General features: G+C 45.1%; 3 protein-coding genes across 3 annotated transcripts; 2 read left to right on the top strand and 1 right to left on the bottom strand.

The window, feature by feature from the left end:
- The first annotated feature begins 19,526 nt into the window (after window positions 1-19,526).
- On the top strand, window positions 19,527-22,715 carry LOC130121063 (immunoglobulin lambda-1 light chain-like). Its single transcript, XM_056289901.1, has 3 exons — window positions 19,527-19,685; window positions 20,838-20,976; window positions 22,124-22,715. Exons 1-3 carry the CDS (start codon window positions 19,527-19,529, stop codon window positions 22,441-22,443), a joined length of 618 nt encoding a protein of 205 aa, XP_056145876.1. The 3' UTR covers window positions 22,444-22,715.
- A 36,720-nt stretch (window positions 22,716-59,435) lies between these two features.
- si:ch211-269e2.1 (cohesin subunit SA-2) lies at window positions 59,436-87,634 on the top strand. Its single transcript, XM_056289603.1, has 32 exons — window positions 59,436-59,570; window positions 60,223-60,345; window positions 60,856-60,943; window positions 61,654-61,818; window positions 63,307-63,403; window positions 63,502-63,578; window positions 65,568-65,639; window positions 66,057-66,261; window positions 67,157-67,308; window positions 67,847-67,920; window positions 69,004-69,127; window positions 70,211-70,309; window positions 70,732-70,811; window positions 70,900-71,007; window positions 73,953-74,073; window positions 74,274-74,391; window positions 75,992-76,095; window positions 76,272-76,364; window positions 76,589-76,675; window positions 76,809-77,009; window positions 77,114-77,190; window positions 77,284-77,368; window positions 78,559-78,639; window positions 78,810-78,902; window positions 81,822-81,996; window positions 85,798-85,934; window positions 86,037-86,138; window positions 86,216-86,367; window positions 86,473-86,601; window positions 86,687-86,883; window positions 87,006-87,081; window positions 87,257-87,634. The coding sequence occupies exons 2-32, from the start codon at window positions 60,296-60,298 to the stop codon at window positions 87,393-87,395; spliced, it is 3,558 nt and encodes a 1,185-aa protein (XP_056145578.1). The 5' UTR covers window positions 59,436-59,570; window positions 60,223-60,295; the 3' UTR covers window positions 87,396-87,634.
- A 1,974-nt stretch (window positions 87,635-89,608) lies between these two features.
- On the bottom strand, window positions 89,609-125,124 carry ppp2r3b (protein phosphatase 2, regulatory subunit B'', beta). Its single transcript, XM_056289740.1, has 14 exons — window positions 124,936-125,124; window positions 124,232-124,618; window positions 100,073-100,258; window positions 99,660-99,763; window positions 98,963-99,065; window positions 97,630-97,704; window positions 97,338-97,424; window positions 96,955-97,111; window positions 96,241-96,289; window positions 95,999-96,088; window positions 95,730-95,905; window positions 95,058-95,176; window positions 94,379-94,482; window positions 89,609-90,732 (listed from the first exon to the last, which is right to left on the bottom strand). The coding sequence occupies exons 2-14, from the start codon at window positions 124,583-124,585 to the stop codon at window positions 90,600-90,602; spliced, it is 1,737 nt and encodes a 578-aa protein (XP_056145715.1). The 5' UTR covers window positions 124,586-124,618; window positions 124,936-125,124; the 3' UTR covers window positions 89,609-90,599.
- Window positions 125,125-144,179: the final 19,055 nt, after the last annotated feature.

Raw genomic sequence — 144,179 nt, 5'->3', positions numbered from 1 at the left:
AATGGCCCGCCGTCAGTTCGAACTGGTTAAACAGCAAAATGCGGAAGGAATTACAGCTGAACTGAATGCAGTTAGCAAAGCACAGGGCGCCAATACCAACCGCGGCCGCAGTAACGCTAGCAACCACTACAATAAGGGCAACGGAAACGCACAGCGGCCCAAAACAGCCTGCCCCCGATGTAATCGCGTGCACGGGCAGCAGCAGGAATGCCCTGCACGCAACAGGCGTTGCAGGAAATGCGACAAGCTGGGACATTTTGCTGCCGTATGCAAAACCAGAGACGTGAGGGAGGTCGTTTACCGGGATGATGCGTATGAGGGCGTAGCGGAAAGTGAAAGCCGCCCCTACTTCCTCGGTTGCATAGAGGGGATGGATTTTGAGAAAAAGTGGCAAGTGGAGTTACCGATCTGCAGCAAGTTGGTTAATTTTAAAATCGATACGGGGGCGGACATCACTACCATGTCACAGACTGCATATAGGTCACTGCCTGAACGGCCACAGCTGGTTAAAACATCAATCGACCTGAGTATTGTATTTTTAAATCACGTCAGGACACAGCGCTGTCGCTTGACACAACCTCTCCGTGGCATTCTTTATTTAGACTGCCACAGCATCAAAGGCAGACCCGATCAAACAACCCAGAGCCCGCAGGCATCACCAATCGATCCCAGCACAATAGAACAGCACCAAATCAAATGCAGCACTGTCGATGTGTGCAGACATAACATTCCCCCCCCCCCCCCGGCAGGATTTCAAACATGAAAGGTTGACACAAAGTCCTCTAGGTGGCCAGGGCGTAAACGTGTGCGAACAGGTCGCGGGGCGGCCTGAGGCTGGGCAGGCCGAGGTGGGGAGGGAGATGGCAGGGGAAGCTGAGGCCCAGGAATGTCTGGGGCCCGTGTAGGAGCTGCATGAAGCCCCGGGGCGTCTCGCCATGCTGAGGGAATGGCTATGGTTGTGTCACCAGCTGTGTGTGGCGGAGCTGACACCTTCCGTAGACGACTGGAGTGCCACCGAGTGCCATCGCTGAGGAGGTAAGTGGCTGGGCCCAGCTGACGGGTGACTTGGAGAGGAGAGGACCAGTATGAAGCCATTTTATTGTCCCTGTGGGGCCTGCGGACCCTGACCCAGTCTGACACATTGATGTCTGGCACCCTGGTTCGTTTTGACTGGTCAAACCGTTGCTTCATCCGCATCTGCTGACGAGTGACTGAGGCTCTGACCCCAGAGGGAGGTGCCTGAGGTGTGGAGGGGCGGAGCCTGTCAAGGGGCATGCACAGTTCCCGGCCTAGCATGAGAGAGGCTGGGGAGACGCCTGTGGTCGAGTGCTGTGTGGCCCGATAGTGCAGCAGAGTGTGACGGATGGCCTGCGTGAAAGAGCACCCTTGGGCCATGTGTGCTCTGAGGCCGTTCTTCAGTGACTGGTGAAAACATTCAACGCCGCCATTGGCCTGGGGGTGGTAGTACGCAGTGCGTATATGACGGATGCCCTTGCTTTCGAGATAAGCAGTGAACTCGGCAGAGACCAGCTGAGGGCCGTTGTCAGTGGTGATGGCCTTTGGGAGGCCCCAGCGAGAGAAAAGAGAGTCCAGGAAGTCGATGATGATCTGTGAGGTCACAGTGCCAGAAGTGGTGAGTTCAGGCCATTTTGAGTGTAGATCGTAGGCGACCACCATGAAGCGTTGGTGGTGGGGAACTCCATGGATCTCACCACAAATGTCCAACTGCAGGTGTTCCCAGGGCTGAGAGGGCCAGGCGAGAGGTTGCAGGGTCTGGGGAGCCTGGTGGCCAGTCTTGCCACTCACAAGGCAGGCAGAACAGTCCTTCACCAGAGCCTCAATATCTCTGTCTATCCCCGGCCACCACACCAGGTCTCGGCAGCGCTGTTTCAGTTTCACAATGCCCAGGTGGTCTTCATGCGCCGTATTCAAAACACGTGCACGGAGAGCAGCTGGGACCACTGTGCAAAACCCACGTGCCACGCAGGTGTCGTTCCAGCAGGAGAGCTCCTGTCTGACTCGGGCGAACGCAGCCAGCTCCTCTGGGACCTTGTGAGGCCAGCCGTTCTGGATGTAGGTGCGGAGCTGGGAGAGGACAGGGTCCTGTTCGGAGGCTGCCCTCAGCTCCTGCAGAGAGACAGTGGCCTGGAGGGGTGTGTGTAGCATTTGGACAATGTCCTTTTCCACACAGTCCGTGTCCGTCTGTGGAGCTGGGGTGGAGACAGAGCGAGAGAGCAGGTCGGCGACAACATTGTCTCTGCCTGGGGTGAACTGCAGGCTGAAGTTGTACTGGCGGAGGCGGTCAGACCAGCGGTGCAGCCTCAGGGGTTTGTGGCCTGTCCCAGATGTGGACAGCAGCGCTGTCAGGGCCTGGTGATCTGTCCTGAGGGTGAAGGAGCGGCCATAGAGATAGAGGTGCCACCTTTCACAAGCCCAGATACAGGCTAACGCCTCACGCTCACCCACGGAGTACCGCTGCTCGGTCAGGTTGAGGGCACGGGAGGCGAAGGCAATGGGCTTCTCCACACCGTTCTGGGTTTGAGACAGCACAGCCCCTATCGCTGTGGCTGATGCGTCACAGGTCACAAAGGTGGAGCTGGAGATGTCGAAGTGAGCCAACACTGGTGGTGAAGTCAGTTGAGTCTTGAGATCACGCACAGCGTCACTGCATGCCTTTGACCACACCCATGGCTCGTCCTTACGCAGCAGCTGGCGCAGGGGGGCTGTGGTCGCAGAGTACTGGGGAAGAAACCTCAGGTAGTAACTTGTCATACCCAGGAAGGAGGCGACCTGGGCGGCCGAGCTGGGCTCAGGGATGGCCTGAATGGCGTCCACGTTGGATTGTAGTGGAGTTACACCACTCGCTGACAGCCGGAACCCCACGAAGTCGATGGCTGGCACAGAGAGGACACATTTCTCAGCATTGAGAGTTAGCTTGTGCTTGGACAGGGCTGCGAAGACCATGTTGAGGCGCTTGTCGTGGATTTCACTGGTGGGCCCGTGTACCACTATATCGTCCAGATAAATGGCCACGCCCAGTATGCCAGCCAGCACGGAGACCATGATTTTCTGGAAGCAGCTAGGGGCGGAGCTGAGACCGAAAGGCATCCTGGTGTAGCGAAACACTCCTGCATGTGTCACAAAGGCTGTGAGGTTTCGGCTGCTGGGGTGGAGGGGCACCTTTAAGTACCCCTGTCTGAGGTCGAGCTTGGAGAACACCTCAGAGCCATAGAACTGAGCAGTGAGTTCTTCTGAGGTGGGCAGTGGATACTTATCAGGGACCACTGCCTTATTTACTGCACGTAGATCGACGCAGACATGCAGGCCCCCCGACTTCTTCTTAGCCACCACGAGGTTTGAGACCCAAGGTGACGCATCCACCGGTTCAATGATGCCAGCTTCCAGCAGTTGTTGCAGCTCGGCGGAGACCCCATCACGGAGAGCCAACGGGATGCGGCGCAGTGGTTGGATGACAGATTTCACAGCAGGGTTGAGGAGAGGTTGATGGGTGAAGGCGGAGAGGCAGCCCAGCCCCATAAACAGCGATGGCCACTTCTGCTGCCAAGGTGTGGCGACAGTCAGGATTGCTGCCCCCCTTGTGTCTAAGAGGGAGAACCCCAGAGCGGAGAACAGGTCCAGGCCCATCAGGTTGGCCCCACGGCGTGCCACATGAAAAACTGCATTGGGCACCAGCTTGGTTCCATAGCGGACAGTCACTTGGAGAGAGCCAACCAGATCGATTTTGGAGTCACCATACCCACAGAGGACAGCTGAGGGTGCGGACAGTGGTAGTGAACCGAAAAATTGACTGTAGGTATCAACATTCAGGAGAGACACACTTGCACCGGTGTCCAACAGCAGGGGGATGCACACATCATTAATGTTGACTGTGCATGATTTGAATGACACTGGCCCAGAGCTCACCTTGTGAATGACGGCGGTTGAAGACTGGGGGGTGTGGCCCTCTGACCCAGCCGGGGAAGATCGACAGACGTTGGCAAAGTGATTGTGCTTACCGCAGCTACGGCATGTCTGGCCACGGGCAGGGCAGTTCTGAGCCCTTGAAACATGAGACCGAGACCCACAGTTACCACAGGACTGTTGAGGGCGGGGCCGAGAACGCCGTCGTTGCAGTTGCAAGACGTCCCCAGTGGAGTCGGCGCCCGCCTCGCTCTGGTTGGGTTGCGTCCCGAGGGGCAGCCGTGAGTAGAGGGAGGAGTCGTTGGCAGCTTGACTGGAGGTGGCCAATTGCTGTGTATTTAGCATAGCAGCACACTCAGCTGCTCCCTCAACCTGTAGTGCGATGGTAATTGCTCTGGACAGCAGCAGATCGTCTTTTTCCAGCAGGAGAGTCTCAGCCACCTTTGCGTTGTTGGTGTGTTCGATTAGCTGGTCGCGAACCATCTCGTCCTGAAGCGCGCCAAACTTGCATGAGCTAGCTAGCCCTCGCAAATTAGCTACGTACTGCCGCACAGACTCACCAGGCAGTTGGTGTCGCTGACGGAATATAAATCGCCGAAGGAGGGCACTCTGTGGAGCAGCGAAATGGGTGCTCATAAGTCCCACAGCTTCGGCAAAGCTTGTGACGTTCCCCAGAGTCCCGAGCACACGATGACCCTCTGCTCCCAAGCAGTGTAGCAACAGAGCCGTCTTCCTAGCCTGGCTCACGTCGTCGAGCCCTGAGGCGATGATGTAATTTTCAAAACTATGTAGCCAGCGAGTCCATGGTACCGGAGGCTCGCCAGGTAATGCCAGGAAGGGGCAGGTGGTGGGAGAGAGATATCAGCCATCCTCGTCGCCAATATTGTATTTTTAAATCACGTCAGGACACAGCGCTGTCGCTTGACACAACCTCTCCGTGGCATTCTTTATTTAGACTGCCACAGCATCAAAGGCAGACCCGATCAAACAACCCAGAGCCCGCAGGCATCACCAATCGATCCCAGCACAATAGAACAGCACCAAATCAAATGCAGCACTGTCGATGTGTGCAGACATAACACTGAGAAGCCCAGGGGGAGCACTGCAGTGTGCGGGGAAATTTGTGGCATGCACGGAGAGACGGGGGAAGTTGCACAAAATTGGGATTTTTGTGATAAAAGGGCCAAATGCCAACAATCTATTGAGTCGCAGAGCTGCATGTGAAATGGGCCTAGTTTTTAGAACAGATCAGGTTAGCGAATATGTTTTCGGGGACATTGGATTGCTTAATTGTGAACCTGTCATGATTGAGCTTAAGCCCAATATACAGCCTTATGCCCTCAGCACGCCACGCAGGGTCCCTTTCCCTCTCATGCCAAAGGTGGACGACGAGCTGCAACGCATGCAGTCCTTGGGGATCATCACAGAAGTGACCGAGCCCACAGAGTGGTGCGCACCCATCGTGCCCGTAGTCAAAAAGAACGGCAAGATACGGATCTGTGTGGACCTAAAGCGGTTAAACCAGGCTGTTAAGCGCGAGCGGTTTATGCTTCCCACGCTGGAGGACATTATGCCCAAGTTAGCAGGGGCAGGGGTTTTTACAATGATAGACGCATCGTCTGGCTTCTGGCAAATTCCGCTAGATCCCAGATGTGTAAAACTAACCACTTTCATTACTCCCAGAGGCCGGTTCTGTTTCCAGCAGCTCCCGTTCGGCATCACATCGGCACCGGAGATCTTCCAGAGGGAAATGTGCATTCTGCTGAGAGACCACAAGGGCACGGTCGTCGTCATGGATGACATACTTGTGTACGGCAAGGTCCAGGATGAGCACGATAGAAACTTGGAGGCGGTACTGCAGACAATCAAAACATCGGGGCTGAAGCTCAACTGGGAGAAATGCCGCTTCAGCAGGAGTGAGTTGCAATATTTCAGGCACATCATCAGCAAAGACGGCATCAAACCAGATCCAGGCAAGGTGAAGGCCATCTCAGACATGCAGAGCCCCGAGAATGTCCCTCAGGTGAGACAGTGGCTGGGTATGGTAAATTATCTGGGGAGGTTTCTACCCGAACTGTCATCAGTGCTACACCCAGTGAGTGAGCTGCTGAAGAAAGACGCAGAGTGGCAGTGGGGGGAGCCCCAACAGCAAGCCTTCACCAAGGTAAAAGCAATGTTGTCTTCCACTCCTGCCCTGGCATACTATGATGTAGCAAGGCACACCATTGTGAGCGCGGACGCTAGTAGTTACGGGCTGGGGGCAGCACTGTTGCGGGTTCAGGGGGACAAAGTTCAGCCTGTTGCCTTCTGCTCCAGAACTCTCACAGATGCAGAGAAGAGATACTCTCAGTTAGAGAAGGAATGCCTTGCAGGGGTGTGGGCCTGTGAGCGGTTTTCCCGTTATCTGTTAGGCTTAGCTGAGTTTAGCTTACAGACAGACCACAAGCCCCTGGCCCCCCTCATTAATGCATATGATCTGGAAAAAGTGCCGCCGAGATGCCAGCGGCTTCTAATTCGTCTAATGCGTTTTAACCCCAGAGCAGTGTATGTTCTGGGTTCATAGCTGGTGGTGGCCGACGCCCTTTCCAGGAACCCACTCCAGGACGGCCGCGGGGCAGACACAGACGGGGATATGCGTGCGCATGTCGAAGCTGTGATCGAAACCAAACCGGTGTCGAGCACGAAGCTGGACATGTTAAAGCAGGCCACATGTCAGGACGACACAATGCAGAGGGTGATCGGGTACATCAGAGAGGGATGGCCGAGGCACGTGCCCTTTTATCTGCATGGCTACCACGCTGCAAGGGCATCGCTGTCCGAGGCAGACGGGCTGCTCCTGTACCAAGACAGGATTGTAATTCCCACCGCGTATCAGGAAGACATCCTACACAAGATTCACGAAGGGCACCAAGGCCTTACAAAGTGTCGTGAAAGAGCCAGGATGTCTGTCTGGTGGCCCAGCATCGGATCGGACATTTACTGGAAAGTTACACAGTGCACATTCTGCCAAATCAATAAGCCCTCACAGTACAAAGAGCCCCTACGTACAACACCACTGCCGCCCGGCCCATGGCACAAGATTGGGGCAGACCTTTGCGAGCAGGATGGAAAAAACTACCTGGTAGTGGTTGATTATTATTCCAGGGACATTGAGATTGCCCAGCTACGGACCACCTCCAGTCTACAGGTGATTGAGCAGCTGAAAGGTATGTTCGCACGATGGGGAGTCCCTGGGGAACTCATTAGTGACAATGCCACACAGTTTACGTCAGCCGAGTTTAGGCAGTTTTGTAGGAACTATGATTTCCGCCACACAACCTGCAGCCCCCACTTCCCCCAGGCAAATGGAGCTGCCGAAAGGGCCGTCGGGACGGCCAAAAGAATTTTGCGGCAGCCTGACCCTCACCTAGCGCTGATGTGCTACCGCGCCACACCAATTGCTGCCACAGGTGCGAGCCCCATGCAGCTCATGACCGGCCGCCAGATCCGGACCAACATGCCTGTGCTGGAGAGGAAACTCCAGCCACAGCTCTTCGACCACAAGGAGGTGGAGAAGAATGACAGAAGGGCAAAAGAGGCTTATACGTTTTTCTTCGACAGGAGACACTCTGCACGTGCCCTAACCGAACTACACTCAGGTGAGAGGGCACCTGAGTGTAGAGACGGGGCTGTCTTCAGACGGAACCGCAGGCACCTGCAATCCGTGCCTGCCCCTGCAACTGTTGCAACCCAACCAGCCAGAGACAGCAATGACTTGCAGCAGGAACAACTCAGCCCACCGGTCGCCACCTCATCGGGCACTCCCACGGAGCCGGACGTGCCAGCAAGGCCCTCTGGGTTCACCATCACCTCCAGTGGCAGAGTTGTAAAACCCCCAAAGCGGTATGATGTTTAGATACTGAGTGAGCAATGGGGCAGAATAATCCCCACACTCAGTCGAAGGGCTGGGCAGTCTACCCCACCCTTCAGGTTAATTTTTGAATTTTGAAGTGCATGTCTTCATTGTTAGCTGGTTATGCTGTTAATTAGCAAATTGCTAATATGGTATTGCTGTTGCTATGTTTTATAATCTAGCAATGTTATTGTTTCCATTGGAACATACATGTTCTTTAAAAGGAGGGAGATGTGATGAGAACTACAGTGCCCAGCATGCTGTGTACGTAAGAGGAGGGGCACGCAACCATATGTTTTAGCGCGGTTCTGTACTGGGGCATTCTGGGGATAGTCCGGGTCGGGGACTGGAAGCAGATGGCTGAATAAAGCACGTTATTAATCGCGACTCCCTTGCCTGTCGTTTATCTACATGACACAAGGTATAGGCTAACAAGAAATAATAGTGAAAAAAAGGTAGCAGAAAACATCCTGAGGGCTGGTCCTGGCTCCCGGCCTATAGCCTACGTTCTTTGACGTCTCTTCAGTATGCTGCCATCTGCTGGATAATTCATTTCAATGTGCTAAAACAAGACACAAACGGAACCTATAGAAGTAAGTCATAGCTGTGTTCTTATTGTTATCAGTGGATCTCTATGAGGCGCAAATCAGTCTCACAAGCCGCATGCGGCTCGCGAGCCGCGTAAAGAGTAACACTGACATATATAAACACGGTGTACGGTGGCGCAGTGGTTAGCGTGGCTGCCTCACAGCAAGACGGTCCTGGGTTTGAGCCTCGTGGTAGTCCGACCTCCTGGGTTATCCCGGGTCGTCCTCTGTGTTGAGTTTGCGTGTTCTCCCCGTGTCTGTGTGGGTTTCCTACGGGGGCTCCGGTTTCTTCCCAAAGACATGTAAGTCAGGTGAATTGCCTGTACTAAATTGTCCCTGTGTGTGTGTGTGTGTGTGTGTGTGTTGGCCCTGTGTGGTGGACTGTCCAGGGTGTCTCCCCGCCTGCCGCCCAATGACTGCTGAAATAGGCTCCAGCATCCCTTAGAGCAGGATAAGCTGATTGGATGATGGAAATAATGAAAAAAACTTCTAATATTCGGGTTTGCTTTATACCAAATGTAGTGAAAATTGACGTGGTTGTAGTGGTTATAGGGATACATAATTCCCCTTATTGAGCTAGTAGGAACATTGGTTTACAGCTGCTGTTTTCTCAGTTCGGGTTTGCAGTGATACACTTCCGCTGCGCGGGTTTTTTGTTGTTGTAATGGTGGAAGGAATAAATGGTGCACGTTGTGTAGCCGAAAGAGTAAGTTGTCACGACTCCTGATTGAGCCCCTCTACACTGGTGACCCCGACGTTTGTCTCTTGGTAGTTATCAGAGACAATCTTTCGAACGAACATGGTTGACGAAATCAACGCGGTTTCTCTCAAATTACCAGAGTTCTGGGAGTCATCGGCAACGACATGGTTCGCCCAGGCGGAAGCGCAGTTTGCTATCCGCAAAATAAGGGATGATGCTACTAAATACTACTACGTGGTATCGGCGCTCGGGTGTTCGACTGCAACTAGAGTGGTGAGTCTCCTTACAAATCCTCCGGCGGCAGACAAATACAAGGGGCTCAAAGATCACCTCTTGAAGATTTTTGAGCTTTCCGACGCCGAGAGGGCCCACCGTCTCTTTTCTCTGCAAGGCTTGGGGGACGGCAAGCCATCCGAGCTCATGGACAAAATGCTGAATCTGCTGGGACCGGCGCACACACCCGATTTCCTCTTTGTCCAACTGTTTCTGCGACAACTGCCTGCTCAGGTGCGGACCGCTTTGGCTAACACCAGCATTACCGATTGCCGCAAGCTAGCTGAAGAAGCTGACAAGTTCTTCTTGGCCAGCCAACAGCGGCACTGCGCGTCCGCGCTCACCCCTGCCCACCCCCACACGCCACCACCTGGTGACTCCATGGTGGTCGCCGCGGCAACCCCCGGTCGGCGACAGGAGCCCGGCCTGTGCTTTTACCATGCAAAGTTCGGGGCCAAGGCGAAAAAGTGCACTTCCCCGTGCAATTTCAGCTCGTCGGGAAACGCCAAGGCCGGCGCTCACTAGTGGCCATGGGCGTCGGCGTGGAGGACAACAGGCTACTTTTCCTGCGAGACTCCATCTCGGGGCGGCGTTTCCTATGCGACACTGGGGCGCAGAGGAGTGTCGTACCTGCATCGAGTGTGGACGCCCTGTCGGGCGCTCACGGCCCTCCCATGGAAGCTGCTAACGGCAGCTCTATCCGTACGTACGGCACGAGGCACATTGACATGTGTTTTAACGGACCGCGGTTCAGCTGGGATTTTGTCACCGCCGACGTGGCATTTCCCCTCCTCGGTGCAGATTTTCTTTGTGCTCATGGGCTGCTGGTGGACGTCAGGAATCGACGCCTGATTGATGCCGTCACCTTCGCTTCACACGCGTGTGCACTCAGCGATACAGGCTCCGTCAGGCTGTCCAGCATGCTCTCCAACGAGGAAGTGTTTCTCCATCTTCTCTCTGAGTTCCCTGACCTCACTCAGCCCACATTCTCGTCATCTACGACCAAACATGGGGTTGAGCACCACATCGTCACCACTGGCCCGCCGGTGCACGCCCGAGCTCGGCGCCTCGACCCGACCAAGCTCTCTGTCGCCAAGGCGGAGTTTGAAAACATGGAGCGCCTCAGCATCATCCGTCGCTCCAGCAGCCCGTGGGCTTCACCCCTCCACATAGTGCCTAAGCCTGGCGGTGGGTGGCGTCCATGTGGCTCAATTACGCAACAACACCGGACCGCTAACCGGTCCCTCACGTCCAAGATTTCTCTGCCCACCTGGCTGGGAAAGTGATCTTTTCCAAGGTGGACCTCGTCCGTGGATACCACCAGGTGCCCGTCCATCCTGCTGATGTCCCCGAAACGGCTGTGACAACTCCGTTCGGATGGTTCGAGTTCCTGCGCATGTCGTTTGGGCTCAAGAGCGCCGCACAGTCCTTCCAACGCCTCATGGACTCAGTGTTGCGGGACCTGCCTTTCCTCTTTGTGTACCTGGATGACATCCTGGTCACTAGCACCTCCGTGTCCGAGCACTTGTCCCACCTCAGAGCCCTTTTCGAGAGGCTCAGCCTGCACGGGTTGATAGTTAACCCGGCCAAATGCTAGTTTGGTCTGAGCACCATCGACTTCCTGGGCCACTGGGTCACCAAGGACGGGGCGGCCTCCCTTCCAGCTAAGGTGGAGGCCGTCGCAGACTTTCCACGCCCACACATGGCCCAGTCCCTCCGGGAGTTCATTGGCATGGTGTCCTTCTACCACCGGTTCATCCCCTGGGCTGCCAATCTCCTCTGTCCCCTATATGAGGCTCTGAAGGACACAGCCCCCAAACACGCCGTGGACTGGTCTGCAGAGAGGGACAAGGCTTTTAAGGATGTGAAGGCTGCCCTGGCTGATGCGGCGATGCTGGCACACCCTGTGTCTGGAGCGCCCATCGCCATCACGACGGATGCTTCAGACTACGCTGTCGGCGTGGTTTACGAGCAGTGGGTGAGCGATGCATGGCAGCCACTTGCCTTCTTCAGCCGGCAGTTGAACCTGACAGAGCGCAAATACAGCACCTTTGATTGTGAGCTGCTTGGCCTTTTCCTCGCTGTTAGGCACTTTCGTTTCCTACTGGAGGGCCGTCAGTTCATGGCTTTCGTCGATCACAAACTGCTGGTGTTCGCAATGGCCAATGTGGCAGAGCCGTGGTCAGCCCGCCAGCAGTGACAGTTGGCCTACATCTCTGAGTTTACCACCGACGTGAAGCATGTCGCTGGGAAGTCCAACCCGGTCGCCGACTGTCTCTCCCTGGCCATCGCTGGTACCGCCCATTTGGGACTCGACTACAGCCAGATGGCGGCTCACCAAGCCGCCGACCCAGGAGTGCAGGCATGCAGGACCGCCATCACAGGGCTGCAGTTGGAGGATGTGGCTTTCAACGACGCCGGCGCCACGCTCCTGTGCGACGTCTCTACGGGTCAGCCCCGACCCGTCGTTCTGACTGCTTGGAGGTGGCAGGTCTTCGACGCAGTCCATGGGCTGTCTCACCCTGGCAGAAAGCCTTCACAGAGGTTGGTGGCGGCAAAGTTTGTCTGGCATGGATTCAAAAAGGATGTGAGGGACTGGGCTGACACCTGTGTGGAGTGCCAACGCTCCAAAGTGCTCCGGCACGTCAAACCGCCCCTGATACCTTTCAGGGTACCTGAGAGGAGGTTCGACCACGTGAATGTGGACCTGGTAGGCCCCCTACCCCCCTCCCGTGGTTTCACATACCTGCTCACTATGGTCGACAGGACCACGCAGTGGCCAGAGGCCGTCCCGCTTTTGTCCACGACAGTGCCTGAGGTTGCCCGAGCGTTCATCGGAACCTGGGTCGCCCGCTTTGGCACCCCATCTGACCTCTCCTCAGACAGAGGGCCACAATTCACGTCAGCGCTCTGGGAGGAGATCGCCGCGGGTTTAGGGGTGAGGCTCCATCGCACCACAGCGTATCACCCTCAAGCTAATGGATTGGTCGAGAGGTTCCATCGCTCGATGAAGGCCGCATTGCGGGCTACCCTCAAGGATGACCGCTGGGTCGACAAACTGCCTTGGGTCATGCTTGGGCTCAGGACGGCCCCCAAAGAGGACCTCCAGTCCTCATCTGCTGAACTGGTCTACGGACCGCCACTTCGGGTCCCGGGGGATTTCCTTCCCACCGCCACAGCTCCCTGGTCCACCTGCTGCCAACGGACTGCGCTGCAGGAGGAAGCCAGGGCTTTTGCACCGGTCCCCACTTCTCAGCATGGCAGCTCTCAGTCCTATGTCCCCACGGAGCTGCAGTCGGCGGAATATGTTTTCATCCGTCACGACGCGCACCGCGGTCCCCTGCAGCCACCCTATGATGGCCCATTTCGGGTACGGGACACTGGAGATAAGCACTTTATGGTGGAGGTTGGCAGCAGGCTGGAGCAGGTTTCTGTGGACTGCCTCAAGCCTGCTCACCTGGACTTAGACCACCCTGTTGGTCTGGCCCTGCCCTCCTCCCCCGGCGAGCCGCCCCCTGCTTCCCCAGCCCCTTCCTTTCCCCGGTCCAGCTGTGAGGACTCTGCTGCTTTGCCTGCGGTTAACCAGCCCCCAGCTCCTGTTCAGTGGAGCCGTTGGGGCAGAGAGATCCGCCCCCCTCGCCACGCTGACTTTTCGTATTAAGGCGAATTCTGGAGGGACGTGTGTAGTGGTTATGGGGATACATAATTCCCCTTATTGAGCTAGCAGGAACCTTGGTTTACAGCTGCTGTTTTCTCAGTTCGGGTTTGCAGTGATACACCTCCGCTGCGCGGGTTTTTGTTGTTGTTGTAATGGTGGAAGGAATAAATGGTGCACATTGTGTAGCCGAAAGAGAAAGTTGTCACGACTCCTGCTTGAGCTCCTCTACATGGTCAAAATTATTAGCCCCCAGGTAATTTTTTTGCTGAACACACCCAAGCAATCAATCATCTTTCAAATCACACCTGAGAAATCAATCAGCATTGAACTTTACTTAAGGGAATCCAATGAACAGGGCTAGTGGCACTTGAACACTTGAGTGAGAGGGACTACTCTTAAATTCTTGGTAAGAAGTAATTTCATCATGCCAAAAAGTAAAGAAATCAGTCTGGAACTCAGAAAGAAGATAGTGGATGCTCATCTTAAGGGGGAAGGCTATACTGCCATTTCAAGCATTTCACGGTGTCTAGAACAGCTGTGTGTTGCATCATTGCAAAGCACAAGGAGACAAATTCTGTTAGAAACAAACCTGGATGTGGTCGAAAGAGCAAGATTTCAAAAACTTTGGGAGAGGAAAATAGTTAGAGATGTCAAAAACAATCCCCGAATCTCTGCCAAGGTGATTGTTGCTGAACTGGCCTCTTCTGGACTTGATGTTTCAAGGAAGACATTTGCGAGGGCTCTTCATCATGGTGGGCTTCGAGGTCATGGTCCAAGAAAAACTCCATTGCTCACACAGCGGCACATCAGAGCCAGACTGAAGTTTGCCCATGAACATCTGAAACATGGGCATGAGTTTTGGAAGGCTGTCCTTTGCTCTGATGAGACTACACTTGAGTTGTTTGGGCACATGGATGTTGCTTTTGTTTGGTGAAGGAAGGGAGAGGCCTTCAACCCTAAAAACACAGTTGCCACAGTTAAACATGGTAGTGGGAGCATAATGCTGTGGGGCTGTTTTGCTGCTTCAGGCACAGGGAACCTTGTTCGGGTGCATGGGATCATGAAGAAAGAAGATTATGTTGACATTTTGAAGGATGATGTAAAGAAATCTGCTGCCAGTCTAGTTTTAGGTCGCTGCTGGGTCTCCCTGCAAGTCAATGACCCGAAGCATACATCCAAGCTGGTCTAAAACTTTTTGAAAGACACCAAAATCAAAGTCCTGGAGTGGGCCTCTCAGAGCCCAGATCTCAATCCTATTGAGAATCTGTGGTGAGAGCTCAAGGTTAATGTCCATGCTCAAAAACCACACAATTTGGATGAGCTGGAACAATTTGCCATGGAAGAATGGGCTAGGATCCCTCAAGAGACCTAGTTATGAACCACCATAAGAGGTTGTTATCAGTTGTGAGTCAGAAAGGTTACACTATTTACTATTAATTGTCAGAGGGCTTATAATTTTGGCCTTGTCATTTTTGTTTTTTCTTGTTTCAATTCAGCTCATCAGTAAAATATCTTAATCAAGCTTAGTGGAGATTTTGTCTTTGTTCTTTTGGAAGCAATTAAACTATAAACACTTTTGTTATGGTCATTTCCATGGAGAAGTGGGTCTGGGACTGACTTCACCATGACCATCACTGGTGTCCAGGCTGAGGATACAGCAGTTTACTACTGTCAGAGTTACCACTATATCAATAGTCAGGATGTGTTCACACGGTGATAGAGAGCCGTACAAAAACCTCCCTCTGTTTCACAGTGACTGATCTGCCAGCTGGAACATACGGTAAGCTCTAGAACAACAACATCAATGTTCATATTGATATTAATATTAATAATAATAATAATAATAATGATACTAATGTAGTAATGTTTTGTTCTTGGTCTTGATCTAATATTTAGTACTTCTGGCATTGTCTTTTTTCCGTTTCTAAAATTGTCATCATATTACTACTTTCATACAAATGCACACATAAAAAAATACAAATAAAATAAATATTCTCTTCAAATTTGGCAGTTTTGTCAGTGTTTTTCTTTTGTTGTCCTAAAATATGTATACATCCTATGATTGCACAAAAAGTACCATTTAAATAAAATGGAAAGTAAATACTACATTACATGAATTTTAAGATTTCCTTTGAAACATTACTGAATCCCCCAAACCTCTGAAACTGGAGTTTAATCTCCTAAGAAAATGGACAAAATAAATTGGTCCATCCATTGATCAAAGTCAGTGCTTCACAGAATATGTTTAGAAAACAGCTGATTTCAGAGTTTTCAATCACGTTGCCTTGTTGTTTGAGAGCAATGTAAAATAATTATGATTTTAACCAAATATAACCTGATGCACCAACATGTTTAATTATGTATTCAACTTCATGTTACAATAATTAATATCAATTGATCATTAATGGACGGCACGGTGGCACAGTGGTTAGTGTGGTCACATCACAACAAGAAGGTGCTGGGTTCGAGCCCTGTGGTAATCCAACCTTGGTGGGTCATCCCGTGTCGTCCTCTGTGTGGGGTTTGCTTGTTCTCCCCGTGTCTGCGTGGGTTTCCTCCAGGGGCTCCGGTTTCCTCCCACAGTCCAAAGACATGTAAATCAGGTGAACTGGCCGTACTTAATTGTCCCTAGGTGTGTGTGTGTGTGTGTGTGTGTGTGTGTGTGTGTGTGTGTGTGTGTGTGTGTGTGTGTGTGTGTGTGTGTGTGTGTGTGTGTGTGTGTGTGTGTGTGTGTGTGTGTGTGTTGGCCCTGTGATGGCCCAGTGTGTCTCCCCGCCTGCCACCTAATAACTGCTGGGATAGGCTCCAGTATCCCCATGACCCTGAGAGCAGGATAAGCGGGTTGGATAATGGATGGATGGATGGAGTAACAAATCAGTCCTTTCGAAGAGATTTCCAAATGTACATCTGAGAGAATGAAGGCCTTCACTTTCAGTTTGTTTGTGTGTTTTTGTTTTCAGGATCAAGCAGTCAGGTCACTGTGACTCAGACTCCTTCAGTGCTGTCAATGTAGGAGAATCAGTGAGTCTGGGATGCAAACTGAGTTGACCTACTTATTCTGCTTGCAGCCCTCCCTGTGTCTCCTGGTACCAACAGAAACCTGGAGAATCTCCTAAAGTCCTCATTTACAGTAAACAGTCTTGAGTCAAGAGCTCCATGGAGGTTTAATGGCAGTGGGTCTGGGACTGACTTCACCCTGACCATCAGTGGAGTCCAGGCTGAGGATACAGCAGTTTACTACTGTCTGCAGCATGAAGCCGTACCAATCACACAGTGATAAAAACTCGCACAAAAACCTTCCTCTATTGAAAGAGAACGTGTCTGTAGCAGCTTGACAGGACCCATCAGAAGACATTTCTAGATGAATTTGTTAATTTTCACACTAACCAGATAGTCTGAAATATGTCTCCACTGATTCAGGAGATGAGGTACAAATATACAAGTAGGCTAACCCACATAAACCTACATTAAAACTGTAATCCCTACGATATTGCATTATTCTACCCATTTGAAATGTGATGAGAATCTGGCGATTCTGTTGGACAGTCAGTCAATATGACAGTATAACAGCCCTCCCACATACACACTTAGTGGCACATTATTATGAATCACTTTTTTTAGATATCTTGACAGATTAGGCATTATTAATGTTAAGTCTCAGATCCAGCCTACTTCAAGATGTACCCATCCGTTTTTTTAAATCACAGAAACAAGTCTGTCATCCATAATTTTGGTTGAAATTTTCAATTACAGATTTTGTGAAACTTTTTGCAGCACCCTGCAGACCCTTCCAGAGCATTTCTTTGGAGGTATACTGCTTTCCGCTAGTGTATATTCACTATTTCAGAGAAGACCAGAAGTTCTCAATGCAGCTGATATCGGGCGAACCAGCTGGCCACTCCATAATCCGGCCACTTGTGTACCCTTTCCATTCCTGCCAACCTCTTGAATGTTGCGAGGCATGCGATGGCACATTGTCATGTATGAACATGAGCTGTTCCTTGAATGTGGCTGGCTTCTTTCTCAGCCAATGAAGTAAGTTATTTATATATATACATATATATAATAAAAAAACACATTATCACTCCGAATTCATTTTTTTAAACTCTAAATGGGCCTATGGTTTCATCTTTAATGATTTCAACCCATATCATGACCCTCTCTGCCGCCCGCTTCAGACCCTCTGTACCTGCTTTTATCCAAGCCTGCACCCAGTCATCCGGTCCAACCAAGGACGCACACAATATGTGGTCACATTTTGTATGTGTTTTATCAAATTCCATTCATGGGAGAATAATAATAAGTTGGTTAATATTGATTCACTTCCCCTCCCAGCCAGTAGGGGGCCCTAACTTTGGAGCGTACGCAGCATTGGAGTGAGTGGTTGTTGCTCGGCGATCGCTGTGGTTCGTCGTTCTATTGAGAGCAGCGTCTGAAAAGCGGCTTACGTTTCTCTGTCAGCTTATATCTCCGTATTACAGGTTAGTGGTGTGCACAAACATACCAAATGCACTGAATGTGAATTGTGAAGCTGTAAACAGGATAATGTGTTTGTCACATAAGTTTTATGCACGTGTCAAGCGTATTTTTGAAGTTAATCAAACTGCCGTAGTCACGTGGGTAGAGCGCTGCATGAGTATAATGGCGGAACCGTTTTCTCCCTTATTATGTTCAGTCAATGACCAAACCGAGAGCCACGTTTACAACTTTTACTTAACCAACATCAACTCACGACACTTTTCACCTTGCCGTAAATCACACTGCTCCCCGCCCCTCTCAAAGGCACGGTAACTGCTAGTGCTCAACCATACAAGTCAGACTTGGGCATAACACCACCCAACCAGACACAACATTTTCTCCCCCCACCCCCCTTGGAAAGTAACATAACATAACATAACATAACATAACATAACATAACATAACATAACATAACATAACATATCAGTCCCTACCCTAGATGTCCCTTAACCATTCGTAACATAGTCCCTGTGCGAGGCAGGCAGAACCCTCACCCTCTGAGGGCGAGCAGGCTGGGGAACAGGGCCTGGCAATGGTGGTGGGTTACCACCCACCCAGTTTGCCTCCGGTCTGGGCTGCCAGCCATCCTGGACGTAAGCACGAAGGGTTGTGAGTGTCTCAGCCGATGCCTGCTGCAGCTCGGCCAGGGTGACCACTGTGCTGAGGGGCCCATGCAGCATGTGGACACAGTCGTCGTCATCGTCATCCTCTGATGCCGCCCCTCTTACCTCTTTGGTCAGAGAGATGGCTCAGCACAGCAGGTCGGCCACCGTATTGGTATGCCCCAGCATAAACTCGAGTCTTAAGTTGTACTGATTCAGCCTATCCACCCATCTCAGTAGTCTCATGGGCCTTTGCCCCGAACCTCGGGTCGCCAGCAGAGCCATCAGCCCCTGATGATCTGTGCGGATAGTGAAAGCCCTGCCGTACAGGTAGACATGCCAGTGTTCGCATGCCCACAGGCAGGCAAGAGCTTCCCTCTCCCCCACTGAGTACTTCTGCTCTGCCGGAGTGAGTGCCCGGGAGGCAAAAGACACTGGACGCTCTACTCCCTCATGGACCTGGGAGAGCACTGCACCAAGTGCCACCCCAGAGATGTCACAGGTGACCATGGTGGGCGCAGTCAGGCGGAAATGGGTCAGAGTGGGCGGGGATATGAGCTGCTATTTGATGATGCCTACAGCCTCCCGGCATGCTGGGGTCCAATCCCATACAGTATCCTTCCGTAGCATCTGGCGCAAGGGGGTCGTTGAGTCGGAGTAGTGTGGCATGAAACGGAGATAGTCGGCAGCCATCCCCAGAAAAGAGGACAGCTGGGACGGTGACTGTGGGTCCGGCAGGGACAGAATGGCCTCTGTGTGGGACATGATTGGGGTGATACCCCGCTTGGAGAGCCGGAAACCCAGGAACTCGACCTCCTTGGCACTAAACACACACTTCTCAGTGTTCAGTGTGACCCCGTGTTGCTTGAAGCGCTGGAAGACCTGTTCCAGGCAAGCATTGTGCAGTGTGGCAGAGGGTGTGTGTACCACCACGTCCTCCAGGTAGATGGTGACCCCCTGAATGCCAGCTGGGAAGAGTGACATTATTTTCTGAAAACAGCTTGGGGCTGATGACAGCCCGAAAGCCATGTGCTTGTATCTGAACACTCCCACATGTGAGACAAAAGCTGTGAAGTCCATGCTGGCCGGTGCCAGGGGAACCCGCAGGTAACCGTGGTGTAAATCCATTTTGCTGAAAACTGTGGAGCCATGGAAATGGCTAGTCAGCTCCTCAGCTGTGGGGAGGGGGTATTTGTTGGGGATGATGGCTTTGTTGACGTCCGAGGAGCGATATGTAGGCTCCGCCCACAAGGCATGTGCAGTGGCTGAATGAGGCCCGCTGGCTCTGAACAGTGTTGATAGGAACTGCAGCAGCCTGTGGGTCTGCAGGCAGGGAGCGGCACCAGCGTGCAAAGTGATTCATTTTGTTGCAGTTATGACAGTCCCCAAAGCCTTGACTGGCACAAGGAACACCCTTCTGGCAGGAATTCCCTCTCGGTTCAGCGTCGGCAGATCTGAGAGTGACTTCACCCTGACTGTCACGGCAGTCCAGTCTGAGGATGCAGGGATTTACTACTGTCAGAGTAATATCAGTGTTCATGGCTGTGCAATCACACATTGATAGAAGGCTGTCCAAATATCTCCCATGTAGGCAGGGCAGACCTAAGGTTAAAGCCAACTAAGCTGCCTCTTACACTGTGAAGTCATACAATTAACAAAGTGGTTCTTGGACACCAGGAGGACAAATCAAATTCTTCTTAGGACCCCAAAAAGACTTGAACAGGCCCTGCTCTCAGGTTACATTTCAGTAACACCATATGCACCCGTTCCTTTTCTTCCATATGTGATGTAAATTTATGGAACTCTTTTGATCACCAACCTTTGGAATTTTTGTCATTTATGCCAGATGCATCTTGAAAGGACACAATTAAAACACAGGGAACTCTATACAGCATTAACAGTTAATGTGTAGGGATTCACACAGGAGATGTATTGCCTATAAGCGTCACACTACAGAGGACAATGCAAAGTCTGAATGGCCAAGAAAACAGAAATCACTGTGGGTACTGGATCAACATTTTGGCCAGTGGATATCCATGAAGGCAAATATGACAAGCTGTTCCAGCTTTTAATGTCCTTTATTATTATCACAAATTCATTTTTTACTTGTTAAAATATGCAATTTTAATATCAGAAATTCAATTTTAAGTAGTTAAAATACCAGTTGTTGTTTAAGAAGTTCAGTTGTTAAGATCAGAAACTCAATTTTTGATATCAACCGTTATTTTCCAAATGCTGATATTTAAAATAATATTTATTTCAACAATTGGCACTTTAACTACTTAATATTCCATTTCTGGTACAAATGATTTTAATTTCTGATATCCGCAAATTATGTTTTAGTTCCTTTGAATTCCAGCTCTCACTGCAATGAATGGGGGAAAGTTGTAATCCTCAGGAGTTAGAATTTAATCTTGATGTCAAAATTTGAATTGCTGATGTACAAAAATTGCATTTTAACTAGTTAAAATAGCATTTAAAATATAACTTCTGGTAGATAGAAAAGTTAAAATAGAATGTGGATATCATGAATTTGGTATTTTTCATCGATTCTTGTGATGTACAATGGGATTATAAATAGACTGATTGTCATCTAATGTCTGATATAAAAAGTGGCCAAGTGGTGAAGCTGGACTAAAAACAGAGGGATTAAAAGCTAAAACGTCTTGCCATATACACTAATAAGGCTGTGCTCGGGCATGTGAGTGTGCTGAACAGCAGCCCTCGAGGTCTGTCAAGTGGAAAGGAGGTTTTTGTACGGCGTCTCAACGAGGCTTTATCACTGTGGCTCACTTTTGGTGGCGGCACTGAGATCATCATCAGATGTAAGTGATTTCTCTTGTACATTTGTCTCTCCATAGTCATTTTCTATATCAGTTGCTTCTTAAAAAGTGCTCCTATGTATGTCAAGTGTTGATTTGGGGGGAAAATAATCAGATTTTGATTTGTTAATGATTCATTTGGAGTCAGTCGTGACATTTAACATGACTCCAGGGTCGAAATGCAATGATTGAATATTGTGAAGTTGACCCATGTTATTCTAACAACATCAGTATCCCGTAGAATCATAGTATAACTTGAAATTTTAGCCTTAGTCGACCATTTGCTAAAACCTGAACGATGCTGTCAATTTTGAAATCTTACAGGACAAATTGAAATCAAAATCTTCAAATTTATTCGACGGTTGATCTCGAAACCGTGTATATTTCAGTTGCCTTGTATTAGTAAAAGCTGCAGAAATTGTTGCATAATGATTTCACCGCAAGACTGTAAATCAGCTCCAGGTACAGCGGTGGTTAAATGACCTTTACTCATACTAAAAATGTTGAATAGAGGCTACACACAGTATACAGTCCCATGTAAAGCCCATGTTTAACTTACAGATTTATAATCTGCTAAATCACTTGGAATCTGAGGAATTAGGTCATTCCATATTCAGATTGTGTGCGACACACATTCATATACATACTTTTGAGAACAATTGAAAACTCATTTTAAAACTAATTCTATAGTAAAATTGCAGAGTGTTTAACTTATGAATTACAGCCTATGTCATATTGTTTATTTCATCCTTTATTTATTGTTAACGTTGAAAAAATTCATGCAATTCTGAATTTTAGTTTAGTTTATTCACTAGTTATGCAGAGACAGTGCACATTGATAAGCATGTCTGTAAATGTGGCAGTTTAGCTGGCATCACTCATTTCAACTGTAGTCCCTGCAGGTGCAGTAAAGACAGCAGATTAAAACAAAACACACATAGGCTACTGTACAAATAGATTATGGGGAAAATACTGTACAAATAAATACATGAAAACAAAGACTACAATATTATACACTTAATGCTAAATGTACTTAGTTAGATACTACAATAGTATTGACATTATTATGATGAGTAGTGGTAGTTTTGAAGTGCAATAAGTAAAACATAGTTAATCAAGTCAATGTATTCAGTTGTATCTGTCTTTACAGCGGGTGCTCCAGTCAAACCCACCCTCTCCCTGCTCCCCCCCTCTTCTGAGGAGTTGTCCAAGGGTTCGGCCACACTGTCCTGTCTGCTGAACAACTACTCCCCAAAAGGAGCACAGGTGACTTGGCAAAAGGATGGGAGGGAGGTGACGGTGGGCATCCTAACGGGACAGGAGGTGTGGAGCAGCTCTGGGTACAGCCGCAGCAGCATCCTGACCCTCAGTAAAGCCAGCTGGGATGAAGGAGATCTGTACACCTGCTTGGTGGCCCATGAGGGCAGCAGACAGTCCACTGAGCTCAGGAGGACACAGTGCAGTATCTAGAGAAATGCCCAGCTTACTGGCAGGAAGCAACCCTCACTCAAATGCATGGGTTTATAAAAATAGATGAGTAAAAATGAGGCAGAAATGCAAACACAAAAGCCCCCTTGCCGCTTCTAACATGTGCATGCTTAGGTTTGCTGTAGTTAAGTGTGTAGGGATGAGTTTGGGAAGAGGGGCACTTTGGTTAAGTTCGTCTGTTGCTTCTACTATTGGTTTCTGTTGCTGAATGTATTTCTGCTTGTCTGCTGTTCAAAAGTTAATAAAGTTTTTGTCAAATGATCCAATTTTTCATTTTTTAATTTGTCATGAATTTCAAAACTGTGGTACCAGCTGAAGCTGAAATCAAAATCCTTTAAATGATTTACAAATACTGCTCAACCCATAGTAGGTAGGCCTATAATGTGGGTTCATAATCTACTATAGTAACAACATAGAAACTATAACGTGTGCTGTAGAGAGCTCATCCCAGTAATGAAAATAAACTGAGACTAGCTTTTACAGTTCTGTCATAGCTGACATGTTTATCCAAAGTGACTCACTATGAGTACAACCCTGACTAACTATTGCCATTGGGATGTGGTCAAAATATATAACGATAAATCCTAGCTTTAGTTGGGAAATAAAATTAAATTCCAAGAATCATAAAGAAAAGCTAATACTTCAGTGGAGCACCCAGGACTGGGTTGGTTTGGAAAATACAATTAAAAATGGACTGTGACATTACAGAGGCACATATTGTTTAACATGACCTGAAACAGAAGGGTTCGAAACCTGATGCAGAGTCCCTCTTGAGACGTGAACATCTGTTGACAGAGTTTATTCTGGGCACAGCAGGAATCAGTCAACCTTGACTATGCAAATCACAGGGTGAAGGGAGCACACCACCCATCTGAGGAATTCACACAAGTTTTTCCTGTAGCCTATAGCAGAGTTTGAATATGAAACATGAAGCAAATACCTTCTGAAGTGCATCTCTATTCTTGGACCGGAGGGAACCAGTGAACCCCGACTATGGAAATTACAGCTTTCTGTCACATTTCACCAAAGAATTGAGAAGTTTATTTCCAAAATGATATAAAATCCTATTTGGGAGAGAAACAAAATGTTGACAGATGTTAATTGTTTGACATGTGTGATGTTTAGAGCGTACCATCTGTAAAAGTGTTTTCATTTTTTCAGACAGACTTAAACTGTCCTTTAAAATTACTTTGACATGGTTAAATGTTGTGCAACTTTTCTAATAGTGCTCTTATTTCAAATGGTCTTATTCTTATTCAGTAATAAATCAGTTCATAACCTTGCTGTGCTCTTGGTCATGCTCATCTGTAATACGAAACAGGAAAATCTCTCTTCTAAGGTATATCTATATAATCTGACAGCAGTCAAAACCAGTAGCTGCTGAGTATGTACATTATGTATGTACATATGTATATACATATGTCAGTTATATTGAGTTTCATTCCTGTTATGAAATAACCAGTACTGTATAAATAATCTAACTGCTGTAATGTAATCTGGTAGACTATTGGTAATATTTCACTCTGAAGGTTAACCTAAGCAGCAAATGGTATTCTCCTTGGTATAACTATGAAAGTCAAAGGACATCTGTCAACCGTTTTAACTGTAAATGTGTCCGTATTAATAATGTGCTGCAATATGGTTGAGTAATGCAATTACAGCAAAATTCACTGCCTGTAACTGTGGATGATAAGAAATTGGGGTAGACAGTCACTAGCCTATACCCGTATCAACCATACAGTATGAAATACATTAATGTGCATTACAGTAGCCATAATGTTATTGTCTGGTATCTATATAGGTGACTGTTTTAAAAAGCCAGATCAGATATCTCGTATAAGACATGAAGCCTTGCAGCCTACTAAGTGACCCATCCAGCTCCACAGTGATGTTATTGTATTAGAGTTTCTTTCTGTGATGAGCAGCTGTTTTGGGTTTGAATTTTTGGGTAGCTAAGGGGAGCTCGGGTCCCCTGAAAAGGACACGAACAACGTCCATTTTCGTGTCACAGGTTATAGATTTTTATTTTTCTGTACATTAAGGTTCCTGAAATTAATAATGATAGCAAAAATACACCAAACTTGTGTTTATTCGCTCATTACATTCCAATTTCAGAACATTTGTCTCCGCTATAATAAACACAATGCTGTGTCTATTCCTGTTGTGGCATCCATGCGTGGCGGCGCTCAAATCACCCCGTTTACATCACCAATTGAACTTCTTCTCTTCACTGAGTTGACTAGCTAACAAGCTGCCCTGTGGTTGCTTTTGATTTAACGTAAGAATCAGGGAATTACTGGCTTGACCCGTGTGTTTGTGAGGACTCGCCCTTGTCCTATTTATTATTGACGTTTTTTGTATGTGATTCTGTTCCTAACTGCGATGCAACTGGTCTATTCTGTTTTTTGCCACGGCACCACCCAACTGCCACCGTGGGCTATGTATCACACACTGTGTTCACTCACTCACTCATGCATGACCTGAGAGGGACTAAACGCACACTCGTTAGTCTTTGATTTATTAACGATATACATTTCAAAAGTCCTCAGAATCATAGTAATCTAACTAAAAAACTTCCATTTTATTAAATGTACCAATCCACACTGCAGCGTGGGTCTGGATGGTTTCATGCTTGTTATCAGATTGACTCGCATGATGTAGGATAGGCTAACCTATAACAGAAGCAATGTGTGGCATGTGTCCTATTCACCTGCATCCTGTGTGCTGTATCTTGTGTGGTGTTGATTGTCATTTTATTTAGGCCTGTGGTGTTTCCATTCTGTTTTTGCAAGGTGTTGAACAAAAGTGTGATATGTTCTGTATTATGGTGTATTATCATAGTGATGTTGCCACCGGGATGTTTTACTATGCAGGAGGCAATTGTGTGTTGTAAGACCAACAGTTGAGGCTGTTGGCATGTTCTGATGTTGTCATGTGATGTAACCCAGGTCTTGTCTGTTTAGAAGCATAGCACAAACCGTTACCCAATTCACTGTGTGGATTTTTGATTTTATTATTATTATTATTATTATTATTATTGTTATTATCTTTATTTATAGAGCCCTTTAAAATCCATGTGACAAAGTGCTTCACAAAGGCAGCGAAATAGAATAAAAAAACAATTTGGTGGATAAAAAACAAAAGACAGTTAAAAAAACTAAAACTCAAGTAAAATCAGGAGAGGCTCTTTGATAAAAGTATATATTAAGAAGATGCTTAAAAGCGATCAATGACTCGGCCAACCTGATTTCCTTGGGCAGATCGTTCCAGAGCCTCAGGGTCCAAACTGCAAACGCTCTGTCCCCTTCAGTTTTCAGCAGGGCCTTTGGAACAGACAAAAGACCTTTGGATCTCAAAGGACATACTGGCGAAGGCCATGAAGAGCTTTAGTAATCAGTAAGATCTTAAAATCTACTCTAAAACACACTAGGGGGCAGTGTAAAGAGGCTAAAACAGGAGTGATGTGATCACATCTCTTAGTTCTGGGTAAAAAGCCTGGCAGCTGAGTTCTGTACAGTCTGGAGTCCATCAAATGATTTATGGTTTAGGCAAATAAAAAGGCTGAGGCAATAATCCAGGTATGAAGAGATGGAGACATTCAAATTGGTCTCTGTGTCTTTAAAAGTTATCATAAATTGTATTTTTGAAATATTTCTAAGATGATAAAAACATGATTGTACAAGCTTTGTAGTGTGCTGCTCAAACTTAAACTATTATGAAACCACACACCAAGATTCCTTGCAACAATCTTGATGTGATTTGATAAGTAACCAGCAGATGGCAGAATTTGTTTTGACATGTGCTGAGACCCAATAACTAGGATCTCTGTTTTGTTTGAATTCAGGTGGAGAAAATTGTTTGATGCCCAGTTTTTGACATCACAACGGCATACTTTAAGTGAACTCAGCACTCCAGGATCTGTGGCTCTAACAGGCAGGCACATCTGTGTATCATCAGCATAACAATAAATGGAGACACCGTGATCCATCATGTCAAAGACTACACTAAGGTCCAAGAGTACAAGGACTGAGCACATGCCATCATCAGCAGCCCTTAAAAGGTAGTTGGGATCCTTGAGCAAGGCAGTGTCAGGGCTGTGATACTTCTGGAATCCAGATTGAAACTTTATTAAAAAAAAAAATTCCAATGCAGAGAGAACTTGCTTGGGCACTATTTTTTTCTAAAATGTTTGATATAAAAGGTAACTTGGAAATTTGTCTATAGTTCTGAGGGAGGGGGGATCCAGCCCAGGATGTTTTAACAATGGGTGGAAACACACAGTTTTAAAAATAATCAGGGACACAACCATTAGACAAATAACTATTAAAAACAAAAATCAAACAGGGCCCGACAGACTCCATTACTTTTAGTAAAAACTTAGTATTACATCAAGGGGGCTGTATGTTGTGGTTGTTTGAGTAATAATAGAATAGAAAAAAAAGTGGTGGAGAGTGTAACCAAAGAGGAAAGAGTGTTGACTGGAGCTGACTTCAATGTGCATGTTGTTGAAGGGAAAAGAGGTGATGAGGGGGTGATAGGCAGGTATAGTATTAAGGACAGGACTGTGGATGGACAGATCGTGGTGGATTTTGTGAAATGGATGGAAATTTCTGTGGTGAATACATATTTCAAAAAGAGGCAGGAACACAGGGTGATGTATAAGAGTGGAGGAATGTGCACACAGGTGGAATATATCTTATATAGGAGGCATGATCTGAAAGGGATTGGAGATTTCAAGATGGTGACGGGGGGAACGTAGCTAGGCAGCATTGGATAGTGGTCTGTAGCTTGACTTTGGAGACCAAGAAGAGGAAGAAAGTGAAGGCAGAGCCAAGGATCAAATGGTGGAAGTTAAAGAAGGAAGACTGTTGTGCAGAGTTCAGGGAGGACGTAAGAGAGGCACCGGGTGGTAGTGAAGTGTTGCCGGATGGATGGACACCCACTGCAGAAACAGTGAGGGACACGGCTAGGAAGGTATTTGGAGTGTCATCTGGACAGAGGAAGGATGACAATGAGACTTTGAGGTGGAATGGAGAAGTACAGCAAGTACAGAGGAAGAGGTTGGCAAAGAAGAAGTGGGATACTGAGAGAGATGAAGAAAGTAGACAGGAGTACAAGGACATGTATTATAAAGTGAAAAGAGAGGTGGCAAAGGCAAACGAAAGGCATATGGTGAGTTTTAGACACTAAGGAAAGAGAAAAGGACTTGTACCAGTTGGCTAGATAGAGGGACCGAGCTGGGAAGGATGTGCAGCAGGTTAGGGCGATCAAGGCTAGAGAGGAAAATGTGCTGACAAGTGAGGAGAGTGGGTTGAGAAGGAGGAAGGAGTACTTTGATGGGCTGACGAATGAAGAAAATGAGAGAGGGAGAGAGAGAGAGAGAGAGAGAGAGAGAGAGAGAGAGAGAGAGAGAGAGAAGGCTGGATGATGGGGATAGTGAATCAGGAAGTGTGTGGGATTAGCAAGGAGGAAGTGACGGCAGCTATGAAGAGGGTGAAGAGTGGAAATGCGGTTGATCCAGATGACAAACCTGTGGCGGTATGAAGAAATTTAGGAGAGATGGCAGTGGAGTTTTTAACAAGATTGTTTACCACAATCTTGGAAAGTGAGAGGATGCCTGAGGAGTGGAGAAGAAGCATACTGGTACCAATTTTCAAGAATAAGGGTGATGTGCGGAGCTGTAGTAACTACAGAGGTATAAAGTTGATCAGCCACAGCGTGAAGATATGGGAAAGAGTAGTGGAAGCTAGGTTAAGAGGAGAGATGATAATTAGCGAGCAGCAGTACGGTTTCATTCCGCAAAAGAGCACTATAGATGTGATGTTTGCTATGACAATGTTGATGGAGAAGTATTGAGAAGGTCAGAAGGAGTTACATTGTGTCTTTGTGGATTTAGAGAAAGCATATGACAGCGTGCTGAGAGAGGAAGTGTGGTGTGGTATTGCATGAGGAAGTCAGGAGTGGCAGAGAAGTATGTAGGAATGGTGCAAGATATGTATGAGGGCAGTGTAACAGTGGTGAGGTGTGCATTTGGAATGACAGATGGGTTCAAGGTGGTGGTGGGATTACATCAAGGATCAGCTCTGAGCCCTTTCTTGTTTGCAATGGTGACAGAGATTGACAGACAAGTTCAGGTAGGAGTTTCTGTGGACTATGATGTTTGCAGATGACATTGTGATCTGTAGCGAGAGTAGGGTGCAGGTTGAGGAGAGCCTGGAGAGGTGGAGGTATACACTGGAGAGAAGAGGAATGAATGTTAGTGGGAGCAAGACTAAATACACATGAACGAGAGGGAGGACAGCAGAAATGAGAGGATGCAAGGAGTAGAGGTGACAAAGCCTTATGATTTTAAATACTTGGGGTCAGCTGTTCAAAGTAACGGGGAGTGCAGAAGAGAGGTGAAGAAGAGAATGCAGACAGGGTGGAGTGGGTGGAGAAGATTGTTAGGAGTGATTTGCGACTGAATGGTACCAGCAAGAGTTAAAGGGAAGGTTTACAAGATGGTTGTGAGACCAGCTATGTTATTTGGTTTGGAGACAGTGGCACTGACGAAAAGACAGGGGGAAGAGCTGGAGGTGGCAGAGTTGAAAATGCTAAGATTTTTGTTGGGGAGTGATGAAGAAGGACAGGATTAGGAATGATCATATTAGCGGGACAGCTAAGGTTTGATGGTTTGGAGACAAAGCAAGGGAGGCAATGTTGAGATGGTTTGGACATGTGTGGAGGAGAGGTGCTGGGTATATTGGGAAAAGGATGCTGACTGTGCAGCTGCCAGGGAAGAGGAAAAGAGGAAGGCCAAAGAGGAGGTTTATGGCTGTCATGCGGGAGGACATGTAGGTGGCTGGCATGACAGAGGAAGATGCAGAGGACAAGAAAAGATGGAAATGGATGACCCGCTGTGGCGACCCCTAACAGGGGCAGCCGAATCTAGTAATAATGGTAGTATAGTAGTAGTAGTTACAATGGCACCTGTCAAGGGGTGGCATATATTAGGCAGCAAGTGAGCTATCAGTTCTTGAAGTTGATGTGTTGGAAACAGGACGAATGGGCAACCGTAAGTATCTGAGCGACTTTGACAAGGGCCAAATTGTGATTGCTAGATGACTGGGTCAGAGCATCTGCAATATGGCAGGTTTTGCGGGGTGTTCCCGGTATGCAGTGGTCAGAACCTACCAAAAGTGGTCCAAGGAAGGACAAACAGTGAACTGGCAACAGGGTCATGGGTGCCCAAAGTTCACTGATGTGTGTGAGGAGTGAAGGCTAGCCATCTGGTCCGATCTCACAAAAAAGCTTCTCTAGCTCAACTTGCTGAAAAAGTTAATGCTGGCTATGATCCACAGGTGTCAGAACACACAGTGCATCACAGCTTGCTGTGTATGGGGTTGTGTAGCCGCAGACTGGTCAGAGTGCCTATGATGGCTCCTGTCCACCATCAAAAGAGGTTACAATGGGCATGTGAGCATCAGAACTGGACTATGGAGCAATGGAAGAAGGTGACCTGGTCTGATGAGTCACGTTTTCTTTTATATCATGTAGATGGCCAGGTGCGTGTTTCATTTACCTGGGGAAGAGATGGCACCAGGATGCACTATGGGAAGAAGGCAAGCTGGTGGAGGCAGTGTGGTGCTCTGGGTAATATTCTGCTCGGAAACCTTAGGTCCTGGCATTCATGTGGATGTTACTTTGACATGTGCCACCTACCTAAACATTGTTGCAGACTAATTACACCCCTTCATAGCAACAATATTCCCTGAGGGCAGTGGTCTCTTTCAGAAGGATAATGCATCCAGCCACACTGAAAAAAATTTCAGGAATGGTTTGAGTAACATGACGAAGAATTCAAGGTGCTGCCTTGGCCTCCAAATTCCCCAGATCTCAATCTGGTCAAGCGTCTGTGGGCTGTGCTGTAAAAACAAGTCTGATCCGTGGAGGCCCCACCTCACATCTTACAGGACTTACAGGATCTGCTGTTAACTTCTTGATTCCAGATACCAGAGGACACCTTCAGAGGTTTTGTGGAGTCTGTGTCTCAGCAGGTAAGAGCTGTTTTGGCAGCACAAGAGGGACCTACTCAATATTAGACAGTTGGTTTTAATGTTTTGGCTGATCGGTGTATCTACATAACATAATGTAATATAATATCAAAAATAACTTTATTTAAATTTTAATGAAAACTTATTTAAAGATGACATTTGGATGAGATGTGTAGCCAGCAAATTGTCAATGTGTCTGTCTTCCTCCTATTAATGTTTTGTTTTTCTCAGATTATGTTTTTAAAGCCCTTTTCCCCCATTACGTTTCCTACATCTCAGCCTTGCCATCTTCTGTTCAGCTCTCTTTTACATTTCTCAACAATCTTCACACGAAAAAAGAGAGTAGGAAAATGTGTAGACTGTCAGTTAAAACATTTACTTAGTAACTTTTGCCTTTTTCCTTCATACAAAAACGAGCCTTCAGTCCTTCAGTCAGTGCCATCGGAAGCATGTGCGTCCAGAGGCGTGAGGGAGCTGATGTGCTGAAGCACGGGGGTAGTGTAACGTGCATGGATAAGTAGACATGTTGGTCCTTGACTAACGGGTCTATCTTTTTGTCGACTGGTTAACGTTGTCGCTTGCGGAGTGGGAGACACGGGTTCGCATCCCGGCTGTGGCGACGGTTTCCCGGACTGCCCCCCGAATTCACTACAATATATTTGTAAGGCTGTTTATCTTTTTCACTTTTTATCTAATTTTTGTCCAAAAATGACCAACATTTATTTAATGACATTAGGAAATGTAGGAAATGCACTTAGGTCTGACGTCACCTGTGTTTTTCCCCTCGAAATTGTCAACTTCCCGCTCGCGCTCAATGCTGTTTGCTAGTAGTCTTTCTGCCCTTGCCAGCAAAATGGAACATTTCGTGATCCCAATTAAGCGTGCTCATAGTTCGGAAGAACCAGTACCAGTAAGCAGTGTGGAGAATACCGACATTCCACCGCTAAATCCTTAGGATATGGCAACAGACAACACCTCGGGGTCAGATGAAGAGTGTTCAGCAGCAAGTGCTGGTCACACGGAGGAGCTAGCGATTGCTAGTGACAGTTTTGCTAATGCTAATACTAACTCTTCTGTTGTTAACCTTGGCAGCAGTTTAGCCTCAAGCAAGGTTTGTGGACCGGAGGATCTTAGCGAAAATCCAGTGGAAGGACCACGACGCCCTGTATGCAAGTACCCAGCAACGACCTTTGGTACTCAGAAAAGGAGCTTTTATCGCGTATGGTATGAGCAATATAGCTGGCTGGAATATTCAGTGATTAAGGACACAGCCTTCTGTTTCTCATGCAGACATTTTGTCCCTGCGGGCAGTTATGGATTTCGTTCAGAGGAAGCTTTTACTGCTTTTGGGTTCCAGAATTGGCATAAAGCACAAGCATCTTTCAAAGCCCACAATGTACGTGCTGCACATAAGTTTTCCATGGAAGCATGGTGTGAGTTTAAGCAGAGAAAGCAGGATGGTTCGAAAATTGAGAAAATGCTTGATAAGGGACATTCAAAGCTGGTTCAAGAAAACCGGGAGTATATGAAGGCAGTAGTGGAGAGCCTGCGATATACAGCGTGCCAGGATATATAGCTCAACGAGGCCACAGAGAGGACGGTCAGGCAGCTAACAGAGGAAACTTTCTCCAGCTCCTATTATCGCTATGTTTAACAAAACAATTGCTAAAAAGGTCTCAGACAACCCATCAAATGCAAAATACATCCACCATGACATACAAAACGAAATGTTTAGTATTATGGCTGACATGGTGAGGAAACAAATAGGTGATGAGATAAAGGAAGCTGGGCATTTTGCCATAATGGTCGATGAGAGCAAGGACATTAGTAAGAAAGAGCAAATCTCAGTGGTGGTCCGCTATCTGCACAATGAAACTGTGCTTGAGGAGTTTTTACATTTCATGCCAGCTGATGGATTGGATGCAGACTCTCTTCTGAAAAGTATTAAAATGACCCTTAGCCAAAGCAACACTGACATAAGTAACTGCATCGGCCAATGCTACGATGGAGCCGCAGTGATGTCGGGATGTAAAAACGGGGTACAAGAGAAGTTCAGGAAAGAGGTGCCACAAGCTCTATATGTCCACTGCCACGCGCACCGGTTAAATTTGGTTCTGGTTGATTGTGTGAGTAACGTGCAACCTGCAGCCAAGTTTTTTTGAGACAGTGCAACTATTGTACAATTTCTTTTCTGGCTCGGTGGTCCATGACATGTTCTTGAAAAAGCAGAAAGAACTGCAACCGTCAGAACAGCATGTTGAGTTGAAAAAACTATCCGTTACACGCTGGGCCTCTCAATACACTGCATTGTGCACAATTGAAAAATCGCTCCCAGCCATCCAGGCTACTCTCCAGGACATCATAGGCCAGACAGATGCGAAAAGAAAGACAGAGGCTAGGGCTGTGCCATGACTTATCGATGAACAGTTAATTTTAAACCTCACTTACCTTGAGGATGTATTCAGGGTGAGCAAGTTTGCCTCGGACCAGTTACAGTCACCCAACCTGGATATCTCATCTGCAAATTATCTGGTTCAGTCAGTCATCGTAACGTTTTTGGAAAACGGTCAGAAGATTCACGGAACAACATACAAGAGTGTGCTAAAGAGCTGTGTGTTGAGGCTGGCATAGCACAGCAGAGACCACCACCACCAAGGAGAGAGAATCGGAAGTAATCCAGCCGTTTACGGGACTATGTGGTTGAGGCCCCGAAACCGATACACCGCACACATTCATCAGATGACCTGTGCACACAGCTTTTTTATCCAGTAATTGACAGGCTGGTCAATGAATTGAGGAGACACTTCTCCACAGATGCGGGTCATGTGCTGACAGGGGTCTCAGCCCTCAACCCAAAACACAAATCTTTCTTAGATAAACAGTGCATATTGCCAATGGCACAGAACTATGGCATCACCGAAGATCATTTAAATTGTTGAGTTACACCAAGTCCGACGTCTACTCCAAAAGGAAATCACAGCAAGGACACACCGTTAATACCACTTTGGAATTTTTGTCACTGATGGCACCATACAAGGACGCGTTTATGGACCTGTACAAACTCACATGTATATCCTTGACACTTCCTGTTACATCTGCATCCTGTGAGCAAACTTTCTCCTGTCTCCGACACTTGAAGACATACTTGAGGAGCACCAGCAGGGGTGCTCGTACCAGTAACCTTGGACTTTTGGCTGTGAATATTAGGAGAGCAAGAGCCTTGGACGTCCACCAGATTATTGATACATTTGCCCTCAGCCACAACAACTGACGCATTATCCTTCTGTGAAACGTCGACTGGTAATTCAAAGGTGTTTTTTTCCCCCCATGGCGATGGGTTGAATATTGCAGAATATTGTAGAATATTGTATTGTATTGCAGAAGACGAAGGAGCTGATTGTGGACTTCAGGAGGTCTAGAAGCTGTGGTCACTCCTCCATACACATCAATGGGGTGGAAGTGGAGTATGTTTCCAGCTTTAAATTCCTTTGATTCCACATCAGCGAGGAACTTTCCTGGACATTAAACACACAGGCCCTTGTGAAAAAGACCCAACAATGCCTGCATTTCCTGAGGAGGCTGAGGAGCGCCCATCTATCCCCCAAAATTCTCACCAACTTCTACCACTGCACCATAGAGAACTTCCTGACCAGCTGCATCTCATTGTGGTACGGCAACTGCACCTCAGTAGACCAGAAAGCTCTGCAGCGGGTCGTCAAGGCAGCCCAGCATATCACCGGTACCCAGCTCCCAGCCATAAAAGACATTTATCACAAACGCTGCCTTCGAAGGGGTCTGAGCATCAGCAGAGATCCCACCCACCCCAACCATGGACTGTTCTCCCCCCTGCGCTCTGGGAGACACTACAGGAGCCTCAGAGCCCACACTACCAGGCTCATAAACAGCTTCTTTCCACAAGCCGTTGCCCACCTGAACCTGGCTACCCACTGAATCTCTGTGGATATTTTTAAATATTGTGCACTGTTTGGTGAAGCCACAGCCCCAATTTCATTTTTAACATGTGCCTGCACATTGTTTTTAATGACAATAAACTGAATTAAATTGAATTGAATTGTGTTGTATATTGTGAATGATTGTAACTGTGTGTTATCTATTATCATATGGATAGACATTTAGTTGTTTTGGTATCATATGGCATTGATGGTTATGACCAATAGCTTAACAATTATGTGGATACTGTGTTTGAGTTCCCTGCAGTTTTGTGTTTTGACATAGAGGCCTCTGGCGTTAGGTCTGCGCTTCGTATCATGCGTGTCATGTTCTGATTACGCTATAAATCTAGCTGTTTATCTAAATCTGTGTGGAACGCCACATTTGGCTTTTGTATTGAGTGAATGTCAGCCATTGGCATTATGGTTCTGTGATACTTGCAAACTAATATTAAATTAGGGTGCCCACACCTGTTTTTGTGTTTTGTGCCTATGCACTAGGTGAAGTAATACTTGGGGTAGTATTAGTAGAGGATCAATGACCACACCGGGTTATAGAACTCAGGTTTAATCGTGGCTCAGTAGGCAGACGTAATAACCATACATGGTAGTGGTGTCACCATAATAACACTCCGGGTAGTACATAACACCTAGTGTAGTTCCAGTGGATATACATAGCATTATATCACTACACTAGGCTAGCCTATATAGGCTAGCAGCAGAGCTCAGATATCAGAGTTCCCCCAGTCAATGATCAAGCACCCCCGTAGCACCGGCAATCAAAGTTCTCTGTCGCTGCCACTGCCTGCCTGACTGCATTGTGCCAACTGTAAAGTTTGGTAGAGGAGTGATAATGGTATGGGGTTTTATGGGGTTGTTTTTCAGGGTTTGCACTAGACCCCTTAGTTCCAGTGAAGGGAAATCTTTATGCTTCATCATACCAAGACATTTTGGACAATTCTGTGCTTCCAGCTTTGTGGGAACTGTTTGGGGAGGGCCTTTTCTGTTCCAGCATGACTGTGCCCCAGTGCACAAAGCAAGGTCCATTAAGACATGGTTGGGTGAGTTTGGTGTGGAAGAACTTGACTGGCCCTCAAAGAGCCCTGACCTCAACCCCATCGAACACCTTTGGGATGAACTAGAACGGAGATTGCGAGCCAAGTCCTCTCATCCAACATCAGTGCCTGACCTCAGAAATGCTCTTATAGATTAATGGGCAAAAATTCCTACAGAACTGCAAAATCTTCTGGAAAGCCTTCCCAGAAGAGTGAAAGCTGTTATAGCTGCAGGGGGGGCAACTCCATATTAATGCCTATGGCTTTAGAATGGGATGTCATAAAAACTGTAGGTATAATGGTCAGTTGTCCCAATACTTTTGTCCGTATAGTGTATATACATCCCTTACAGGACAAACAGCGACAATTGTTGGACTCTAAGGGTAATAGACAGCGCAATATCAACCTCCAGTGGTCCACCCAGGCTACTACCCTGCATAAGTAACCTGCTAACATTTATTTCAGCATCTCTGATATATTCTCTGCACCATTGCGCTTTATCACTTCTTATTTCGCCTGTATAAGTTAATCCTTGTGTATATATCTGAAGATTGTTGTGTTGTGGTGTTGTTATTCTATGTTAAGTACACAGAGAGCCACGAAACCGGAGTCAAATTCCATGTGTGTGCAAACTCACATGGTCAATAAACATGCTTCTGATTTTTATACATGACATGATAAGGTGATGACGTATGACATAATAAGGTTACCTTATCATGTCATACTTTATGTCATCTGCCCATTAAAAGACCCTGCTTAAAAAGGGTCTTTTAATGGGCAGATCGACCTGCAGACACTGAAAGTATCATGCATCAGGACTCCGGAACATGACGTCATCCAGGATATCGGCTGGCGCTCCATCCGCGGACGTTCAAGAGTGAAAACGTTCTGCTGTGTATCCGTCGTTGCAGGGGGCGTCGACGGCATCGGGCCGATTGATTCAAACACTCCAGCGCCAACATGAATTTTCGAGTGTAATATTATCTTTGACACTTCTCTTGTGTGGAGGCTAAATTCTCAGTAATGAAAGTGTTTCTGTGTCACGTGAGACTTAACGATCGACTTTTATTGACGTCGCTGAACGTTCAGCTCTCCCGAACACACGGCTGATGTTACCGAGTATTTTGGCGGGGGGGGGGGCATTGGGCTCCGATTAGACAGGACGAAGGAGAAGCCCCTGACCCTGGTTCTGATGTAAAATTTCCAGTTATAATAGCCGAATCGCCACTGTTTTGATTCTCATGTAGCTTTTTCATTTTAATCAGAATAGTTCTCTATCAGTTCCGTTAGAAATGGCAGCAAGCCTCTCTGAGCCTCTCCGTCATCCCTGCGTTTATCAGCACTCATTTAAAGGTAAGACTCATCCATAACTAATGTGCTGGTTTCTGGTAATGGACAATGAATGGATCATGACTGGAAAAATAACAAAGACAATGTCTAAGCCTTTATTCGGGGGCGGAGTAGAGCCGCACCTCCGCGGCAGTGAACGTATCTTTTATTGTAGTGTTGTAAATCTACATCCCCCACCCTTTATTCTCTCGCGCTGTCTGATATGATCCATCCTTCTAAATCATCTCACCTGCAGAAGAAGTCAATTTCATCATAGATGTAGAGCTGCCACATTATGAAATTATGTTTCTCATCTGCTCATCTTTAAGATCTTCCCCTTAAAAGATGTTTAAAATATGATTTTGTCTCTGCCTTTTATAGTTTTGTTTTATTTTTCTTTGTATACTTTGTTTTTTCACGTAAACCGGTTACGTAGGCTACCTGTTCATTACACATGTGCATGCACCGACGGTTTGCATACACACAGACACACTGCTGTTTTTATTATTCTGACTTTTGTATGGTCACTGCCATCATCATCGTTTATCGTTGTAGTCGTCGTTATTATTATAATTATTACTATTATTATCATGGCTATTATTGTTATTATAATTATTATTATTGTTGTTGTTGTTATTACTATTATCATTATTGTTATATCAGTAACCAGTCTCTACACTGGGTCCTGGGACTCTTGGAGATTTTCTGGCTGCAAAGAAGAGCCATCAGGAACATCTTGGAAGCCGCTGAAAAGGCTTCCCATTGGCTCCGGGTGAAGAGGGGTGACACGTGGCATAATGCGCTACCTGGACACAAGCCGGGGCTTGATCATCCCCGGCTGGGTCACTCAGGTGTCTGATGTTAAGACCCGAAACACCTGATGACCCCGGGTTCATTACTGATGATGTGTCCAGGTTGCACCACATGGTGTATCAAAGAAATAGCCACATTTTTCCTTCTACATTTCCCCCACATACATGTCATATCACGTATTATTATTATCATAATCATCATCATTATTATTACATCAGTAACATTTTTTCTTCTACACTTTCCTCACATACATGTGTCACCACTACAAACGTATTTTCCATTTTCATTTCATTTGTCTGTTTTTTTCTTTGCAAAATTAAAAAGTATGCATAAAATGTACGAGCAAAATAGTGCCAGTAAACAGGTCAGAAGCAAGAAACCTTGACAGTCTTACTAGTACTGTCTACATAGTTAATAATACACAATACTAAAAATATTGCACAAAAATCCAAATCAAACAAAAACATATCATAAGAACAACAATGATAATGATACCGGCATGTGTTGATGCTATTGTCTGTGCTTAGTGGATCTCCAGGTGCGGAGGCCGGTGTTACCTGTCCGACTGAGCGCTGAGCAGGTTGGTGTTGAGATGCTGTGTCTCTGCGGCCAGCTGGACCTCCTTATCCGCACGCAGGTACAACAGGTACGGTCAACCCTTTGGTCCACTTGTGGAGCTCATACGGAGCCCAGGTACTGGCATTAGCCTTGTGTTACTTTAGACAGTCATGTGCAGCTATTCCTGAGCAACAAACAGGCTGCATTAACTCTAAGCACGTCTGCTCCCTGTTCGTCTGTGATATTTTATTCCTAAACACAACGTTGAAGTTCCAGGAGCAGTTGAGGCAAGACTGTAGCCCAGAGGAGTCAGACACATTCCAGACTCAAGGTTAGCATTGCCTAGAAGACACCCGGCTGGTTTATCAGCTCCTTTAAGATGCTGCTGGTTTCAAAAGACTCCTGAGCAGCTGACCGGGTTTTTGTGCTCTGATTTCTCAGGAACAGAGATTCTGGACCAGATGCTGCAGTGCCTTGAACATCTACCAAAGCCCATGCCACAGTTGGAGGTACAGTGTGGAAAGTGAGGTTTTGTTCATGTTACCAAAGAACTGAAATACAGAAAACAAATATGGTGAAATAAATGGGTGTCTCAAATGTTTCCTCAGGACTACTTAGACATGGTGGGACTGTCAGTGATGTTCCCACGTGTAGAAGTGTTCCTTATTCAAGGCTGCCCAGTGGACATGCTGGAGAGACCAGCCATGGATGGTGAGGAGGCCATACTGGTCAGAATATATGACATACTTCAAAAAGTGTTAATTGCGAGGAAGGCAATCAAAGCTACAGTCGTGAAGATTCACATGCAAGCAAATGGCCTTTTTGATTCTTTATTTCTTGGATATATTTAACATAATATCTATTCCACAAATCTCCAAACCCCGCAAACATTAGTAGTATTTGATGTGAGTTGGTTAGTGTCTGGTAGGACTTTGCCAGAAAAACATGATAGGGTGCATCAGGGATGAACTGGGATTAAATAAATGGCCCTGGACTTTTTACCCAGACCAGCCCACCACAACCAACCTGCAGATACTCTGCCACCCTCACCTGATCGATGCACACACAAACACACCAGCTCTGAAAACCACCACTTATAAGCATAATGGCTCTAGGCTACTCTAACACTAATACAGAACTATTTTAAGAGCAAGTGAAAGGTTTGTCACCAGCAGGACACACACACACACACGCTTGCTTGCTAGTTGTCCATCGTATCCGATGATGACCATCTTCTCCTATTTGTGAGTTGTGGCTGAATAGTCCGATCCTGGATGCACAATTGCGGTTGCAGACTGGGCATGTAAAAGTGGTGCTGGGGGGGCAGGGGTAGCTTTCCAAGCATGCCTCTTCACACGCTTTGCTACATGGTGTTGTGTGCGCTGGTTTTCCTTATACTTCAGTCCCCTGTAAGACGTGAGAACGCCAGATGGTGTGGCAGGGGGCAGGTTCCTCCAAAGAAGAGTGGTTGATCAAATCAAATCAAATCAATTTTATTTGTATAGCCCAATGTCACACATTACAAATTTGCCTCAGTGGGCTTAACAGCAACACAACATCCTGTCCTTAGACCCTCTCATCGGATAAGGAACAACTCCCTAAAAAAAAGCCTTTAACAGGGAGAAAAAATAGGAAGAAACCTCAGGGAGAGCAACAGAGGAGGGATCTCTCTCCCAAGACGGACAACGTGCAATGGATGCTGTGTTTACGCAATTTACACAATACAACATTGAAAGAGGATAACACAGTTATAATGGACTTATAAAATTTATGAAGTATATGATGCACAGGATGCCAAGCAGTATCCAGACGCCATCGGAACAGTCCAGGACCCAAGCCACACGACCAGCAACATCGTGTAAAAAAAAAAAATATATATATATATATATATATATATATATATGGATATAAAAAAAGAAAATGTGATGAGGGGAATGGCAGGCAGCGTCCAAATGGTGACCACCATCACCACGGAGACCTGGAAGGAGAGCCGACTGCACGTCCACACAAGGGAGACTCACATGACACCCTTCAAACAGAAAAAGAGAAAGGAGAAGACATCATTCAGAGAGAGAGAAAAAACGTGCGAGAAGAGAACAGTTTGCAGTAGTCATTAGTCATAATCAATTAAGTCATCCATTAGTCATTCAATTCAATTCAATTCCATTTAATTTATTGTCATTAAAAACAATGTGCAGGCACATGTTAAAAATGAAATGAGGGCTGTGGATTCACCAAACAGTGCAAGACAGACATAGACAAACACAGCAAACACAGTATAAGATATACACACATGAAGACCAAAAGCTAAAGATAAGTTAAAAAAGAGCAAGAGTACAAAATATTTAAAAAATACTTATGGACATGCAGTGGGTGGCCAAGTTCAAGTGGGCAGCAGCTTGTGGAAAGAAGCTGTTTTTGAGCCTGGTGGTACAGGATCTGAGGCTCCTGTAGCACCTCCCAGAGTGCAGGGGGGGGAACAGTCCATGGTTGGGGTGGGTGGGATCTCTGCTGATGCTGAGACCCCTTCAAAGGCAGTGTTTGTGATAAATGTCTTTCATAGCTGGGAGCTGGGTACCGGTGATATGCTAGGCCGCCTTGACGATCCACGGCAGAGCTTTCTGGTCTACTGAGGTGCAGTTGCCATACCACACTGAGATGCAGCTGGTCAGGAAGCTCTCTATGGTGCAGTGGTAGAAGTTGGTGAGAATTTTGGGGGATAGACAGGGCGCTCCTCAGCCTCCTCAGGAAATGCAGGCGTTGTTGGGCCTTTTTCACAAGGGCCTGGGTGTTTAATGTCCAGGAAAGTTCCTCGCTGATGTGGAATCCAAGGAATTTAAAGCTGGAAACATACTCCACTTCCACCCCATTGATGTGTATGGAGGAGTGACCACAGCTTCTAGACCTCTTGAAGTCCACAATCAGCTCCTTCGTGTTCTGCACATTGGGGATAAGATTGTTGGTAGTACACCATGATGTGAGGTGCTGAATCTCGTCCCTGTAGGCCATCTTGTCATTGTTGTTGATACGGCCAATGACTGGTGTCATCTGCAAACTTAACTATAACATTTGAAGGGTGAGTTGGCAAGCAGTCGTGGGTAAAGAGGGAGAAAAGGAGGGGGCTCAGAACACAGCCTTGAGGGGCACCTGTGCTGAGGGTCAGGGTGGAGGAGGTGTGGTCACCTAACCTAACAGACTGAGGTCTGTTGGTCAGGAAGTCCAGGGTCCAGTTACAGAGGGAGGGGTTGAGGCCAAGGGACAGGAGTTTGGTGGTTAGTTTGGCAGGGATGATAGTGTTGAAGGCAGAGCTATAATCTGTAAACAGTCATAATCTATACTCTATAATGTGGTCGGCAGAGCAGTGGTTGGTAAATTCATTGGGACAGAAAACCGACCTGCCATGCAGTACAGGTTGTGAAGCACTCAACTGAAAGGCAACTAATTGTAAGCTAAGACAAAAAGATGAGTTTTAAGTTTGGATTTAAAGGACTCAACAGACTCTGATTGTCTGACAGCAGCAGGTAGGTTATTCCACAAGAACAGAGCCCGATAGGAAAAGGCCCTGCCACCAGCTGACTTCTTTTTAACTTTGGGTACACACAGGAGCCCTGTATTTTGAGAGCGAAGAGCTCAACATGGAATGTACAGTTTAAGGAGATAAGACAGGTAAGATGGGGCAAGCCCATTTAGGATTTTATAAGTCAGCAGAAATTCAAGTTCAAGTATGTTATTTGTCACATGCACAGAAATATAAAGTAAAACATGCAGTGAAATGAAGGGGGGGTACTCCGTCTGTCAGAAGCACCTTGTATTCTGATCTAACATGGATAGAATTGGTGTAATATGGTCCAATTTCCTAGATTTAGGTAGAATTCTAGCAGCAGCATTCTGAACCATCTGAAGACTTTTAGTACTAGAATGTTCTGTACTAGCTGATCTTGCATCTTTTCAGTGTGGTCTTCATTTGGTCTTTGAACCTCTTCTTCTGCCCACCAGCAGTGCATTGACTAAGGTGTAGTTGGCCGTAGAGGACTTTACGCGGGAGTTGTTGACTGGGCTGCGAATGACATGCCCAAGCCACCTGAGTTAATGGTGGTTTAGGGTAGACTCCACACAGCAACTGCCTGCCCATTCCAACACCTCTGTGTGTGGCACTCTGTCCTCCCAACTAATGCCAAGGATCCTCTGGAGACATCTCACATGGAAGGCCTCCAGGCTTCTGAGATGGTGGCTATAGATGGTCCATGTCTGACATACATAGAGTAGTGTGGAGATGCACACTGCTCTGTAAAACAATCACTTTGTTGTGGAGACTGAGGTTGCTGTTCTGGAAAACCTCTCTCCTTAGACGACCAAAAGATGTCGAGGTTTGTTTGAGGCAGTGCTGGATCTTATTGTCCATTGTGCAGGTGTCAGATAGTATGCTTCCCATATATTTGAAGGCAGGAATAGTGGCCAGCTATAGTCCTTCTGCTGTGAAGGTTGTTAGGTGGCTTGGGAGGCTGGCACTCATCTGACAGATTACCTCTGTCTTTTGGGTGTTGATGATCAGTCCCATTCTCCTGTATGCAGTTACAACTGCTGACAGAGTATTTTGTAGGCTTCGTGTGGGCTATAAGGGCACAATCATCGGCATACTGTCAGTGATGTTCTCAGAGCTCAGCTTGGTGGTTGCCTGAAACCTCCAGATATTGAATAGGTTACCATCAAGTCTGTAGTCAATGGTGACTCCAGCCTGCTTCTCCATCCTCCTTCATAACAGTTTTGTAACAGAGACTAAGAAGATATTGAACAGGACCGGGGCTAGCACACAGCCTTGTCTGACTCCAGTCTGCATACCAAAGGGCTCAGAACTGTGGTTCCCCACTACCACTCGGGTCATCATTCCTGAGTGAAACTGTCCAAGGATGGTGCGAAACTTGAGTGGACATCCAAATTTCTTCAAGACTTGCCACAGCAGGATCCGGTTAACTGTATCAAATGCCTTTGAGAGGTCTATGAATGCTATGTATAAATCCTTGTGCTGTTCCTGGCATTTCTCCTGGAGCTGGCGTGTGACAAAGATCATGTCAACCTCTATCCTTTCGGAAGCCGTATTGTGACTCTGGTATGACCCGTTCAGCTATTGCAAGTGTCAGACTGCGGAGCATGGTCTTGGCTAGGACCTTTCCGGCAATGGCCAGTAGTGAAATACCCCTACTGTTGGTGCAGATGGATTTGTCTCCTTTGTTTTTATAAATGGTCACAATGTTGGCCTCTTTCCACTGTTGGGGGACACACTCACAACTCCACACCCCAAGGATGGAGAGATACAGTGTCTTTGTACAGAGGTAGCATCCTTCCTTGAGGATTTAAGCTGGAATGTTATCAGGTCCAGGGTTTTGTTGTTTTTTCAGGGTCTTAACTGCATGTAGAATTTCTTTGAAAGTTTGAAGGTCTTGCAAGGTAGGCTGTTCAGGGAGCTCTGCCAGTACAGTTGAGTCAACTGGGGTGGGCTGGTTGAGCAGAGTGTTAAAATGCTTGGCCCATCACTCCACTAACAGGGCCTGGTCCTTGATAAGAGTTGTTCCATCAGCAGACCTAACAGGTGCCAGGGAGCAGTTTCTGGGTCCATAGATGGTCTTAACTGCGTCATAGAAACCATGCATGTTGTTCCTGTCTGCATGAGCCTGGATTTCGTTGGCTTTCAAAATCCACCACTCATTTTGCAGATTCCACAGAGTTGTTTGGGCATCAGAGCGGAGGTCTTGCCATTTTTTTCTTGAGAGGTTGGGATAGTGGGTTGCTGAGGGCGGTATGCAGTTGTACTAACTGCATACGGTAGAAAGAGCATTGCTGATACCAGAATAAAGTGCATTACAACAGTCAAGCCGAGAATAGATAAGAGCATGTACAACTTTTTGCAGATCGGCAATTGATAAAAATGACCTACTTTTGGATATTAGCTTGAGCTGGAAAAGGCATGACTGAAAAACCTGTCTGATTTGATTATCAAACTGAGGTTAACATCGAATATTACACTAAGATTCCTAGCAGCCTGTTTAAGACTACCTGACAGACCACCAAGATTAGTAACAAAAGGGCTGATGGAATTTTCGGGACCGAACAGAATAATCAATCTATCAATCAATCAATTTGTATTTTATATAGCACTGTTCTAGCTGCAACAGTGCCCTCAAAGCACTTTACAATTAATTCACCAATGATACCATAGCTTATTAAACATGGTATAGGTCATACATGGTCAAAGATTAAAAGTAAGCAAACATCATATATGAATTGCTCTAACAACTGAAGACAGTTTCAGGAGCAGACACACTTGGTCAGTGTTAAGAGTTGTCCTGTTGCTAAGGGTTGGGTTGTCTTGTAATTTCATATAGACTACCTCCACTGCTTTGTCAACAGGAGCATACATGAAGAGAGACTTAACACCATATGTCTCTCTCCACGTGCGTTCCTGTTGATGAAGCACATAGTAATGGACCAGGGCTGGTAACAAGTTCAAGTCCTCACCTTCCAGGGTGAAATGGATATGGGTGTACGTGGTGATGAGGAAGTGGAGGATGCAGTGGTCTCCATGCCTGGACAGAGAGTCCCTGATGAGGAAGTCACCATGATTCGCCACAAGGCTCTCTGACACCTCCCAGGGTATATAAATTGAGTTTGTATAGCGCTTCTCATCTGGGGAGACAGATCTCAAAGTGCTTCACAGTTAAACAACTATAGTAAAAGAAAAAAAAAGAAAAGATTATGTTGGGCAGCACACTGCCCTGAGCAACAGTCCCTCTGCCCAGGAGCTTGTTGAATGACCTCAGACTTATTATCATTAAATTTGAGAAAATGTTCCGACATCCAAGATTTAATGTCAGAGAGGCAAATTGTGAGATTTACCAGGGTGCTTGGATCTGTGGGTTTTTAGTGGCATGTGTAACTGAGTGTCATCAGCATAAAAATGGTAAAGCACATCATGATTTTGAATGACCTGGCCAAGGGGCAGCATGTATATAGAAAAGAGAAGTGGGCCAAGAACTGAGCCCTGAGCGACACCACAACACAACTGACCCACCGAGGATGTAGAGTTACCCAGAACAACATAAAACGTTCTGTTGGTGAGGTTAGAGTGTAATAAGCTAAGAGCTGGGCCCTTGATGCCAACCCAAGTCTCTAAGCGATGTAAGAGTATGTTGTGATCGACTGTGCCAAAGGCAGCACTTATAAGTCTTAAGAACTAAACTCGAGCAGTCACCTCTGTCTGCAGTCAGCAGTAGGTCATTAGTGACCTTAACTAGAGCTGTCTCGGTAATATGAAGTGCTCTATCTAAAACCAGACTAGAAACTATTAAAAGCAGTATTAGTGTTCATAAAAGAAAACAACTGAGAAGAAATTACTCTCTCCAGAACCTTAGATAGAAAAAACAATTTGGAGATTGGTCTGTAGTTGCTTAGGGACAGGGGCTCTAAATTAGGTCTCTTCAGTATTGGGTGAACAATGGCATACTTAAAACTGTCAGGAAAAGAGCCAGTGGTAGAGAATTATTAAGAATTTGCAGAATCCTCGTGTTACCTCCGACTTGGTCAGGTGTCCCTACAGACACAATTGGCCGTGTCCGTGGGTGGGAAGACAGATGTGGCTATGTGTCCTAGTCACTGCACTAGCACCACCTCTGGTCGGTCAGGGTGCCTATTCAGAGGGAAGGGGGAATTGGGGGGAATAGCGTGATCCTCCCATGCGGTACATCCCCCTGGCGAAACTCCTCACTATCAGGTGAAAAGAAGCAGTTGGCGACTCCACATGTATCGGAGGAGGCATGTGGTAGTCTGCAGCCCTCCCAGGATCAGCAGAGGGGGTGGAGCAGTGACCGGGATGACTTGAAAGAGTGGGGTAATTGTCTGGATACAATTGGGGATAATAAAAAAAAAGAGAGGGGTTTGCAGAATATTGGGGCTGATAGTAGAAAATAGCTCCTTGAGCAGTTTAGTGGGAATGATGTCTAGGATGCAGTAGGAGGAGTTCATTGTATCATATTGGAGACTGTACTCTCGAACACTGAAATTGTAATTGGATGAAACTGGGTGAAAAAGGCAGAATTAACATGGGGAATGGAATGAATGCAAGAGCCTGGCTGGATTTAGGACCTGGTTTTCTGCGGTGAGAATGTGAGAGCATGTTTTAGGATAGTGACCAGGAATAGCGAGCTGTAGTGGGACTTTGAAAATGACAGCTTTATGGTCAGATATAGGGATATCCACCAGATTAAGACATTCAAGAGAGAAACCAGATGAGAGTACAAGGTCTAAAATTTGGCCTTTGGAATGTGTGACCCCTTTAATGGATTGAATGAGGCTAAAAGAGTCCATAAGATCCAAAATTTAAAAAAAAGTGAGGCGAGGTGAGGGAATGGGAAGGACAACACACATGAATATTAAAATCGCCAAGAAAGAGCATCCTGTCATATTTTGGCATGACAATAGATAGAAGGTAAGAAAAATCAAGAGATAAATCTAACTGAATTAGGGGGCCTATAAATTAAGATGCAGAGTAAAGGGGGAGGGCCTTTGCAACAGAAAGGTACCAGCAAGAGTTAAAATTAAGGTTTAAAGATGGTTGTGAGACCAGCTATGTTATATGGTTTGGAGACAGTGGCACTGATGAAAAGACAGGAGGTGGAGCTGGACGTGGCAGAGTTGAAGATACTAAGATTTTCACTGGGAGTGACAAAGAAGGACAGGATTAGGAACGATTATATTAGAGGGACCGCTCAGACTGGACAGTTTGGAGACAAAGCAAGAGAGGCAAAATTGAGATGGCTTGGACACGTGTGGAGGAGAGATGCTGGGTATATTGGGAGAAGGATGCTGAATATGGAGCTGCCAGGGAAGAGGAAAACCAAAGAGAAGGTTTATGGATGTGATGAGAGAGGACATGCAGGTGGCTGATGAGACAGAGGAAGATGCAGAAGACAGGAAGAAATGGAAATGGATGATCTGCTGTGGCGACCCCTAATGGGAGCAGCTGAAAGTAGTAGTAGTAGTAGAGTAAAAGTGGAGGGCCAGTGATTAAAAAAACAAATGAGATAAAATTACCAAAATTAACAGGATGAGTGCCAGGTGGGCAGGCTGGGCCCACCCACTTGGCACTCAGGCCCACCCACAGCAAGTGGTAGTAGGGGATGTTGAGGAGGAGGATGTGGGCTGGTGCATAATCAAAGTGGGGCGACGATGCATCTCTCTTGTTCTTGCTTTTGTATAATGGGCTGTTCAAGGAAAAGAAAAACAGGGCTGCTCAAGCCCACAGAGCGACGGGCCCACCGAGATTTCTCCTGGTGCGCCTGATGGCCAGTCCGACTATAGGGTGCATAGTGTTTTCCATCTTCATCATAGCAGCCAAATGAGGAAGAAGAAGGCAGGTGGTGTTGAGTTTGTAGAAATTAAATTGTTGTGTCTAGCCAGCAGGTATGACAGAACAAGCTGGTAGAAGACCTTTACCAACAGATAGTACTACATCAATAAGGAAAACTCAGGTTCAACCAGGTTTTATGTTTGCTTCTGACACAACAGCCCTGCTGACTGTCATTCATTTGGAATGGAGCTCAGACAGTACTCACCTCACCACCACCTATATAGGAGACACACTGGTACAGTAAAACCAGCAGACTCAGGACTGTGGCTTTAATGCATGGATAAAACAGCCATATGAATAAACTCAATGTGCATTTTCAGTTAAGATCAGAGGTTAAAGAAGCTCCTCATTTCATCATCACAGAGGTGATTTAAATCACTAACTCTAACCCAAACCGGGTGTTCACCCTAATAAAATAAATTCAAATTGATCTAATGAAAATATTGCACCTAAGCCAGCGTTTGTGTTGCAGAATACTTCTCCCACATTGCCAAACTGAACCAGCTGCTTGTGCTTAGTCAGCAGTTGGAGGAGGACGTCCGGCACCTTGGAAGCCACAAATACATCGCTCACCAGCTCTCCGTCATATACGTGAGAAAACTGCATCCATGTTGTCTTTCCCTTTTTTTAATAATTATTACTTTAGTTTTCATTGACATTTCGCCTTATTAACAAGACAAACAAAGAAAACATACAGCATCATTGGGGGTAACATGCTCTTTGAAAGACACTTTTTCCAGAGTTTTTAAGAAAAATTAAAAGTTATAGCCATCTGATAATTCAGCAATATAATTTTTTTATTGATATGTAAACTCTGTACATTTCTTTTTCATTACCTTCAAGTTGTAATCTACAAAATGAGTGTCTGCATAGTTTCTCGAACTATTTCAAGCCATTGATTTTAAATGGGAGAATCACATTTTAACCACTACCTGGAAGTAGTCAATGAAAGTTGAATCAGTTCATCTGGATACAACGTTTATTGACAGATACGTTTCATCATTTATCTAAGTGACATCTTCAGTCTAAACTGTCACTTAGATGAGTGATAAAACGTACCTGTCAATAAACATTGTATCCAGATGAATTGATTCAACCTTCTTTGATTTTCTTACCTGGATTATTGAGCATACATCAAGTCTTCCTGGAAATGGCTTTTTTTTACTGTTTGCTAACCATACCTCCAGCAGGTAGCTATCACTACGTGATACCACATTTCCTGTTAAATTGGACACATGAATTTGGAAAATCATAGTCAAATTCATTTTTCCACATAAAGCTCACATTATCCATGGAGTGCTTACAGCTCACATGTGTGGTGGTTTGGGCCTTGTTGGCTCCTGCAGACTGTCCGTTTGCACCATCCAGGAGTTGTGGAAATGCAAGGCACCTTTTTCCAGCAGAATTCACTTCAAATCTGTGAATTTGCAGTCATTTGCTGAGTTTTAAACATACCAGCCATTGTCTGTGGTTCCAATCTGTAGTTCTGTTTGCTGTTTATTTTAATGTATAGACTTGAATTATTTCTATTTGGTATCAGACCCTATTAAAGAGCTGAGACTGCTGTATATTTTCTATAGTCTGTTCTGTTCTGTTGAGCTTCTCTTCTCCATCATGAGGGAGTCTGTCGTGTTCATCTGGAAGTCACTCTTTTAACATTACTTTATTGCAGCAAGTTATCAGCTCATTCAGGGGGAGCCAGAGTTTGTGTGAGATACAGAAAGACATTGAGGCCAATTTCAAACAGATGAAACAGTCTCTGGTGATGGAGGAAGGCTGCAGACAGGAGCCTCATCTGGCAGCACACTACAGCAGCTGGTGAGGGACAATCTCATTGTGTTCATTGTCATACCAATGAACACATTTTTAAAAAAAGAACAGGACAAACATATCCTAACAATCTTAATAATGCCAATGTTTTGTTCTGTGTGTAGGATATTACAACTAACTCAAAGCATAACGTCGACGGTGTCATCGCTACCGGAGGACCTGACAGAAGACCTCTGCCCTGCCATGATCTTCACCTCCCAGTTCTTGTCCTGACTAAAACTCTGAACACGTCCCATCTACGACTGCCTTCGGCTCTGATGACTTGGCTCTGATGCAGCAGAGTTCCCTGAGTCGACTGTAAAACGGTGCTATACTATTTCATTAATGATGGGACTGTCTGCTTTACTTGCACAATCATGTGAATGTGGCCCATATTAGGCCCTCTAGTGATTCGCATGGAAATGAATGTAAGCCTGCTGAAGTCCTGTTAACCATCTTATATCTGTCATATCTCAAGAACTTTTAACCAAAATGGAACAATAAACCAGTCATAAATATAGAAGTCTTTGTTCACCTCAAGTCGTGAATACTGAAGTATTCATCATGAAGAGGTTTTGCATCAGCACAAAGACACACATCCTCTATCCTACTTATGGAAGTGAAAGACTTGATGAGACACAACTACTTTTAAAGAATAAGTCACAGCACTAATACTCTTGCATGATTTGCAGTTTAAAATTAATGATAATATTATAAGTCTTTCTTTTATTACATCAGATTAGATAACTGTTCTCATTCTTCAACTTTGATGAGGCTGACAAAAATGAAGGCCAAAAGTTACATTTAGACTTTTAGATAAAAACATGAGCCAAATTGGAACAAAGGCATGTTTTTATACAAAAGCATTTTTTTAAACTTGTCTTGAAAGCTATAAACATTCCAAAAATAAACTAACTCCTGTTAAATAATATAACATAGCAGAGGGCAAAATGTTTTTAACACTAGCAATTCTTCCTGCTACCGCCTCTGATTTGAATACATATCAATCAGCAAGAAGTGGGAAGAGGGTGGCGTGAATTCACATTTGCAGCGGCCTCACCCAGTACGGTCCATGCAGTGTCTTTGTCCACATCTGCGTCTAAGTTTGTTTTGTCTTCATTTGATGGCTGGGAGAGCTGGCGGTGGATCAGCTGGGAGAGCTTGGTCTGCTGCATCATGTGGGCCCAGGGACCACGGCCCTGATCGGAGCTGCGCCCAAAGAGGTGACACCAAGGGCAGTCTGACAGGACACTGAAGTGGGGCAGGCTAAGCTAACTGTTAGCCCATGCAGACCGGCAGTTCCAACAGTCATCCTGTCTGTTGTTCGTTCTCTGGACAGTTTCAAGTCATCACCATCAACATATTGAACATAAACAAAGAGCACGGACTCGTCTGACACTGTTGTCGTTTCATTCAACTGAACGGCAAAGGGAACATTCCTAAGCTTCTCATGCAGCTGGTTCTGACAATCTCCAGCCATTTTATCAATTCTGTCTTTGACGGTGTTGACAGAGTGGGATGGTTTTCACTTTATCAACCCCGTGTGGGCCACACAATTTTCCATTTTAATTTTTACAATCTACAGTTTTCAGACAGGCGGGTTTGATAAGCCGCTCTCCCAATAGTGTGTGGCTTTTCTTTTTTTTTTTCAAAGCCTTCTTTGAACAGGGCTAATTTACGCTTAAATCCATTCATGTGTGCATAGAGATCCGACACAGTTTGGCCTCTTCCCTGCAACTGTATATTAAGGTGATTAAGATGTGGGGTAATATCCACAAGGAAGGTCATGTCACAGTGAAAATCTGTATCCCTGAGTTTACTGCAGTAAGCACTTGTATCATATCGAATGCTGTCCTCCAAGAACATGCAGTGTGCATATGTAAATCCCCATAAGCAGCACTCCATCCAAAACGGCTCCAAACTTCCTATGATTGAGAGACCTGTTACCCCCTCGAATGAGATTGGTAACCTTGGTAACTAAATCCATGACTTGGCTGAAATTCATTGTCTTGGCACAGGGGGCCTCCTGTAAGATCAAAATGCATGGGGTCTAGCCTATGATAAAAATTCTCACGAAGAAACCCCACATTCAATACCATATACTAATAGTTAGCTAGCAATAACCTTACCCACCTGATGTATGATCTAGTGCAATATTGCTCTGTTGGAGGATCCCGATGAATCCAGCGCGTCTTCCTCGCATTGATGTGTGCCATCGGTAACAACAGCTGAAAGCTTGTCAAAGCCCTCATGCTCACTTACAACATGTTTAACGGCGTTGAAATCATCCTTGCCCTTGGTAGTGTCATGCAAAGACACCAATTTCAACAACTCCTCGTGCATGTCAAATGAACTGTCAGTGGCTCGTGTAAATGAGAAGCTGGCTAACATCCATCACATCTGCACTCTCATCCAACACTAAGGAGAAGTACTTGCAGTCATGCATGGCTTGTTTTAGCTTTCCCTCGACATGATTTTTAATGTCATAAATTCTTCGCGTCGCTGTGCACCGGGACAGAGAGACCGTTTCAAAGTTCTTAGCCATGTTATCATCTCCAAAAGCTTTAGCCATCTCTACTGCACATAGCTTCACTGCTTCTTTACTTTAGCAAGATCAAGGGAAACAGCATAAGATGCCTTGAGAGAGGACTGCTGTGTAGACGTGGCTTTGGTAAAAAGGCTGTGCTTTCGGTGTAGTTTTCCTTTGAGGTCAGTAATAATAGCAGCTCTGGCACCTCCGGTGTACATGTCAGATTGTTGCCGGTTACCTTTAATTTGGAAAACTTCTACTATAATCCCTATTCCGAAATCAAAAAATTCCAGAGAACTAAATGAGTTCAGACCTGTTGCACTTAACATCAATTGCAATGAAAAACTTTGAGAAATGTTTAAAAGATAAGGTTGTCTGACTAGTTGATGGCAAACTAGACCCCTTGCAGTTTGCTTATCAAGATGGCAAGGGTGTGGAGGATGCAGAACTCTTTATCCTTGACAAAGTATATAAGTATATAACTCAATGCATATGAGACTTTTATTTGCTGACTTCTCTTCGGCTTTTAACAAGATGCAACCTCACATTTTGATCGAGCGGCTTACTTGTTTTAATTTTGCTTTTAATTTTGCTTTTAAACTTTTTAACAGACAGAATCCAGCAGGTTTTAGTTAATGGAGTTATGTCCAATGTCCTGGTCTCAAACAGGGGCTCGACCCCGGGTTGCGTTCTTCTCCCCCCTGCTTTTTATTTTATATAGTTAGCTGCAGGTCTTCTAAAGAGGGTAGCTACCTGGTGAAATTCTCTGACGATACCGCACTTTTGTATCTTCAGGGCTAGTAGTCAGATCACAGTTGTGCCCTACCTGCCTTTGTTGGTCGGTGTGATGATAACTTCAAGTGACCTTAATGTGTCAGAAACTAAGGAACTTATCCTTGATTTTAGGAGGGACAGTGATAAACCCAGAGCACTATGTGGCTGGGCCCAGCAGCCAATAGCAGGGCCGTACTTTCAACAAAACACTAATAGAACTTAGGTAGGTAATAAAAACTAAAAGCTGACAACGCCACCTAGGGGTTAATAGAGCCTAGGACTCTGAAGGCCTCACAGGTTCTTTAAAATCAGGGAAGCAGAGATTAAAAAAAAGAAACCAAACAGAAATCTAAAACTCACGATTTATTATTACAGTTCAATAGGAAGGATGGTACTATCCACAAGTCCCAAGTCCCAGTCTATTCCCGCAGCTCCTCTTCGGCGTCTACGTCCCCGCCTCTGTTGCACAATGTCACTCCACTCCCCCACGCCTGCCGCCCAGGCTCTCTGACCCCGTCGGATCTGTGGGGTAGTAAACAAAAGGCGAGCAGTGTGTTCCCTGCTGCCGGTCATTCACAGTGTATCCCAGTTAGGGATGTTCGTGAGCTGCGTCGCCGCGCCCGCCACCCAAATCTGCCAGAGGGTACCCCACGGGCCTCCTGGGCGGCAGCCGAACCACCGTCAACCCAGGCCTGAGTGAGTCTGCGTTGGCGGACACCAGCCACTGCACTCGTCCCTCGGCCGACGGCCAGGGGAGCCGCCCTGCCGCACGCCGGGCTGCTCTCTGCTGCTTTGGATCTCCGTCACCCCTGTGCTCTCCACGCCCGTCCCCTTCGATGTGTGTGGCGTCCTGACCACCTGCAGCACCTGCCGCTCATCCCGTGATCAGTCTTGGGTGTGGCTGTCCACAGGTCACTGTGCAGTTCATTACCTGTTGTTGCGTCCAAATTAAAAACCTCCATCAAAACGCCAAAAAGAAACCAAGTGATTAAAAAACACACAAACATGCAAAATAAAATACGACACGCAACTGGGGGGGGGAACAAAAATCCATATAATTATGCAACCTGCATAAAAAGGAATTTCTGACCCTGTCACAACGATACATGGCGAGGATTTTCTAATTGTTGACACTTATAAGTACTTGGGAACTGTGTTCGACTCCCAACTCGTTCAATGTGAACACAGATTCGGTTGTCAAGTGTGGAAAACAAAGATTTAACTTACTGCGGAAGCTCAAATCCTTTAACATCTGTAACACCGTCTCATGTATTTTCTATCAGCCATTTATTGAAAGTCTTTTAACTTTTTCTTTCATTTTTTGGTTTAATGGGTAGTCTGTGAAGGACAGGAATAGCTTAAACAGTATCGTTAAGGTCTGCTCCATGATAATGGGAGTCCAGCAGAGAGACTTGTGCTCCCCCTGGGAGAAACGTGTGGCCCAGAAAGCAAAAGGAATTATTATCCAATCTGACCACGTCCTGTCCAGCGAATTCACTGTAATGCCCTCTGGCCGGCGCTATAAAGCGCCCCCTAGGAAAACGAATCGCTATTCTAGGTCCTTCATTCCTTCTGCTATCAGGCTGCTAAATGCCGAGAGTAGTCATTTTAAATAAATGCGTTATATCGTTTTAAACCACAATAGTTGGTTTATACCTTGTTTGTTTTTCACATGGCTTGTGGGCCGGTACGTTCGCCGAATGTTGGATTGGAATGTAACGTGCAACGCATTTTAGGATGCTTCATTTATTTCTTTATTCTATTCTTCTAATTTGTGTGAATTTGTATCCTTCGCCTGGCCCTCGTGTGAGTCTGCATGCAGGGCCAGACGAGGGCGACAGTGTGCATCTCTTGCCCATGAACTGATCCGTCTATTGTCTCTGTCGTACTGATGATTGCTGCTTGTCTGTGAGTTTGTGTATGGTCTGGGTAGGTTGTAAAACTGACTGAATTGCCCTTCTGGGATGAATAAAGTTGTCTGAATCTGAAATGTGTCGCTGCGCGTGGTAGCAGTGGCGACTCGAGTTGAAATCCTTCATGGCTGGTTTTGTTTCCAGGCACACTAAACACGTCCTCGAAAAAAAGACGAACCTAAAAAAAAATAATATTCTGTTTCCTATCTTGCCTGGGAGACGCGGTTCTCTAGGTCAAGTTTTCTTTTCCTTTTTATTTATTTATTACTTTTTTTGCCGCTCATGTCTCTCCTTGTCGCGTGTCGTTGCAGAAGAGGCCCGCGGAGACCAAGACGGAGACCATATTGTAACGTGCATGGATTACTAGGCACGCTGGCCGCTGGCTCGCGGGTCTGACCCTTTAGTCGAGCGGTTAGCGATGTCTCCTGCGGTGCGGGCGATACGGGTTCGCTTCCCGGCCGCGGCAGTTCCTGTGGTTGCGCTGTCCCCCGAATTCGCTACAATATGCAAGGCATCTGGGATCAGATTTAAGTGTGGTCAAATGTCCCGCTTGCTTCCAACGCATGTGAAAACAGGAATGTATTGATATCTGGAAATTGACCCGCGGGCCGTACTGGGTGAGGACGGATGTGGCCCGCGGCCTCCCAGTTGCCCATGTCTGCTCTACGCCATACCATACACAGCTTTTTCCTCGTTACTTCTCGTCGTGTCCCACTACTCCACTCGCTTGACCAACAGCACCATCTAGTGGCAAACCAGTCCACAACGTCTATACGCAAATGCAGCGCAACACAATTTGAACACGTCTCCCTCTTTCAGTTAAGGTAACTTCCTACATAATGATAACATTCTCAATGTCCAAAGAACGTTGAATCAGTTCATCTGGACACAAACGTTGTGCCCAGATGAACTAACTGAATTCAGCAGCATGCATTCATTTTATTTTTATTGTTTTAGTCCAGAACACAGTCTAGCCCAGGTAGGCAGATTCCTACACCTAATTGGTCTGCTTTGTTCATTAGACTCTGGTTGAGCATGAGTCTCTCGTTGGGGATTCACTAGTTCTCTGTCATTGTCCATTACAGTGTTCAACTCTGGTAGTGCAGAGGTGTGATGCGTTCCAGATCCTTCCATCATCCAGCAGGCAATTGTAAGGGCTTTTCTTTCTCACCAGTCCTTGGTTGTGTAAACTGTTGTTCTCCTTTCTTGACCTTCCATGGCTTCCTGACCCATACTTGATCACCAGGTTCAAGCACATTTGTTTTGCACGTCTCTTCATATCTGTATACTGTTTTGATTTGTTCTTTTTCTCTTTTACTCTTACAGCACCCTCATTTACAGGAGCAGTCTACATCCATGATCTGGAGTTTTGTTCTTATTCATCTTCCATGGAGTAGTTGCGATGGGCTTACTCCAGCGGTTGAATGAGGGGTTGCTCTGTAATCCATAAGAAAGGATCTTGAGAATGGCTTCCATGGTGTTCCTTGTATTGAGCCTGTCTGCAGACAGTCTTTCAGCACCCTGTTGAACCTTCCGGCTTCTCTATTAGCAAGGGGGTAATATACAGATGATTTCCGGTGCACGATTTCTTTTGTTTGATAAAGTCCTTGAACTCAGCAGAGGTAAACTGGGTTCCATTATCACTCACTAGTTCTCCTGGATTTCCTTCTCACAGGAAGATGCTGTTAGGAACCGAACGATTGTTGCAGTATTGAAATGTGTGACAAAAGCTATTTCTGGCCAATTGCTGAAGTAATTCACAAAAGTAATTGCAAACCTACAGTCTCTTGGTGTAGTTTCAAAAGGACCAACAATGTCAATCGAGACCTTTCCCCATGCAGCAGCAGGTAAGGATGGAGTGGAGCATGTGAATTACAACTGACTTATCGTTTTGTCTACATGTAGTACAGTCCTTGATAAGCACAACTTTTCACCACATACTCATATTATTTGGAATAATAGAGACATATTTTTTTAAAGAACAAATTACTTTTCTTAGAAAAATGGGTACAAAACCATATTCTGCTGGTGGGCCAACTGTTCAGCAGAGAGAGGCTTTTACTCTCTTACAGAGAATTTTTATCCCCGAGGGATTTGCAATAGTTTTTGATGCCATTCCAACTGGATCCCTAATGCCTTTCAGAAATGTATCTAATCCTGCACCCAGATACCCTACTCTCCCTGATCCAGCTGACTCACCATTAGGTAAGATTTGCTTTTCATTGCATCCCCAAAATAATAATAGTCATATGTGCCCTATTTCAAAGAGGTGTTGTCTCTATCCCATATGTCACGGCATACTGGAACCGGTTTTTAAATGACATTCAGTGGAAGAAGGTCTGGATGCTGACCCACTCTTAGATGCTTGTTTAGATGCACTTATGACCTCTGATGACTAGTAGCTCTCCTGATTTCCTACGTTAAATGCACTTATTGTAAGTCGCTTTGGATAAAAGTGTCGGCTAAATGACTGTAATGTAATGTAATGTAATGTAATGTCTGGATGCTTCCACATAAGTACCTAATCACTACATGCAGAAATGTAAAAGAATTGTAAACACAGACTGTTCTTTCTGTGATGAACAGCCAGAAACAGTGTTACACCAGTTTTGGCACTGTTCTCACACCAAGAAATTCTGGCAAGACCTTTGCAGATTTGTCATTGATCATCTTTTTATGGGTGCCATTTGTAAACTTGAATAGGAACATTTTCACAGGCCTTATTTTTTTTCCCCCACAGATTTAGAAATCTGGTAGTATAAATAAACCCTTTCTTTGGAAAGAGTTAATTTATAAATCTAACCCTTGAAAGAAGACATTTAAATATTTGTTTTAAATATTAAATTACAAAATACAAAATAAATATTTAGCAACGTTTAAATATTTAAAATTACAGAGGGAGCATAGGGATGACAGACTGACTCCGCCAATCAGCACTCCCAATAGTACAGGGTCGCTACACTATACTTACCACACATTGGAAATGACAACCAGAGACGTCTTTACCTTTAACAATGTGTTTAAGATTAACTAGTTAAAGCATCTTTTATTTTATTTTTTGAAAAATGACTCCCCCGTGTGGAACTTCATCCCCAAATTTGTTTTTCACTAAATTGAAGAGCTACCCTTCCTATTGGTATGCAATTATAAAATAAATAAAATACCAGTTAAACTGTCAAATTTTCACAAACAGGCTTGATTGATGTGGAAATTAATTCACAAGCACAATTTCTCACCACAACATTATTATATCTGGAATAATGGGGATATCTCATATAAAAATATGAGCACATTTCTTAAGAATTGGTTTGACAAAAAACATCTCTTTGGTGTCTGATTACCTCGGAAGGCCGTCTTATGAACTACAATGAATTTTCCTGTCAAAATTAAGGAATTTGCTCTGAGGATGGGGGCTACTCCTAATGGTTCTGTAATTTTGTGCAAGGGTTTGGTTCAAGAAGATGTTTCTTTGGTTAAACCTGCTGATTCCCCTTGTGGGAAAATGTGTTTCTCACCATCCTGCAAGAATAATAACAAAGCTATTTGCTCTTTGTTTCATAGCGAGGTTGTCACGAAGCCTTGTGTCACTACTTATTGGAGCAACTTTGCTAAGAATATTCCTTGGTCAAAAGTGTCGTCATTGACTCACAAATACTTTATTACTGATAAGATAAGAGAGGTTTCCTTTAAAATCTTACATAAATTTTACCCTGCAAAGCATTTTCTCAAGAAATTCAAGGCTGATATAAATATAAATTGTTCTTTTTGCTCAGCTCATCCAGAAACGGTGTCCTATCTTTTTTTTGGCATTGTCATTATTCTAAGACTATGGAAAGACGTTTCAGATTTTATTAGCGACACCTTATACATGGATTTTGCATTGTTTTATGAGTGTATTATTTTCGAATTCTTTGCCTATGACAAATAAATGAGAGGAAAATGCATATATCATAAATCTATTGATTATTCTAGCTAAATTCTACATAAAAATACACGTGCAAGTTTACAAACCAAAGACCCCCTTTATATATATATATATATATATATATATATATATATATATATACAGGTTTTGAACAGTAAACAGAAAGTATTAATTCTAGTGCCAATAAAAGACCCCCCAAACTGTAATGGCATTTGTTCACTGTACAATATATATGTAAATGAATTGTGATCTTGGCTGTTGTGTCTTAAATGTTTTTCTTTTCTTTTCCTTTTTATTATTTTTATTTTTTATTTGGCCTACCCCCTAGCATGTTTGTTTACATTGTAGTCATTCATGTTTTAAGATTGTGACATGTCAACCAGTAACCATGTTACATTTTCTATAGCTCTATCATTTAGTGTGTACAATTTGTTGTCTATCAGTCAATAAAGGTAAAAAAAAAGCGTTTATGAGTAATGTGTTAATGTCTTCCCTTAAAAGGTCCCCCCTGGCTCTGATGTTTTATCTGTATTGATAACTTTTTTTGTTTGTATGTGAATTTTATTGTCAATAAAGATGTCAACAAAAAAAAAACAAACCAACGTATGAGTAGTGTCTTCCCGAGTTCTCTTTGATACAAGACGACATCATCTTGGCGTAACTAACGGTCAGGTTTGTCATGGAAGTTTGTATTGTATCATTGTTATTTTGTGGTATTGTTGTATTGTGTATTGTTGTACCGAAACAGGCCGGACAGGGTTGGGGGGGGGGGGGGGCGGTACAAATGCCTGAAAGATGTTCTGGTGAACCAATCAGGCAATGCAGTTTGAGATTACGTCAAAGTGAGCCAATAGCAGGTTCGGCTAACTTCCGGGTGAGGACCGTCATGGATACAATGTGTCCGATGAATAACAGACCGGTGGACATACTGAACGTGTCCGGATGGTCGGGATGAGGATTGTCAGGTCGAGGTGGAGCAGTACAGAAACGTCGTCTTGTGCTTGCGATTGCGATTGAAACGTAAGTCAGTTTGTGTGGAAAGTTTTGTCCACGCGTCGTTCCTCCGCACAGCTTGACATGCCACCGCAAGGGTGGAGGAAAGCTCGGTTTTCAGTAGCAGTTATACGTTCTGTTGACCAAATAGCCAGACGTTTATTTGGGTTTTGCCTTTGGTCAAGAAGTTGCTCTACATTTTACATCATCTACGAGAGCCCCGACTCATCTGTCTGTCTCTGCACCTCCGGATCCTGGGCGCTTTAAAATTACCTCTTCTTTCGTTCTTTCCCTTTAATCTGTGCACAGATTACGGCAGGATATGTTTACAGAATGTTTTGTTTTTGTTTTTGTTTTTTTTAATCCAGTTGCGGGTGTCCCCAACATGTAAAGAGCTCCATCCCACAGACTACTATAGCACCTAGATTTCACATCCACCTGGCAGGGACTCTATACAGATTAGACACGTGTGTCATGTGGTTTCCATCAGATGTGAATGTAGTATTTGCAAAAGTAACAAATGTAAAATAATTTTCTTCATGCCTACCGTTTTATTTTCCCCCACCTCAAAAATCATATTGTCAGCATTCAGTGATCTCAGTTATTGGCTATATGCTGATATATTATTTCTATTGAGTTCACCTCATACTTCTTTTAACCTTGGTGAATATTCCTATAGCTCCCAGGCAAAACACTGGCTACACGTTGACAGCTAGAAACACACATCTGTATAATGATCTGAACCGAAGGCCATGATACCAGAGCCCACAGCTTCAGCTGACACAACGCCCTCAGACCGCAAGTAAGTTTTGTTTTTGTTTTTTCCTGGCTGTGAATTCTGTCAGAGGATGGGAAATAATGTAGGGAACTAAGGGGGCAGCCCGGGACCGCCACGGCCAGGACGCGAACTCGAGTGTCCCACACCGCAAGCGACAACGTTAACCAGTCGACTAAAGGATCCCACCCGTTAGCCAATGGCCAACGTGTCTACTTATCCATGCACGTTATAATAATTTCTATGTATCACTGTCATACTGTGTTTTTAGATATAGATTCCACTTGTGTATTTAAACCAGGGGTGGGCAATTTTATCCAGAAAGGGCCAGTGTGGGCAAAGGTTTTTGTTCCAACCAAGCAGTTACACACCTGATCCCACTAATTAACCAGTAGCGTCTTTGCTGAGGAACTTGATTAGGAGACACAGGTGTGTAACTGCTTGGTTGGAAAAAAACCTTCACCTACACCGACCCTTTCTGGATAAGATTGCCCACCCCTGGTTTAAACTAATAGCACACATTGGTTTTTTTCTTAGTGTAAACGCTGGCATGCAGGTGAACTGCTCTGGAGCTGTCTGTCATTCAGGAGATGAGTCTGGAAATGAGAACAGACAGAAGAGTGTGGTAAGTCCTTTCTGCTGATGAGATGAAATGTTTGACGTTCAGGGTTTTGGGAAGCTTTTCCTCTTGAGGAAGGCCCCATCCAAGATGGCGGATTTAAGGCAACATGTAAAATAAATGCATAAACTATTCTGTCGGGATATTCGATACTAAACTGCTACTACTAGTAGTATTGGTACTGCTACTTTTGGCTGCTCCCGTTAGGGGGCGCCACAGCAGATCATCTGTTTCCATCTCTTCCTGTCCTCTGCATCTTCCTCTGTCACACCAGCCACCTGCATGTCCTCCCTCACCCCATCCATAAACCTCCTCTTTGGCCTTCCTCTTTTCCTCCTCCCTGGCAGCTCCACATTCAGCCTCCTTCTCCCAATATACCCAGCATCTCCCCTCCACACATGTCCAAACCACCTCAATCTTGCCTCTCTTGCTTTGTCTCCAAACCAACCTGAGCTGTCCCTCCAATATACTCGTTCCTAATCCTGTCCTCCTTCCTCACTCCCAATAAAAATGTTTGATACTAAACAAAAATCTTAACTTGATGCGAGGGAAAGGGGACAGCTGAATCAAACTTTAATCCGAGCCCTAACAGAGAAAAATAATTTTGTATTATTTTGTCTTTTTGAAGAAATCTGGCTCGTCCATTTTGTTTGTGCTGATCTAGATAACCTCTGTGTCTTTATCCCTTTTTATATTTTCGCCTCCTGGAACCGCAGAGAGGGAAGAAACGGGCTCGTGAGGGCTCGGAGAACGTAAAGCGCAGCCATGCCAAGGCCTGCCGAGGCAACGGTAACCAAACAGGAGGCGGCCGTGGGAAACGGAGGCCGGTCGCGGCTGTCACCCTGTTTGAGGTGGTCACCATGGGCAAAAGTGCCATGCAGGTACACTGTCTTTTCTCATGGACACCAGTTTTTTGGCTGGACCCGGCCAGTGGGCCAGTCCTACAAACGCGAGTGTCACTGACTGACTGAGTGACCATGTTAATGTGACTGAGTCCTCAAGTTACACAACTGGGATCAGGTGATCAACAATGTCACTGATGTTACAATTGGTCGGCCAAGCGCCGAGATGCATGAGGGAGAGCGCAAAATAACAAAAGCCCCAAATAACAATCATCCTGGCAAAACACTCACTGGAAAATTCACAAAAGGGTTGTGTGCTAAACTTGCACAAATAAAACAAAAAGAAACCGTTTAATTTTCAAAGCACCCACAAAGGGTGAAATGCACCCCTGACTGCGCTGCCCAGCAAATAGTGTCTCGGTGCCCCGGTGCTGTTTTCATGTATTTACATTGGGTAATGTGCACACATTTGGTGCAAAATTGGCCCCTTTCTATGCAAATGAGCCTCATTGCAAAAAAAAAAAAAGTCCAATTCAAAAACGCCAGCGCTGATAGCCAGACACAGTAAGGGTGAAATTCATTTTCGTCTTCAGAGAGTTGGCGGTAACTGAAGTGCATTTGTAAGAGGTGTCACACCAGACTTTCCAGTGATCATGGCAGCAGTGATTGCAGCCAGGAGAAGGCATCTTCATGCCAGGTGTGCTCATGAGCGGATATTTCGAAGGAAATATCCCTTTTTGATTTAAGTGAGCCCGAAATCATTTGCAGATACAGGTTGCTGGGTCAAACAACAAGGGTGACATTGAAACTGCCTACGGTGTTTTTGGCGCAAAGCCACCGTTTATACTTTACCACATGGATAATTGCAATCAGACGAAAAACAAGGGCAAATTGCACACAGCTGCAAACCTTTATGGATGTGTTTGCACTGTCATATTATTAGTGCAGTGAATCGGACCTTGAGACGGGGCAGATAGCGGTTCATGGTGCTATCAGCGGCCGTACAGGGTGAGTCTTAGAAAAACGAGAGACATCCGCAGATAGAAACGGGTGAAAGAGGAGGGGGAGATAACAGACAATAGGTATACTTAAAATTAAATTCTCTTTCTAATCAAACATCCCAAGATATTAGTGGAAAGTATTGTTCTTGCAACTGCGTTTATAACTTTTTATTTTTTTAACCTGAACGTAGCTTAACCATGTCATGTGATGGACTACTTCAGTATACTTTAACAATAAATATTACTGGGACCTCTACAGAAAATTGCAGACCAACATTTAATATCCAGGAATTCACATTATAGTCACTACCACTGGCTAATTGGCCAATGGTAGTGGCCACAATTTAGAACATTAACCTGAGTTTTATTTACGATGTTGTACTATCTGTTGGTAATGGTCTTCTGTCACATCTGCTTGTTAAGCACAACAACTTCACGTCTTCAAATTCAACACTACCTGCCTTCTTCTAACTTATTTGGCTGCTATCTCACTCACGATGTGATGTGTGTGTGTGTGTGTGTGTAGGCGGTGGTGGATGACTGGATCGAGGCGTATAAGACAGACAGAGACACGGCTATTCTCGATCTTATCAGCTTCTTTATCCAGTGCTCCGGGTGCAAAGGCAAGGACATACTTATTACACACATGCACCAGGCATGTGTGTAATAATATATACACAAAGACGGAGTTGGGTTTGTGTTTACCTGCCTTCTCTTCCAGGGGTGGTCACGGCAGAAATGTGTCAGAACAGAGCCGACAATGAGGTCATGAGCAAAATGGTTGAGGAACTGGATGAGGTGAGAAGTTCTTCAACTGTCATCCATTCATTTTTCTTCCTCTACTTCACTCATGTTATTTCTGACAGGTAAGCACTGTGTGTGTGTGTGTGTGTGTGTGTGTGTGTGTGTGTGTGTGTGTGTGTGTGTGTGTGTGTGTGTGTGTGTGCACGCGTATGTATGTATGTATACAGTGGCTTGCAAAAGTATTCATACCCCTTGAACTTTTCCACATTTTGTCATATTTTGACCACAAAAATAAATATATTTCGTTGGAATTTTATGTGAAAGACCAACACAAAGTGGTACACAATTGTGAAGTACAAAGAAAATTATACATGTTTTTAAAACATTTTTACAAATAAAAAACTGAAATGTGCAGTGTGCGAAAGTATTCAGCCCCCCTGAGTCAATACTTTGTGGAACCGCCTTTTGCTGCAATTACAGTTGCAAGTCTTTTGGGGTATGTCTCTACCAGCTTTGCACATCTAGGGACTGAAATCTTTGCCCATTCTTCTTTGCAAAACAGCTCAAGCTCAGTCAGATTAGATGGAGAGCGTTTGTGAACGGCAATTTTCAGATCTTGCCACAGATTCTCAATTGGATTTAGGTCTGGACTTTGACTGGGCCATTCTAACACATGAATATGTTTTGTTTTAAACCAGTCCATTGTAGCCCTGGCTTTATGTTTAGGGTCGTTGTCCTGCTGGAAGGTGAACCTCCGCCCCAGTCTCAAGTCTTTTGTAGACTCCAACAGGTTTTCTTCCAAGATTGCCCTGTATTTGGCTCCATCCTTCTTCCCATCAACTCTGACCATCTTCCCTGTCCCTGCTGAAGAGAAGCACCCCCAGAGCATGATGCTGCCACCACCATGTTTGACAGTGGGGATGGTGTGTTCAGAGTGATGTGCAGTGTTAGTTTTCCGCCACACATAGCGTTTTGCATTTAGGCCAAAAAGTTCAATTTTGGTCTCGTCTGACCAGAGCACCTTCTTCCACATGTTTGCTGTTTCCCCCACATGGCTTCTGGCAAACTGCAAACGGGTCTTCTTATGGTTTTCTTTTAACAATGGCTTTCTTCTTGCCACTCTTCCATAAAGGCCAGATTTGTGCAGTGCAGGACCAATAGTTGTCCTGTGGACAGATTCCCCCAGCTGAGCTGTGGATCTCTGCAGTTCGTCCAGAGTCACCATGGGCCTCTTAGCTGCATCTCTGATCAGTGCTCTCCTTGTTCGGCCTGTAAGTTTAGGTGGACGGCCGTGTCTTGGTAGGTTTGCAGTTGTGCCATATTCTTTCCATTTCCGGATGATGGATTGAACAGTGCTCCGTGAGATGTTCAAAGCTTGGGAAATCTTTTTATAGCCTAACCCTGCTTTAAACTTCTCCACAACTTTATCCCTGACCTGTCTGGTGTGTTCCTTGGACTTCATGATGCAGTTTGCTCCCCAATATTCTCTTAACAAACCTCTGAGGCCGTCACAGAACAGCTGTATTTGTACTGAGATTAGACTACACACAGGTTGACTCTATTTAATCATGAGGTCAACATTCGATCATTCAGCAATCATCAGGCAACTTCTGAAGGCAATTGGTTGCACTCAGAGAAAAGAGGGCTGAATACTTTTGCACACCGCACTTTTCAGTTTTTTATTTGCAAAAAAAAATTAAAATCATGTATAATTTTCTTTGTACTTCACAATTGTGTGCCACTTTGTGTTGGTCTTTCACATAAAATTCCAATAAAATATATTTATGTTTGTGGTCGTAACGTGACAAAATGTGGAAAAGTTCAAGGGGTATGAATACTTTTGCAAGCCACTGTATATAGTGTGTGTGTGTGTGTGTGTGTGTGTGTGTGTATATATATATATATATATATATATATATACATACACCTTATACATGCTCCTTATTTGTTGAGCACTTTCCCTAATGTTGAGTGTTTCTTTAAACAAAGTTTTATATATACATATATATATACACACACACACATATGTGTTTGTTTTTTCAGAGGGCTGGTCTGCAGTATAAGAAGTTTTTGGCCTTTCCGTGGATCTTGACAGTCACATGGCCTATGGACATGGTCAGTGTTGTGTTGCTCATAGTCTTTATTTACATTCACGTTAACCAGTGGATTTTTTTCTTATTTTTATTTAAGACGGTTGACAAAGTATTTTACCGAGAGTGTCTCGAGCCAGACGAGCAGCATCGCATTCAACATGTTTGCAGATACACAATGAACAGAATTTAAAATGAAAGGGGAGTGCAGAGCAAATAATTTGGATAAAACATTGACATCCAGATGTGTCCAAATCCAGCTGTTTCTAAATGGATTTACAAGCACCCAGTGAGACCAGAGACGAGTCAGTCTGGATGTTGGTTTTACCCAGAATAACAAGCTACTCGGATAGGACCTATAGCCAATATGAAACAGTTATTACGGCTGCTCCTCAGATGTAATAATGACCCTAATCCATCCTCCTGCCGTGTTTCTCTGTAGGGCAGTGTGGAGTATCCTCTGATCCAGTCTGGCCCGTACGGCCGCTGGTTCCACTCGGAGTTCTGTGACTTTGTGTCGGTGTTAGTGTCTCGGTGTCAGTACAGCGTCATCTTTGACAGTTACCTGATGAACGGCCTCATTTCTCTGCTCGTCGAACTGTCCGATTCCTACATACGAGCCTTCAGACACACCTGCACGCTGGCTGGTAAGGGCAGAGAACACACACACACACACACACACACACACACACACACACATCATCATCATCATCGGCGGTCACTCGGGGTCGAGTATGACTGTCCTCCTTCTTGGTCCTTGTGGGTCTTCAGGTGGGCGAAGAGGCTAATCCTGGAGCCGCATATTTTGGTGCAGTGTGGGCAGGGGTGGGCGGTGGTAATTGTGGGATTGGTTTTGGCCTTTTTGGTGGAAACTCCCTCCTTTCTGAGTCTGCGCTTGTCTTCTGCAGCACGTCGGAGATCATTATTATAAAGTGCAGCTCCTTCCCGGACAAGTTTTCTCCAGGTCGCCCTGTTGGTTGCTGTGTCTTCCCAGGTCTTAGGGTCTATGTGGCATTTTTTGATGTTCGTTTTGATGTTATCCTTATACCTTTTCTTTTGACCACCCGGGGCACGTTGTCCTGTGAGAAGCTGAGAGTATAGGACTTGTTTTGGAAGGCGAGAGTCAGGCATACGGATGACATGGCCAGTCCATCTGAGCCGGTGTTGAGCAATGGTGGCAGTGATAGCGGGAATGTTAGCCTCCTCCAGGACGCTGGTGTTGGTGCATCTATCTTCCCAGGTGATCTTGAGGATCTTTCGGAGGCACCTCTGATGATGTGCCTCTAGTGCCTTCAGGTGCCTGCTGTATGTGGTCCAGGATTCTCATCCATACCGTAGGGTGGGCAACACTACCGCTTTGTAGACCATAATTTTCGTTCTGGTCTGGAGGTCGCGGTTTTCAAAGACCCTTTTCCTCAGTCTTGAGAAAACCCCACTGGCACAGCTGAGGCGGTGGTGTATTTCCTCATCAATATTAGCTTTAACACACACACACACACACACACATAACTACCCTGTGTGTTGTTTCAACTTCCTTCCCAGCTGTCAAGCTGCTGAGCTCTCTGGTAAATGTGGCTTTGAACCTGAGTGTTGGTGTGGAGAACAGCCAGAAGCTTCATAAGGTGGGGAAGACCAAAACCAGTGGAAAGCAAAACGCAATGCAACAGGGCAGACTGCAGAAGAAGATCGCTGAGGTAAGACCATAACTATTCTTAATAAGAATCATGATAATAGAGCAATGAAGGAAAAAAACCTTTTTCGTGTGTGTGTGTGTGTGTGTGTGTGTGTGTGTGTGTGTGTGTGTGTGTGTGTGTGTGTGTGTGTGTGTGTGTGTGTGTGTGTGTGTTGGAAGGGCATTTGGATTACCACGTGTTGCCTCACAGCAAGAAGGTCCTGGGTTCGAACCCCAGGCCATCTCAGGTCCTGTCTGTGTGTAGTTTGCATGTTCTCCCCGTGTCTGCGTGGGTTTCCTCCCACATCAAACGCATCTATGTTACTCCTGTCTGTGCCCCTGAGCAAGGCAGAGACAAAGAACCAGAGTTGGTCCCCGGGCTCTGCCCTGCAGCTGCCCACTGCTCCCAGTGTTTGTATAGCGGGGGGATTAAATGCAGAGAAGGAATTTCATTGTGTGTCTGCACAGTGGCAGTAAAGTGTCTCCTTGTAGTGTGGATGTAGTTCAGTCGGTGAGTCTTGTGTTTCTACATTGTGTTGATTTCTCTCCATGTGTCTCAGCTGCAGGAGAAGAAGATGGTGATAGACAACATGATGGACGCTCTCTTCAAAGGAGTTTTCCTCAAGCGATATCGGTACGTGTTGTGGTGCCTCCAATAACTGACTGTTTGTGAGAGTCCCACCTCCTTTTGTTGCTGTTGTGCTGTTGGCGCTCCCTCAATATTGTGCTTCAGTTTAAACTTCAGTGTCCCATCAACACAGTGAATAGACTAAACTAAATGTAGTGACCTTATTTTACAGATGGGAGTGTGTCTATTTTTCTTCTTTTTTTTTTTAAATTAAATTTGAAGTGGGGTTTTTTTTTATGCAAAGTTTAATCCATAGAGGACATTTCTGAAGGTGGGATTCGGGTTTGAGGAAAGAAATAAAAATTGTGTTGTCCTCTATTCACTCAAACTGTAAAACGTGGCATCCAGGTAGCCTGGCGGTCTATTTAGTTGCCTACCAACACAGGGATCGCTGGTTCGAATCCCCGTGTTACCCTCCAGCTTGGTCGGGCGTCTCTACAGACACAATTGGCGGTGTCTGCGGGTGGGAAGCCAGATGTGGGTATGTGTCTTGGTCGCTGCTTTAGCGCCTCCTCTGGTTTGTCGGGGTACCTGTTCAGGGGGAACTGGGGGGGAATAGCGTGATCCTCCCACATGCTACGTCCCCCTGGGGAAACTCCTCACTGTCAGGTGAAAAGAAGTGGCTGGGGACTCCACATGTATCGGAGGAGGCATGTGGTAGTCTGCTACCCTGGATGTGCAGAAGGGGTGGAGCAATGACTGGGACAACTTAAAAAAGTGGGTTAATTGGCCAAAAAGTACAATTTGGGGGGGGGAAAGGTAGGGGGAGGGTGGGTTAAAAAAAACAGTAAAATGTGATTCTGTTTTATAGTTCCCCTAATAACACATTTTCACCAGGTCCCTTTCCTTTAGCTCTTTCTTTTTATTAACCTACCATTATCCATCATACGTCGTATGTGGACTGTCGGGTGTGGACTGTCACAGCAAGTGGACACGGCTGCTCAATACTGTTTAGTGGATTGCTGCATCCATCATTTCTTTGTAAACAATTGATTGGCATGTCAGCTTTGGGTTTAATATCTATGCAGCTGTTTAGCATTTTGTGGTGGCTCATGTGTCTCGTGTGTGTGTGTGTGTGTGTGTCTGCAGCGATGTGTTTCCTGAAATCCGTGCGATGTGTGTGGAGGAGCTGGGTGTGTGGATGAAGCGCTACAGCTCTGAATTTCTCACTGACAGCTACCTGAAGTACCTGGGCTGGATGATGTTTGACAAGGTAAAACAACAGCATCTCCAACCATCTCTCAGAGCATCTGCCCTGACGCACTTGTGTTACTGTAATCTAACTGCCATGTAAACTAACTTGGTGAGTACAGCTGTTGTAATGTGTGTGTATGTGTCGCAAGAAAAGCCCTCTCATTTTAATTAAACTACTGTTCTTCACGTGTCTGTGCTGCTCAGAAACTGATACTGAGACTGTCTTTAAATGCTTCATTTTAATGAAGAGTATTTAAAAAAAAAGAGAGAGAGAAAGGAAAAATCATGCTTCCGGTGTGGGAAGATGGTGGTGCAAATTCACGTTTGCAGCAGCCTCACCCAGTACCATCCATGCAGTGTCTTTGTCCACGTCTGCGTTTAAGTTTGTCTTCAGTTGATGCTGGGAGAGCTTGGTGTGCGGCGTCCTGTGGGTACAGGGACCACCACGGCCCTGCCTGGAGCTGTGCCCGAAGAGGAAACGCCGACAGCGGTCTGACAGGACGCGGAAGCGGGGCAGGCTAAGCTAACTGCTAGCCCATGCAGACCGGCAGTTCTGACAGTCTTCCTGGCTGGCGTTCATTCCCTTGGACAGTGATTTTTTTTTAAATTTTTTTTTTTTAGTTTAGATTTAAATGTGTTAGTTTGGAAATGTGTTGTTGTTTTTGGATATATGTGTTTTTTTTCTCCGTGTGTTGTACTGCTGTGGCTGGGGAAAATGATGCATCGTTTCATTTCATGTGCGCAAGTGCATGAGAGGATTGTGTGTGTTTTTGTTTGTTTTGTTTTTTTTTTTGTATGTAGGCAGCTATGCCCAATATAAAGGCTTTCAAATTTTTCATGTATTTTGAAAAATTCCCGGTACGATGAAGAGAAATACCCACTTTTCCAACAACAACAGATATCCGGATGATCAAAGAGCATATTTCTCCTAAAGAATTTGGATGCTTATGTTTCATAAAAGGCCCGTTAGGTTTTTCAGACGGTCTAAACACCTCTTCTTCTAGACGGTTTATGTCGCTGACCTGGCACTCATGTAAACAGCTCAGTGCAGTTCTTAGGTTGGATTAATGTTTGTGGACTGTTACTGTCTGTTGTCTCTCAGGTGCCGGATGTGCGTGTGAAATGTGTGTTGGGTCTACAGGGCCTGTATGGAGATCCTCTGCTGCTCCTGAAACTAGATCTGTTCACCTGTCACTTCAAGGTAACACCAAATCCTCTGCAAATGGAAGTGAGTGTGTGTGCGTGTACGTGCTTGATGATTGGGGCAGCACGGTGGTCCAGTGGTTAGCACTGTTCCTCATAGCAAGAAGGTCCTGGTTTCGAACCCCAGGTCCTTTCTGTGTGGAGTTTGCATGTTTTTCCCGTGTCTGTGTGGGTTTTCTCCAGGTGCTCTGGTTTCCTCCCACCATTTAAAAGACATGCATGTTAGGGTTAATAATCCTGCCTGTGCCCCTGAGCAAGGCAATGGAAAGAAGAACTGGGTGCTGCAGCTGCCTACTGCTCCTATACAATAGGATGGGTTCAATGCAGAAGACAAATTTCATTGTAACCTGTACAATGACAAAATAAAGTGGCTTTCTTTCTTCCTCTTACCTGTTAACAATGTGCATGGTTGTGTTGCAGGAGCGGATGATCTCCATGACTCTGGATAAGGATAATGAGGTTGCAGTGCAGAGCTTGAAACTCCTGGTCCTCATCTCTAAGTGCGTCACCAGTATGTTTGTCTTCTTCAGCCTCATTTGGTTTTCATCTTTTGTTTTTCTCAGTGTCACATGCCTGTTCCTCCTGCAGGTCATGCAATGACATGCTGAAACCAGAGGACTACGAGCAGATGGTCCAGTTCGTGTACTCGTCACAGCGTCCTCTGGCCACGCTTGCTGGGGAGCTGCTTTACTCCAGGTACCACAGGTTCATCTCCACAGTACAACAGGATCCATTTTGTTGACGGAAACTATGACGGAAATTATTCAGCCAGGATGAAAACGAGACAACAGCTAAATAAAACGTCATACCAAGATTTGGAAAAAATGGCACACAGGGCAGGCATGATATGCAGGTGTTGTGAACATGTGGGCTAAGCCTGGGCCCAGGGGCATGCTCCAGCGGGGACATTTTTTGCCCATTTACGGCGGCTATATGAACAATTTTTCAAGCCATTTGAGATAACAAATGCCTAAAAATCGGTACATCATTTAGGAAAACATGATAGTTGCCCAGGGAAAAAAATCATCCTGTAGAACGTGCATCCTATTTTGTATCTAATGGTTCTCCAACTGTCTTCATCATTCTGAAACCAGAACACAACAAATGGGGGGGGGTGAGGCTAATTTTCACTCCTGCCACCCCAAAAGAGGCAAAAATTGTCTGATGTTACTATTTTTAAGTTACAGGTAGGGTATAGGTAGGGTAGGAATTTGGTATAAACAGCATTACTAATCTTGAAACCTATTTTTGTTATACTGTGATGGAGTAGATGCTGAATATGGAGCTGACAGGGAAGAGGAAAAGAAGGCCACAGAGAAGGTTTATGGATGTGGTGAGAGAGGACATGCAGGTGGCTGGTCTGACAGGTGAAGATGCAGAGGACAGGAAGAAATGGAAACGGTTGATCCACTGTGGCGACCCTTAACAGGAACAGCTGAAAGTAGTAGTAGTAGTAGTAGTAGTAGTAGTAGAGTTCACAGAACGTTTAGTTGTGTGTGAATGTGAGGTGACAAATCTGCTACATTTGAATCCATGCCATAATAACCTGGGCTGCTCTAATTGTAAATCAAGCATCCCCAACAAACCAAGTAAATGTGGTCTTCAATACCCTGAATTGACTATTGGGCCAACCGAAGAACAGGGAGAGCTACTGATGTCTTCTATTACTAGTTACGTTTATCCACATATCGTATCAGAACACTCAAGCCCATCTCCCAAACCAGCTGAATAAGCTATTTCTTCATGTAACCATTATCAAATAACAATATCCAAAACTCACATTTTGTGCCAAGAACATCTTAAATTCACATCAGACATCACATCAGTGTCAAGTTTTGTGTCAAAAATCGGAGGCATTATTAAGTCAAACCTGAACACACGGGCATGACACATTTTTAGATTCAGTGTGACTTAACACTTTCCAAGAATACAATTATGTCCAAGTTCCACTGCAAATAAACATTCATAAATCGGTTTAGAAATCGGAGAGAAAACAAGAAGTTCCTTATAACTCCAGAACTTGGCTGGGAATCCTCACATTTGGTAGTTTTCTTCAGTGTCAGAATAATCCAGTGATAGTTGTCAGTACATCCAATGCTACATAGCAGACAGGAATTTATCATAGCTGACTCGGCATACTTAATTGTCCAAAATGTAAACAAATATAGGCTAAAAAAAGAAGAAAAAAAAACGGGGTTCATGTTGTGAGCTTTGGGTTAATCTATGGCAAATGTTTCCCATTTCTTGGAAATGTGTAGTTTTAAAAACTTTCAAGTTGAATCAGTTCATCTGGATACAACGTTTATTGACAGATGTGTTTCATCCCTCATCTAAGTGACCCAGGGGTGGGCAGTCTTATCCATGAAGGGCCAGTGTGGGTGCAGGTCTTTGTTCCAACCAAGCAGTTACACACCTGATCCCACTGATCAGCCAGTAGAGTCCTTGCTGAGGAACTTGATTAGGAGACACAGGCGTGTTGGAACAAAAACCTGCACCCACACTGGCCCTTCCTGGATAAGATTGCCCACCCCTGACTGCAGGTATCCCCACCCTTGTATACAATACAGTGGCACAACGACTGAAACCAACGATCGGTTTCATATGCAAATATGGGTGTGACCATTAACTGGAGTTAAAATGGCCATGTGTACTATTCACAGAGGATTTGGGAATGTTTGCCATCACGGCACTCATTCCCACAGCAAACATTCCCAAATTCTCTGTGAATAGTACACATGGCCATTGTAACTCCAGTTAATGGACATGACCATATCTGCATATGAAACCGATCGTTGGTTTCGGTCGTTATGCCACTGTATTGTTTATAAGGGTGGGGATACCTGCAGTCTGCTGAGACTGAAGAGGTCCCTCAGATGTGTGATGAAACGTTTCTCTCAATAAACGTATCCCGATGAACTGATTCGACTTTGATTTTCTTACCAGGATTATTGAGCATGCATCGAGACATTAATCCAAAAGAGTTGTATGTCGTGGTTGTCGCCTACGTCATACCTGACATAAGTACAACGCAACTCATCTGACTGTCGAGAGGGGTGGGAGGTCTGTGTGTCTAACTGTATTTGGAGCAGATCTGGAGTATGACAACGTTGGGACAGACTAATAGATGGCAATATTTCCCCAGTAATGGGTCTTTTTCTAATGATTTGCCGGTCCTGTCAGGTTTCCTCAGGAGGAGAGCCCCGAATCTGGCGTTGGACAGCGGCCCCGATTCCAGGTTTCCTCCTGAGGAAACCTGAGATTTGGGGCTTTTGAGAAAACATTTGGGGCTGAAGCCCAAGAAGCCCCCTCTTGCTCTGTTGCTGGCGTGATGGGAGTTCCTTTTAATCAATGTAGTCCATCACATCATCGATTCCTTGACAGAAATTAATATGAAACAGAGGGAAAAAAGACAAGAATGAAACCAAAATTCACTTTTTATAAACAAAAATTAAAATGTCATTACATTTCTTAATAGGTTTGGTTTATAAAAGTTTTAAGAAATATATTGTGTCATTTTCCTCATGGAGGAAAGGGTCATTGCTGAACATTTTTTGCTGTATGTTCCACTGACACCGTGCAGGACGGAGGCAGGAGCGCTGACCATTTAGTCATTATTACCCTGCGTGTTTTTGGTCTCATAGGCTTCTCAGTGTCACAGTCCCGGAGTCCGGGTCTCAGGACGGACTGAATGAGGAAGACTCGCATGTTCAGCAGACGACAGCCAGACTGAAGGCACTGTTGGGTTTCTACCATAAGTCTGAGGTGAGCCACTGCTGAATGTGAACCATTGCACTCTTTCTCACAGTGTGCGAGGTGCTGGTTTCAGCAACGCCTACCTGATTAGACCCATCCGTGATCAGATCTGCTTTTGTCTATTAGACTGCTCTGACAGGAGTGTTTCTCCTCTCTTTTAGCCATGAGAATGACAGAAAGTTTATCTGTCTGTTTCTGTGTGTCTGTAGCTCCACACGCATGTGGTTTACCTGGTGGATAGTCTTTGGGACTGTGCTGGAGACCTGCTGAAGGACTGGCCCACCATCACCTCAATACTGCTGCAGAGCCCTTCACGGCTAAATTCAGGTGTGTGTGTGTGTGTGTGTGTGTGTGTGTGTGTGTGTGTGTGTGTGAAAGGTTTAACACTAGAATGACCAAGGTGTCATTATGACGGTTTTGGATTTTCAAAGTTTAATAACTTTGTGAGAGAAAAAGAAGATGCAGACCTGCCGCTCCCCGAATGCTTCTAAAATTGCGTATATTTGCATTAAAATGAGCTTTGGAACAATTGCATACAAAAAAAGTTATGTTAGTTCTACCCAATTTCCCCTCGGGGATGAATAAAGTATTCTGATACCTAAAACGACCATGAGCCGTCAAAGAGATGGCTCGTAATTTGCGTGTCATTGTGCGCGTCATGTCAACATTTATGACGTGCATTGGTCGCATAATTTCCTTCGCGAAGTTCATTGCTGTGTCCTAGAGTAACGGTCTAAACTTTATTTCTGATTATTTCCAGCATGTCTGGGTAGAGACGCTGTTTCAGACTCACCATGGCTACCACCGACGCGTTGCAGTATTTACAGGCGTTGGACAGCAGCCATTTTAAATTGTTTGAAAAATAGTATTGAAGTTGTTAAAATTTTAATTTTGGTGTCAGTCGTTTCTTAACAGGCAAACTAACATATGCAATGCATTAATATCTCAATTGGATACTTATCTTGACAGAATATAGAGTTTAAAAACCATGGTGGTCATTTTGACGGCCCATGGTCGTTCTAGTAGTTTTTAAGTTCCGGTGGTTGTTTGGGACTCTTCAAATGGTTATTTTCAGTTCTTTTTTTACATTTCACGTTTTGTAGGCCTTGTTACGCTTGTTAGATTAGCAATATGTGTTTTCTGTTTTGTTTTTCAGGTAATATTTTCACTTTTTCAATTTTGCTATTCAAGTTTGTCCATGTCTCTCTGAAGTTTAAATTGTTTAAAAAATAGTAGTTGTTAAAATGTTGATTTTGGTGTCAGTCGTTTCCTAACAGACATACTAATATTATATGCAATGTATTAATATCTCAATTGGGTATTTATCTTGACAGAATATAGAGTTTAAAAACCAGCTGTCATTTTGACCGCCCATGGTCGTTTTAGGTAGGAGTGAAACCCCGGTGGTTCTAGAGTTACTCTGGACACAAAATGTTAGTGAAGCACTCTGTGTTTAGGGAACTGAGCACCTGAAGTCCGTATGACAGATGTTGAGGCTCCATAACACAAGTTTCCTCTCAGTGCTGTCGCTGGGATTGCAGGACAATATTTTCACATCACAGAAGAGGGGAAAAGAGGAAGGCCAAAGAGGAGGTTTATGGATGTGGTGAGAGAGGACATGCAGGTGACAGAGGAAGGTGCAGAGGACAGGAAGAAATGGAAATGGAGGATCCACTGTGGCGACCCCTAACGGGAGCTAGTAGACTCTGTAGAAACAGCTTGTTATTTCTTTGTCTTCTCTTATGGCCACCATTAATTTCTGAAAAGGCTTGTTTTGTTTGGAAATAGTGTAGTTGTCAACATGATGACAATATTTCTGTGCCGGAAGGACATTCAGTTCTGCAACTTGTAACCATGTTTGAATTGAATTCTGTGGGAAATATTCAGCTGATGTGGCCTTAATTAGGTTTGCTGTGTGTGTTTGTAGGTCTGACTCAGGTGGAGGAGGCGGTGGTGGTGGAGATCCTGGTCGCATCTCTTCGCCAGGCTGCCGAAGGTCCGACGCTGGTCGGGAGGGCCGGAGGCAGGAAGGTCAGAGATACTCTAGACAAGCATCAGATTCTTGGTCATCCATCAGTAATCAGTCATTAGTATAAGATGATCACCTTGGATTTAATGGATCACTCCAGAGGCCCTTTGGTCTGTTGGCTCGGGTAGCTCAGTTTGACCCGATGACATTAACGTTAGCTGGTGTGTGAATGTTCCAGGTCATGACCGCCAGAGAGAAGAAGACTCAGGTGGATGACTGTACTAAACTCACTGAGCATTTCTTCACTGCCCTCCCCAAGCTGCTGTCCAAGGTATTCACACTGTCTTAATGAAATATAAGAAAACATCCATGTCTCTGTACATCACAGGAGGCTTCGCTCAAGATGGGACTCCACCTCATACCAGCAAGAGAAGGACTGATGGTGGATGGTCTCGTAATGATGATTGTGATGTGAAGTCATGATGTGTTGCTTTAGCCCTCTGTAACATCTATGTTGTGATGATGACAATGGTGATGATGATGATGGCTGGGCAGTTTTCCAGGAGCTCAGACATTGTAACCTCTCTGATGAAGATTCCTCAGTTCTTCCTCCCCGAGTGTCCTGCTGTTGAAAATACACAGGTCCGTTACTGACCCTTTCTCTTGTAAGGATACCATGTTTTGTGTTTAGATTGAAGTCATAAGTTTGTTGAATTGATTGATGGATCGCTGTGTCAGTTGCAAGCGATGTTGAACTCGTTGCTTTGGTCCTCAGCTGGTATCTGACCTGATGGCTGAAATGGGAACTGTTTTGGACCACCACTCAGGCCCTGCAGTTCTGGAAGCTGCAGCTCGGACCTATGCCACTATGTGTGGGGAGGAGACGGCGCGGCACCAGATGGCCTGCACGGCCAGAGACTCTGTGGTCCAGTGTTGGATGGACAGACTGGCGGCACTGTTAGAGGACTCGCTAAAGGTCCAGCAAATGTCCACACGCTGCATGACCATGGCTCCATTTTATAGGCTTACCGGGCATCATTGCATGCAAAATAAACCAAGTCTGACCTGCTTGTGTTGCAGGGGGACCGCTTCTCTGCGGACAAGGAGAAAACGGAGAAAATCTTAGCCACGCTTAGGAAGCTCAGGGTTTTTTACAAGTAAGATTTGAATTCTGTTCACGGTCCAAGTGGGACTCAACTTTCTCCTAACAGTGTTTTTCTACTTACTGTGTATCTGTGCCTCTACAACAGTGGTCATGACCTCTCCAAGTGGAATCTGTGTGAGCTGCTGGGTCCTCTGGTCTCGCTGGACAGCATCGGAGAAATCCCAACTCCGGTAACATCAGAGCCCAAACCGACTCCGTCTCCGCCACATACACAGACTCAGCCCACCAAACCATGTCCCTGTTGGAGAATAGTTATTACATAAAGTTTAGCATATTATTTCACTTGATTTTTTAAAAAAAATCCAGTAAATGAAAATTTTATCATTTTATTTTGTCAACACATCATTTGATTATTATTGACAGGAAGTAAAATCATCCTCAATTTGTGAAATGGATGAAACCAAACTCTTGAGTTGAAATCTACAGATTAGCCTTGTGTTATTGGATCCAGTCAGTACCTTTCTGCAACCTCTGCTGATATTCCCTAAGAATGCACCGATGTCGGTCCGCCATGGTGTAGCGGTCCAAGTGTCGGCTTTGAGTCGATGCAGTTGCCCACTGGGGACCGGGGTTTGCGCCTCGGTCTCGTCAGATCCGACTATGGCTGGACTCGACAAAGCAGCAATAATTGGCAATGCTGTCTTCGGGAGGGGGGCGGAGTTGGCTTGTGTTTGTCACATGAATGCGTCTCTGTGTGTGTCGGAAAAAGCAGTGGTTTGGCCTGGATTCGCCTTGTCACGGAAGTGGCGAGGCGTCTCCTTCCAGACTGCCGGCCGGAGAGATGCAGTTGGCGAACACATGCGGTATGAGGGTGGGTGTTTGAACTAAAATAGGGATCGATTGGCCACTAAATTGGAAGAAATCGGAAATAAATTGATAAAAAAAAGAATGCACCGATATCATTCTTTCATTGCTGATTGCGAGTACGAATCTTTAAACGTCATCTGGTACTGACCCCAAGATTTACACCATTAGTTTGGGGGTCAATGAGCAAAACAATTGAAATCGAATCAGTTTTTTTTTCCCCCACCATTAAAGACATGTAGGCTGCCATGTGCCAAAGATGCAGTAAATCAAGAGATTTTGCTTTGCTGTTTGCTCGTCAGTGATTACTGTTGGTATCAGATTTTAGTCTTGGGTAAAATCTTCAATATCGATGTTTTCGTCTGGCATCGTCACTTCTTTAATTATGGTAATAACTCATATTATGCTGTTTACCAGTCACATTCCATTTACCAATCATGGTGATATTGTTATTATATATTAAGTAGTTCTAATATTAATGATTCTAATATTTATTAGTCATTATGTTTCAGGATAACCCCCTTAACCTCAGCCTGTCCCTCCTTTGTGTGTGAAGGTGTTGTTGGAGGCCCTGCAGTGTTTGTGCTATTGTCTCCTGTGGAACCTCAACACCAGCGGGGAAACTTTAACCTCCAGGGTAACGAACCTCCAATTTAACCTTTAATTGACCCTTTAGGCACTAAGCTCTCGTATTTGATTGGTTTTGTGTTCTTGCTATTCGATGTCGTTTTCTTGTGTTATTTTCTGTTGACTTGTATTATTTGATGTGTATTGTTACTGTGTTGTCTTCTTTGGTGTATGTTTCAGGAGAAGGCTCTGGCTCAGAGAGCTCAGCTGAGTTTGTTCTGTGAGAGAAGTCATCGATGTCTCTCCCACGCCGACCACCGTGTGAGGGAACAGGTCGGACAGCGAACACACACAAACACACCTGTTTACCTGCAGGCTCATCATCACGTCAGTCATGTTCCTGTTTCACGCACACCAGCGCAGACACGGCCATGGTTATGAAAGAGTCTGTAAACCATACACTTGCTCTGTAAAGCTACGGTCATGTTAATAGTCTTTGGGAATGAGGTGGTTTCCAGAAATGCACCAAGAAACTAGGCTGCTTTCAGCAGCTGGCTAATGGTCATCATCACAACAAACAAATTTGGATTCCTGGGCGGGGCGGGGGGGGGGGGTGACTGCAGAGCGCAAACACACTGTTAAATGGTAGAACTAGATGTAATTGGTTGTTGTGTTAACTCACGGCAGGTTTGTGTACTGAGAGAGTAAGAGTCACTTCCAGCTCTCCACAGTGCCAGGCCGCCGCCACACCCCGGCCTTAGAAACGTCTTCTTCACATGCGATGTTTGTGCAGTACAAACATGAAAATGGATAACATGGTTATAACGGGTACAGAATGGGGGGGGGGGGTACAAATACAGGTGGAGAAAATGCTGAGAAGTTGTAAAGGGCAGGCTGTAATGTTGGTAATAACTGATGTACATTCAGACTGAATATTAAAAAAGAATCCATCGGGTGTCCAGGTAGCGTAGCGGTCTATTCGGCTGCCTTACCAACATGGGGATCACCAGTTCAAATCCCCGCGTTACCTCCGGCTTGGTCGGGCGTCCCTACAGACACAATTGGCCATGTCTGTGGGGGTAAAGCTGGATGTGAGTATGTGTCCTGGTCACTAGCACCTCCTCTAGTCAGTCGGGCCACCTGTTCAGGGGGGAGAGGAACTGGGGGGAATAGTGTGATCCTCCCACGTGCTACGGTCCCCCTGGCGAAACTCCTCACTGTCAGGTGAAACAAAGCAGCTGGTGACTCCACGAGGTACGTGGTAGTCTGCAGCCCTCCCCGGATCAGCAGAGGGAGGGGGGGGGGGACAGTGACCGGGATGGCTCGGAAGAGTGGGGTAATTGACTGAATAGAGAATCCATGAATATTTGAGAAATTGTCCCATTTCATGGTGTTGGAGCTATATATGCCTTTGCTACTGGGAAAACATTAAAATTATGAGGACAAACCCCATTTTTATGCTGTAGTGTTGGCAGGAAAGAATATGAACTCTGATTAGTCCTTGCCCCCACCTAAATGATAAGAGGAAGTGACTTTTAGTTGTACAGGATTGAGTCCTGACATGTGGGGCGGCAACATGGTTTTCACCGTCACATTTTTCTTCTCACTATTTTGTTTTGCTACTTTGAATTTCCACATTACATGTACTGAGCTTACACACACTTAGTTTTGAGACATGTTTCATTCACCAAATGTATGAATTATGCTGGACGGCTGTGTAGTGGACCATGGAAACAAAGCTAACGGCAACACAACAGGAGTTGTGTTGCTGTAAAGTCCCTTGAGAAAAATTTGTGATTTTGGGCTATACAAATAAAATTGACTTCCTACACACGACTGTTCCCACACATGACTGGGCAATGACTAAATTTTGAACCTTAGATGACCATCACACATGGTATGAAGGTTCTTTAAATTAAATATTGATCTCTATTGTGGATTTTTTTTATATACATTGCTTGGTGATATAGTGGCAAATGTTTGTGGGGTATGATCCCAAGGACAGGCCCTATGCACAACTCCGGTGCATCTGTCAGTATCCAGGTAGGACTTTTAATAGACCAATGAATAGGCCACACACAGACTCTCACGAAGACTGATTAAGTTAAGCTTGTAACCCATGTTGGAATAAATCTGTTTCGGGACATTAAAGCGTTCCACTTAATTATGCTTCCGGTGTGGGAAGATGGCGGTGCAAATTCACATTTATAGCGGTCTCACCCAGTACCGGTGTGGGAAGATGGCGGGGCAAATTCACGTTTGAAGTGGCCTCACCCAGTACCGGTGTGGGAAGATGGCGGGGCAAATTCACGTTTGAAGTGGCCTCACCCAGTACCGGTGTGGGAAGATGGCGGTGCAAATTCACATTTGAAGTGGCCTCACCCAGTACCGGTGTGGGAAGATGGCGGGGCAAATTCACATTTGAAGTGGCCTCACCCAGTACCGGTGTGGGAAGATGGCGGTGCAAATTCACATTTGAAGTGGCCTCACCCAGTACCGGTGTGGGAAGATGGCGGGGCAAATTCACGTTTGAAGTGGCCTCACCCAGTACCGGTGTGGGAAGATGGCGGTGCAAATTCACATTTGCGGCGGCCTCACCCAGTACCGTCCATGTGGTGTCTTTGTCCATGTTTGCGTCTAAGTTTGTCTTCGTTTGATGGCTGAGGGAGCTTGGTCTGCTGCGTCCTGTGGGCCCAGGGACCACAGCCCTGCCTGGAGCTGTGCCCGAAGAGGAAACACCTAGGGCGGTCTGACAGGATGTGGAAACAGGGCAGACTAAGCTAACTGCTAGCCCATGCAGACCAGCAGTTCTGACAGTCATCCTGGCTGGCGTTCATTCTCCTGGACAGTGATTTTTTTTTTTTTAGTTTAGATATAGCTATGTGGTAGTTTGGATATATGTGTTCTTGTAGTTTTTGGATGTGTGTTTTTGTCTTTGTGTTGCACTGCTGTTGGCTGGGGGAAATGATGTTTCGTTTCATTTCATGTGCGTGAAAGTGAAATGAAATGACAATGTGTTTCTGATTCTGAAGTGTGTGAGTCCTCTTTCTCTGATCCATGTTTGATTTCTTTAACTTTGGAACTGACAGTTTGATGTGTGTGTCTTTTTTGAACCCCTGAACTGATTCTTCCAGTAAGTGTGTGTGTGTGTGTGTGTAAGCATTTTGATTGGATTATCATCAAGATGCTGTGCCTTTTGTCTTTGGTGACTCCGCCTCCTTTTCATCAAACCCCAACGTTCTCTGTGTTTAGGCTTTCCTGGGGGTGTGTGACGTCCTGACGGCTCATTCCTACCAGCTCCATGTGTGGGACCCCTGCTCGCATGGTCCGCTGCGCTACACGCCAAACCCCAAACTACAGAGGGTGCTGCTGAGCTTCGTACTGGAGTGTGTCTTCATTGGTCCAGATAGTGACAGTCAGAGTAGAGGTGAGGCATCAACCCTGCGCCGTGTTTTATCACTTGCTTCACTTTTGTGGAGGGCATACGCTGGGTTTAGTTGTCACTCGGGTAACAGAGACTCTCTTATAGCTGCATTATTAAACTAGCAACATTTATCAAAGAAGGTTGAATCAGTTCATCTGGATATGTTAATTGACAGAGAACGTTTCATCACTCACCTAACTGACCTCTTCAGTCTCAACTGACCGCAGGTACCCCCACCCTTATAAACAATACAGGGACATAACGACCGAAACCACTAACCAGTTCCATATGCAGATATGGGCGTGACCATTAACTAGAGTTTCGATGGCCATGTGTACCGTTCACAGAGGATTAGGGAAGCCTAAGTGTAAACCAGTAGTGATCCCCTATGTAGCGAGAGTGTCGGAAAAGCTGAGACACATATTTTTAAAACACCATGTCTCAGTTGCTTTCAAAACCCCAAAACACGCTGCGCCAGAAGTTGGTCCACCCCAAGGATCGAGTCCCCAAGGCACAAACGGCAATATAGTTGACGCTGTTAAGAGCCAGGAGGATCGCCTTGACTTGACTTGTACATCGGGGAAACTAAACTAGACGCTGGCCAGGAGGACGACACAACACAAGAGCCAACACGTCAGGCCTGGACTCCAGTCTACACCCATCTACAGGCCAGTGGCCACTCTTTCAAGGATGAGGATGTGCACATCCTTGATAGGGAGGAACGCTGGTTTGAACAGGGAGTCAGAGAGGCCATCTATAGATAGAGTTGGCATTTATGGGAACACCCACAAAACGCCACGTGTTTCCCCCCCCACACCATTTATGCCGCGGGGGAAAACAAATCATTCGAGTTAAGGCGGGCAGACCTTTTCAGGTGGTTGATCTTTGCTATTACTATTACCGTTATTATTACTATTGATATCTGCTCGCTACCATGCCGAAAAGTTGTTGCGTGGTGTTCTGCACATCAAATAAATTTAAAAATCCTGAACAAAATTTTTATGTACTGCACTATGGAGCCTGTAATGCGACCCACTCGCTCCTGATGCAGCTGCACACAAGATGCCTGGCTGATGGTTGCTCTCCCCGCCTTGTCCACTTCCTCTTCGGTCACTTCGTGCAGGCTGAAACGCCATGGCTTCTTGGGTGGTGTGGCGAAAGCTTTGAAACTGTCCAGAACTGCTGCATGTGATGATCTGTCAGCCAGCATGGTGAGAAATTGCAACTGCTGTGAAGTAGAGGCTTTTGGGATTGGGGCTTTTCTTTTCCTTTTTCCTCCTGCTGATGTTTGCTCAGAGTAAAAAGTTTTTTTTTTTACACAAACCTAATTCCATGCACAGGCTTTGCTTGTGCACGAGACTTTATTAAACCCCATCCTAACACAAGCCTCTAATTTAAAAAGAAACAGTGGTTATGGAAATACAAAGTGTGAAATATATCAAGCTTAAGATCCATAGGCCCCCCAGATACACCACTTACCCTGCCATGCAGTCGCAATGACCTGTCAGAACTGTCCCGCCCCCCTGCACCGCAACCCAGGTCCGATGAGGCTTTTCGATAACCCTCCAGGATGACTTCACACTGCAGTGAAATAAATACATGTCGCACGCTGACATTTTGTGATGTAATACCACCCCCACAAATCCACTGGTTAAAAAAGTGTGAGCCTCCAGGGACCTGCTGTAATTCTTCCGGTTGCAGTGCGAGTAGATCCCTGTGTGATATAGCACATCGCCAAACCATAGGCTGATAGCGTTGAGTAACGTCACTGCTACAGTCCAAACTGCGCGTGGAAGTCACTCATTTTTGTCTTAACATACTAAGACATACTAGTCTTTTATATTGTAGCGTTAATGAATGTAGAATACCAATATAGACCGTAGGATACTGATATTACAGTCAGTTTGCGTAATCATATCTAATGTTATAGCAAAGTGTCTCTTACCTGGAGACTCAACCAGATAACAAAAAATATCAGGAAACGACACCTCTGGCCATTCAGTTGGGTTGTTTGTCCAGTCGTGTACTGTATGGACGATCCGACCCAATACCACTCAGTTTTTCTATACATCGTGCTCTGTCGAGCGGCAGCAGTGACTCTACATAAGCCATGATGGGTTTAAATACCGTACTTTTCCAGTCCGGGGGGGGGGTTGTTTTCCCCCACGCCAACGCCCCCAACTATGACTAGCCACTGACTGTATCTAGTATGTGGAAAGGGAAGGACCATCCCTGAACTGGGGGGGTACATCTGTCACCATCTTACAATGCTGTGATTGCAACTACCCCCCCCCAATCCTCTGTGAATAGTACACATGATCATTATAACTCTAATTAATGGCCACACCCATATTTGCATATGAAACTGGTCGTTGGTTTCGGTCGCTATGCCACTGTATTGTTTTAAGGGCGGGGATACCTGCAGTCAGTTGAGACTGAAGAGGTCACTGAGATGGGTGATGAAATGCATCTGTCAGTAAACATCAGTATCCGGATGAACTGATTCAACTTCCTTCGATTTACTTACCTGGATTATTGAGCATGCATCAAGAAAAACAAACATTTACATTTTATTTTGGTATTGGAACAAAATCAACATCTGACACACAATCACCCCGCATCCTTTCATATTATAAACTCCTCTACATGACTCAAAGCAATTACATTTATAGCTTCAGTGTCAAAAATGGCTTCCAAAATAAACTGAAGTAGTTTAGTGTTTGGGGAAACGGTAAAATCAAGCTGCACTGTTGTCCAGCAGATGGCAGTCTCACTCCGTCACAGCGCTGCACTGTTTCTTATTTCACACAACGTGGAAAGCGTTTGACTCCTCTATAGAAATTGATGGTAAACGCATGCAGAGTTTAAATGCAGGGCCACACTTGTGGGGCTCACATGTACAGTTCCCCAGTGACCGTGAGGGAGATCTGATCTCAATCAGACCTCAGAATTTACTCTTCGTTACAAAGGAAACCCCGTCTTAAGAAACGCAACAAGTAATTTATATGAAAAGTTATTATGGTTTGTCATGAAGATTGATGCCTGTGTCTTTCTCCTCTTAAAATAGGATGAAGGAATAATAGATCCATAAATAAAAGGAAGACATATGGAATATTTTTACAGCACTTAAAGTAAACTTATGAATTCAGTTCCTATGTAGGACATTTTATTAGAAGAGGCTCTACTCTGTGAGACATATGGGATAGGCCAGAGGAGTCGATAAAGGTCCTGATGGGGAACCTCTTAAATGTTCACCCAAATGCAATATGGGTTTATGGTTTTTGAACATGTAATAAAAAGATGTTTTATTGGATTTGCTTGGTAATGGTTATGTTCCATAGACGTAGTGTTTTCTATTAGCCGCAGAATCGGAGATCACTCTGAGGGCAAAGACGTTGACTTAAGTCATGAAATAAGGGGCAATCTCTTTCCGTGAGAAAATCCCATTAAGTGTGGCTCACCTCCGAGACTGTTTTATTAGGCCTGGGAAAGATTGAAGCCACATGGTGTCACAACCATAACTCTCCTCTCGTATTATCTTTGATTTCCACCTGCTAAAGCCATTGTCCTGAAACTAAAGCATGCCGCTTATGCTTTGTTCTCCTCCGACACCCTCTCCATGTTACATTGCTCTTTTTCCTTTATTGGCCCCCTGTGTACCCTCTTTTTTCCCCCTCACACTCATATCCTTTTTTCTTTATTTACACTACAACACACACACACACACACACACACACACACACACACACACACACACACACACACACACACACACACACACACACACTCCTTCTGGCTTCTCAGTCAGTGAAGATTCAGAAGTGGAGAAGTTGGAGCACCTTCACAAGCGGAGGAATCTGCTGGCAGCCTTCTGTAAACTCATCATGCATGGTGTGTTGGAGATGAGCGTGGCTGCCGAGGTCTTCATGTACTACACCAAGGTAATGAGGCTAATCCTCAGCTCCACGATGGCGGGATGAACTATCAAACAACTCTGTCGAAAGAAGTGATTATAACATCACTCTCTCTTTCTCTTTCTCTAGTTTTATAACGACTTTGGTGACATCATCAAAGAGACCTTGTACAGGACCAGACAGATGGACAAGATAGAAAGTGCTCACACGCTGGTGCAATGTCTGCAGCAGGTAGTGTCCAACCACACTGCACCAATCAAACCGCAGCACGGCGGCATCGCGGGCTGACAACACGTTCTTTTCTCCAGCTGTTTGTGCGTCTGAAGCAGGAGCAGGAGAGCGGTGGGCGGGCTCACCCCGGCGTCCAGACCTTCACCAGCATCAAGGAGCTGGCCAGGCGCTTCTCACTCACCTTTGGGGACCCACTCAAGTTCCGCGAGTCCATTGTCATGATCCACAAGTGAGCAATTGTATATTTGACAGCCCCACTTAATTTCATTGGTTTTGTCGCTCACTTGAGTGTATGTGTGTGTGTGTGTGTGTGTGTGTGTGTGTACACACGCAGGAATGGTATAGACTTTGTTTTCCAAGGTTTCATCCAGACTCCAGATGCATCTTATCCAGCGTACTTGTCCTACCTGACTATCCTCAGCGAGTTCTCCAGCAAACTTCTCAAACCAGACAAGAAGACAGTGTACGTGTTGCACACCCTCCGTTTGCTTGTTTGTGTTTGTGTAAGAAAGATGCTGAAACGGTTGGTGTGTCTTCTGTTGATGCAGTTACTCGTTCCTGCAGAAGAATACTGTAGAGCACATCATCAACCTGAGAGAGGAATGCTGGCAGCCACTCATTTACTACAGAGCTTCCCTGTTGGCTGCAGCTGAAGGGGAGGATGTTGTGTCATACGTCAGCTCTGACAGGAGGCCCTACTTGCCCAACCGCTCCCCTTTCTACAAACAAAACTCCCTGCTGGATGGTACCGCAATACACACATCCTCATTTATATGTGAACCAATGCCCAGATCAATGGTAGTCTGCATGGAAATGTTCTTGTTGTCACCAGATACCTGTTCCTACATTGATGTATTATGTCTTCAGGAAACAAGTCTCCATGCCCGCTGAGCCCCGTTGAAACAAAAGTTATAAAGAGCCAGAAACGCAGCTGTAGTTCCAGGTGAGTCAGAAAGGGGCTTTTTTTCCCTCCCCGTAGAGGTATGGTAGCTTTCATATTTACTTTATGGACCCGTCCCAAACATAATCTGTTCTACGCTTGACTTCACTTGGTATTTCCTGATAAACCAAGAAAGCTATGTGACTTGATGTGCGCTGGTTTGGTTGTCTGTCCTCAGCTCTCTGGAGAAGATGGCCGAATCAGATCCATTTTCCTTCACATTAGAACCTCCTGCCCAGAGGCTGAGGTATGAGGAACTCATTCACTGTTCCAGCAAGGACGTGGATGTGGATTCTCTGGTAGTGGTCGATGTGTGACCTGAAGTCCGCCAAGGTTCAGAGGCATCGGCCATCTTGGTGGGACTGGATCTCCTCAAACATGGATAGACTTCTTGGAGGTCGTTGTCAGAAATGCATTCCCTCCTCAGCATCCAAAAACTGGAGTCCGCTTCTTTTTTTGCTCCCCTCCCCTTCTCTCCAGTTGTTATCCGGCCAATTACCCCACTCTCCCGAGCTGTCCCGGTCGCTGTTCCACCGCCTCTGCTGATCCGGGGAGGGCTGCAGACTACCACATGCCTCCTCCGATACATGTGAAGTCGTCAGCCACTTCTATTCACCTGACAGTGAGGAGTTTCACCAGGGGGACATAGTGCATGGGAGAATCACGCTGTTCTCCCTCCCCCCTGAACAGGCGCCCCGATCGACCAGAGGAGACACTAGTGCAGCAACCAGGACACATACCCACATCGGCTTCCCACCCACAGACATGGTCAATTGTGTCTGTAGGGACGCCCAACCAAGCTGGAGGTAACACCGGAATTCGAACCGCCAATCCCCGTGTTGGTAGGCAACGGAATAGACCGCTATGGTTTGTAGAGTGAATGGTGTTGCACACTGTCAATTTCTCTTTAAGAGGAAGTGATCAATTAATTTGAACTTATCAGAGCAGTGTTGATGTCAGTAGGTATAGACAGAAATCATGCATTCAGACCATTAGGTTGGAAGTGTGTAATCGGAATCAAGCATTGAGTATGGTCATGTATATAATGGTATTTATAGTGGTGCTTAGAATTTTCTATATTTCTGCATAAATATGACCTAAAACATCATCAGATTTTCACACAAGTCCTAAAGGTGGATAGAGAACCAAATTAAATAAATGTGACAAGAATAGTATACTTGGTCATTTATCTATTGAGGAAAACGATCTAATATTACATATCTGAGTGGCAAGGTCATATTTATGCAGAAATATAGAAAATTCTAAAGGGTTCACAAACTTTCAAGCACCACTGTATATATTTGCGCTCAAAGTTTGGTTCTCACTGATCACAAACACCAGTGGTGAAAGATTTTGGGGGGCTTGGCACCGAATAAAAAAAAAAATTCAGTGTTTTTCAGGGCGTCCGGGTAGCGTGACGGTCTATTTCATTGCCTACCAACACGGGGATCGCTGGTTCGAATCCCTGTGTTACCTCCAGCTTGGTCAGGCGTTCCTAAAGACACAATTGGCCGTGTCTGCAGGTGGGAAGCTGGATGTAGGTATGTGTCCTGGTCACTGCGCTAGCGCCTCCTCTAGTCGGTTGGGGCACCTGTTCAGTGGGGAGAGGGAACTGGGGGGAATAACGTGATCCTCCCATGTGCTACATCTCCCCCTGGTGAAACTCCTCACTGTCAGGTGAAAAGAAGCGGCTGGCGACTCCACATGTATCGGAGGAGCAAGGTAGTCTGCAGCCCTCCCCGGATCGGCAGAGGAGGTGGAGCAGTGACCGTGACGGCTCGGAAGAGTGGGGTAATGGGGCAGCGTCCGAGTGATGTCACAGGAAGTCGGACATGCAGCACATATTAGACAGTACAGCATGGCTGTGTTTACAAAACCAACTCACGTATATGCTGCCATATATCCAATAATATTAAATTACACAAAAAGTGAAGAAAATTACAACAAACTGCTTACTTCTAATGTAGTCTAGTGCATCCGATGTCTGACTTCCGTTTGATGTGAAGCTTCCGCTTCCGCTCAGGAAGGGCGAAAAATCATGGACACTGCCCCATTGGCCGGGTACAACTGGGGGAAATAAATCCACCAAAAAATCAGTTTTTTATACTTATTTAAAAAAGTTACTTGTGCATTTTCCCAATGCCTGGAATGAAAAACAAACCTGAAATTCCATTTTCTTTGTTGCGGGGCCACATGCCAGATTCCAGTCAAAGCATCCAGGCCTCAACTTTATCTTGACTGTAACCATTTCTCCAGAAGGAAACGGGTTGGTTTTGTTTTGAGACGACACTATTTTATGAAAATAAATCGGTTTAGAAAAGTTTGTCTGGTCTGGCTTTACTCCTGTTTTCACTGCCGCTGTTCTTTCAGCCGTCCTTCCCTACGACTCGCTGGTATTCAGTCTGTTTGGTTCTATTCAGTAGTAGGGTTTGAACAGGCCTCAACACAAGATCCAACTGAAAACTGTATTAGACATTTTTATGCATATAGATTTTCATAAACAGTCCAATGAATTTCCATTATTCAAGGCAACAAGTTTGTTTATTGAAGAAACATTTAAAAACCAGTTTTACTATATCCAAAGTACATCTAAATGATTTCATCCGATAAAAAAACCCCCCCACATTAAGCCAAATCATTTACAACACGGCAATCGCAAAATACATATTTACACCCATTTATAAATATTGTATATCTAATAATTTACATAACTACATCTCGCATCAAAACAGTTGATTCTTCTGTATTAATGAACAAATTATTGTACAACATACACAATTTGTGCGACTGTCCTGTCTGTGGAGCCAGTAGTCCTGAGTGTGGCTTGTTTGGCATTTACAGTAATCTCCAGTTTTCTCATTTCAGCAAAGCTTGATGTTATTCTTAGAGTACCTTTGGTTATTACCTCTGGAATGTCAGATTAACCAAAATCCCCAAATGTTAAAGTAGTTCAAAAGCTGCAGCAATTATTCTGATGTGCGTTATCGAGCTCCATGCCTGTGTGAGACACGAATGTGGGTCAGTCCGGTGGGAACAAGTCACTTCAAACCAGTGTTCAGCGGAAAACAACCTCAGACATCTACGTTGCAAAATCTACCTTTTTCTGAGCAGTGATGCAGAAAAAACTAAACTTTCTTGTGAGGTGATGTGTCTGTTTTTATGAGCAAGGTGAAAACCAACAGCGTCTGGATATTCTTTCCCCACCACAGGTTGCTGACGTTCTATTTCCTTTTCGGCACTTTCAGCATCCTCTTGCTCTGGTTTACTTGTCATACGTGGCGACTTGTGTGCCAACATGTAGTGTGAAGACCATTTAAGCCCCCGTCCACCAAAGTGCTCTGAGAATGCGTGATGTGGCTTAAGATGCACTTACTGCTAAAGTGAAGTGAGTCCTATCAGATGAGTCGGTACCCTGAACCAGCACCGCTCAACCATGAACGCTGTCGCCTGTCCGTCTGCATCCTTGGGAGTGCCGTTTGGTTCTTGGCAGGTTTGTGACGACAGATTACCCAGGTTGTGGGTCATTCAAAGTCATCCTCATATTCATACTGGTCTAGGTCCAGGTTGCAGTGTGGACTGGGGATCTCAAAGAAGTGTCTTTTAGTTGTCAGGTCACTGGAGAAGTGTTGTCCTATTGGGCTCAAAGGGTTATACCTACAGACACACGGAGACGTACATGAGTATTTTATCAGAAAAAACCAAGTTTCTGTTCAGCGTCTGCTTATGGTAAAACGTAAATTAACTGTAAAGCAAAGAAATTGGTAGCTGATTTTGGCCAACACGATAAAAGGGTGACAATAATACATCACCAAATTAAAATGAGAGTGGTGCAAAGTGGAGTTTCATCACAGACTGTCAGACGTGTGATTTGACACAAGACACATAAGCATCATACGAAGGGACAGACAGAGCCACTGAAGAAGAGTAAGGCCAAAAACTCGACTGTCTAGTTCGTAAACAGACCCCCAACTCCAACACGCTCCCTCTCACCACGCCGTAGTGAGACGGAGAGTAGGAGCTGGTTAAAGGATGAGGCAAGCCTCGGGAGGAAAAGAGAGATTAGACCCTGCTAGTACCCCGAGTCTCTACTAACCAGGGAAGGTAAGTCTGTCTTTACAAGTTGGTGTTTTCAAAACCGCCACATACCTGTCAACAAGCCCAGATACCTGTCAACAAGCCCAGCTAGCACTGGATACCTCCTTACAGTTAATCCCTCCATATATCTTAATAACATCTCATCTTCAGCTGCTTTTCCGGGGTTGGGTCGCAGTGGCAGCAAGCTTAGTAGGGCACTCCAAACGTCCCTCCCCCCAGCAACGCCCTCAGAGTCCTCCTGGGGGATCCCAGGGTGTTCCCAGGCCAGATTGGACATGTAGGTCCTCCAGCGCGTTCTGGATCTACCCCGGGGTCTCCTCCCAGTAGTAATGCCCGGTAAACCTCCAAAGGAAGGCGCCCAGTAGGCATCCTAATCAGATGCCCAAACCATCTCAACTGGCTCCTTTCGATGCGAAGCTCCCTCCAGATGTCCAAGCTCCTCACCCTAAGGCTGAGCCGAGACACCCTACAGAGGAAACTCATTTCAGCCACTTATATCCACGATCTCACCCTTTCGGTCACTACCCAAAGCTCATGACCATAGGTGAGGATTGGAACGAAGATTAACTGGTAAATTGAGAGCTTTGCCTCCCGGCTCAGCTCCTTCTTCACCACAACAGTCCAGTACAACATCCACATTACTGCTGATGCTGCACCAATCTGCTTGTCAACCTCCTGCTGCATCCTACCCTCACTCGTGAACAAGACCCCAACATACTTGAACTCCTTCACTTGAGGCAACAACTCATCCTCAACCCGGAGGGAGCAATCCACCATTTTCCGGTAGAGAACCATGGCCTCAGACTTAGAGGTGCTGACTCTCATCCCAGCCATTTCACACTCAGCTGCAAACCACCCCAGTGTGTGCCGGAGGTTGCGTTCTGATGAAGCCAACAAAACCACATCATCTGCGAAGAGCAGGGATGCAATTCTAAGGTTCCCAAAATGGACACACTCCTCACCTTGGCTGCACCTTCAGATCCTGTCCCTGAATATCACAAACAGAATCGGAGACAAGGGACAACATTGGCGGAGTCCAACACCGACTGAAAACGTGTTTGACTTTGTGCCAAGAATGCGGACACAGCTCTCACTTTGGTTATACAAGGACCTATATATCTCCTTTAGCTCTATATTTACATTAAATGACCAGTAACAGTTTAAATTACAGCTCTGAAGATTTACTTGCAAAACAAATGTCTTTTTGGATATTTTCTATTGAAGACATCTGCAAATAAATGAATATTCATATCAAAAAGACGTTTGTAGTACTTGATTTGAATGGTAAGTGTCTGGTTGGACTTGCCCAGAAATAAAAGATAGGGTGGATAGTGTTTTATATCTTCATAGCAGCCAAGGTCCAGTGATACATACATGGACTGGAATAAACCACCAGCCTTTCTGTTTAATAAAAACTATCCTCTTGTGTGTTTCATAAATCAGTTGGGTCCCTGTAGCTCTCTAATACACTGCTCAAAAAAATAAAGGGAACACATAAGCAATGCAATGTAGCTCCAAGTCAATCACACTTTTGAGATATCAACCTGTCCAGTTAGGAAGCAACACTGATTTGTGAATCAATTTCACCTGTTGGTAAATTGTCTAATTTCCACCAGGTAGAAATTAGACAATTTGCAAGACAACCCCTATAAAAGGAATGGATTTGCAGGTGGTGGCCACAGACCATTTGCCTGTCCTCATCTTTTCTGGCCGATCTTTGGTTAGTTTTTAATTTTGCTAGTGCCCTCACCACTAGAGGTGGCATGAGGCGGTATCTGCAACCTACAGAAGTTGCTCAGGTAGTGCAGCTCATCCAGGATGGCACATCAATGCGTGCTGTGGCAAGAAGATTTGATGTGTCTCCCAGCACAGTGTCCAGAGCATGGAGGAGGTACCAGGAGACAGGCCAGTACACCAGGAGACGTGGAGGGGGCCGCAGGAGGACAACAACCCCGCAGCAGGACCGCTATCTGGTCCTTTGTGCAAGGAGGAACAGGAGGAGCACTGCCGGAGCCCTACAAAACGACCTTCAACAGGCCACTAATGTGCAGGTTTCTGCTCAAACAGTGAGAAACAGAATGCATGAGGATGGTATGAGGGCCCGACGTCCACAATTGGGGCCTGTGCTCACAGCCCAACACCGTGCAGCCCGATTGACCTTTGCCAGAGAACATCTTGGTTGGCAGATTCGCCATTGGCGCCCTGTGCTCTTCAGAGATGAGAGCAGGTTCACACTGAACACATGTGACAGACGTGAGAGAGTCTGGAGACGCTGTGGAGAACGTTCTGCTAGCTGCAACATCCTCCAGCATGACCGGTTTGGCGGTGGGTCAGTGATGATCTGGGGAGGCATATCCTTGGAGGGCCGCACAGACCTCTACGTGCTAGCCAGAGGTACCATGACTGCCATTAGGTACCGGGATGAGATCCTCAGACCCATTGTCAGACCATATGCTGGTGCAGTGGGCCCTGGGTTCCTGCTCATGCATGACAATGCTCGTCCTCATGTGGCCAGAGTGTGTCAGCAGTTCCTGTATGTCGAGGGCATTGATGCCATGGACTGGCCTGCACATTCCCCAGACCTGAATCCAATCGAGTACCTCTGGGACATCATGTCTCGTACCATCCGCCAACGACATGTCGCACCACAGACTGTCCAGGAGTTGACCGATGCCCTGATCCAGGTCTGGGAGGAGATCCCTCAGGGGACCATCCGTCGTCTCATCAGGAGCATGCCCAGACGTTGTAGGGAGTGCATACAGGCACGTGGAGGCCACACACACTACTGAGCCTCATTTTGAATCGTCTTGAAGAATTTCCACAGAAGTTGGATCAGCCTATGTTCTCATTTTCCACTTTGATTTTGAGTATGATTCTGAATCCAGACCTTAATGGGCTAATGATTTTGATTTCCATTGATCATTCTTAGGTTATTTTGCTCTAAACACATTCCTCTGTCTAATAAATAAAGATTTTCAGCTGAAATATTTCATTCATCGAGGTCTATATTGTGTTTTTAGGTGTTCCCTTTATTTTTTTGAGCAGTGTACATGCGAGCCAGTTAGGGCTGCACACACAACTGGACCTCCATTATACTTTCCACAATGAAGACAATCTTGAGAAATTTTGTTTACAATGATTTGTGTACATTAATCTGGATCATTTCAGCCATGAGGCAGTGTAGTCCTAGAATAGTCAGTCTTACACTTCATCGCAGTGATCATTGGTCTCTTCAGCCACTAGGATGTCATACTCCTCTGCAGCATACTTCTCCCAGTCAGACATCCCTTGGCCTTCCATCTCCAACTCCTTACAAACACAGCAGAAAAACTACATTATCTACTTGCCTCATCCTGGGCAACAAGAGGTCATTACTGACTGCAGGATGACTGACACAGTGATCCACCAATCAGCGATCTTCTCCAACTTCCCCCTGCACTGAGATCCGACAAACCACCAAGAGCAACAAAGATCAGCTTTGATGCTATGAACAACAGATTATAGTTGTTAAGTAAAAAGACACAGCTAAAAAAAGAAAGGGAAATGGTAAAAACTGTAAAACAGGTTCAGGTTATCCAGAGCAATTAGATGACAAAAGGTGTTCTTTTTCCCCACACCCAAATGTGAACTCAACAAATGTCTATGGGATAAACTTTGTGGAAAAAACCCTAAACTTAAAAAAGAAACCATCACAGGCACTTACATCTGGTGAATAGCTTAGCTTGAGTCATCTTTGTTTACTATGTTGATGGATTGGAGTTATCATAGTGAACCTCATCATGAAAGTTTATTACATGTAGTAACAGTAACTAAGGGAGGCAGGACTTCTGCCAACAGTCAATTCTGTCCCGAGTGTGATGTCATAGGTTCAAACTCAGTATTACCCTTAAAACAGAATAGGGGTCCTTCTGCTCGTGGTCCAGGTACTTCTCGATGTTGAAGAAGGTGTCAAAAAAGATGTGGGATAACTTGCATCTCTTCAGGTCCCGCAGAGTGATCTTACCTAGAGGAAATAAAATAATTACTTTCAGAAAGCTTCCTGAGCAAAATAACTCACATTCTATTCACGTACTGCTGGCTTCTAATTGGATGACCTTTACACTAATCTTATGCCTCATTTTACCATCCCAGCTGATTAAATATGTTGGGCTGGGTCTATAGTTGGACTCAGCAGTTGTGATAAAATGGTGACCGCTGTGTTTGCTATAAAAGGTATATCACATGGTATTCTCAACCATAATACACCTCCTCAGCATAACCAAGTTCCAAGTTTATTTGTCACATACACAATGTCAAGATGCAACCGGTAGTGCCATATCAGCAGGCTGGTGAAGCCCAAGTGACAGAGGTGTCATTAACAGTGCAGACGACACCAACAGCTGACAGTAGGCATTCTGGTGCTGAGGGTACATCTAATCTCTGACTGTTCCCTTCAAGCTGATGATCAGCAGCCAAGCTAGGCCTCAACTTGTGTATGTGCCTGCTAACAGAAATATGAAGGATGCTAAACCTGTCTATGTGCCTGTGACTGTATGTATAACTTAAGGGGGTCTGACCTTCGACCTCTGGCTTGACAAGGTCAAGCATTTGGCAGAGACAGTCCTCGAAGGGCAGCGGCTCGATAGCCATGGTCTCCAGCTTCTGACACTGCTCCTCATAAAAATACTCAAGCTCGTACATGCTCAGCACCCCGTCCCCGTCCAGGTCCATACAGCGGAACCAGTACTCTATACTGGACACCAGGAGAAAGAAAAGGGTCAGAGGGAGAAGGATAACGCTCAGTGTCATGTGATAGAACCTATCGGTGTGGCAGGATCCTAGCTACCTGGTATCGGTCTTCTTGTCCTCCTCCGATATGAGGAACCACACAAAATCAGCATAACTGAGCCGTCCCTCCTTGAACACCTGTCTATCTCTGGCAAGGAAACACAACAATGACATTCAAATGAAAAAAGAACATGAGCGGTGGCTTTCTTTTCTCAATGTTTACTTTCTCATTCCTCACTTTGGACCAGAGCATAAAAGGGCCTTATATATCCATTAAACCTCAAAGCCATTTTCACTTACCTTGTTACTGTTCCTGAGAATATTCTTTCAATCATCTTGTGGGAAATGGCTGGAAAATACAGAGTAGAGAATAAATTTCCAATATGAGCAGTCTAATGTCATTTTCTCTATAAGACAAGGGCTCTCTCAGCTAACGTACAACTTTGTCACAATGCCTTTAATCCAGTCTCACAGGCTATAAATCCACATGGTTGGAAAGTATGGCTTTTTTTTGTATCTTGACAACACCATAAATCCTTTGGTCATCGTTTGGACCGTACAGTGGTAGTAATTGCTCCAGGCGTGCCGTCAGTTGACCAGAATATATACACACAGCTCCCCTATTGATCTTCTGTCTCATTTCCTCTGTCTCGCTCAGAGAACATCAACCAAGAACATATGGTGTGGAGTGTGTGGGGAGGACGTGTCAATGGACAGTCTTTTTTCCAGAATGTGTGTATGCACACTAGACCTAAGCTTAATAGGATTTGCAAGTATCTTTGTAGTCTGGTTCAGCTGTAGGTTTCTTCCTTAGGATGGTACAATGACAGCGAATGTGTTTAGAGCCAAGTCCGAGCATCATTTTAGTGTGTGTCCCTGACAACTTTTGACACCTGAACTGATGTGTCTGAACTGCACCCCTGCGGTAAACTCCTCCCAGCTGGTACTCTATGAAGGTATGACAAACACTGAATGTGCTCTCACTGAGGTATGGTGTGTGTTCTTTGAGTATACCCTGGTCATTGTGCCGTGCCAAGTCTCTCTGGTCAATGTAGAGGTTGTGGTCCGTGTCTAGCTCCCAGAACTTACAGTAGATGACATAGAAATGTTCGTAGGAGAAAAACTCTGTCAGCTGGTTGATGTATTCTTCCTGCTCCAGCAGGGCTACATTCTGAACAGACAGCAGAGAAAGAGTCTTCAGGTGTGGAACTAATGTCTTGTTTTCTGACCGAGTGACACTTTATTCAAACGATTAATAGAATCATGTAAAAACTAAAACAATCCAATAAAAGAAAAACATCCTATTATTAGATAAAACAAACATAAATAATAAACAGACTAGAGCTCCATAACAAATATCAGTGATAAGCAGAGAAGGGCCGTGTGTGATGTCCAACCTGCAGAAAGTTGCTTTTCCTGAGCTCAGAGCACGTTATCCTGCCAGTCCACGACCTGTTCACCGTGTAGAAGATCCTCTGGACAACCTGAACATCACACACCAAGTTTACTGAGGCCAGGAACCAAACAGCAATAATCTTATAGAACCAACTATCTGTGGAAAATATTGGCACATATTCAGCAGAGATTTACTCAATAACAGCAGTTGTAACATGCTAATGTGCAGGAGCAATGTACTGGCAATGCATTTACTTTGTGTGTATTCAAATGTAGTTTGTATGGCTGACTCACCGTGGTAATGTAGCGCGAGTGAAAGTCTGAAGCCTCCCTCAGAAAGGCCAGGCCTGCGTGAGAGTTCACCACATCCTGAGGAAGACAAAGTGCAAAGCAGAGTCAGCCCACTCCGTTTCAGTTGGAGGTCCACTGCTTATCTCTGTAAAAACCCCACAAGTAGAGACCAGAAAATACTCCAGACAGACATCTGTCTTTTTGATAGACATATAACACGTTAAAATGTGAGTAGGCATGGAACGCATTCTTACTCAAATATGTCTATCTAAATCAGTGTCACGCCATCTGTTTTATAGATCCAACTATGACAGGAAAAAGCTGAAGACATCAAGCCATCAAATTTAAATGTTTCTTCGCTTCAATGCATTTTTCTGAGATGAGTTTAACCCTCTCTAAGACGAGGGCAGAAAGGTGGAAGAAAGCAGGCGAGAGGCAGGGTTGTAGTGACTGCTGCTGGCTAGCTTCTTTTCCTATGCCATAATCTTGCAAGATCTTTCTGCATCTTAGATGAACTGTAGCAATGATCCATGCCATGATGAAAGTCTGCCCCCCCCCATGCAGAATAACATGTTGACGTAAATATGGAGGTGGCATGGAAATTAAAAGGCATTATTTTGGGGCGGCCGCTGTGCTTCTTTACCTGGTCCTAGGAGAAATTAAATGATAGAACACCACATAAATCACAGGGCCGAGGAAACAGGCAGGGACAGTCAAATCTACTCCACTGCAATCCACCTTTCATTCATCACAACAGTCAAAAACCCTTCGCCAAGCAGCACAATACAAATTAAACAGTGTGTGCCAGAAGGCATCTCTGACGGTATGCTAACGGGGGCCAGCTCGGTCCAGTCCCTCCCACCAGCATCAGAATGAATCAGATGTAGTACAAGTCCAGCCTGGCTCACCATCGGCCAGCACAGACAACCTAAATGACAGCAATTGACTATACAAGAAGTCATTCCCTCAATTGAAAAAAAAAAAGGGTTAATTTCTATCACTCACTTAATACTGCTGTATTACTGGTGCTTTACCATGTAGGGTAAAGCATTTACATTTACATTACTCATTTACAGCAAAGGTTAACTGTAATTTATTTAGTCTGGTGCAGCTATAGCTGTACACCAGAAAAATCTGGAATGATCCCGATAGTATATCCTCCTCCCCACACTGTTGGCTTGCAGTACTGTCCCTGATTTAGGCCTTAGCCACATGAAAAGTCCACTCACTCAGCACGGCAGTTCAAGACTACCACTACCTCCACCCAAGTTAGTGTAGTTTGATCATCCCAAGCTGCCAAGCCCAGCCCTCTCCCTAGGTGTGCTGCAGTCTATACCTGCAGGAATGGAATAAAGTCATCTTGTTCCAGGTAATTACAGCCAGGCTTGGCCAAAAGGTGCACAAATTTAGCTGCATCGTCGTGACAGGTCTGCAGTGTCCTGAAGAGGAAAGGAGAAAACATACTTTATCCTTCTACATTCAAGATCACACGTTTGAAACTGTTCCCCTCACAGTGCTGGTGAAGGTAATGAATTCTTTAATTAGGATTCTGAATCGCTGCTGGGCTGATTTTAAACTTGGGCTGTTATGGTCAGGTTGATGAAAAAAATGCAGCGTCTGTTTTGGTCTAAGGCTGCTTCAGTCATGAGCTAATGTCAAAGGCCAAGCTAGCTAGTTCTCTGGAGGCTCACTCATTAATACAACAGCATGCCTACAACATCATGCTGCACAGAACCAGGAGCACAGAGTCCCATTACAAGAGCACTTTTTGTTATTCTTTTCAATGTCAATCAGAAAGACAAAGAGTGGACTTCTTCGCTCATATAAATGCACTGCAACTGTTCCCTGGGGGTTGTTGGTAAAGCCTTTGTGATCAGTGATATTTGTTTTGGTTGAGAATGAAAAGAGACAGGCCGTTATAGAACATGACTGTGTGCAGTCTGTGTCATTGTTTAGAGGAGGCTATGTGGATCAGTGGACTGGGAGTCAGTGTCCCTGTGGTCGCCAGGCGATGAGAGGAGCCATTGTCTTACTTTCTCCACATGGCCACAAACTTGTGAACGGACACAAAGCCCGTTCTGTCGCCTCCAGCCGAGCAGAACAATGGAACTTTCCAGTAGAGAGGACACTCACAGGCCTATGGAGAGAAAGAAAAAAAGCATTTCAGACAAAAATCTCAATTGCCTATGTGTACACTATGTATGCACTGCATTACTTAATAATGGCAAAGTTTTCTCAGTCAAAATCTTCCCTGAGGAAACCGAACTGTCATTTCTCTCTACACGGAGGTTTCCTTAGGTCATTGTTCACGTTCCTCAGTGGTAAAGAGATAATATTTTCTAGCGGGTCAAAAGCAGCAAACATTTGTAAAGTCGGGCTAATAATGCTAATGAAAATAATTTGCTGGGTGGCAGAAGAGCCTCCAAGCTACAAATCAAATTCTCACCTTGGCAACCTGCCCCATGTCCTCAATGGTGGCCCTTTCATTGGGGAATTGGGAAAATATTTTTTCAATCTTGGAAATGAGGTTGTCAGTGTTGAGGTTGGCTTTGGGCCTGCCTCGTGGGAAGTAAAACTTTGGAATGCTTTCACTCGGTGCAGTGGCAACTGGCTCCTCTGGCTTCACCTGGGCCTAAGACAGAAAGCACAGACATGAACTCTGTTAGAAACCAAAGCTAGCGAGTACTAACACTTTGGATCTATGCCCACCAGAGTGTATTAAAGCTCACCTTGACCAACTCTTCACAACCACACGTCTCAGCTCCCCCAGGCCCATTAGGGAAGAGTTATGATTGCTCAGCAAATCATTCCCTGCCATCCCAGCACATTATCCATTTATCTGTAATGGGTTTCAATTAAGATGTGCCAACTGACATTGGCGTGTGTAGAATGAACCATTTACCATTAGGCACAGTTCTGAAAACCATGATAGACGTAGCCTTGTTTGTGACTGATGAACGACATTATTCATCAAATTATGTCAGTGATAACCATGGAATTAGAGTGCATCAGTTGGTAGAAATGAGAGTGGCATTTGGAAAGAAAGTCTAAAGACAAACAGAATCTACTGACAGACAATGACACCCGCTGTCTATACCTTCAACAATGATGACAAATTCATGTAAATATGTAGGGGATACACACACACACGCACACATATTATATATATATATATATATATATATATATATATATATATATATATATATATATATATATACATATACACAGCACAAAAAGTAAGGGAATTTGTGTTTGGTAGATTATTTCTTAGTTGTAACAATGCTTCTTGGCAATAAATCCTGTGCCGTTGGAAAGCCTGTTTATTTCCCTTTTAAATGGGGCCACATTTGTAAGGAACATGCATTTGTGGGATGAGCAGCAGAGCTGAGTATGTGGGTTGCGCCCATGAAAAATTTGCCAAATCTTCTCTGCCAATGCCAAACAGCTTATTTTGCTGTTGCTGTTGACTCTTGTTTTGAGCTTCTGGTACCCCAGGTGCTGACAATCAGCTGCCTGATAGAAGATTTACCGCCAAGAAGCGTTGGTACAACAAAGAAATAATCTACCAAACACACATTTCCTTACTTTTTGTGCTAAGTTTATATATACTATATAGAACTATTGGAAAACCTAAGCAGAGGTCAGGTTTGTCCAGATGGTGGACAATTGATTCTTGGTTATGTAAAATGACAACGTTTTCAAACTTCAACCTGAGTGGACCAACTGAAAGGTCCAAAGAGACAGATAACAAGTCCCTCAGTTTACACTACTTTATGCAATACTGACAGACATCCCTGACCAAACAAATGGACCTCATGGAACTTGTGCACAGATAATGATGATACATTTCACTTTGGTCTCAGAGGACAAGAAGAGCTGTGTGTGTGTGTGTGTGTGTGTGTGTGTGTGTGTGTAATACAGTGAGAAGGTCATCTGATAAATGATAATCACATTGTTAGCGTGACTACGACGAGAGAGCTAGAAGGTATCAGAGAAAAGAAGAGTGAGAGAGACAGCCATTAAATGGGAGAGAGCAGAGCCACCATGGCTGGGTTTAAATAGCAGGCCTGATTATAGGCAAACAGCAGTTGCTCATGACAGCTCAGGAGATAGAAGGGCAGGCATGTGCTGTGTGTGTGTGTGTGTGTGTGTGTGTGTGTGTGTGTTAAGTTTCTACCACAGAAAGGAGGCACAGTAAGGATTGTCGATGAGCTGTTACTGAATATAAGCCGAGCTCATTTTCTGTCTGCTACCTGAGTCATTCCAGCCCAATCCTAACTAACTCCTATGAATGTCATTCAAAGTGCCGTGGTGCTCAGTAACCTAAAACCTCAAATATGTTGGAGCTCGCGCACAGCTGTGAGAGTGCATGTGTGAGTGTCCTAAATGCTGCTTCCATCTTGGACTCAACATGACAACTTCAACTGTGAGGGCCTTGAATATGTGTAACACGTGCTATTAAGCTCCACAAGTGTGACAGAAGAATCAAATATGTCCATTTTGTGTCTACCAACAATGACATCAGGCATAACACAGGGCCCAGGCCTACCAGTCATGGTCAATTTGATTCCATTACGGTATGATTCACATAGATCCAATGAGCATAGCAAACATACTGTTAGGATATCACATTCAATAGGACAGCCTCCACACTGTGTTGACCTGAAGGGACCACGGCCACAGTGACATGCAGAGCTCAAAGGTTTACAACACTGGTATTAAAACACACACACACACACACACACACACACACACACACACACACACACACACACACACACACACACACACACACAAACACAGGAATTTGAACGCTTGTGTTGATGATGATGTATACCAGCCTGTTGCTAAAATCAGCTTGGTTGGTTGGTGCATTTCTGGAAATCACTACCTCATTCCCAAAGACTATTTACATGACTGAAGAATTTGCCAACTGGATCATTTTCCAGTCTTTTAATAAGCATATAAACACAGACATGCAGGCCTCTGCAAGTAAATAAAAATCCTGTGTTTGTCATTGCCCTACACAGCCTATCCAGGGCTGCAGACTGTGGTTGAACAGTATAGATACACACATGATCACCTCATTGCCTGAATAAATATTTCATCCCAGGACCCTCCCAAATCTGAGGGTTGCAGCTAGTAACCGTAGAAGGGGGTTCAATCTGTTCATGTCCATCTCCTTTATCAGGAAGGGCCCTTGTATGGCATGTTTGTATCCACCGTGACTGGAAATGTTCTTTGGCATTCTGTTAGTGGGATTCTTCTCTGTGTAGCAGAGTGATAAATGCTTTCTGCTCTCCTCCTGTCTGTGTGTGCGCGCTGGTGTCAGGCATGGCTATAAAAGGACAACGACACCTCCTGCTGCCCTCCATGCACTGTCCCCCTCATGCCGACTGCTAGCAGAGCTTTTAAGCACAACCGCTAAGCCCTGTGATATTCTACACATCCATAGTTGTGCAGTCTGACCAAGGATAGTAGAGCGGTCAAACTCAGCAGTGGCCAAGGACAACCTTAATTCTTCCCATAAAGCTAACCTCATTCTTTCTCTGACCAAATCCATAGGACAAATACTGAGCACAGCAGCAACAAGCATTCACCAGGAGATGAAAGTGATGATGCAACAGCTGGTATTTTCACAAGGCATTGCTGAGAGTATCTGGTTGGCCCTTAATGCTTTCTCCATGTTTACATGAGGAGGAAAAGTGAAAGAATTGGTGGTTAGCCCAGGGTATTGCAGACTACATGAGAACTCCAACCAAAACTACAGCCGGCTTTGACTACTACAATATCCAAACTTACCAACAGAAAAAAAGCTAACATTTCATCTGTTTCTCAGTGGTCTGTAGTACAGACAGCCTGTAGTTCTGTAGCACCAGTCTGCGTGGTAGACCTTAAGACATTAAACTAGAAACAGATCCACATCCGTCTGCTGGCAGACAGAGCAGAGAAATGTGCATGTTGACAAACGTGGATAGAAAACACCTGCCTGTGCTTGCTGGAAGGCTCGGAGCCTCTTCTTGAAGCGCGAGGGCAGGACAAAGTCACAGCCGCGTGCCAGCAGAGCCAACTCCTTCCTCAGGTCAGGGTCCTGTCGCAGAGACAGCTCCTTCATCCTCATCCTTGCACCAGACAGGATGGTGCACACACAAACACACGACGCTCAGTCTGATATTATCCTGGGAAGGCGTACAAATCCCACAGCATTAATCGGACTGTGAGCAGCAGCAGAGTGTCTTCGGACTCGTCCTCTGTCGGAATGAGAGCAGCTGCTTCTGTATCTCCTCTCTCTCCCAGTCCCAATCTGGACACACAACCTCTGCTCTCTCTGCCTGCTGCTTCGTCCCTGGCTCTAAACAAAACACACACACACACGCACGCACGCACACCGCATGGGGTCAGGGAGCCCTAGCCTCAAAGCTATTGGGAAGATAAGGAGTGTGGTGTGAGATGGGAGGGGTGTGTGGTGTATCTGTCCTTTCTAGTTTGCATTCCTCAGCGCTCATTGAAGGTTATGTAAAGAGACAGACCTGTTTTTGCAGCTATTACTGAAGGGGATGCAGATAAATGCCAAGATGACATGCTGCTCATGCTCACTAGTTTTATGACCCGATGCCTCCGAGAAAACACTTCCTCTCATTTGGCTTTCTGCTTCTCTGACCAGTACATCCAGCTGAATGGCAGGGAAAATTCAAGCCTTTTTTTCCCTAAATGTAATTCAGACATTAACTCGAATGACCTGCATGATTCTTCACCTCAAACTTACTGAGACACTCCAGAACCAAATTAAAATTCATAAAAACAAACTGTTGAAGGCATATTCATTTTTCTTGTTGAACAAGAGTGCATCTGGAGAGCGCAAAACTCTACTAAGGCCCAACACTTGCACCAACTAACATACAAACTGTATACCATCCATTCCTATGGAGAATTTCAACATTCCCCAAGAAAAAGTTAAGCTTAGTATTTCGAAAAGTATAGAGAATTTCACCAGAACATTCTAATCAATTGTTCCTCTGCCCAAGGCCCACCTGCTCACAAAATGTTGAGAACATCCATCCATTCGTTTTTGAGCCATCTTACTGACAGAAAGACAAACAGAGATACGAGGGCAAAAACATGACCTTCTTGGCAGAGGTAGTAAAAGGGAGCTTACAAGAAAATGGGCTGCAGCAGCACGTGATGAGCACACAACTAAAAGGCTTGAAATCCACCATTCTGGATCCCCTCTAGAGGTGGTCTGCCTTTGTTTTGTCTATCCTGTGCGGGCTGGGGCTGTCTGACATTCCATGTTTTATTATAGATGACGGGACCCAGTCGGCGGTATGGAGGGAAGTGTCAATTTCAAAGACTGATGGCCCAAACAGTCGATGCCTATTAAAAGCACCAGCAAGCACTGTTTGGGCAACCCAAGGAAACCAGATCTGGAGAAACGACAGTGTATCTTTAGTCCTCTCACAAACATCTGCCATCTGTAGTTCCTGTCCTGGACTGACAGCAATTACATCAATTCTCCATAAACACAGTGATCTAACAGCGCTGGGGTTGCCTGCATGGTCCAGCTGACTGCATACAGGGAAAGCCCTTCGCTCGAACACCTACCGCTCTAAAAACACATCAAATTAAGAGGAAACCTTAAAGAGACGAGCCTGTTAGTGTAACCTCTAAAATGTGTAGGCTGTATGTAAATAGACTGATGTTTGTGTGCGCTATATTGAGAAGTTGAAAGTGTTGCTGTGTAGGTGTATTAATACATGGGTGTGATGAGGAAAGCACAGCCGGACTCAAATGAATATTTTTAGATGGCAGGATCACAGAGTCTGCATTCTTCCACTGGTTTCAGCTCCTACCCAGTTCCTGTTGTCCTCCATGCAGGATACAGCTGGTGCTTGGTAAGCCGTTTGTGTGATGGCTTTTCAACACCATCTGCCTTTTGTTGTCCTCCCAGTGCTCATCAGCTCCAAACAAATATGAACAGGAAAGCATCGGGGCAAAATTAAAACCCCTGGGACCACACGGAGCTGTCAGTGCACATCATACTGTTGGGTCTGGGTTTGTGTTAAAGTATACCAAATCTACAGTTTGTTCCATAAACATATTATCACAAGATAAAAGATGATAATCTCTTGGTTTACATACACACAGCAGCCTGATGTGGTTTAAAGTAAAGAAACACCTGGTATCAGCATCACTGTGCACTAAGAATTACAGATCTGTTTTACAGACGGCAGCCAACAGTGACTCTCACACGCACACACACACACACACACACACACACACACACACACACACAGCTGTGAATGGAAACCTAATAGAGGACAGTATGAAGCATGCATCTTTGGGAGAAGTCAAGTCAATTTTATTTGTATAGCCCACTATCACAAATTACAAATTTGCCTCAAGGGGCTTTACAGCAACACGACATCCTGTCCTTAGACCCTCATATCAGATAAGGAACAACTCCCTAAAAAAGAAAAAAAAACACCCTTCAACAGGGAGAAAAAATAGGAAGAAACCTCGGGGAACCATAGTAGACAAGCTCCAGTGAGCATCATCACTCAGCCTCAGGCCATTGTTGGCAGGCTGTCCAAACAACGGCACCCTCAGAGGGAACCAGCCATCGAGGCTCACAGCCAGGCTTGTGAAACACCGACCACACTATAATAGGTCACTGTATCAGACAACCAGACAGAAACACTACAGATTTGAGTCTAACCCAGTAATCCTTCTAATCTTAAAAACACTAAAATCTGATTTGAGCACAGCCATGTTGAATTCATTACATAACAGAAAAGATTAGGGAAGGGACTGTCTGGTTTATGTGACCGGTGGTAAATGTAGATTCCAGCTGTGAATTGGCTGTTCACAGTAATCCCAGGTCACACAGCAAAGGGACCTGAGAGAGTAGCTCCTATAATGAGTAACAACTTGGAAGTTACTGCTGTTTATTCCAAAAGGGGAACATTCAGAGAGAAAATTAAGGGTGGAGAGGCCCCTAGAGATTCAAAGGACATGGACTACAGAATGCAAACCCATCAACGTTACTCCTCGGGGCTCTTCCCAATCTGCCAATACCAGCAAACATTCCACAACTATTGAGCTGTGCACACCACAGTATTACCCTCACCAAGATGATAGAACCGAGTCCAGTTAGACATGCTTCCACCCAAAGGCTTCACAGACCAATGACAGCGCGAGAGAGTCAGGACTAGTAAACATCATGGGCACCATGTTGGGACAACAGTGACATTCCAAATAACCTTTGCGTGATCCTTCTCAATCTGATGTCTGAGATGGGGATTTGGGATACACGTGAACCTGGGCCAAAAGTAGGGCCCACTTCACCAGCAATATAGCGGGCTTAGGGAAGGGCCAACAAGCAGAATGTGATGTGAGCAGTACACTGCTTGCATAAGAGTGATAATACGATAGCACAGCCTGATATAAGTATCATGAATGTGAGATGAAAACAAAAAAAAAAAATCTATACACTCCACATACCAACATAAACACTCACAACTTCTACAAATAAAGTGCAGCTTACTAGTTTTCTGACTATAAAAGAAAAAAAATGTCATTCTGGTCAGACTGGAAAATGAAGGTGTTCTAGTTTAAATGTTAAATGCAAAGATGCATAACAATTAATGTGGATTACATTTTAAAAGATGGGTACACTTTTTTGGAACACAGACATCATTAAAACCCAGCCACTGGGGATGCACAAGCCAGTGCATTCTTAATGCCGGTCCCAAGCCCGGATAAATGGGGAGGGTTGCATCAGGGATAAAACCTTTCCCAAATCAAATATGCAGATCATAAATCAGATTTCCATACCGGATCGGTCGAGGCCTGGGTTACCAACAACCGCCACCAGTACTGTTATCCAGCAGGGTGTTGGGTGAAGGAGGAGAGGGGGAAGGTATGTCCTGAGTCAGCGGGAGAGGAGGCAGAGTAGGAGTGTGAAGGTGAGAGTCGGAACTTTGAATGCTGGCACTATGACTCATAAAGGGAGAGAGCTGGCTGATATAATGGAGAGAAGGAAGGTAGATATACTGTGTGTGCAAGAGACCAGGTGAAAGGGAAGTAAGGCCAGAAGCATAGGAGGTGTGTTCAAACTCTTCTACCATGGTATGGATGGGAGGAGAAATGGGGTAGGGGTAATTCTGAAGGAAGAGTATGTCAAGAGTGTGTTGGAGGTGAAGAGTATGTCGGACAGAGTGCGGAGTATGAAGCTGGAAATCGAAGGTGTGATGATGAATGTGGTCAGCTCATATGCCCCGCAAATTGGGTGTGAGATGGAAGAGAAAGAAAATTCTGGAGTGAGTTGGATGACGTGGTAGAGAGTGTACCCAAGGAGGAGAGAGTGGCGATTGAAGCGGACTTCACTGGGCATATTGGTGAAGGGAACGAAGATGATGAGGAGGTGATAGGTAAGTATGGTGTCCAGGAGAGGAATGTAGAAGGACAGATGGCGATAGATTTTGCAAAAAGGATGGAAATGGCTGTGGGGAAAACTTATTTCAGAGAAGAAGGAGGAACACAGAGTGACTTGTGGAGAAAGGTGCACACAGGTGGACTATATCTTATACAGCAGGTGCAATCTTAAAGAGATTAGAAACTGCAAGGTGGGGACAAGGGAGAACATAGCTAGGCAGCATCAGATGGTGGTCTGTAGGATGACTTCGGAGATCAAGAAGAGGATGAGAGTGAAGGCAGAGCCAAGGATCAAATGGTGGAAGTTTGAGAAGGAAGAATGTTGTGTGGAGTTCAGAGAGGACCCAAGACAGGCACTGGGTGGTAGAGAAGAGCTGCCAGATGGCTGGACAACTACTGCAGAAATGGTGAGGGAGACAGCTAGGGAGGTAACTTGGTGTGTCATCTGGACAGAAGTAGGAAGACAAGGAGACTTGGTGGGGGAATGAGGAAGTACAGGAAAGTATACGGATAGAGAGGTTGGTGAAGTACAACAGATGTCTCTCATACAGGAGTACAAGGAGATGCAGTGTAAGGCGAAGAGAGAGGTTGTGAAGGCAAAGAAAAAGGTGTATGGCTAGTGGCATGAGAGGTTGGACACTAAGGAAGGAGAAAAGGACTTGTACCGATTGGCTCTGTAAAGCCTCCTGAGGCAAATTTGTCATTTGTGATATTGGGCTATACAAATATAAGTGACTTGACATTGTGATCTGTAGCGAGAATAGGGTGCAGGTTGAGGAGAGCCTGGAGAGGTGGAGGTATGCACTGGAGGGAAGAGGAATTAAAGTCAGTAGGAGCATGATGGAATCCATATACGTAAATGAGAGGGAGGACAGTGGAATGGTGAGGATGCAAGGAGTGGTGGTGGTGGTGAAGGTGGATCAGTTTAAATATTTGGGATCAACTGCTCAAAGTAACGGGGAGTGTGGAAGAGAGGTGATGAAGAGAGTGCAGGCAGGGTGGAGTACGTGGAGGAGAGCGTCAGGTGTGATTTACGACAGAATGACACCAGCAAGAATTAAAGGGAAGGTTTAGAAGATTGTAGTGAGACCAGCTATGTTGCATGGCAGTGTTCCCCAATTAGTTTTCCTTAAGGCCAAATCATGTCATGCATACCAAGCCAAGGGCCAAAACATCTATGTGGGGGGGTCCACATTGCACCAGCAAAAGTTGTTTTATGTGCAGATGTTGTTGCTGCTATCACGATTAATATTATTATTATTATTAATAGTAATAATAGTAGTAGTCTACGCATGCTCTATGGCAGAGGTCAAGTGTACAGTGTGGGGTGAGGTCAAAATAAAGTAGAGCAGCACACACTTTGTGCACATGTGCACTTTATTTTGCATGTTTTGACAGGTGTATTAGTGCAAATGGGTCAGCGTGGGCCACATTTGGCTCTCGCGGGCTGGACCTGGCAATACAGTGGCATAACGACCGAAAACGATTGGTTTCATATGCAAATTACCGTGACCATTAACTAGAGTTACAATGGACACATGTACTATTTACAGAGGACTTGGGAATGTTTGGAATCACAGCATTGTAAGATGGTGATAAATGTACTCTTAGACCCCCCCTCTCGGTTCAGGAACGGTCATTCCCTCTTCACATAGATTGCCTCTTTGACTCCCCATTCAAACCAGCGTTCCTCCCAATAGTGAGGGAAAGTTAGCAGGAATTTGACCAATCTGGGAAGTGTCACCAATAAATTTCTTCACCAATGTGTTCCTTAAGGTGTGTAGTAACATGTATTAAAATGTTGAAATTCAACTCCCAGGGGTAACCTCTGAAAAAAGTGCTCAAAGTCAGGGTACCAATAACAGATTTCCGAAAATTGAAAAAAGCTTAAATTGGACTTAACTTACGTTTGAGGGATCAAACTAGAAATTTGTCATGATTCTAAGTTGATTGCAAGCATTTATTTTTCAACAAGACCCTGGTAGAAAAATATTCACATCCACTTTCCCACTCATCACCCCCCCCCCCCATGCCGTAGAGGGCACCCGACATGTTGAAGCCATTTACATCCTTTTTCTCTATTGATCACGAGCTGACTGAATATACTGCTTTCAACACCTGATACGTACATATTCTCAACAATTTTTCTAACAAGCTGAAATGTTTCTCTGCACAACACTGATGATTCTCATTTGTTACATAAAAGGTATAACTGCTTGTTCTTGTTAGCTAGCTAACAGTAAGTAATATGATCGGCTAACGTAAATGTTAACTTCCACTAAAAGTTGTCATTACTAGCTTAACAATACTTGTTAGCTGGCTCATAGTTGTCATAAGTTGTCTGACTCTCATGTGTGTACTATACTCCAAAACCTACATCTGATTTATTTATTTAGTTAAATGCTAGCTGTCTGCTCCATTAACTACCTAGCTAGGTTAAAGTGGTGTAGCCTGTACTGCCTCAGATTTTTTTTTTTGATTTATTGTTACGGTTAAGCAAATCTATTCTTTTACACCTCAGTACAATAGTTCAGAAACTATGCCTCTATGACAGATTCGGTCTTTATTCTACTTTGTGTAGGCTATGGGTCTTCAGTAGGCTAATATGGAAGACGATGTGAACCCACCTCTGCTCAAGTGCTTCTTCTGTGAAGGCCTGGAAACGCCAGGTGAGAGGCTTTTGCAAGGAACTTCTAAAGGCTACGCTACTTTATTGAAACATGCAGAAGCCATGGAAAATGCTACAATTTTGGAGCGTATGAAGAAGGATGAAAATGAAGGAAGACTTAGATACCACATAAAGTGTAAAGATTATTTGTACAACAAGTTTGTCAAGGTCACCAAGACGTCAGCTCAAGCATCAAAGGCAGAGGAAGAGACAGCAAAGCTGAAGCGAAGGCGCACTTGCTCTGAGTTCAGTGCATCAACTGCATGCACCTCTTCAAGTTCACGGTCCGTTCAGCTTCTGTACAAGAATGTATGCATTCTTTGCAACCAACCCGCTCATCTCTACGAACATAAACCAGCAGACGCTAGAAAGAAATATAGAGTACCTGATAATGTGACTGTAGATAGACTAAAGGCAAGCTTGCTGAAGATAGCAAGGAGTCGTGGAGATGACTGGGGCACAGAAGTCCTTGGACGTCTGGAAGGGATCAATGACTTAGTAGCAGAAGAAACCTTGTATCATTTGCGCTGAAAACTTCTTTTTGAAAAGGGCAGGCCTTACTCCAAGACTGCAGATGAAGGACTAAGGAAGAGAGGACAAAAGAAAATAGATGATGAGCGAGAGGTTGTTTTTATTGAATTATGCGAATGGCTAGACACAGAACTCAAGCATGGGGTGATGATGCTTGACCAAGTCCACGAAAAGATGCAGCAGTTTGATCAGTCACCCGATAAGAGCCTCTCTTATTCAAAGAAATGGCTAAGGATGAAACTTCAAGAGAAATATCATGACACACTGTACTTCACATCAGTCGAAAAGGTCAGATGTACCCTGCCTCAAAGATAACACAAGCAACATTCTGCGAGAGCATCATGCTAATCTTCAGCAAGGAGATGAGAAGACACAAATCATAAAGACAGCACTGAAGTTCATATGCAACAACATCGCCATGATTAATCTAGATCCAAAGTCATACCCCACTGCATACAGTATGGCTGATATCCAGAGTCAGCTGGCACTTGTTCCTGAGAGCCTCCAGATGTTCTTGAGACCAATAGTGAAGACCGATGAAAGAGTAGCTGTTTGGGGGCAGAACTTTATCAAGGCTCGTTGGCCTCGATCAGGAGTATTGCCATACCAAATGGGGCTTGCCATACAACTTGATCATAGATTTGGGTCAAAATGGATGATCGACAAGTTACACCGGCTAGGATACACTGAGTCTTACTCAGAGACACAAAACTACAAATACTGCTTCCTCAAGGACAGGAATGGAGATGGCATCCCAGATACATCTGGCACACTTGATACCATTGTAGAAGAAACTGATGACCAGATCAATGATGAGGCTGCGATTGATGCCGCACTTGAGGATCCAACGGTTCCGACCGCCAGTGAAAGTGACAATCAGGTGGTGTCCATGGAGGTTGTGGAAGCAAACAATGCAGTCACTCAGTTCATTGGGGACAATATAGATTTAAACATTTTCTCTGTCAGTGGAAACACCCCGTTTCATTCAATGGTTTGAAGAGAACAACCCATTCGACCACGATCGAGACAAGAATATGCTTGTATCTTTCTCTACAGGATTCACAAGCACGGGGGATGACTCAGTCAATGCGGAGAGAGCAGCTGAAGTAGGTAGAGAGATGCAGATAAAGCTGGATGGACAGTCAGCAACATCAACCATGGAGGTGAAGTCAAATGTACAAGCCCTGTCATCACTCAGAAAGATTCCCAAGATCAACGAGAAGAAGATTCATCTTGACTCACTCAAGTTGTTCAACCGACTGATCATTTTTGCTCAGCGGGATATGACAGTTGAGACAAGTTTGGAGTATGAGCTAACTCCTGTCCCATTGTCCCTTTTCAGCAACAAAGATCACAAAATGAACAAGGCAAACAAGGCAGGGTTTTCCAAAACTAGCCTGAAGGAGTTGACTGATCCACTTGAACTCACTAACCAACCCTGTTCCACTTTGGTGGTTGATGGAGGATGGCTTCTCTACATGGTGAAGTGGGAACAAGGCCAGACTTGGCAGGAGATTGCCAACAGTTACCTAAGGTACGTGCAGCGTCTTGGCTATAACTCTCAAAGGATCATTGTGGTCTTTGATGGCTATAACAGATCACCAAAAGATCATGACCACATCCGACGTAGCAAGAAATCATGCTGTGATCTCCAGATTCAACCAGATATGATGCACTGGACACCAAGAGCAAAGTGCTTGGGCAACATCCATAACAAGAGTGAACTCATTCACCTCCTCTCCTCAACGTTCAGAAAACTTAACATCACTGTGGAGCAGACTGACAATGATGCTGACACTTCGATTGTGAGAGAGGTATTGGTTGCTGCTAAAGATGGCTCTGTTGAGGTCAGTAGTTTGTGTAGATATTTAACTTTCATTTGCTTAACTACTTTAAAATAAGAGTTTTGATTTTTTAAAATATTTTCACATGCTCCCTTTACAGTTGCGAGCAGAAGATGCAGACGTGCTGGTAATGCTGGTGCACCATAGCTCGAGCACCAACCACCCACTCTTCTTAACCACATCCAAGGGCTCTTATGATGTCAGGAAGATCCGGGAAGCTCTCTCAGAAAGAAAGAGACGCTACCTGCTCTTTTGTCATGCATTCACTGGGTGTGATACAGTTTCTGCCATTTCTGGCCATGGGAAAACAACTGTTTGACAGGTAATAATAGTAGGCCTATAATAATAAAAGTAATTGTATTTTAGTGAAATATTTGTATATTGAAATATCTTCAAAAAACCTTGAAATGCACTTTTTCAGGTTTTGTGCAGGGGACATTGATAAACATATGGACATCTTCATGGACATTCATGCTACCAAGGGTGCAGTGGTTCAGGCTGGAACTGCGATCTTCCAATATATTTACAATGGACCAGGTACTACTCTGGGTGAAATTCGGTACACCATGTTCTCACGGAAGGCAGCGGCTGGGCTGATCAAACCAGAGACTTTACCTCCAACAGAGGGTGCGGCTGCACAGCATTCTCTCCGTGCCTACCTACAGACCCGGGACTGGATTCTTCTACAGAGCATGTCTCTGGACCCCAGTGACTATGGATGGACATTCGGTGTTCATGGTTATGAGCCAGTTCCAACACCAGACCCAATGGCTCCTGAGGAGCTCCCCCAGTTCACAAGCTGTAATTGTAATGGAGATTGCAGCAACAGGCGATGCAGCTGCAAGAAGAATGGTGTCAAGTGCATCTCAGCATGTGGAGTTTGTAAAGGCATTACATGCAAGAATGGTATTCATGATGGTCTTGAAGAAGACTCAGACATTGACTTGTGAAGCATTTGACATGGATTTTCTCTGACTATTGCAACTATTGTAATAAATGCAAAAAAAAAAAAAATATATATATGCAAAAGTTGGCATGGCAGTTATTCCACTAAGGAGTAGATCTAGAGAAAATTAAATGCTAGCAATCAACTCAGAATCATGAAAAAAAAAACCAAAAGTAAGTCTCTACAGCATTGCTGTGATTTTTTATGATAAAAAATAATTTATCTAAATCTTTTTCAAAAAAAAAAAATCAACCTCACCCGGACTCCCCCCCTCCACCACTTCCTCTCTATTTTACTACAATATTTTCAAAACAAAAAATGAAAATAAAAGAATAGATGAATTAAAGAACAAGGGTCTCTCACTGGGAGGGGGTGGATGGAAAGGGCCTTAAGAACGGGATAAAAAAATAAAAAGAATAAAAAATATTTTAAAAATCATAAAAAATTTTTTTAAAAAAACCACACGAGTGAGTTAAGACAGTGGTTCTCAACCGGGGGTCCGCGGACCCCTAGGGGTCCGTGGTGTAATTGCAAGGGGTCCGTGAAAATAAAATATCTTTAAAAAAAAGATCCTATGACATTTATAGAAATAGTATTATTTTACTCAAATGTGACTGAGACCTTTAGCTACCTAAACTATAAAGGGTAACAGGACTTTTTTCTCTAATTACATCTGTTTCACAAGTGTAATTTATTGTATTTTAATAAGAGATCTCGCTCCCGTTTGCATTGTTAAAAGTTACTGCATAAAAATTCTGTTGTTACATATATCTGAAAGTTACTGAATACATATTCTGTTTTGTTACATATATCTGAAAGTTACTGCATAAGAATTCTGTTTTGTTAACTATATCTAAGTTACAACTGAAAGCTCTTATTTTTGCCCCAAAGAGTGAATAAATGCTATAATGCAATTTAAAATGCAGTTTCTACTGTTTCTATCAAATTGCAACCCCCCTCCCCCAAGATCAGGTGGAGGGGTCCTCAGGGTAAATCAAAAATATGCAGGGGGTCCAGGACCCCAGAAAGGTTGAGAACCACTGCGTTAAGAGACTTACCCCAAGAGACTTTTTTGTTCAGAAAATTATGTACAAAAATGTTTTCGTAGCCTTTTTTCCTAAACCGGAAGTTGATTTTTTTTTTTTTAATACTGGTGTCAATACCCCAACTTTGATCAGGTTTTTTCAGGGTTTCCCTCTGGAGTTGAATTTCAACATTTTAATACATGTTATTACACACCTCTATGAACACATTCATGACGAAATTTCTTGGTAATGCTTTACTTCCCAGATTTTCCTAACTTTCCCTCACTAAAATAAAGGATGTGCACATCCTCATGCTTGAAAGAGTGGCCACTTGCCTGTAGATGGATGTAGACTGCGGAGTCCTGGCCTGACATGTTAGGGCCCAGACACACCAAACTGACATCAGAGAACTAGCAGCGACGAAGGCCAACTGTTGCCTTGCCTCAAGTCGCCTGTGTCTGGGCCAAAAAGTAGCACTTGAACACACCGCAAAGACTACAGCCAATGGCCAACTAGCATGTATGTTCTACACCTGCATGAGAGGAAATAACTCTCCATACCAGCAGGTAGCTGTAGTCTGTGTTCGTCATTCAAAATTTGAAAGCGGAAGACCCAGCACTGCAGCTATACAAACCATAAGCAAAGCAGTTTGCTTACCATTTTCACTCAACTCTCGCTCACTACAGAGTGTGTCATAATATAGCCACTTCTGATCGAGAATTATGTCTGATAAAAAGTTGCAAATGGCACTGGTGTTGTCACCCCTTGGTTTTTTGGTTGTGGAAGAAGAGAGGAAGAGGCGGAGGTGAAAAATAAGGAGAAATCGCACTAAATGGGTGAAATCATGGATACTACAGCGACAGGCTCAAGGGGCTTTTCCAAACCTGTGTCGAGAGCTGGAGATAAATGAAACCTCCGATTTTAAAAATGTCACTCGGCTCTTTCCTGTTCAGTTCCACATGTTGAAGGAACTATCAGTCTAATCATCCAGAGGCAAAACCCTAACTATCGTAATTGGATCTCTGTAAGGGAACATCTGATGATTACGCTGTGCTTCTTGGCAACAGGTAGGCAAGTTAAAGGTTTTGCTATATTTCACATTACAACAATTTTCAGTTTGTATATTATGCTTTTTAAGGTTTGAAAAGTGTTTGGATTTTGAATAAAGTGCTTGAACCTGCTTAAAATTTAGGTTATATAGAATTTTGAAACATGGGACTTCGTTGTGTTTTCCTTTAATTTGTCACCCTTCGGTAGAATGCTGTCATGAAACATAATGGTTGTTTATGCGTTGTCTCTGTGTGTGGCCTCTTGACTTCATTGTTTGCTTGCTTTCATAACTTCAGTTTCTCTTCTTGTGCATTGATTCGCTAAGCTGAACTGCCAATCAGAGTGATCTCTCGATTCAACATGTTGAATCGGCCGAAAAGCTGCCAACAGGGGTCCGACTAATGCCAACGGTGCGGGACACACCGCAAAAACTAGGGCCACAGACACTCACCGACGGCCCGACATTGGCTGACCTGGTGTGTCATGGCCCTTAGCTCTTCTGTGTTGTGCCATCCTCTTGGCCAGCGTCGGTTTGGTTTCCCAAATGTACAAGTCACGGCAATCCTCCTGGCATTTAACAGCAGACACTATATTGCTCCGTTTGTGCCAGGGGACCCGATCCTTGGGGTGCACCAATTTATGGCGCAGCGTGTTTTGGGGTTTGAAAGCAACCAAGATACAATGTTTGAAAAATACGCATCTCCTCTGTTCCGAAACTCCTGCCACATACAGAATCACCACTGGTTTACACTTAGGCAGCTGTTGTCCTGCTCCTCTCTTCGATCAGCTGGTGCGCTGTTTGAGCATCTTCCTGGCTTTGACAAACGCCCAGTCAGGATAACCGCACTTAACCAGGGCCTGTTTAATGTGGGATCTCTCCCCTTCCCCGGCCACTGTGTCACCTTGGTGGTACAGTATCCTAATGACTCCTAGTTTGTGCTCCAGTAGATGATGAAAAGTCAAACCTTCGGCAATTTGCATATGAAACCGATCGTTGTTTTCGGTCGTTATGCCACTGTATTTTTTAAGGCTGGGGATACCTGCAGTCAGTTGAGACTGAAGCCACTTAGATGAGTGATGAAACATTTCTCCCAATAAACGTTGTGTCCAGGTAAACTGATTCAACTTTCTATGATTTCTTTACCTGGATTATTGAGAATGCATAAAGACACTATTGATAATATATCAACATTTAGTGGATGACTATTGGTGCTTCCATAAGACTGGGTGTGGATTGGATACAGCAGAAAATATTGATAAATGATCATTAGTAATGTGGATATGAAGACCAAGCAGGTAAAAAGACATCCATTGTTCGTTTCACTAAAACAGTCAAATAAGCTCAGAAAATTGTCTCACTTTACTGTGTTGCAGCCTTTAAGACCAGGGAATGACAACATTTAAGTTATATTACCATATTACCAGAACCACAATCCACAACACATCTAGTTTCATATTAATAATAGATAAACCAATCAGCCAAAACATTAAAACCACTGACAGGTAAGTGAATAACATTGATTATCTCATTACAATGGCACCTGTCAAGGGGTGGGATATATTAGGCAGCAAGTGAACAGTCAGTTCTTGAAGTTGATGTGTTGGAAGCAGGAAAAATGGCCAAGCATAAGGATTTGAGTGACTATGACAAGGGCCAAATAGTGATGGCTAGACATATGGGTCAGAGTATATCCAAAACGGCAGGTCTTGTGGGGCGTTCCTGGTATGCAGTGGTCAGTACCTACCAAGAGTGGCCCAAGATAAGACAACTGGTGAACCGGCAACAGGATCATGGGCGCCCAAGGCTCATTGATGCATGTGGCAGTGAAGGCTAACCCGTCTGGTCTGATACCACAAAAAAAGAGCTATTGTAGCTCAAACTGCTGAAGAAGTGAATGCTGGCTATGATAGACAGGTATCAGAACACAGTGCATCACAGCTTGCTGTATATGAGACTGCGTAGCTACAGACTGGTCAGAGTATCCATAATGACCCATGTTTGCCGCTGAAAGCACTTACAATGGGCACATGACCATCAGAACTGGACCATGGAGCATTGGAAGAAGGTGGCCTGGTCTGGGGAATTATGTTTTCTTTTACATCATGTGGACGGCCGGGTGCGTGTGCATTGTTTAACTGGGGAAGAGATGACACCAGGATGCACTATGTGAAAAAGGCAAGCTGGAGGAGGCAGTGTGATGCTCTGGGCAATGTTCTGCTGGGAAACCTTGGGTCCTAGCATTTATGTGGATGTTACTTTGACACATGTCACCTACCTAAACTCTGTTGCAGACTATGTACACCCTTTATGGCAATGGTATTCTCTGACGGCAGTGGCCTCTTTCAGCAGGATAATGTACCCTGCCATGCTGCAAAAATGTTCAGGAATGGTTTGAGGAACATGACTAAGAGTTCAAGGTGTTGTCCCAGCCTCCAAATTCCCCAGATCTCAATCTGATCGAGTATCTGTGGGATGTGCTGGAAAATCAAGTTTGATCCAGAGGCCCCACCTCGCAACTTACAGAACTTAAAGGATCTGCAGCTAACGTCTTGGTGCCAGATACCAGAGGACACCTTCAGAGGGTCTTGTGGAATCCATGCCTCGATGGGTCAGAGCTGTTTTGACGGCACAAGGGAGACCAACACAATAATAGGCAGGTGGTTTTAATGTTTTGACTGATCAGTGCCCAGTTCTAGCCTGCATCACAGAATAATGTTTGCAGACCTATGAGCTGGTCCAGCCTTTTTTTTCAAAGGCAGAGCTTTTCAATTGCTTACGTTACCCTTACAAGTGAATAAGCCTTGCTAATAGAAAACACTTGCACAAAACTGTTTAGCACTTGGGTCTCCGATAGGCCAGCAAGTAATAATAAGACCCTTGACCCCCACTCCAAATAGCTTTAAGTTGCTGAGCCCTAGCAAGCAAGTTATAAAATGACATCTTGAGAATGAGCATGGGATACAAAACCTGCACCGCAGAACACAAGAGCCTTTTTAGGGTTTATAATTGGACACGTAAAGACATCACAACAAGCATTTTTCAAAAGCTGTGGGATGAGGCTTAAAACAGGTTTTGTGTAAAGTAAAACCTTTCAAAAACAGATTGTAATAGGCCTAAAAGGAGTAGGCTCACTCTTGTCTCGATGAGTGACCTCTTCAGTTCATGACACAAGGCGATCATAGGTGTCGATCTACATAGCAGAGCCAAAAGCAACGCCTTCATTAGGAGCTGATTTGGGCATAGCAGTGTGAATCATCAGCTGACACTTATTCTAACAATGACCAGCATCTGATAGGAGTACTTTTACAGTGACTTATACAAGGGATGGGTGTGCTGCCACACCTCGTCTCACTGGCTCAGTTCTGAGTATCTAATGCCAACACAAGGGAACTAAAGCTATCTATATCAGTGTCTGGTGTCAAAGTTGGACCAGCTGTTCCAGGCAGCATCAGCATGACGTTAATTGAATTTTTAACTAAGCCTTTGAAGAATGTATTTGTATTCAGGAATTTCTTTGCTTGCCTTTAAATAGAAGCATTACTTTATACTAGATTACACTGCCTTTAGTGTAGGCATATGCCATCACACGTCACAGCAGAATACACAAACTGTCCAGCAGTTGCTTCGTAGTCGAGTGAGGGGAGCCGTAGTTGGGAGCTGAGAGGAAAGCGATATGAATGTGGAAATCGAAACGCTCACCAATATCTGTCAAACCTCTTGCCATTCCACCTTCAGGGCTTGAGTTAAAAACATGACATCACAGCGATTCAGATTCAAAAGACAACAAAACAAAATACATTAAAACAAGTATCATCACAGCATCAAAAAAAGTTTCAGTGTAAGAACTCCTAAGAAGGTCATGACAAAGTGCCCCCCCCCACACACACACACACACAAAAGCTTAAAGTGCCATGCAGGGAAGAAGTGCATCGTCTTGTGCTAGATTTGTTTAGTAGTGCAATGGCTGCAGATACAAAAACATTTCTGTATTGTTCTGTTCTCCACTTTGGGGCCACAAACTGACAGCTGGAGTGAAGGACAATGGAATTCGCTATGTAAGGGATGGGAACAGTCCTAAAGAACACAGCTCGCCTTACGCTGCAGCTGTGAGGAGTAAAGAACTGATAGATTGAGCTGAGACTTGCATATGAGCTTATTAGCCCACTTGACAATTTGGTTTAGACAATTGTTTTTCAGAGACAGGTTACCAAACCTGGGGGAAAAGACCGAGATTGATTCAATAAAAGAGGGTCATCATGGTTTTATCAATGTGAAAACAGGACAGTTTTCTGAGACAAAACAAACGCTGATGTCCCTTTTTACACATTGCCTAAGCATTCTTTTCAAAGGTCAATTTAGAGTCTATAACCATCCCAAAATACTTGCAGCTTTCTACACAGCCCACAGCCTGGTGTTGGACATGCTTAGCGCCAAGAAAGAGTCGTCACACCAGACGACAAACTCATCAATGACTGGGGCATGGCTGGATTCTTTGTCGTGTAGCAGACTCACACCGACTGAATCATCTGCAAATTTCAATATGTTCCTGTTCTCATGCTTACTTTGGTACATGTTTGTGTACAGAATATAAAGTAAAGGTGAGAGAACACGGCCCTGGGGCAAGCCAGTAGAAGAACATAATGAATCTGATAAAATGCCGTTCACCTTCAATCCATTATCCAACCACCAAATTGTGACTCAACTCAAATGCTCTGTCAGCCTCATGGCTAAAATGTGGGGTTGGATAGTATTAAAGGCTGAAAAAAAAATCAATAAATAGCAATCTAGCATGAGTTTTATTTCCCTTTAGGTGTTTAAACAAAAGGTTAAGTGGGGTGACTGTAGCATCCTCAAATCCTCTGTGTGCCCTATAGGCAAATTGCATAGGGACGAGTGCATGCTCGGTCTCCCTTTCAACCTCTGTCTTCACAAGCTTTTCAAAAATGTTCACTACAAGGGAAGTCAGGGCGAATGGCCTGAAGTCATTAAAAGCTTTGGGGCTGTCGCATTTAGGAACAGGGGTGATCAGATCCCACTTCCACAGATTAGGTACACATTGTAGGGTTAAGAGATATGTTGAAAATATAATAGATAGAAATTAATTGCCTAGCACAAGACTTCAGTAATATGCCACTGATATTGTCAGAACCAGGGCTCTTGTTTATCTTCAGAGAAAGGAAGGACTTTTCAACTTCTTTCTACTCCAGGACAAAGTGCTAATTTTCTTTAAGTTTACATTGAAGTCCCTCAACTTCATCTTTAAAGTCCATCCATCCATCCATTATTTGAACCGTTTATCCTGCTTTCAGGGTCGCGGGGATGCTGGAGCCTATCCCAGCAGTTATTGGGCGGCAGGTGGGGAGACACCCTAGACAGGCTGCCAGGCCATCACATAGGGTCCACACACACACACACACACACACCAAGGTGAGTCGACCATTTAGTATGGCCGATTCACCTGACCTACATGTCTTTGGACTGTGGGAGGAAACCGGAGCACCCGGAGGAAACCCACACAGACACGGGGAGAACATGCAAACTCCACACAGAGGATGACCCGGGACGACCCCCCCCCCCCCCAAGTTTGGACTATCCCAGGGCTCGAACCCAGAACCTTCTTGCTGTGAGGCGACCGCACTAACCACTGCACCACTGTGCTGCCATCTTTAAAGTCAAACCGATCAAATCTCAGGTAGAATTTACTAAGAGCATTGGCAAATTCGCTCTGACCTGAAGCCATCAATCTGTATGCCTGCGACTGTTTTCATGCCAGACCAAGCTGAGGCAAGGTTCCACTCAGCCAGTTTGGTCTCTACTCTAGTTTTATACTTTAGTTTAGTTTTAAAGATTCATTTCCAACAGATGTCTCTCATGAAAAAGACAGTTATTTGAAATCCACAGAGATGGAGTCTGAGTCATGTTGCAACTTTACTGAACTTCCATTCTGTTCTCTTACTCCTATGGTCAGGCCATTTCACTTTTGAACTATTCCATAGAATCCATTTTCAAAGAAAATTGTTTTTTGCTCTTTTTTTTTAATAGCCCTTTGACTTTGATAAAGTAATGATGGAGACTGTTGGGTTATTACACACAAAATCAATCTGACTTTAATGGGTAGTTCAGAGGACAGCTCTTCAAAGGCCATCTAAACACACAAATGAAGTTTCTCAAACTGTTCCAATTCTGACTTCAGATCTAGTGCTTCAGTCTCCCTGTTTAGCACTAAGAGAAGGCAACGGATCCATCAGCCACTAGCTGGGGTCTCCTCTGAGGTGCCCTCCACATGTCAACATACAGAGAGGTGAGCAGTTTGAGAGCACATACCACCAGCTGCCAGGCTGTCTCGCTGTCATCACATACACTAATAAAAACAGTTTTACTCTGCCTCTCAGATTTAAGTAGGCCATACACTTCAAACAAACAAAACATATACCGAATATTTCACTTGCTTTCTACTACTTGTTAGGCCCTATAAGGGAGGCTGTTCCCAGCTAATCCCCATTTATTGCTAGAGACCCTGAAGAGCAGGCTTGGCCCTGAGCAGGCCGGGTAAGAAACACAAACCAGGGGGAGTCATTAGCGTGCCAGGGATAGTCAGGATTCAGATGCTCCCACATCTTAGAGCACACTAATTGATGTGTGAGGCCTGAACATTTAGAAAGTATTTGGCAAATAGTTGGAGTCTACATATTTCTATAGACATGAGGGCTTCATTTTAACCAATGTGAAGGTGACAAGTCTGGGGGGGGGGGGGATACTTTTATTGCTGAAATTATGCCTAGGTGTGTTACACTAGAAAATGCAGCCTAACAACAATGTATGTTGTATAATTAATTAGCTAAACTAAAAGACTAATAAGCCGATTCACTTAGGAGTGCTTGATTGGACTGGATGAACTAACATAAGTGGATGAGCAGGCCAAAGACTAATACCCTGATATGGTTGTCAATTTGGCAGGCATGTTAGTTTGTTATTTAAAACAGACATTCAGACAAATATTCAAAACACCCACTGTGCACAAAAGCCACAGTGTGGATTCTAATTATGCCACAGGTGGACAACCGCTGTACAGATTAAGTTGACACACCTACTCCTAAAGACAGTGTGCAGAGACTGCGATCACATCGCATACCCTTTAGTCACAGATACCTATGGTAACACACCACAGAAACTTAAATTCAGACACACCTTGTCAGCTTTGGTATTCACCGTATTCACCTCGGCGCTATGTTTGGTTGACTGACGTAATGAGGGGGATTAGACACGCAAGTGCCATAGACTCCGATGAAAAAACTCTGCTTATAAAAATACTATTTCAAGGGTAGCACCTGATGAAATGACCTTCAGATCAGGCTATCATAATTTCAAAGACCTTATTAAAAGTCTTCCAAAGTGTTTAAACTTCATGGTTTTCATTATATAAAATGAATGAAGGCGAATGGCTGCTCTGCCGACTGACTTTCATTTATTCTAAAAACAAGGGTAAGCTGAAATAGTTCAGCCATGGGAAATGTTTTATTGTAGCTACTGAGATGATTTTCAGCTGTGACTGTGATTAATCCTACTCTTGAAATTGTATTTTTATAGCTTTTAACATTTTTAATAGTTTTAACATTAGAATCTATGCTGTGGCGCCGTAAGTGGGTATAATGTTATGAATATTCTAAGGGTGCCAGACTAGAGGGGGTGCCACAACGGTGCTCAATTTCTAAATTTTAAAATAATTATTTGCTTAATTAAATAAATAAAGGGCACTCAGTCATATTCTTTATAGGGGCGCAAAATCCCTGGCGGCACCCCTGAGTCTATGGCACTTCCGCATCTAATCCTCCTCATGATGTCAGTTAACCAAACATGGCGGCAAGGTAAATAAGGCGAATTGAGTGAAAAGTCGGGCATACGTCCTACAGCAGAAATAATCTGAAATCTCATTTAAACCTGTACAGCTGTTACATGACAGTTTGTATAATATGACAAGATTAATCAATGATTGCCAAAAGGATGCATTCCAATTTCTCTCTGGATACTGTTGGCCAAAATACAGAAATTACTGACATTTCTCCAGCACATTTCTTCAACACATGATGATTTGGACAGGCTTACCTTCTTAGTGCTGACAGACCTGCATAGAGCTCGGCCACCGGGTCCCGTCACCCTGCCACTGCTGCTTCTCCCAGAGGGCAGTGTGTGAGAGGAGGGGGGGCTGGAGGGGTTATTGAGGAGTGCCGTCTTCCTCTCTTCCAGGTTTCTGTGGGATGCCACGTTGTTATTCTCATTAAAGGTTATTGCCTTTTTGTCCTTGGTGTTTACACTGTCCAAATCAATGCTTTTTCCACTTTTGATGAGGTCGAGGTAATCATTGAGTGCTGACTGGGTGGTTGACTCACTCAGCCAGGTGAGGAAGAGCTCATCCACCTTCATTTTAAGAACAGGCTGGAGGACTTGTGGGGAGGGCATGTTGTGCAGTATCACCTGTTCTGACCTCAGCACCTGTAAAGGGGGGGGGGCAAAACCCGCATATCAGTTTCAGACAACAGACAGGATATGACCTGTATACACAGCACACAGTCTATGAAAAGAGCTAACACATAATACATACATATACATAATACATTACATCTCATGTCATATTACATTACATATGACATTACAGCACATATATTATTTGTTATTCCATAGTAGCTGGACAGTTTGCTGCGCGTGGCTTGGAAGACGGTAGATGACGTCAGCGGAAGCCCCAGTTTAAGCGGGCTAACTAGCAATGAATCGAGAGCCCAGTAATAAACCAATAAAACCAGTTACATTACCTTGGCCGATGCAGCTGGGCAACTAACACATACACTAAGCGCTAAGTTACTTCAATAACTAAAAAAAAAGCTGACGTTAAAAGCAACAGAATGACAGTTAACACTAAATAAGAGCTATATTAATTTAGCTGGCGCTATCCGGCGTTAAAGACAGCTTCTTCGCTTTTTTTCTTCTTCTTCCTCTTCTTCTTCTTCTTCCTCTGCTTCCTCTTCTTCTTCCTGCAGTTTCAAACAGCATTTGGTTCCAGTTTTAAAGAAAACTACCGCCATCTACTGTTCCGGAGAGTGAATCAACGCGCTTTGGAAGCTGATCAGCTGTGCTGAAGGATCATCAGTCAATCAAGTTGCATTTTTATAGCGCTTTTCTAGCTGCAACAGCCGCTCAAGGGGTATTACAGTTAATTAATACACACACATACACACACACACACACACATGCCAATATAAAGTCACTTACTCGAAATTGTTGAATGAAGTGTTATCTATATCGCTAATCCCATGAGATTAATTTAAACATAAGCAGTTAAGTCACCTGCAAATTACAACAGTAAGCTTGTTAATATCCTCTCTGCAAACGCTAGCGTTCATCTCATTGGGGGGGGGGGCAGGTGCAACTTGTTCAATTCTCGTTCCCTTGGTAACAAAGAAACACAACTAATGTGAAACTTTAGCACATAAATACCGCTCACAGGTCACCATCATCCTGTCTCTGTTAGAGGCCACCTGTAGTGAAGCACATCTTCCCTGTTCCCACTTCAGTCACATTCACCTCTGAAACAGTTTACATGAAGACATCAGGTGAGATTCACCTGCCTGGTTTTTTTTCTTCATTTCTCAGTATATTCAGTAGGCCTGCGTGTACTGCAGGTTAGTTCCACATGTGGAGACAATCTGTAAGAATTTTTTTTTATGTAGGCTAACATGTAAAAATTAAATCTGACATTTTCCTGCACAAGGTCCTGGGTTCGAGCCGCGGGGTAGTCCAACCTTGGGGGTCGCCCGGGTCGTCCTCTGTGTGGAGTTTGCATGTTCTCCCCGTGTCTGCGTGGGTTTCCTCTGGGTGCTCCGGTTTCTTCCCACAGTTCAAAGACATGTAGGTCAGGTGAAACAGCCGCACTAAATTGTTCCTAGGCGTGTGTGTGTGTGTGTGTGTGTGTGTGTGTGTGTGTGTGTGTGTGTGTGTGTGTGTGTGTGTGTGTGTGTGTGTGTGTGTGTGAGTGTGTGAGATGGCCTGATGGCCTATGTGTGTGTGTGTGTGTGTGTGTGTGTGTGTGTGTGTGTGTGTGTGTGTGTGTGAGTGTGTGAGATGGCCTGATGGCCTATCCAGGGTGTCTCCCCACCTGCCCCTCAGTGAGTCCTGGGGATAGACTCCAGCATCCCCGCAACCTGAGAGCAGGATAAGCGGTTTGGATAATGGATGGATAGATGGATTTTCCTGCCACAAAGACCCATATATTCCTGGCTGCATTAACGTTGTCTCCTCACACGTTTGTTATTCAACACGTGTGTGGGCATAAACATTTCGTTTCATATAATTTAATTCACCGTGTGTTCTTTACATGTCACTTGCCATTCACATTCCTGCTCGTTTGACGATGCCATGCATAATTCAGATTTGACTTCTGGTCTTCTTTCTGAAGCAGGCCTATTTATCCAGGAAACTAAGTCCTATGAGTTCAACTTAGCCTTTTGTAAACCCGACGTCGCTTCTCTTCACATGAATAACAACAATAAATCTGCCCCAGATTCCAGTTGCTTTGCCCTTTCCTCCTGATAGAGATGCAGCTACATTTGGCTGGCGAGAGGGAAGCCGAAGCCTCATTGATTACTTTATGGCGGAGTGAGGCCTCCACATCGCATCCTCAGCATAGACAAGATCACAAGGAAAGGTCAGCGCAAATAACAGCCACAACATTTGACACTTGGAGCAGAGAAAAAAAAGGAAAAAAAGTTGTTTATTTTCCTCAGAAAAGCAACTTTACCTCTCTAAACCTCATGCTGTGTGCCTGGCACGCACGCACACAATACTTCAATTTTTTATTGGTTAGTATCACGAAGTTGTTATTCTGTTGTAAATTAGTGGAGCATTACGATCACTTTGGTACTGTTCGTGCATAGCAAACAAACAAACCACATAAAACTATGTGACTCATTTAAGTCATGCAAACATCATTTTTGTCATTTCCGTCTGGTTGTAATGCTGTTGTGCAGTTACATCAATAGAACGAAACCAACAACGTGAGTTAAGCGCTAAGCGTTGTGACGGGAAGTGAGGAGGCGGTATTTCCGCCGCAGGCCGGCGCGTGCTGCCACAGCTTTTCATCAACGCTCTCCCCTTCGCTCTTTGTTTTAAATGGATGCTGCACCGCTTTTGGTTGGTTTTATGTTAGTGTAACTATCGAGATCAATGGCGAGGGACGGTGCGGGGACAAATGACTTAAAAAGAGCATGTATATAATGTTGATTGGTGATTAAAAACTGTGTATTTCGGGCTTTTTGCACGAAGTTTGAAGCGCCGCGATCGCGTCTCCCCTCGCACTGCTGCAGCAGCCCTCTCGTGCACGTCCGCACGCGCGCAAAGCGCCTGTAGGTATTTCGCTGTGAACATTATTGACTGGATTCTCCTGATTGCTTCCCTTGGTAACAGCGGTTAAGTCGAGTTTTCTTCGGAACATAATCACAAACCTCTTTGTTCTTTCGAACTGCGCGGCTTCTCTGTATTTTAAACCCTAATCAATATCAGAAACGAGAGAAGAAGAAAAAAAAAGCCAAGGTCTCCCAACTTTAAACTTTGCAACTTTTCAAAGCCTAATTACGGCGGAGAAACGGGGGGTTTTCTGCGTGTTGTTTTTTACGCCTTGAAGGACATTTCAAAGGGCCGGCCGAGGCTCAATCCGCGGGGGACGCGGAGCAGCTCCCCCCTCCGCCGCCAGCCGGGCGGTGCAGGAGGCCGCCAGCCAGCCTCTAATAAGGAAAAGGAGACCGGTTCAAAGTTTCTTGCTGCTATTACGCTCCGCAGAACCTGATGCGGATTGCGTCATGGTCTGCGCGCCGCAGCACAGCCACTAGGTGATGGTGGAGCTTAGCTTGCTGCGTGGAGATTTCTGCCTTCTGGAGACTCAAAATGTCGTTTTCCGACCCAGATAGTAGCTCTTGCTGGGGACGTGTCAGATGAGTTTCAAGTGTGTTTTCGCAATTCGTTATAGGGGTAAAAGAGAAATGGTGTTGGATGCAAATATCTGAAAACCATTCAGTAGACACACTTTGTTGTAACGAAGCATCATAAGAATACGTTTTATTTTTACCATTTTTTCTTTTGGTTATTTTGAATTCGATATTCAGAGGAGATGTGGAAGTGACCCAGCATGATGTAAATGTCTGAAACACGGAACGACAGCGACTTGGAGAAGAAAGGAGACCGGTTCTTAAAGGAAGCTTGTGCAGAATGACGTCTGCTATGAAAATGACAAACTAGTGTTGTGATAGAATAAAAGTGTTATGGATAGAATATAACTGTTATGATAGAATAACAGTGTTATGGATAGAATATAACTTATGATAGAGTAACAGTGTTATGGATATAATATAACTGTTATGATAGAATAACAGTGTTATGGACAGAATAACAGTGGTATGGATAAAATAACAGTGGAATTGATAGAATAACAGTGTAATGGATAAAATAACAAGGTTATGGGCAGAATAACAGTGGTATGGACAGAATAACAGTGGTATGGACAGAATAACAGTGTTGTGGACAGAATAACAGTTTGTGTGATGGGGACGTGTGTTTTTCTGTTCACAGCACTCCTCCTACATCTACCGTCCATCTGTGGGTGCTCGTACCTGTCGTAAAGTCAGAGCTAAAACGTCTGTTCTGGTGCAAACACACCTAAGGCCATTTCTCCTGGCTATTCAGTAGCATAGTTTTTCATCTGGCTTCCGGGAATGGACAGGACTTGTTGGCAAAAACAAAATTACCAGACTGCTGCAGGTGCAGCAGTATTGTGACGTGGGTCTTCCACACTTCCTGCCTGACATCTTTCACCTGAACTGTGGATGAAAACAGTGAACCTGAGATTCTGCCTGCCGGTCTGGCCCCGGATGGGGACGAGGCTTCTCGTGGCTCTTTCATGACGCCACCGCAAACACGCGGCGCTGTTTCCGCTCCTGAAGAAAATCACAGAGAGCAAATCAAAACCCTCTTCAGCCGCCATTTAGATTCTTAATAAGCTGCGCGAAACGGAGCCGCAGAGGAGGAGACTTCTTTCATTAGACGCGTCAGCGGCTCTCTGAAGTTTGCCTCCTCCATCTGAGATGACTTTAAAAGAAAAACAATGCCTCTCCCATATCAGGTCTTCGGAGAGTTTCTCTCTCATCACATATTAATGGAAGAGGTGGTGTGTAGCGGAGGAGAGCCGAGCAGCAAAACCTGCGTGTGAAGATGGTCTCACATATATGAGAGACTTGAACACACGCTGTGTGTGTGTGTGTGTGTGTGTGTGTGTGTGTGTGTGTGTGTGTGTGTGTTTTCCCCCACCCCCCATGTTAAATCTCAGGCCTAAACGTAGACATGCTGTGCAGAATTCACAGATTTTTTTCCCGCCCAAAGTAGCGCTGACGAGACAAAGAAGTGCAGCATGGTCGCCTGTAGGGGGCAGACTTTACCTGGGATGATGCAGGACTTTCCTCTCGCACGCTCTCAGACGCCCCCAAGACACACACACACACACACACACACACACACACACACACACACTGTACAAACGTGACGCGCTCGTGTAAGCCTATTAAATATGTTTACCTCACCTCCAGCTCACGGCGCATGTGGAGTGAAAGTGAGTTGATGCCAGTTAATAAGTTGAACGTATGTGATCGTCGTTTCTTCTTCTAATGAGACGGGGCCATCCAGCAGGCGCTGGGCCCTTGTTTCATATCCTCAGAAGGGCACGGCGCGCCAAAACATAAACGCTCGCGATTCAGACAAAAAGATCACACCAATTACCAGTTGTTTATTGTTTTCTGTTGTATTTACCACAGTCTAATCATATTTGGAGGTCGGCCACAGCGCTGCATCAGCTCCGAGTAGAAAAGCTCGTTTGAAGCCTTTCATTTTGTTGTGCCATATTAGCTGCACAAGAAGCACTCCACTTGATGCTGCCTTTGCTTTCAAGATAAAAAAGGAACAAGTATTACATCACTCTCCAAATAACTTGATGAATTCGGGAAATTACACTTAAACTGTTCACTTAAAAAAAGAAGAAGAAGAAGAAGAAAAAAGAAAGAAAAGGAACGAGCGAACCCATTTAGAAAAATTGTTTCATCTATTAATTTGTCTGGAGATGATAATCTTTTGCACAATGGCTCGAACATGGGAACTGGAGTTTGCGTTCAGCTCTGATGTCGGCTCATGTTGATGATGGTTGTTAATGCTTGGCCAGACAAAGCAAGCTCTCTTTCCTCCGCACCCACCCCTCCTATGGAATAGCAAATTCATGGCATGAAAGCGGGGAAATCATGGAAATCAGCAGGCCTTCATTATACCAAGGTCATTACAGCCACCTTTTATCCTCCTCTGTACTTACAGGAGGTAAGGGAAGCCTGTGCTCCATCACCCAAGGCCTCACCTTTGAACACACGTGAGCTCACACTGGGCTCTGCCGTCGCTCGCACGCACGCACACACACACACACACACACACACACAACTTCACACACACTCACACACCCACGCACAACTTCATATGCACGCACACGCATACGTATACATGGGTTTCTCTTTCATTTGGCCTTCTTGAATTTCATCATTAATTTTTCCATCACATTTGCGTGGAGTGTGTGTGTGTGTGTGTGTGTGTGTGTGTGTGTGTGTGTGTGTGTGTGTGTGTGTGTGTGTGTGTGTGTGTGTGTAAGTGCTTCAGGAGTGGGTTGCATCTGCAGGAGCAGAACATACCTGCCCGTTCGACCCACGGCAGATGAAATGGATGCACTTTGAATCCGCTGGGAGATGTAGATCCTGCATGCTTGATGTTCTTGCAGCCGGACTGTGAGACGCCGGGGCGAGGGTGAGGCTGCGGCAGCGTGATGTTAGTGGACGAAGAATTTATTTTCCGTCCGTTCCTGGAAAAGCTTTGGGTTGATAGAAAATGTGAAGACGGGATAAGGTCACAGCAGTTGTTGACCTTGGCCCCCTTACGTCTACTGCATGGATCAATTAGTGTGCGGTTGTCCTGTACCATAATGCGAGACTGTGACATGAACGAGCCGTTCTCATTCTGCTCTGAGAGAAAGAGCACGGCCATCTCAAATAAAACAGCGTTCACATTTGCCACGGAGCTCTTTCAAGAGACGGGCGAGAACGATAATACATTAAGTTACAGTAATTAGGCCATTACTTTCAAAGCAACTTGACCTACAACTCCAGCTAAAAAAAAAAAAGTCCTCTACATTTAAAGTTAATATTTTTAATGAGCATCACAAGACAATTGAGCCTAATTTCGTGGCTCCCTCAAAAGGGGGGAATAACTGTGATGTTGAGAGGAAGGGAAGCGTTCTCTTACTGGGAGCCAGAGACGTCTGACTTGAAACCCTCTCCATTGATCTGATACCACCAAGAACTGGACTGAATATTAAACTGATGCCACGGTGCAGCATCACGGAGTGGGGAGAGAGAGAGAGTGTGTGTGTGTGTGTGTGTGTGTGTGTGTGTGCGCGCGCGCGTGCACGTGCACGCCTGCCATCCTCAGAGCGGATGGCTGCGGTCCAGTTGGGTTCAGGGTATTTCGAAGAAAGCCAAAGAAATGTTGGTTTGGGAAAGTGCGGTGCGGCGTCGGTCAAATGAACTGAGCTCTCCCTCAGAGCTTTCCCAGCTGAAGCCCCTGCCAGCAAGCACCGGGCTGGCCCACACTTCTGACGCCGACATCACATGATCCCGAGGAGGCGTTTGGGTTCCGGTCCCAAATCCTTGGTTCGGCTCACCTTGCAGAATGAGCCTCACCGACTGTCCTCCAAAATAAAGAAAGACCCTTTGCTGCACTGCCTCCCGTCCGAGACACACAAGACTCGCTTCTTTCCCCTGTTATTGGCTAATGGACGCTCTGGCGGGCCATCTGCCCGTCCACACTGTAATGAAACCCGCCGTATACAAGACTGCAGCACAAGCCCGCCACCTGGCCCCGCACGCAGGACAAGTGCCGTAGGGTCCAGCGGAAATACTTCAGGCTCATCTGTGCACGAGTAAACACACGCATGTGTACATTTAAGCATGCATGTGCACGTACACACACACACACACTCATACACACTACTCTTCCCTTACACGTTTGTTTAAGGGGACCTTTTCTCACAGGGTTGAGACAAAGGCCGCCTGTCTCATTTCCATCGCGGCTGGTGAATAAATGTTTGTTTTGTGTGCTCTGGAAAAAAAACAAAACAACAACAAACAAAAAAAAACACACATCTCAAATGTGGATCGGCAGAAGGGCCGGGGAGAAGCTGCTGGAAAAGGATGAGCATTAGCAACCTGATCGGACAGGATCAATGAAAAGCAATTAGATCGCGAGGCTGTGGGAGCCGGCCCGGTGTGTGCAGGGCTGCAGGGAGGAGACCTCCACGGCACCGAGAGGAGAAGGAGACACTATGGTGGGAGATGATGAGACGAAGGGTGCAAAATGTGTCTGATACTGCCTGGTAATTATTTAGTTTGACATTTCAGTGTGGAAAAAAAAAGACATATGAGACGGCACACTAGAATGGATGTATTTCCATACCACAGGTGAAACACTATGCCAGGCTGTGATGATATGCATAAATGTGTGTGTGTGTGTGTGTGTGTGTGTGTGTGCGCGCGCGCGCGCGCGCCTCTGTCTCGCTGTGTGATTTGCACGTGGCTTATGTGTTTTGCCTAACATCTATTGTCATAATGATGTGCGGTTATTAAAGGAGCAGAGTTTTTCGCAGCAGGGAAAAAAAAGGGGCTGAGCCAACAACAGGTTGGGCCTCCCTTTGTGTCTTTGTTTGAGCGCTTGGCAAATACATATTCATGTTCCCAATATGCACACAAAATAACACACATTTGTTTATCATCTTTTGTTTATTTGGGTTGAATACATTAATATAACAAAAAAAAATTTTTTTTGCAATTGTTTCATAAACGGGAGTAGAGCAGAGCGGTGAAGACGGAGGGAGCCGGTGTCTTGTTATTTCACTAGTGTCCCTCGGAGAGGTTAAGCTCTCGCAGCAGGCTGGCTATTACACTAAACCAGGCTGTGATTATCACTCTGTACTCCGCGTGAGGTTAAAGGACACTGTCTGAACGCCGGTCATTAGTGATCCTCCCGTTTGGTGCGCGGAGCAAAAAAGAGGAGCGGGGCTTGTTTTGTGACTCGTGGGTGTAACGAGGCCACAAAACAAGTCATTCCAGTCGTTAATCGACACCTTGTAGACTTAATCTTCTTTTCCCGTCGTTTGTTCCGGCTGAAACGTCCCTCATCTCCGGGCCCTTACATCCAAATGAGTGCGAAACGCCGTGTCCGGGCCGCAGGACGCGCGCCGTTCCCCCTCGGCGGACCCGGCGCGGCCACCCGTCTGCGCCAGCAGAGGGCGCTCCGCCCTGCGTCTGTTTTCCCCGGGCTGCGTAATTGGCCCCGGAAATAAATGCAAGGCTGAGCAAAATATTGGTATCAGTTCTTTGAGACGCCGGGGTCATGACGACACCCAGCTGCAAAGGCAGAGCGCCCAGCTGAATATTTAGATGCATGAATTTGTGAAGCGTCCCTGTTTTATTTCTTATTGTTCAGACACAGACATTTGCAATTGATTAAAGCAAGTGCCAGCAGTCAGATATATATAACTATAACTATATATATATAACTATATATAACTATATATGTATATATGTATATATAACTATATATATAACTATATATATATATAACTATATATGTATATATGTATATATAACTATATATATAACTATATATATATATATATATAACTATATATGTATATATATATATAACTATATATATATGTGTGTGTGTGTGTATATATATATGACTACTTTACAGCTGAAGGTTGTTTTTGTGCGGTTGTCTGGATGAGACTGCTGGGGTGATCTACAGGCGTTTCATTGTTTTAACAGCATGAAAACAGACCACAATACAAATGATCTATTGTGTCATTTATTTTCTAATTATTGTTCATCTAAACATATTTCCATTCCCCTATTTTGTGTTGTGTGTGTGTGTGTGTGTGTGTGTGTGTGTGTGTGTGTGTGTGTGTGTGTGTGTGTGTGTGTGTGTGTGTGTGTGTAGTCTCGTTATGTCCAGTGGATGTGACCACACAGGGGACTAGGTTGCAGCATGGGCTTTGAGGATTGCTTTTCCTTCTTTCCTCTGCGGACGCTGTCCGTCTCTTCAGCCTGAAGCTGCACACGTTATTATCGTGTCAACACTTTGCTTAAATAACATCCAATATCTCCAGGGCGGCCCTTAGTAGAACATCGATAGAATAATACGGGGACACAATGAGTCGCCATTGCTCATAGCTGCTCGGTTCATTTACTCATTGATTTATTGACAGGCAGCCGTGGGACGTAATTAAGTGACAGTGATTACCACTCAGACAGGTTGCACTTCCTTTCTTCTTTTCCTTTTGTTGTGAGGTCACGAGAGCGTCTATCTGTTCTCATAGAAATGCTTTCACCACTGGCTGTGTAAAGGCATACAGACACACACACACACACACACACACACACACACACACACACACACACACACACACACACACACACACACACACACACACACACACACACACACACACACGTCGTCGCTTCTGAATTCCTTGAAGAAGATGAGGAAGGGCCATGAGGAAGGGGCACACTGTCGCCCAGGTTATTTTATGGTTTCTCTGATTAGATGCTGAGCTCCCTTGTGAACGAACGGGAACGGTGGAGAATGCAGGCGGAGATGAGGGAGGCAGCGGAGGAGGAGCAGGGGGCTGTCAGGCCGGGTCTGCGCCACGCACATGTGAAACGACGGTGATGGAGAAAACAAGCGAAGCTTTTGTAGGCGGCTTGCTTGGAAATCACCACATAAATCAGGCTGTGATTATTTCAGGGGTGGGAGTTATTGGGTGCTAACTGTGCCATGTACAATCTTTAACATTATTAACACTCTTAATAGCCGGCGAACAGCTTGTAACACAAGGTTTTAGAAACCATTTTCCCCGTCGACCAGAGCGCATACAGCAACCAACGAATGAAACCAAAATAGGAAAGAAAAGAGAAGAGTTGTTCATGTTGCCGCGTTGTTCATGTTGCCGCGTTGTTGGTTGCAGTGTTGTTTATGTTGCAGCGTTGTTTATGTTGCAGCGTTGTTGGTTGCAGTGTTGTTTATGTTGCAGCGTTGTTTATGTTGCAGTGTTGTTTATGTTGCAGCGTTGTTTATGTTGCAGCGTTGTTTATGTTGCAGCGTTGTTGGTTGCAGTGTTGTTTATGTTGCAGCGTTGTTTATGTTGCAGCGTTGTTGGGTGCAGCGAAGTTTATGTTGCCGCGTTGTTTATGTTGCAGCGTTGTTGGTTGCAGTGTTGTTTATGTTGCAGAGTTGTTGGTTGCAGAGTTGTTGGGTGCAGCGATGTTGGTTGCAGTGTTGTTTATGTTGCAGCGTTGTTGGTTGCAGTGTTGTTTATGTTGCAGCGTTGTTGGTTGCAGTGTTGTTTATGTTGCAGCGTTGTTGGTTGCAGTGTTGTTTATGTTGCAGCGTTGTTGGTTGCAGTGTTGTTTATGTTGCAGCGTTGTTGGTTGCAGTGTTGTTGGTGCAGCGATGTTGGTTGCAGTGTTGTTTATGTTGCAGAGTTGTTGGGTGCAGCGATGTTGGTTGCAGTGTTGTTTATGTTGCAGCGATGTTGGTTGCAGTGTTGTTTATGTTGCAGCGTTGTTGGTTGCAGTGTTGTTTATGTTGCAGCGTTGTTGGTTGCAGTGTTGTTTATGTTGCAGAGTTGTTGGTTGCAGAGTTGTTGGGTGCAGCGATGTTGGTTGCAGTGTTGTTTATGTTGCAGAGTTGTTGGTTGCAGAGTTGTTGGGTGCAGCGATGTTGGTTGCAGTGTTGTTTATGTTGCAGCGTTGTTGGTTGCAGTGTTGTTTATGTTGCAGCGTTGTTGGTTGCAGTGTTGTTTATGTTGCAGCGTTGTTGGTTGCAGTGTTGTTTATGTTGCAGCGTTGTTGGTTGCAGTGTTGTTTATGTTGCAGCGTTGTTGGTTGCAGTGTTGTTGGGTGCAGCGATGTTGGTTGCAGTGTTGTTTATGTTGCAGAGTTGTTGGGTGCAGCGATGTTGGTTGCAGTGTTGTTTATGTTGCAGAGTTGTTGGTTGCAGTGTTGTTTATGTTGCAGAGTTGTTGGTTGCAGAGTTGTTGGGTGCAGCGATGTTGGTTGCAGTGTTGTTTATGTTGCAGCGTTGTTGGTTGCAGTGTTGTTTGTGTTGCAGCGTTGTTGGTTGCAGTGTTGTTTATGTTGCAGAGTTGTTGGTTGCAGAGTTGTTGGGTGCAGCGATGTTGGTTGCAGTGTTGTTTATGTTGCAGAGTTGTTGGTTGCAGAGTTGTTGGGTGCAGCGATGTTGGTTGCAGTGTTGTTTATGTTGCAGCGTTGTTGGTTGCAGTGTTGTTTATGTTGCAGCGTTGTTGGTTGCAGTGTTGTTTATGTTGCAGAGTTGTTGGTTGCAGAGTTGTTGGGTGCAGCGATGTTGGTTGCAGCGATGTTGGTTGCAGAGTTGTTTATGTCACAGAGTTGTTGGTTGCAGAGCTGCTTATATTGCAGGGTTGTTGGTTGCAGAGTTGATTATGTTGCAGGGTTGTTGGTTGCAGAGTTGTTGGGTGCAGCGATGTTGGTTGCAGAGTTGTTGGTTGCAGAGTTGTTTATGTCACAGAGTTGTTGGTTGCAGAGTTGTTTATATTGCAGGGTTGTTGGTTGCAGAGTTGATTATGTTGCAGAGTTGTTGGTTGCAGAGTTGTTTATGTCGCAGCGTTGTTGGTTGCAGAGTTGTTGGGTGCAGCGATGTTGGTTGCAGAATTGTTTATGTTGCAGCGTTGTTGGTTGCAGAGTTGTTGGTTGCAGAGTTGTTTATGTCTCAGAGTTGTTGGTTGCAGAGTTGCTCATGTTGCAGAGTTTCATTCACGTGCTGGTATGACAGCATCAGCACCAGCTTAAGATGATGGTTTGCTACCAGTCCTGAATGCTGGTGTTGTGTACATGGATGCATGCACACCTCCCCGACTTGACATACCGCCGCATCTCCTGCATTCTAATTCATGCAAAACGAAATGAAAACCTTCTTAGCAATATGCAGATTTCTTTATGCAAAGCAGCATTACCTATGGTGTGCGGACGGCAGCTCCTGCCTTTGATCAGCGTCTCTGACATTCTCTAACTACCGAGAAGAAAAGAACTTAAAAATTGTAAAGGCTCTTAATTGAAGTGAACATAAAAGAAGATACATGGTGTTAATTGGTATACGCCAAGAATAATCCAGACCTTGGAGACCACTGTCCCTTACCGGCCCCCCTGCCAAAGTGTCAGGATTTACATCTTTAATTCAAGATTTCCCCACATTAATTACCTCGCAGGCAGTGAAATGCGGATCACTTCATTTTAAAGTATAATAAACATCCAAATAGTTTTCCACCCTCCCCATCCATGAATATCAATTTGCCTCCGTGGGCTGCAGCCCGGCCGGCGTGCTTGCAGGAGGCAGGGACCGTCGGTGGTGACGGTTCAGCAGACCTGCTGCTGGAGCCACAGCAGCAGATCAGCAGCAATGTAAAGAGAGCCAAAACCTCCTCCCCGCAAAACCTTCTGGAGGGAGGTTTGTGATGCAAAACCACAAGAGGACGAGGAGTAGTGTTGGGGGGGGATCACTGTAAAGATAGTGTTATGATTGCTAATTATCATGTTTGGCACCGTACGGAGTTGCAGCATGAAAGGAACAACCTGCTTTAAAACAAACAAACAAAAAATACAATGGATTAAACAAACCAAGAGCGTTTCCTATTTCAAAAAAACAATCTCTGACATGGTTTAATTTTTGGCAGAGCAAGTAATTTGTAACTCTGTGTGTGTGCGTGTGTGTGTGTGTGTGTGTGTGTGTGTGTGTGTGTGTGTGTGTGTGTGTGTGTGTGCATGATCGTTTTGCTGTAGAGTAAAGCAATTTCAGTACGAGGCCCCGACTCTGACCTTTGATTATGAGCAGAATACAGCAGGGCTCATATCCCTGGGCTCTCCATTCCCACTTAACATGATGAATGGGACAGACTCAGCCGTGCACACACACACACACACACACACACACACATACATACACTCACACAGTCATGTGCAGCCAGACACATGCACACACAGTGACAAAGCTCTACACACACACACACACACACACAAACACACAAATCGCTGGTAAAGTGTGAAATGCCACCGGCAGCACTCCCACATGTTGTCCAACACACACCTGGACTGTTTACAGAACATTTAGCAGCACGCTGACCTTGACTGTAAGCAGCAAAGCTGAAGTATTTATCTAGCTAGCAGGTTCATGTATGGTTTCATTAGGACGACTAGAAACATCTATTATGGCTCATTGAATTAGTTGATTATGCACTTTATTAGGGCAACAATAAACAATTTATGTAAACACAGTTCAAACGACGGCTGCTTCTGTACACCTTAAAGCGCGGCTGTTTTGAAGTGTTTTTATTTTTGGGGTTTATTGTAATTTATTGGCTCAAAGTGCGTGATCCAGTGTTAAAACTGATTTGATACGGAATCCTGCAGGGACATATTAATTAAAATAGCAATCTAATTAGCATTCCACTGTGACCTAAAAGTTGAATATTATTAGAGCTGTGATGAAAAGAGCTTACATGACAGTGAAAGTGAAATTCAAAGAGATGGAGATAATCTGCACCCAGATCAAAAGAACAAACGGAGAGGAGAAAAATAACACCCAACAAGTTTTACATTTCCCTCCTCATGAGGGGGAGAGAGAGAGAGCGAGAGAGAGAGACCAAGAGAGACAGCGAGAGAGAGACGAAAGAGAGCGAGAGAGAGAGACCGAGAAGGAGAGACAGTGAGAGAGAGAGAGTGAGATCGAGAGAGAGCGAGAGAGAGAGAGAGAGAGAGAGAGAGAGAGAGACCAAGAGAGACAGCGAGAGAGAGCAAGAGAGAGAGCACGAGAGAGAGCACGAGAGAGAGAGAGAGAGAGAGAGAGAGAGAGAGAGAGAGAGAGAGAGAGAGAGAGAGAGAGAGAGAGAGAGAGAGATTCAAACACAAACAGACTAAACTCTGTTTCTGTCATGCAGGATTCACAGGTTCATTCGTGTCTGTTGTATTCAGCATGGACATTCTGGGCTGCTTACTGTCTGTCATGCTGTCAGTCATACTGTCTGTCTGTCATGCTGTCTGTCATACTGTCGATGGAGGAACGCTATTGTTGACCTTTATCTTGTGCTGACATGTTCCATCACATCAGCAGGCCAAGGCCGCTGTTCACTTCCTGTCGCTGCCTGCTTCCTATATCGACTGTGGTAGCGTGTCCATGGATGAAAACCCCTTTTCCATCCACGTTGGGGTTGAGGCTCCATCACGTCACCCCCAAGTGTTCATACGTTAACTTTGTTTAACCTTGACTTGTTTCCTGTTTCCACTGTGCCCCCAAGGGTGGCAGCGTGGATCACGCCTTGCGTGAGGTGGGCACGAGCGAGCAAACAAGCACTTGTTTCTTGGTCGGCCCTCCCTCCGCCTCTCTCCTACAACTCCACAACCGGGTTTATTAACACGTGTCCCTGCAGTGGGCCGGTGTGCCAGCCAGCCAGCCATAATTATTCATTAGTATTCATTAGTGTGAGGCGCCGGCCGGCACGGGCCTCATGTTAAATCAGTGTTCTGACGAGGCCTCGGCCCGGCACAGGTCAGCCAGAGTCTGTAATTAGACCCACCAGTCAGGAGGCATTTTCCTAAGCACAACCTGCGAGGTTAAGAGAGAAGATGCAACCAACGCGAGAGATTGACAGAGAGCGAGAGAGAGAGAGAGAGAGAGAGAGAGAGAGAGAGAGAGAGAGAGAGAGAGAGAGAGAGAGAGAGAGAGAGTCTGTTATATAGTATTTGTTAAGATTTCTTATCTGGACAATGCTTTGGCAATTCTGTAGTTTGTTATAGTCCTCCCAAATAAAGCAAATTGAATTTGACAGAGAGAGAGAGAGAGAGAGAGAGAGAGAGAGAGAGAGAGAGAGAGAGAGAGAGAGAGAGAGAGAGAGAGAGAGAGAGAGAGAGAGAGAGAGAGAGAGAGAGAGGATGTATTTCCAAAGAGAGATAACCTTGCCCTCCTAGCTTTGCGCCCATGGACTCTCTCTCTCCATCAGCACCAAATATACAAGGTAACCTTGATCTCCCCTGTGCTCCTTTTCACTCTTTCTCTTATTCTCCTCTTCCTCCCATCGCTCCCTTTTCTTGTTTTTTTTTCAGGTTGACCTTTCATATCAAAACTACACACACATCTATCTATCTATCTATCTATCTATCTATCTATCTATCTATCTATCTATCTATCTATCTATCTATCTATCTATCTATCTATCTATCTATCTATCTATCTATCTATCTATCTATCTGTGTCTCTGTCTGTCTGTCTATCTATCTATCTATCTATCTATCTATCTATCTATCTATCTATCTATCTATCTATCTATCTATCTATCTATCTATCTATCTATCTATCTAAACATTCTGTATTAAATTTAGGAATCAGGAACAATTTATTGTCATTTCTATCATGTACTTGCATCCACAACGGAAATGAAATTTCGTTTCACCCAGCCCACAGCAGTGCAACACAAAAGATACAGCCAAAACTTCCAAAAACGACACCACCAAAAACATACAAAAACAGAGAGAACAAAGGAAAAAACAAACAACATAAACAGTTCACAACACAGTCCATTCAGTGCAACACAGCCCAAAAATTCCACTGTCCAGAGAAGGAACGCCAGCCAGGGTGACTGTCGGTACTGCCGGTCTGCATGGGCTAGCGGTTAGCTTAGCCTGCCCCACTTCCACGTGCCGTCAGACCGCCCTCGGTGCTTCCTCTTCCGCAGCTCCAGGCAGGGCCGTGGTCCTTGGGCCCACAGGACGCAGCAGACCAGGCTCCCCCAGCCGGTCCAACGCCAGCTCTCCCTGCCAGACACCTTTGATACAATGCACCTCCCCCGCACTCCACACAACGACACCAAACGCATACGCACACAAAAACACTGCACAGCCAACGCTAGGCGAGGCCGCCGCCAGACCGCCTCGGTGTTTCCTCTCGGGCGCAGCTCCGAGCAGGGCCGTGGTCCTTGGGCCCACCGGACGCAGCAGACCAGGCCCCCCCAGCCAATCCAACGCCAGCTCTCCCAGCCATTAAATGGAAAAAAAATAATCGACGATCAAAATAAAAACTTCACATGACGACACAAACTTAGACGTGGACATGGACAGACACCGCATGGTCGGGTACTGGGTGAAGCCGCTGCAAACGTGAGTTCGTGCCGCCATCTTCCTACATGCATCTACATTACCATAACGTCCTTATTATGTCACTTCAACATATACTGAGTTATTATCTGGACGTTGTATCATGAGCTAGCGAGCTAGCTAAGTTTCCATCCAACTTTTGAATAAAATGTTAACACAATAATTAAATGTTCTAAAATGTTAAGATAAAGAAACAAAAATTCTATCCACATTTTTTCTTTTCGTTTGACAGATGTGTCTCGGTGCAGTTTACCACATTCCTCTTTATTGAATAAAAAGTGTATCCACCTCGAGCGAATGTTAAAACTCGTGATGTTTGGGGAGGTGAATTTTATTCAATATTTGCTGTTTCCACCAAGACTTTTATTATTTGAAAGGACAAAAGTCGTATAAAAACACCTGGATGGCAACACAGTTAGTTTAAATGTTGTTTGGGTTGTTGGTCGATGGTCCCAGTGTGTTTGGTCATAACAGTAATTGATAAATTGCCAACCTTATTGATATGCAGGTTCATACGAAGTCCTGGCCTCCCGGGTATGCTGTGGGTGCAAATGGGCATCTTGTCGTGAGAGAATTCCCCCAGCTGGATTTCACCCGTCCGTTCCTTGTCTCTGTGACATAACAAAGGAAGAGCTCCGCCAGCCGGTGGAGGTTAAAGACGTGTGGCCCGGCTCAAAGCTGGCGTGTCGGAGCCGTCAGCACACATCTGACAGGTAAAAGGCCTCAGATGGAGACTGACGCCAACTGAGAAAACAAGGGGTCAAAGTGTTGAGACAGAGGAGAGCGAGGAGACGGAGAAGCCCCGGATCCAAATCCCCCGCCGAGGGCGGCAGAACCAGGGATATGATAGCTTGTTCTGTCAACACATAAATGTCAGTTTACCTTAAAGTAAAACACAAAGCAGTACATGACACTGATAATCCCTCTCTCTCTCTCTCTCTCTCTCTCTCTCTCTCTCTCTCTCTCTCTCTCTCTCTCTCTCCCTCTCTCTCATGTACACACACACATACATGCATACTGCACATAAGGGAGGGAGAGAGTAATTCAGATCAGATAAACATCCTAAACTATAAGCTCATGGCATGATGACCCCCCCCCCATCATCACTACCACCCCTATGCATCCACCGCATCCCTCTCCTCCTCCTCCTCCTCTTCTTCTTCTCCTCGCGGTCTCTGGCGTGCACGTTCTTCAGATTTATGACACCGGCGTGTAGGTGCACTTGACAGCTCTCAGATTGGCGCTGTAGAAGAGAGAGGTTCTTAAGTGAGACGGGTTAGCCGGGTAAATCCATCTATCAGGGGTCTGTCCGGGCGGGGGAGGAGGGGGAGGTGCGCAGCAGAGGAGTGCGGTGGAGGGAGGCTCGGCGGGGCCCTGCTGAGCACACAAGCTTCCATGCTGAGCACATCGGTGGCTGGCTGACAGTTGTGTTCAGCCTTCAGTGTAATAATGAATAAGAGGGAACTCCCTGCAGATTACACATCTTCCATGTTTTGACATTGACCTTAATACATAATTTAAGCACAAAGCCTGAAGAGTGTGTAACAAGATAAGAGAGGACCACAGGATAGAAAAAAAAAAGACGCCCAGGCTAAATCCCAAAAGATTTACAAACGCCCCCCCCCCCAAAAAAAACCCGGCCCTATCGCCACAGCTGTACTGGGACCAGTCTGATCAAACTGGGAAGCATGTCCTCCACCGCTTCGCCTTCCTAACGTGAAGATGCTGAATGAAAGGAGGTTGCGAAATGGAAAGCGGGGGGAAATAATAAAGTGTGCGTGCATGTGCTGTAGGTTCTGTGTGTATTTGTGTGTGTGTGTGTGTGTGTGTGTGTGTGTGTGTGTGTGTGTGTGTGTGTATGTATGTATGTACCCACTGTAAATATTTATGTTTGTGGGCATCCCACTGGAGGCTGCTGTGTGTGTCTGCGGCGTGTGGAGGGGAGGTGTGAATGTTGTAAATGCAGTGATTTTGCTGTTTATTACTCTCCCAGTGGGGGGAGGAGGTAACACCTCTCATCCTAGGGATATGCCGACAGTGTCAGGTGTGTGTGTGTGTGTGTGTGTGTGTGTGTGTGTGTGTGTGTGTGTGTGTGTGTGTGTGTGTGCATATATTCATTGTGTTTGTGTATGGGATATTTGAATGAGAAATTTGTCACTGTCATTTTTTAGTGTGCTTAGTGTGTATGTGCAGGGTGTATGTATGTTGTGTTGTTTTTTTAGTGACTACATGGCCATAGTGAGTGCTGAACCAGCAGTCCCAGCCTGAGGTTATGTCAGTCCAGCAGTGGTCACCGTGTCACATAAAACTGTCAGCCGATGACATTTTGTTCCCACTCCTTCAGAAGGAAATCCGCCGGCCTGCAGTCCCCACTGCATCCACCAGCTACCCTCAAAGATGCACATTTATTGCAGATTTTTCGCTTTCTAAAGCTAAAATCCTGAAGGTTGAAGACGTTTGATACTTTCCACCACCAGCGCAATATCCAATTCACCGATCCTGCAGACTTTAGTAGTATTTGATGTGAGTGGCTGGTGTCTGGTAGGACTTCATCAGGGAAAATAATAGGGCGCGTGGTGCTTTCCCATCTTCATCATATAGCGTTGAGTTTGAAGAGGAAGTTGAGTTGTTGTGTCTAACAAGCAGATATGACAGAACAAGCTGGTAGAAGACCTTTACCAACAGTTAGT

The sequence above is a fragment of the Lampris incognitus genome, chromosome 11 (genome assembly GCF_029633865.1).
Source record: "Lampris incognitus isolate fLamInc1 chromosome 11, fLamInc1.hap2, whole genome shotgun sequence".
Classification (NCBI taxonomy): Eukaryota; Metazoa; Chordata; class Actinopteri; order Lampriformes; family Lampridae; genus Lampris; species Lampris incognitus.
This window is presented reverse-complemented; position numbering and strand designations above follow the sequence as displayed.

Coding starts and splice junctions, on each gene's coding strand:
- si:ch211-269e2.1 (XM_056289603.1), top strand. CDS start 60,296: ATGATACCAGAGCCCACAGCTTCAGCTGACACAACGCCCTCAGACCGC. Junction 60,346..60,855: donor ACAACGCCCTCAGACCGCAA/GTAAGTTTTGTT, acceptor TTTTTTTCTTAG/TGTAAACGCTGGCATGCAGG. Junction 69,128..70,210: donor GCTGGATGATGTTTGACAAG/GTAAAACAACAG, acceptor GTTGTCTCTCAG/GTGCCGGATGTGCGTGTGAA.
- LOC130121063 (XM_056289901.1), top strand. CDS start 19,527: ATGACAGTCCCCAAAGCCTTGACTGGCACAAGGAACACCCTTCTGGCA. Junction 19,686..20,837: donor ACTGTCAGAGTAATATCAGT/GTTCATGGCTGT, acceptor TACACTAATAAG/GCTGTGCTCGGGCATGTGAG. Junction 20,977..22,123: donor CACTGAGATCATCATCAGAT/GTAAGTGATTTC, acceptor CTGTCTTTACAG/CGGGTGCTCCAGTCAAACCC.
- ppp2r3b (XM_056289740.1), bottom strand. CDS start 124,585: ATGCCCTCCCCACAAGTCCTCCAGCCTGTTCTTAAAATGAAGGTGGAT. Junction 99,066..99,659: donor TTTGTGGCCATGTGGAGAAA/GTAAGACAATGG, acceptor TTTCCTCTTCAG/GACACTGCAGACCTGTCACG. Junction 97,112..97,337: donor GGAAAAGCAACTTTCTGCAG/GTTGGACATCAC, acceptor CTGTCTGTTCAG/AATGTAGCCCTGCTGGAGCA.